This window comes from Geotrypetes seraphini, chromosome 3 (genome assembly GCF_902459505.1).
Source record: "Geotrypetes seraphini chromosome 3, aGeoSer1.1, whole genome shotgun sequence".
In the NCBI taxonomy this organism is placed as follows: Eukaryota; Metazoa; Chordata; class Amphibia; order Gymnophiona; family Dermophiidae; genus Geotrypetes; species Geotrypetes seraphini.
The window spans coordinates 293,387,454-293,497,877 of record NC_047086.1 but is presented as its reverse complement, the minus strand read 5'-3'; the positions used below and the strand labels follow the sequence as shown (position 1 = coordinate 293,497,877).

The 110,424-nt window shown below is 42.5% G+C and overlaps 1 protein-coding gene across 1 annotated transcript; it reads left to right on the top strand.

The window, feature by feature from the left end:
- Positions 1-19,697: 19,697 nt before the first annotated feature.
- On the top strand, positions 19,698-101,479 carry LOC117357416 (sulfotransferase 6B1-like). The gene is made up of 7 exons (XM_033937957.1): positions 19,698-20,868; positions 44,891-45,000; positions 54,579-54,668; positions 58,268-58,394; positions 80,424-80,527; positions 82,328-82,484; positions 101,050-101,479. Exons 1-7 carry the CDS (start codon positions 20,670-20,672, stop codon positions 101,178-101,180), a joined length of 918 nt encoding a protein of 305 aa, XP_033793848.1. The 5' UTR covers positions 19,698-20,669; the 3' UTR covers positions 101,181-101,479.
- Positions 101,480-110,424: the final 8,945 nt, after the last annotated feature.

The window sequence follows — 110,424 nt, the reverse complement described above, 5'->3', positions numbered from 1 at the left end:
GTGGTATGACTTAGGCATCGTTGGACACTGGTAAATTAGACCAGGAAAACCCTAGCTTAATATACCAATGTCTACCACTAGGATGCCAAAAACTGCTTAAGCACCACTAAGTGTAATTCTGTAAACAGCACCTAGTGGTTAATTGACAACTGCGCCAAGGAGTTGGGTGCTGTTTATAGAATCAGGCCCTTCCTGCCTTTTGGTCTGCTATAGAGAGGGTGAGAGAGGAAAGGTATGGAAAGAGTAGACACAGAGCTGGAAGACATGCGTTGTGAGGGGAAGACAGGCTGAGGGAAGAGAGAAGGATTGTGAAAGTGAACACAGAGCTGAAGTGAAAGCAAGCTGGGGGGTGGGCATGGGTTGTGATACAAAGATAAGTGGGTAAGAGATGGGATGAAGAAAGAGAAACGGATGAGGATAGGGAGAGGAACTGTGTGGGATTCAAAGAGCTGGGGGTCGAAAGGGGAGACAGGCTGAGAAAAGGGTTCTGAGAAGAGAGAGGATCAGGTTGGAGGGAAGAAGCACTGAGGAGTGAAGAAAGGAATAGAAGTGACAGGAGGAGTAAGACAAGAAAAAAATAATAAGAAGGGAGACAACTGAGCAAACCCAAGAATCACTAGGTGAGAGATGTAATATTATAAAATTGAGCTGGGTAAGTTAGGGGTAGCTGCCAGTATCTGCTCTGTTCTTCCAACCTTATTGTCACTGGGAATAAATAAGGTATTTCATTAGGATAGGAAAGGGGAAGAGGTTGTGAAAGCATGGAATACCATGAACTGAGAATCTCCCTTTTAAAACTTATTGAATATAAGAACATAAGAAACGCCTTCACCGGAACAGACCGAGGTCCATCTAGTCCGGCGATCCGCACACGCGGAGGCCCATTTAGGTGCTCCTTGTTGGAGACCCGGATTTCCCGTATCCCTCAATATGTTTTGCAAGAAGGTGTGCATCCAACTTGCGTTTGAAACCCAGAACAGTAGCCTCTGCCACCACCTCCACCGGGAGAGCGTTCCTTGCGCCCACCACTCGTTGAAACCTCTTTAATTTAGTAACTTATTGATGTTGATTTTTGCTCTTTGTATTGCTTTAATGATTTGGGGGCCCTTTTAGTAAAGAATGTTAAACATTAACAGCTTAGCACGTGAAAAACAAACAATTTTTTGCAATTAGCACAGCATGTGCAAAAAAAAGAAAAAGGCCTAAATATTGTCACAATTAATCTGAACTTAGCATGTTTCAATATGGGACTTTCCTGAGCACTAAGCCCAGATTCTAATGTCCTTTAGACAAAGGCCCTGTTATTTGCAAAATCATGGGCTTGAGAAATAACATTTTCTAGTTGGTCCCATCTTCTCAGGTATTCCAATCTGTTTTGCAGTTGTAAGTGGTATTAGGTGCCTCTTGAGCAGTTACCAGACATCCAGGAAAACCAAGACATGTCTTCTTTTTAGAGACCCGTTGGGATGCTCGGACTTTTTTTTTTTAAGGGAGGAGTCTACAGGTTTAGACAAATCTCCCGACTCCCCCCACCTACCTCCTTCCCAGCCTCTGCATTGAATCTTCAGGCAACAGCGATGAAAAAAGCCTGCTGCTGCCGCCTGCCCCCTGAACGTGCCTCTCTGCGAGTCCTGACTATGCGGGAACAGGAAGTTGCTGCAGACAGTGGCGTAGTGAGGGAGGTTGGCACCCAGAATCACCACACTATGTTCCCCCCTCTCCCATTGCTTGGGCCCTCCCCCCAAAAACACACACATACACACACACATATACTTCCCTGCTGCTTATGCCAGATCTTTAGAAAGCTTTTGACAGTCTCTCATGAGAGACTCCTGAGAAAATTACAAAGCCATGGAATCTCAAAAGACCTTCTTCCTGTTGTGGTAGAATTATGTCCCATTTTGCTCACTGTAGTACAGAAGTATATTTTCAGTCTAATGAGAGAGAGAGGGGAAGGAATTGGTCAGGTTTAGAGACAGGTGGAAGTTAAGAAATCTCTGATTGGAAGCACAAGAAGAAAAGGCCTTACTAGGGGGGACAGAGGAAGGATGGCTTGTGGGTAAGCAGAGAGATTGTGTGTGTATGTGGGGGAGGTTATAAGAACCCAAATCTCTCAGGTCAAAATGTGAAGAGGGATGTACACATGGGTGGAGTATGGGCGGGACACAAACAGGGCTCCCACTTGCACATGTAATTTATAGAATAGATTAAGGCCCATATTCTGTACATGGTACCATAAGTTAGACACTGGTAGGTGCCTAACTTAATTACTTTAATTGGCTTTAATCAGCACAGTAATTTTGTGTAATTTAAACCCAATTAAAATCTCGTTAAACAAAAGTAGGTGCTGTTATTCAGCCTACAGCATGGCGGCTAGCAGCGCCTAAGGCAGGAGTAGAGTACTCCGGTCCTCGAGAGCTGTATTCCAGTCGGGTTTTCAGGATTTCCCCAATGAATATGCATGAGATCTATTTGCATGCACTGCTTTCAATGCATATTCATTGGGGTAATCCTGAAAACCCGACTGGAATATTGCTCTCGAGGATCGGAGTTCCCTACTCCTGGCCTAAGGCATGGTTAGGGAATAGAAATTACCTTAGGCACCACTAGGCCCAATTGTCAAAAAAATTTAGGCGCTGGTAATGTAGGCCTTTAAAACCCTGTCCTACATTACCAGCGCCTAAGTTTTTTCATAGTTTAGTAGTTTATTAAAATTTGATTGAACGCTAATCATAAAATTCAAAGTGTTGTACATTAAAAAAATATAAATGGGGAATGAACAAGAAATAATGAACAAGACCCGAACAAGACCCAAACAAGCCAGACAAACTTGACTTGGGAAGGGAGGTGGAACATGAGGAAAAGAGGAAGAACTACAATTTGTGGAAAAAAGGAAACATAAAAGGTAAAAATAAATGTGATATGAAAGGTAGGGATCGGGTGCAAGAGTGAAATATTAAAAAATAGAAAGAAAGGATAAATCAGTCGTAGGCATCTTTAAAAAGAAAGCATTTCAAACTACTCTTGAATTTATTAAAAAAATTTTTTGCTCTGATTTATACTAGAAGGGAATTCCAGATTGAAGGAGCAGTTACAGAAAAGATCGTGGCATGGCGGGTTTCAATAATTTTTAGTGAGAGCAGATCTTAGGGTTCTGGGGAGATGATAAGGTATTAGGAGTCTGTCTGTGAATGCAGATTTGTTAGTCTTTTGAATTTTAAAAGTTAGAAAAGCAATTTTATATGTAATCCGATTCGGGATGGGCATGTAGGGGTGTTTCCTTATTCACACCTGAAGGTTAGGCCTCTCTGACGTCATAAAGCCTGAACCATTGTCTGCAAGAAATCATTCCAGCCTGAACCATGCAAGAAGAGAAAGAAGAAAACATCTTTGCTGTTTATGATGCCTGATGCATTCTGGGTATGTACCAGAACTGTATTCTAGTCAAGGACATCCAGCTATGCCTACATGCTCAGCCTGTGTGAATCTTGGGGGAGGCATTGCTCCTGTGCTGTTCTTATCTAACGAAGGCGCCTCTGTTCACAGCCTGTGCGAGACTATACAGAAAGGCTATTCATGTAAGTTATGTATCTGGATTGGTCCGGGGAGGTCATCTGATGAGAACCAAGTAATCATTATTATTCTGTGTAGAGGTGTGAGGGAGCTTGCATCTTAACATTGGATTCTCTGCACCTCTTCTATAATAATTAAGACCTGAAAAGTTACCTCTTGTGACTCTCTGCTTGAGAGAGAGAACCGGACTTTTATACATCTGGATTCCATCACATAAAGGAAACCTTTGCTGCCAACCTAATTTACAGCTGTTCCAGTGACTAGCGGACTCTTGTTCCTGTACCAAGAGAATTCCTATCTTCAGTGCAGAGTAGAAGACGTCTTCCCTTTCACCTGATTCTGTGCTATGGTCTAATCGGATGGTGAGATAAGGAACTTATCTATCTTATCAGCTGGGGTTAGATAAAAGAATCCTATTGTGGTTCGGGATAAGGAGATGTAAAGTTACTCGGGGTGATAAGCTATATTTTTAGTTGCTGCTAATCAGGAATTATTATTATAAGGAATATTTAATGTGTAAGAATTAGTTTTGCTCATTTTCTTAGGGATTATTGTGTAATAATTATGTAATGAGATATATGTATGTACAGAGACATTGTGAACAAATAATTAGTTTATTATTTACTGCTGGCCTATGAACTATATTTTTCTATTTTCATAATAAAGTATTTCACATAGCCTTGGTCTCTATTCTTAGTATAAACTGGCAAAATAACTAACCTTTTCCCTAGCATCTGACTAAAACAGGCACATATTTGTTTATGTAACTGATTAGTCATCCATAAATCTTACTACAGGCAACCAGTGTGCGTTCTTTAGTAAAGAAGTGACATGATCAAATCTTTTTGAGCTTGTGATGATTTTAATAGCCGTATTTTAAATTAGTTGGAGGTGTCTGATATCTTTTTGACATAACCCTTTATATAATGAATTGCAATAATCGATTTATGAAATGATGGAAGAGTGAATTAGAATATTGAAAGAATGTGACTCTAAAAGAAAGACCAAGGATCTTATCATCCTGAGCTTGTAGAAGCAGTTTTTAACAAGAGCACTGATTTGTGGTCCGTATGTTAGTTTGTCAATGATGACACCTAAGATTTTAGTTGTAGAGGTAGATTCAAATGGGGTATTATCAATGGATGCTAGTGAAATCAGCTGTAAACCCTCTTTCCAAGGGAAAAGAACATTGCTTATTTTTGTGATGCTAAGAGAGAGCATATTTGAGTTTAGCCAGTCTCGGATTTTGTCTAATTTGGAGTTAATGGAAACGATATCTTTCTAAGGTGCCACTAGCAACTATTCTTTTAACAGCACCTAAGTGTGATTGACATGCAGCCAGCACCATTTTTCAAGGTGACAGCCAATTTAGGCGCTATTAACAGAATCTGTGCCTATGAATGCCCATGACAAATTAAATATTCGCACTTACATCAGCTGTATGCCTGGCAGAAGCCCTTAAATATTAGGTGCATTAATGCCCAGTTATGCTAGTATTTTATAAAGGAATGTAGGTGCCTAGGTTCTAGAACATAACATAAGAATTGTTGCTGCTGGGTCAGACCAGTGGTCCATCGTGCCCAGCAGTCTGCTCCTGTGACGGCCCTTAGGTCGAAGACCAGTGCCCTATTTGAGTCTTGCCTTACCTGCGTACGTTCTGGTTCAACAGGAACTTGTCTAACTTTGTCTTGAATCCCTGGAGGGTGCTTTCCCCTTTAACAGCCTATGGAAGAGCGTTCCAGATTTCTACCACTCTCTGGGTGAAGAACTTCCTTAGGTTTGTACGGAATCTATCCCCTTTTAGCTTTGGAGAGTGCCCTCTCGTTCTCTCCACCTTGGAGAGGGTGAACAATCTCTCTTTCTCTACTAAATCTTTTCTCTTCATTATCTTGAATGTTTCGATCATGTCCTCTCTGTCTCCTCTTTTCAAGGGAGAAGAGGCCCAGTTTCTATAGCCTCTCACTGTACGGCAACTCCTCCAGTCTCTTAACCATTTTTGTCGCTCTCTAGACCCTTTTGAGCAGTACCATGTCCTTCTTCATGTACAGCAACCAGTGTTGGGCACAGTATTCCAGGTGGGGGTGCACCATGGCCTGGTACAGCGGCATGATAACCTTCTCTGATCTGTTTGTGATCCCCTTCTTAATCATTCCTAGCATTCTGTTCACCCTTTTCGCCACCGCTGTGCATTGCGCGGACAGCTTCATTGACTTGTCTACAAGTACTCCCAAGTCTCTTTCCTGGAGGGTCTCTCCAAGTACTGCACCGGACATCCTGTATTCGTGTATAAGATTTTTGTTACCGACATGCATTACCTGGCACTTATCCATGTTGAACCTCATTTGCCATTTCGCGGCCCATTCCTCGACCATGTTTATGTCTCATTGTAGGTCTTCGCAATCCTTCTGTGTCCTCACTATTCTGAATAACTGTATCATCCGCAAATTTAATCACCTCACTTGTCCGTTATACAGTAACCTCCTACTGTGTGCCTTTCGGAAGCCTAAATAGAGAGGACCAGTTATAGAATTGCCTCCATACTGCTGCTGAAGATTGACAGATAGAATTTCCCCCTAAACATATCAACCCTTATTTATGTCGCTTAAAAAAAATTGGCACTGTAAAAAAATCAACGCTTAGTGCTAATTTATAATCCTCATTATGAGTTAGGGGAAGTTTATAGAATACATGTAGCGTATGTCCACGTGACTAAAATTTAGGCACAGCTATTTACACTAATGAAAAGGTGGCCTAAATGTCTGTGCCTAAATTGTGCTTTGATCAGGCGTATTCTATAACAGTGTAACTAACTTTTAGGAATGCTTTTCTATTAGCCGGGCTGCCCAAAGCCCACAGTGTGCAACCCAAAAGGGATCATGGCCATGGGAAGAGCATATCAGGGGCCCTTTACAGAACGACAATGACTGCTAATTTCCCTCAGTACCTATTTTTCAGCACCATTTATTTATTTAATCAATTTTCTATACCGTTCTCCCAGGGGAGCTCAGAGCAGTTTACATTAATTTATTCAGGTACTCAAGCATTTTTCCCTGCCTGTCCTGGTGGGCTCACAATCTATCCAATGTACCTGGGGCAATGGGGGGATTAAGAGACTTGCTCAGGGTCAGAAGGAGTAGCAGCTGTTTTAACCCACAACCTCAGGCTGCTGAGGCTGTAGCTTTAACCTCTGCAACACACTCAATCCTGCTCATTAAGCTTGATAGGTCGTTTAGGTTGAAAAAGGGATATCTGTCAAGTCATTCATAGCTTACAATATATTATAGAAACTGCTCACATATAGGGCTTTTTGTCAAATACTTGTGGTGATCAATTAATGTGCTCTGACTTGGATATTTATTGCAGGGCCTAAACCAGACACCGCATTGAATAGCTGGGTCATAAATGGCCGCCAGTAGTTATCTGGGTACTAGCCAACATTCAGACTGGTACCTACAAACTTCCGTTTTTGGTGTATTAACACCATTTGGTGTATTAACAGGCATTTATCTGGTTAGTGGCTAACTGGGTAAACTCTGGCACTGCCCAAACTCCTTCCCTATATCATGCTGACACTAACCAGATAGGACTGCATAGTAGGAGCCTTTCTACCCAGTTAAATCCTTTAAAATATCTATCCCTAGGCGTATTTGCTGGCAGGAACAGTCATTTTACAAAATGATATAATAAAAAATTTAAAGTTTAACTCAAGACCTGTTTTTTTTTTTCCTGCAAGCCTCTGGAATACAGCCATCAAATGAAATGTTTGATCAACTGATGTTATTTGACTTTCTGATTGCTCTTCTGTACTTTTTAACTTTTCTACTCTGGCATCCCTTTCTTAAATGCAATTTTTTTAATACGTTACCCCACTTCTATCTTTTCCTCTCCTGCCAACTCCAGGCTCTCTTCAATCTTGTGCCTGGAATAGACTTCCTGAGTCAGTACATCAAGCTCCATCTCTGCCCCTATTGAAATCTAGGCTAAAAGCCCACCTTTTTGAGGCTGCTTTTAATGTCTAACTCCTATTCATCTGTTCAGTCCTTTGTCTGTTTTAATCATTCCCCTCATAAATAATTCCCTCTTCCCTTATTTGTCCTGTTTGTTTTGATTAGGTTGTAAACTGTTGTGCAGGGTCTGTCTCATACATGTTTAGGGAGAAACTCTATTAAAGGCACCTAACTTAATTGGTAAATTGGCTTCAATAATGAGTTTTAACAAGCTCATAATTGGGGGGAAAAAAACTGTAATTGGGAGATAGGTGCCTATCTTCTTAAGTGCAATTCTACAAATGATAACACCAAAGTAAATGTGTTTAGGGGTTGAGAAAGAGAATCAAGCCTAATTGCGCCTAAATCTAATGGACTTGGGCGCCTATAATGTAGGCCTTTAAAACCTTGGCTTACATTAGAGGCGCCTAAGTTTTAAGACAGGCGTCACTCAGTGCGAATTCTGTAATGGCCGCCTAAGTGTGACTGACTTGCAATGGGCTCCCACTTGCACATATAATTTATAGAATACATTAAGGCCCATTTTTATTGTTTATTGTATATCAAATACAATAAAAGAAAGAACTGGAGTTCTTTGTTTTATGCATGTTTTTAGTATAGTGTAAACTGCTTAGACCAGGGGTCTCAAAGTCCCTCCTTGAGGGCTGCAATCCAGTTGGGTTTTCAGGATTTCCCCAATGAATATGCATGAGATCTATGTGCATGCACTGCATTCAATGCATATTCATTAGGGAAATCCTGAAAACCTGATTGGATTGCGGCCCTCAAGGAGGGACTTTGAAATCCCTGGCTTAGACCTACATGCTGGATTTTGTGGTATATCAAGTCATTTTAAACATTAAACTGAGCCATCTCTTTTCCAAGCTGAAGAGTCCCTAGCTGCTTTAGCCTTTCCTCATCGGGAACTCATCTCATTCCCTTTACCATTTTCATTGGCCTTCTAATTCTACTATATCTCTTTTGAGATGCAGTGACCAGAATGGAGCAATAGAAAAGCATTATAACATCCTCATTTTTGTTTTCCATTCCTTTCCTGATAATTCATAACGTTCTATTTGCTGTCTTATTCGCCGCTGCATGTTGAGCAGAGGGTTTCAACATATCAATGATACCTAGATCCTTTTCCTGGGCAGTAACTGCTAATGTGGAACTTGCATCACAGAGCCATAATTCTGGCTCCTCTTTCCAACGCGCACCACTTTCCACTTGCTCACATTAAACGTCATCTGCCATTGTGGTTCCTAGTCTCGCAAGGTCCTTTTTCAATTTTTCGCAATCCTCTTGCAATTTAACAACTTTGGGGAAAATTCTATAAATGGCGCCCAAGTTAATTGAGAAATGCCACTTAAAACAGCAAAAATCATCAAAGTCAAAGCACCTAACAGTGCCTAAATAGCGTCTATTTTTACAGCGCTAAAACCGCTATGGGCATGGCTAACACCAGAAATAGCGTTAGGCACCTTCAAGCACCTATGTAAGCACGATTCTCAACAAAGACAGGTGCCAAAAATGTAGGCCTGGAAAACCCTGGCCTACATTTCCGGCGCCTCTCTTTCCCAGAGACGCAATTCTCTATACAGTGCCTTCACGTGATTTGACACGATTGGCGGCTGCTTTTTAGGCAGCCGATGATATCGGCGCTGCATAGAGAATCCGTGCCTTTGTGTCATCAGCAAATTAATGACTTCACTAGTTATTCCCATCTCTAGATCATTTATAAATATGTTAAAAAGCAGCGATCCCAGTACAGACCCTCGAGGAACCCCACTATCTGACCTTTAAACCCTACTCTTTGTTTTTTATCTTTCAACCGAGTGTCCCGCAAACTTTGCGAGCTGCGGCACACTAAATGTAGTGGCTGCCGCTCGAGGCATCCGGAAGTGCGCGGACATCACCGTGATGACATCACACACATGGATGACATCACATTGAAGTCTGCGCATGCGCGAAGGCCCTCCAGACGGGCCCTGAGCTGCCAGTGGATGGTGCCAGCAGGGAAGAGGGCCGGAGAGGAGAGGTGCTGGCATCTGCTGATTGCCTACAGAATGTGCCTCTCGCCGTGTCAGCCGGCGCAACTCCTCCTCCCCAGTGTGTCACAGCACACCTGAAATCTCAGGAGACACACTAGTGTGCCACGGCACACAGTTTGTGATACACAATTTTAACCAATTCTTAATCTATACTAGGAGATGCTTCGTCGTTCACACTTGCTCCCAAGGCTAACAGGAAGTTGTGGCTGCCTTGAGGCACATACAGGGGCTACCCAATGACTTGAAATCACCAAAGTTTTGCTCCAGCAGCTTTACAAGTACTAGAGAATTTGTGGGGACAGTTGTGAGCCCAGCCAAATGTGATAATGTATACAGTGATGCATGACCAGGGGACATGTCCACATCAGAAAACCCCAAGTAGATGCCAACGGGGTGTTCAGTCTCTTGTGTACACTTCAAGACCTTTTGTTCTCCATGTGAACAACTAAATGCCTCTGAGACGCAACTCCTTTGGATCCACAAAGAACGCTGCAACTGCGCCCGTCCTTCGCTGTGCTGGGACTCGACTACTATAACTGCAAAAGACCAAGTGTGCAGCTTAGGAATACTCCTTGATTGCAACCTGTCACTTTCTGACATATTTCTCAGATGGTCTCTTCCTCATTTTACTACCTACGACAACTCTGAAAAATAAGGAACTACTTGTCAGAATCTGACTTTGCCCAACTACTCTATGCCTTAGTACTCTCCTGCATGAATTACTGCACAACCAGTATATATCACATAAGGATAACTTGTATCATACACTGTAACTTTGTCTGTCAAACTAGGATAAAACTTGTACTGAAAACCTTGCACTATAAGGATAACTATAGCAAATTGTAACTAGTAAACTGTATATTTTTTAAAATTCTTTATTCATTTTTAAAACTACAGTTGTGCACAATAATTAGTACATTTACATAGAATATTAAATTAGAGCACAATAAACTTACAAAAAAACAAATGACAAAAAATTATTTCCCCCTACCCACCCAATTAATAAATACATGTACACAACCTAAACATACCTCTTAATTCCATTCCAAAACGTCCCCCCCCCCGGATGTGTATGTTTAAAAATAAAACCAAAACCATCTAAGAAGGTCAGTCCTTACCGTATTTAGTTAATGGTTCCCAAACATCCATAAATTTTTTTGTAATTTCCTTGCTGAATGGCCATGAACTGTTCCATTTTAAAGACATAACAGAAGGACTTCCACCAGAATGACTAATTTAATCTGTCCCAATTTTTAAAAATAAGCTGCATGGCAACCCCTGTCATTACCAAAAGTAGCTTGTTATTACTCACAGATAACTGACTTTTAGCTCTCATAAGTGTACCAAATAAAATAGTATCATACGATAAAGCCACTGGATTCTCTAATAAATTATTAACGTGATCCCAAATAGACCTCCAAAATTTCAGTATCAAGGGACGATAGTATAATAAATGATCCAATGTTCCAGCTTCGAGATAACAATGCCAGCATCTATTAGACTTGGAACTATCTACTTTGTGTAAACAAACTGGGGTCCCAAAAACTCTATGCAATAAGAAAAACCATGTTTGTCTCATAGACACAGACACCGTACATCTGTATATTAATATTAGATCCTAGTATGTATCAAGTTAGGATAAAAACTTTTATCATAAACTTGTACTGAAATTATATATGTTAAACCTGTAACCCATTATCAGCTCTTTGAGGACATTGTGATAGAAAACTAAATAAATTGAAATCCTTCTAACTGGTCTTTCTATACCTTGATCCAGCCAGGCCCACAAATAGAAAGTCATCTAGATCACTGTTCTTCAACCGCCGGTCTGCAGAAAATTTCTGATGGTCAGCACAAGGCCGGCGAGATCGAGTCGGTAGTTAAATTTCCTCGGGCGATCAAGACAGGCTGCCAATGTCAGGGCCTTCCCTCTCTGAGTCTCGCCTGTTCGGAAACAGGAAGTTGAAACAAAATAGGCGGGACTTGGAGAGTGAAGGTCCCGACGTCGACAGCCTGTCTTGATCGCCGCCCCTGCTAAGTTGCTGAAGAGGGCCACGGGGAAGGTGCAAGTGGAAGGGAGAGAGCTGCAGGTACAAGGGAGATGGTCAGTGTGTGCGAGCAAGATCCTGGGGAGCCTTCGACAGTGGCTGTCTCCCCTCCCAGCAGCTCTCCTACTTGCCAGGGCAGTGATTCACTGGCAACTTCCTCTTTCCTCAGAGGTGGCAATGGACCCAAGGCTGCCTAAGTAAATCACTGCTGCAGGCAAGTACTGAGAACTGTTGGAAGGGGAGGAAGCCACTGTAGGAGGCTGGGAAGCTGCTGGATAAAGGGAGAGCTGCTACTGGACCTGGAGGGAGGTAGGAGAGATGCTGCTGGGATGGGAAGAGAGTTAATGTTGGATAGGGGAGGAGGGAAGGGAGAAGGAAAAAAGGAAGGAAACAGCTGGCGGAGATTACAAGAGGGAAAGGGGGTCAGGGTGGAATGGAGAGATCAGATGAGGGAAAGGGAAGTGACAGAGGAATGAGAAAGTAGACAGAGAGATTGATGCTGGAAAGGGGGTCAGCAGAGAAATGAGAGAGGAATAAAGATGCTAGAGCTGGTGTAGGAGAGATAAAAATGAAAGTAGTGAAGCTGGAATGAATGATGTAAAAAGGAGAGAGGAGGAACAGGCTGGATGGAAAGGGGAGAGGGGCATAGAAAGAAGTCAGATACATATGGAAGGGGGAGAGGGCAGACATTGGATGGAACGGGCAGATGCTGGAAGGAAAAGAGTGAAAAGAAGATGAAAGCAGAAACCAGAGACAACAAAAGGTAAAAAAAATAATTTGATTTCTATTTTGTCATTAGAATATATCAGATTTGAAATATATATCCTGCTAGAGACATAACTGGGGGACTGCAGTATTCTGTTAGCATGATATTTCTGTGTAGCATTCTGTAATAACTTGGCTTGTTCAGTTTTCTTGATAGTAGAGGGGATATATGTGAAGGGGAGGGGAGACAGGGGTTTTGTTGGTCCGTGCTCTGTATATTTGTATTTATAAAATCACAATTGTTCAGAATATTGTTCCTTTTTATACTTTAATAAAATACTTTTAATATAAAATCATAACTGCGGCTTGTGCAGATGGGATCAGATGGTTTGCGGGGACCAAGGTCACATAGACGGGGCGGAAATGTTTTTTAAAAATTTCAGTCTTAATAGTTCGCCGGTCCACAAAATAATTCTTTTATTGCTGCCGGTCCATGGGTGTAAAAAGGTTGAAGAACACTGATCTAGATAATAAACAAAGTTATCATTATTTTTGAGCGTGGTAAGCAAATTTAGCATCACCTTAGCACGGGACAAAAAGGAGGGTCCATGCACAGTACTCATATTCCTTGGCATAGAGCTCAAGTCCATGGAAATGGTCTCATGCTTGCCTGGGCCCAAGCCAGAAGTTCAAGGCCTGGCAGGGATTATACAATGTGCAAAAAAATGATACTGAAGCAGATGTGGTCACTTATAGAACATCTGGGTTTTGAATATAGGGTGATTCCCATGGACAGAGTTTATCTCCGAAGGATGATGGGAAGGTGTCATATCCCATCATCAGGGAGAACCTGCAGGTATGGGAATCCATGGAGCAATATAATGGCATATCCATGAGGCATGATGTCCCTGTTTCCAGCAGGGACCTTGAAATTTATTTTGATGCTTCAGGTGGAAGCAGTTTTGGAGTCTACTGCCAGAGCACGTTGTTGTGGCTAGTGGCCAAATAGCTGGAAGCAGGAAGGAGTGACCAGTAATAGTAGTGGCACTGAAATCTGGGGGCAAGATTGACAAGAAGGAAATCTTGGGGGTAAGATTGACAAATAAGGTAGTTCTTTGGTGTGACAATATGGGGGAGGTGGAAGTGATCAACAGGTGGTTGCTGAATTCCAAGCTTATGTAAATCTTGCTCAGGGAATTTGATTTGTGCTGCTTGTTTATGAACAGGACAATTTGGGAAAGATGTGTCAAGAGTAAATAATGAGATCACTGACTCACTGTTTCCCTTCAAGTGATCTCTTTTCAAGGAACTCACCCCAAAAGTGAAGTATGAAGAGATGCTAGTGCCAGAGGACCTTTGGCAATTTAGAAGAACGCAATGTGGGAGATGCTGAGCAAATCAGTGTTCCAGGAAACGTGGAGAGCCTACAAGTGACACTTCAATGCTATATGTAGTTTTCTAGGAGAAAGGGGATGGGCCTTTCTGTGGTTACAATCCATATGGTTTACATAATAAATACAGGAGGTACTTATTTTGTATGAGGGCAATGAAGGGTTACGCGATTTGCCCAGAGTCACAAGGAGCTGCAGTGTGAATTGAATCCAGTTCCCCAGGCCGCTACACTAACCACTAGCCTAGAGAAATAGTCCTATAGCAGGATTTAATTTTTTTGCAAAGATATTAGGGTGAGGGTGCCTAGGGAGAAGTTTCTCTAAAGCAGCTAAGAGCAGATGAGATGGGAGGCGCCTAAGTGTAACGGGAAGCATCCAGTAACCCATGACATATTAATTAAGTTATGGCACATCGTGAATATGGCACCCTGGCCGGCCTCTTCATTTTTTGTCAATCTTTGGATCAGCAAGTTGACAGAAGGCATAAGTAACAAACCACTGTCAAAGGTACAAGGATAGAAAAGTGGTGTATGTAATATTGAGTTAGCCCCACTGGTCAACTGTCCTGTTGATGATGCATGAGCATACATGGTAGAGGAGGCATAAGTTAGTAACAAGAGGTCCATCCTCGTGTATTAAGTTCCAGTTCACGGCTGTTTTAAAGAGATCAATTAATGCTATTGGACTCAAACCTGGTGTTTTATTTATTTACTAGCTGATGCTCCGGCGTTGCACGGGTATTTAATTATAGCAATAACACTGTAAATGGATTGAAATAAAGATACTTTATAGTGGTGAATGAAATTATTTTTTTACAGCTTGATAAAAAGTACAATATTCAAATTATAATGTGAAATATTTGACAAAATGAATACAATACAACTAACACAAAACTTGATTATAAACAACATTTTTAGTTTCAACTCCAGGAGCAAGAACATATAAATTCTTGGGTGAACCCACCCTTGAGCAAGCAACATAGAGTTGACCATGGGAAAAACAGGGGGATCTTAAATCCACTCCACAGTATGTAATAGTCTGTCCCTGTGATTTGTTGATTGTGATAGATAATGCAAGTCTCACTGGAATTTGCAAGCTCTTAAACTGAAAAGGAAGATGTGTTGTAAGTTTCGTTCAAATCGGGCAAGCCATTTTTGCGTTAGCAGCTTTTTACAATTTTTCCGTTGACATGAATGGGTGAAATCAGATTTTCTGTTTGTAGCTCCGCCCACGTGTGCAGGTGGGCCGCGAGACCCCCAGAACATATCACCCCAGGTAGTGAGGGATCTGCAAACCAAGTTTAGTTCAAATCGGGCAAGCCGTTTTTGCGTTGGCAGATTTTTACATTTTCGCCATTGACATGAATGGGTGAAATCTGATTTTCTGTTTGTAGATCCGCCCACGTGTGCAGGAGGGCCGCGAGACCCCCAGAACATATCACCCCAGGTAGTGAAGGATCTGCATACCAAGTTTCGTTCAAATCGGGCAAGACGTTTTTGCATTGGCAGCTTTTTACATTTTTGCCATTGACATGAATGGGTAAAATCTGATTTTCAGTTTGTAGATCCGCCCACGTGTGCAGGTGGGCCACGAGACCCCCAGAACATATCATCCCAGGTAGTGAGGGATCTGCATACCAAGTTTCGTTCAAATCGGTCAAGCCGTTTTTGCGTGATCGTGGCACATACACACACACATACATACCTCCGATTTTATATATATAGATTCAATTTTCTATACCATTCTCCCAGGGGAGCTCAGAATGGTTTACATGAATTTCTTCAGATACTCAAGCATTTTTCCTGTCTGTCCCAGTGGCCTCACAATCTATCTAGTGTACCTGGGACAATGGGGGGATTAAGCGACTTGCCCAGGGTCAGAAGGAACAACATGGTTTGAACCCACAACCCCAGGGTGCTGAAGCTGTAGCTTTGACCACTGTGCTACACTCTTCTTCACTGATATGCTATCAGAGGCAACTTGCCAGGGATTGCTCAGCGCCACCATTCAGAGGACTGTGAGATGGAAATTCTCAGTCTTTGCATCCAATTGCTGTGATAAGCAGGGGGTGGGGGGGCTCCCTTACTGTTGCTAAAATAACTACACTTCCCCCTCCATATTCGCAAATTCCTTATCTATGGATTCGCTTATTTGTGGTTTTAAACCTAAAAAAGCATTTTAATTTTTCAGGCTATTTTAAGCCCTGTAAGCCCCCCCCCCCTTAAGCCTTACCTGGTGGTCTAGCGGGTTTTCAGGCATGAGCGATCTTCCCACGCTCCTGCTCTGTGCAGATTGCTCACAGGAAATGGCTGCCTTGAGCTCCCATAGTCTCTCGAGCCATTTCCTGTGAGCGATCTGCATGAGGAAGTGACGGCAGAGGTAGAGCTAGTTGGAGATGCTGCTCGTGCTGGGGAAGTTAAAGAGGTATGGGGGAAAAGGAAGGAGCGGGGGTTGAGAAGGTGGGGGAGGGGTGCCACTGCCTGAGCACTCTCCACCCTCTCTATGTCACTGTGCCACTTACTATATCCCTTTCTCTCCTTTAGAGATCCCATGTACAGGTTCCAAGCTTATCTCTGTGTTTACCCTCTTCCAAAGAGCCTAATCCTCAGATTACGGGAGTTAGCTGTACTGACTCCTGCAGTCAGTGCTGAGCCCAGATATTGAATGCCAGACCATTTCCAATGACCAGCATTGAATATCCGGTCTATTTTTGCCACCATAAACTTAGCTGGCTAAATTAAAATGTGGAACTACTGTCACTAGACTGTATTGGATATCTGAGCCTGTAATTTTGACCCCAAGAAAAGGGGTATGGTGAGAGAGGTATTAAAGGAAAAATCAGCAAGTGCTACCTGGTCAGCCAGGTGAAGGCACACTGGGAGGAGTGTGGGGTAGCTCTGCATGGCTGGTTCTGAATGGGAGGCTAATTACTGGTATGAGAATGGCCAATGTGACCTGGGGCTTGGCTTGGGTTACAATGCCACTATACAGATCAATAAAGCTGGAATCTTGTACAACCCAGGATAAGTTTATGAGTATGTTATTGAAGAAGTAAGGAAGAATATGGCTGTATGAGTTAGATCCTATGGAGTTAGGGTTACCAGAAGTCCTGGAAAATCCGGACATGTCCTCTTTTTAGAGAACTATCTGGGTGCTTGGAGGGATTTCCAAAACCTGGCAGTTTGTCCAGGTTTTGGAAGACCTGGGCTCAGGGGCCACATCTGGAAGCTTTTGGCATAGTGATGTCAACATGATGATGTCATATGCGCATGCACAAAGACTTCCAGACACAGTCCCTGAGCTCAGGGAGGCTCATGTGGGGGCAGGGCTGGGGTGGCAGAATAGGCTGGGGGCAGGTGTTCTCTTTTTTTCAAATAGGAAATCTATCAACCCTATATGGAGTCCTTTTACTGAATTACATTAAGCCCTGGCCTAGGGCGTACTTACCACAGCTTAAAAAAGCTTACCACCAGAGGTCGTGTGGTTAAGTCTGAGATTAGTACACACAAATTGCATGCTAAAAATATTTTCATTCTTATGGTAGAACAAACATGTCGGAGAGGCAGAGTGGGCATGTCAGCATGGGTCTGCATGTGTGCTGATTAACACAATTAGCTCATGAACCCTTTCCACCTACATGACAGGAGTGAGAAATCAGCCATTTTACTGCTGCAGTTGTCAGTGGCTTCCGTGTGCAGGATAAGGGCCGCTAAAGCTGCTTTACCAGCACCTTTGCAAAAGAACCCCTATGTAGGTGCTCACTGCAGAAAATCCAAATAGGCCTCTGTAATTACACACTATTTAGGAACTCACTTCTGGTCAGCCTTGAAAGGACAATAACAGCGGGACCTGGAGTGACCCGCTTCTAAGTAACACTTTACCCCTTTCCAAAATACCTTCCACCTATCTCAATGAGACAATACGCCTTGTTGGTAGTACCTGGCCGCAGCCCTGTTTATTGAATATAAAACATATTCATATAACATTTTAACATAAATAATTATATATAAATTAACAGCCATAAACAACACATTAACAATAACCCATAACAATGGTATCACCATTGTGACCTTGATCCCGAGCTACCATTAGATGTAATTGCCAACAGAGGCCCGTACCGCCCCCGCCACCTGAACCTCCGGGCGGACGAAAGGAACGCATCCCCCCTGCCGTCTGCGAGACCGGCTTACCCAAAGGTCCAGTGTTTGAACCTCCCGGCTTCGCCATATGGGTGAGCCAGAGATTGATGTCCTGCGTGCCCCAGGACATGTGCCGATTCTCCTCCATCTTGTCTCGGAACGCCTCGTCATAATTCAGCCACGCCCAACCTCCGAACCGCTGACACGAATCAAGGATAGTATCGGCATATGCCAGCAACAGACCATAATCCTGAGGGCGCTCCTGTCCCCAGACGCTGGCAAGTCGTAGGAACGCACGAGTCCAGTTGAGGACATTACGAGAAATCACGCCTACTTTAGGTTTCCCTCCCTCTTTCTTGCTCTTCTTTTTACGACCCCGCACCCTGCCCTCCAGTAATTTAAAAATGTCCACGCATGCGCGTCTCCGAATCTTACGGCGCAGTGACCGAGGGACTTTCTCCCAAAGCTCTGACAACGCTACGAGCGCCGGGGCGCCCCGATCAGCGCCCACCCGCGCCTGCTCCCCCCCATCTACCCGCCGACGTGACCCTGATGAGGAAGACGAAGAAGAGGAAGAAGAGGTTGAAGAATAGGAAGAGGAGGAGGATGAAGAAGAATCTCTGCCCCCCCGTCTCCTTCTACTCTTGCCCTTCCTCTTCCCCCGTTTTTCCCGAACACCAACCCCAGCCCCTAGGGCCATGTTACCCGTGCTCCGGTCATCTCCAGCTCCGTGTCCGCCTCCAGCCGCTCCCGAAGTGGCGCCATACGTAGCAGCCACCATAGCTGGACGCTGTTGATCTCGAGCATGCTCCCCGCCACCGATCTGTGGAGTTGCAGCCGTTCCTCCGCTAGACTGTCCTGTTGCATAAGTCCCAGCCGTCTGTACAGGTCCTGCAGCGACATCCTGTGGGAAAAAATTCAAACAGGGGCCAGCAACCGGCACAGTAGGCGGGTAAGTTAGTCCTATAGAACTGTCCCCAACATGAGGTCCACCGCTACCCCCCGACCCCCCAAGCACTCCCGGGCCCCAAGGATAAGGGGGAAACGGAGGAGGGACTGACGCCCAGGGATTACCACTCCAGGGAGCGCACCAGGGACCTGTGGACCAAGGCGACCACCAGCCCGCTGGGCCAGCTGGCGTGCTACCACCCATTCCTGATGTCGAGGGGACAACTGAAACAGCGGCAGACTCGGGCGCACTCCCCCCCCTGCACATCATCAGGGGGAACGCGGGCGCCGTATCAGAATCTCCCCCCGGCGCTCCCCCCCCCCTGGGAGTGGGCACCTCCGGATGGGTACGCTCCTGCAGGTCCGAAGCCATAGCACCCGGATCCCCGACTACCGTAACCCTCCCGGCCGGCAAGGAACCTGCATTCTGAGCCCCCACTATGGCCGCGAGACTCTTCCCCCTTCCCGCAGCAGGGTTCCGGCTCCTGCCCCTGCGCGTCGACCCCGTACCGTGACCTATAGCAGGCGCCACCCCCACTACCTCCAGCGCTATAGCCGCCCGTGCCGATGCACGGGAGCGCCTCGGAGGCAACTGCCTGCCCTTCCCAGCCGCCGCACTCACCAAGAGGTGCTCGTCCTCATCGAGGGAGTCGCCCGCCAGGAAGGAGATCTCGGCCGGGTCTGCGGCTGCGGCCCGGGAGTGCGCCATGCTCGATGGCCACGTGGAGAAAAAAAATTTTTTTTTTTTTTTAAATATATATTCCTTGGCCGCGAGCGCGTGCGCGGCCGGCGAGCTGGTTCGGAGGCCCGACACAAGGCGAGCCACGAGGTAGGCCTCTCCCGCGCGCCCGTACCCTGCCGGAAAGCTGCAAAGCTGCTTCGGAGGACCAAGACTGTTCGGGTCCTCCGAGAGCCTTGCCTTTTTCCCTTCCCACCCACAATCCACTTCGGCTGCGACGCCTCAAGCGGACCGCCCCCCTCGGGCACGCTACCCCCGATCCCTCCCCTAGCCTAGCTAGTCCCGTGGGCGACACAGCAGGCCACCCAGTCCCGCGTTAATGCCGCCCATCGAGACTAGCTCTCGGGCTTTTTATTCAGGATTCTATCCCAAAATCCTACTCCTGAACCCCTTCTGCCACTGTGAAAAGTGTTCTACATGTATTAATCAAAACGCAGCTATCTCCCTATTTTCAGAGGAGTATGTGCCAGGAAAAAAAACGAGAACCAAACTTTCCCCCAAAGGCGACTGAATGGGCTCGGCTTACTTTTCCTAGAAAACGAAAGGATGTGTCAGCAGACTGCATCTACAGCTTCATGTTATTTATCACCAAAGTTAAGCTTTTAGTGGATCAGTTGCAGCAAGTTGGGTTCTTTTAAGGTGTGTGAACTGCATTCTAGACCATGCAATCTGCTCACACAACTTGTAGGGGGGGGGGGGAATCATTACACCCTCTACTTTACCGTCTCCCTCTCTACACTTCCCAAAGCAATCATTGGCCAGAGCAAGGTAATTCTGTCTGCATACTCGGGGTTTTTTTTTCCTGCTGGTCTCTGCTTTTCTTTTTTGTGTTCCATTTTATCCAAAGAGGTCGCTCACCCCCTTGGACAGGAAGCAGTTTCAAGCCTTCTCGGAGTTGCGTGCGGAGGGAGAATTCACGTGTGCATTAAAAAAAAAAAAAGTGCGTGATCTTCACAATCCGGAGCCTGATCAGACCCGCCCACTTCTTGGAAAAAAAAAAAAATAGAGTACAGGTCAAGAGGGGCAGGTTATTTAAGTTCAGGACAATGCTAGAGCTCCTGAGTAGCAGGTTGAAGTGTGAAAGCAAAGATGGAGCAGAGCAGGAAATCGATTCGTGCAGAAATAAACAAACTTCTGGATTCTGCAAACGCAGATTTAGGAGATCAACAGTTTATCTATAAAGGAGTGATGTACCCCGCCGTTATGTGCTACCCTGAAACTTTACAAAAACTAGAGGATTTCGAAGCCAGGGAAGACGATGTGGTGATGATGTCGTACCCAAAGTGCGGTAAGTGTGCGGTAATCTGTAGTTTAATTAATTAATAAACTTTGCTTTCATTTGTATTTTAATAATCTATTGTAAACTGCAAGAACTCCGTGGTTATGCAGTGTAGATGCCTGATTTTATGCTATGTAAAGCAGTAGATTTTGCTGACCTAATCATCACTACTGTTTCCCATCCTTTTTTTTGTTTGTTTGTTTATTCAGATGTAAGGGCATAGGTGGCAACCGAAGCCCTAGATTCATAGGGGTCCTTTTATTATGTTGCAGTAATTAATAACGCACGCTTATTGCTGTTTAAAGGCAGCGGTTGCTGCTGTGGCATTCGCTGCAACCACATCTGGAGTATTGTGTTCAATTCTAGTCTCCTTATCTCAAGAAAGATATACAGCCTCTTTTACAAAGCTGCGCTAGCGGCCCGAAGTCCATAGAGATTTAAAGAGCTTCAGGGCCATTGCCACGAGGCAGCCACTAGTGTGGCTTTAAGAGGCCGATAGTGGCACTAGAAAAGGTTCAAAGAAGAGCGACCAAGATGGTAAAGGGGATGGAACGCCTCTCGTATGAGGAAAGACTAAAACGGTTAGGGCTCTTCAGCTTGGAAGAGTCGGCTGGGGGGAGATATGGGCATTGACATGGCAAATGAGGTTCAACGTGGATAAGTGTAAAATGATGCATGTCGGTAACAAAAATCTCATGCACAAATACAGGATGTCCGGGGTGGTACTTGGAGAGCAACCCTTCAGCAATATCATTTATAGAAATGTTAAAAGAACAGGCCCAAGAACAGAACCTTGAGGCACACCACTGGTAACATCCCTTTCCTCAGAGTGATCTCCATTGATCACTACTCTCTGTCCCCTTCCACTCAGCCAGTTCTTGACCCAACCCATCACTTTGGGACCCATCCCAAAGGCACTCAGTTTATTTATTAGACATCTGTGCTAAAATCTAAATACACCACATCTAGCTCACATCCTCTATCCAATTCTCTGGTCACCCAATCAAAGAAATTGATCAGATTTGTCAGACAAGACCTACCTCTAGTGAATCCATGTTGCCTCCAATGAAGTTACAGGGAAATACTTTTAAAACCAATAGCAGGAAATATTTTTTCACTCTGAAAATAGTTAAGCTCTGGAACACATTACCAGAGGATGTGATAAGATTGGATAGTGTAGCTGATTTTAAGAAAGGTTTGGACAAGTTCCTGGAGGAAAAGTCCACAGTCTGTTATTGAGAAAGACATGGGGGAAGCCACTGCTTGCCCTGGATCGGTAGCATGGAATATTACTACTCCTTGGATTTTGGCCAGGTACTAGTAACCTGGATTGGCCACTGTGAGAACGGGCTACTGGGCTTGATGGACCATTGGTCTGACCCAGTAAGGCTATTTGTATGTTCTTATGTCAGAGTCAGCGGCGTAGTAAGGGTGAGCGGCGCCCATGGCGGGGATGCCCCTCCCCGGCCTCCTCCTGCCACGCACAAGCCCCCTCCCCCCTTTCCCTTTCCCCATACTTTTTTAGCTTCTCCGTCGTGAGCAGTATGCTCACGTTGGTGCCAGCTCACCCTCTGACATCACTTCCTAGGTGCGGATCCTGGAAATGACATCGGAGAGAGCTCTGATGCCGATGCGGGCAGCCACCTCACACGGGGGAAGTAAAAAAGGAACAGGGGAAGGAATGGAGCGCGCACAGCAAGGAGAGGAGCAGGGGGCGGAAAGGAGGAGGGGTGCTGCGCCTTTAGGAAGACCGCCCCCCCGCGCAATTTCATTACTACACCACTGGTCAGAGTGTTTGCCGTGTGGCTTTGTAAAAGAGGCCCTTACCCTGGAATGCACTCAGATATCCAGCGAGAAAGAGCCCCTGTTACAAAGCAGTGGTAGGGATTCCCGTATGGCAAATGCGACACAGCACTTTCAGGCCCCCTTTTATCAAGCTACGTAGGGTTTTTTTAAAATTGCAGTCTGCTGGGTAAAATCTCCGAGGTTCATAGAATTCCTATGAATGTCGGAGCTTTTACCCCTAAGCACCTGCATTAGCAGATAGCCCTGAATAAGTGATTTAACTGGCTAGGAGCTTCTTCTGTCTAATTTATTAAGGGGATTGATATTCAAAGAAATTAAACTAAACTGTTTGCGTTTGTCCTAAAAGATATTTCTAATAAAGTTCAAATTTAAACAAAAACTGTATGCGTTTGCTTCCACTTAGGGTAACCTTAATTCATAACGGGTTTTATTCATTCACAGAGGCAGAGTTTGTGTTTACAGACATACTTTATAAATACACACTTACTTTTATAGCTTCTATATAGTACAGTACATATATATACGTGGGTACTTCCTGTGGAATAATTTTCAATGGAAAATTACTCACATATAGGGCTGAACGCTCAACGTGTTAATAATATGATTAATGCATTGATTAATGCGGCCTAGGGGAGCAGGCAGCAAGTAGCCTATTCAGAGCGATACTGCTGCTGACTGTCCACCACTGCCACTTCTTTAGGAGGTCTCGGAGGTATGTCAGATCTCATGGTGGGAGAGTTGGTGAGGTGCTGCTGCACAGGGGGGGGGAGAGGGTAGGAAAGTTGCTGTACTTGGGGGTGGGGGGAGAGAGGAAGAATTGTTGGGTTGGAGGAGAGGAAGGGAGAGAAGATGTAGAAAGGGGTGAAAGGGAGAAATGTTGGACATAGGGTGAAGAGCAGGGAGAGAGAGAAAGAAATGTTGCACATCATAATAGAGGGGAGGAAAGGAAATATACTGCATGGAGGGGCATAGAGAGGTTTAACCCAGGGCACAAGGCAGGGAGAGAGAGATGTACAAACAACATTGCACTTAGTTCCCGAAGAAGAAGGCCTGTCCTTCGAAACGGAGTCCGTTGAACTTCATTGGCATGCGGAGCGTTTTTTGGGGTGATTGATTGTTCTCGCAGCCTGAAGATAAGTTCTGCATTGGTTATTAGCTATTTTTCCCTGCAATGTTATTTGTACACTTCTTTGTCCGTAACTTTAAAATAGACGCTGAATGTGTTTAGCGACAACAGTGACTCATGATACACTATAGCAGTGATGGCTAACCTTTTTGAGCCCGAGTGCCCAAACTGCCGCACAAAACCAAAGAATTTCCTCAAAGTGCCAGCACGTCAATTAAACCTTAATAACAAGATTTTAGTATCTAAAAACTCTTTATAAAGTTGCCTGAACTAGGTAACATCATTTTTAAAGGTTGGAATCTTTGTATTGCCAGAGAATCAATTTGATTCACAATCCTTTGGTTTTCATTTCAATTTATTGGCAATTTATAATGTTTTAATGATTTCATTCAATTTAATGAATTTAGGAAGAATTTGATTCAGTTACACAATATATTTTAAATGTATTATTCACATAACATGTCAAATGTATCCTGAGTAAAAAAAAAGATAAACTTCTTAAAACTGTTAACTGTGTCAAGACTCGGTGTGTATTCCCAAAGAGTCTATACATGTTTTTTTGTAAAATTTACAATCAAATTAGAAAATAGTTAAATCATTACATTTCTAATAATATGATGTAAAGAAAACAAAAGAGCTTTCAATTAAACCAACCGTTTTTATTGGAAATTCCAGATTGGAATACAACAGGGCCATGTAAAGTCTCTTTTTTAAATAACATCTTTAAATAATATTTAAATAACTTAGAAAGTGTCTTAACTGCAAACTGAAAACACTGCTTCATGTAAACATATGCATTGGGCATGCTCTGAAAAAAATTAATGTGATTTTTGTTGTTGCATGCATGCTGATAACTTGTCAATCCTTGGCTCATAGTGCGTTAATTTCAGAGCAACACATGCAGCACTCATGTCATCCGTTAATCTGTTTCTAGCATCAGATTTTATATGATTCAAAGCCGAACTGCTCACAAGCATAGGATGACCCAAACAAAGTAAGAAGAGCAATCCCAAGTGCTTTCATGGACTTAAAATTGTCTGGCAGAGAATTCCACGCTTTTAGGATTTCATTTTCAGAACTGCTAGCAGTGATTTCATTTGTCACCCTTTCACACTCAATACGTTCAAGAGCCGCACGCAGGTCATTGAATTTACTTTTCCAGATAGAGCTTTCTTGAAATTCCAGTAGCTCCATTTCCAAATTTTGAATATCCAACCACTGTAAGCAGGAAAGATCAAGATCTTCAAATGTGGACTTTTCTGGGGAAGTTATAAATGAAAGGGTTGTCTCCATCTTACGGAACTGAGAAAATCTTTTACTAAAATTCTCCTTTGCTTCGGCTACAATGGTGGAATATGCTTTGTGGATTTCCTGGTGTTTTTTATGACTGTCCACAAATGTTGTAGAATTATCCAAATGTATTTTTAGGTTGGGAAAATATTTTAGCTGTCCACTCTCAAGGTCTTTTTCAAAAACATGCAATTTTCTCTCAAAAGCTTTGATGTCACTAAACATGCTTTCTGCTGTTTTTCCCATGCCTTGAAATTTTTTGTTTAGTACATTAAAGTGGTTAGTAAAATCTGTAAAGAACATGATTATTATTATTATTATTCTTTATTCTTATATACCGCCATACCCAGTGAGTTCTAGGCGGTTTACATCAATTAGCAAATGATCTGCATTGACAAGCAGATTTACAACAAAATTTGAAGCAGATTTACAACAAATTACAAGCAGATTTACGATAAATTACAACGATTTACAATAGTCAGCAGTGAAATTACAGCGATTTACAGCTGTCTGCAATGAGGGGAAGATTTACATCAGTATAACAGAAATTGCAGGTTTGGGCGAACTAGATAAGGGAAGTAGAGAGTGTGGAAGGGAGGGTCTGGTGAAGGAGGAAGGGGGCAGGGGTGGGGTAAGTGTTATGTGGGGTTGGCAAGCCAGGCCATGTTGGTGAGTTGAGGATAGTCTTCCCCCTTTTCGTTCATAAATAGCCTAACTTCTTCCAAGCAGGCCACAAATCTCTCTAACACTCGTCCTCTGCTCAGCCACCAGACATTATTGTACATCAGTAAAGTGTTATATTGTGCCTGAACCTCATCAAGAAGGGCTTGAAATTGTCGAAAATTAAGAGCACACGCCATGATGAAGTTCACCATTTTTGTTACATCTTTGAGGACATCGTCAAGTTTTTTGCTGCTTTCTTTGGTGCAGAGAGCCTCTTGATGTATTATGCAGTGAAATTGAATCAGTGGATGTTTTGCTTCCTTAGCAAAGAAATGAATGAATCCTGATGTTGTCCCCACCATGCTAGGTGCTCCATCGCTAGTAACTGAAACCACTTTTTCTGGACTTATGTCTAGTGATGAAAAAGCCTCCATCACAGCATTGTGGATATCTATCCCTTGTGTTCTTCCAGGCAAAGACAGCAGTTTTACCAGCTCTTCTCTCATGATGTCACCAGTAGCATAACGCAAAATGAGTGCTAGTCTTGCATGGTTAGTAATATCTGTACTTTCATCCAAGCACATGGAGTAGAAGGGTGCTTTTTGTAAGTCGCAAGTAAGCTGTTGACTAACATCAGCAGCCATTCGCAGAACCCTATCTTTTGCAGTATTTCTGCTTAGCGGCATCTCAGAGATGCGCTGCACAATTTTATCCTTGTTTTGGAAATCATGGAAGAGTGAATTACTCCCAGCCAAAATTGCCTTTTTGATAAAATCTCCATCAGAGAGGGGCTTACCATGTTTTGCCATGCACAGTGAAATTTGAAAGCTGGCAACTGTAATATGATTAGTTTTTGAAAGATAGCTGCTAAAACTAAGAGACTGGGAGTGATATTTCTTTAATTTTCCTACAAGGAACTCTTTTCTTTGAGCTAAACCAAGTTCAGCAACACTGTTATGGTTGGTCTCAAAGTGACGTTTGACACTTGATGTGCGAGACACAACACTTTCATTACACATAATACACAATGCTTTCCCACTGCGTTCAATCACTCCATATGTCTCTGTCCAGGCCTCTTGGAATGTGACAGACTCAGTGTGAAGCTTCTCTTCCTCCCCCCACACACACTGCCTGGCTCATAGGATACTAAGGGGAAGACAGGCAGGCTAAACATCCACTCACAGGACTGCAGCCAGCACAGGAGGATGGGCCGCGGCCCACCGGGACAATGCCCGGTCCTCCCAATGGCCAGTCCGGCCCTGTTGCCAGGTGAGTTGCAAAGCAGACACCGGCACACTCGCCTCCCGCCGCGCCACATATCTTAATTGCGGACTAGAGAGTTGCACGGGGACAGAAATCCCACCCGTCCCCGCCAAAGTCCCACCCGTCCCCACGAGGAATCCCACCCGTCCCCGTGAGGAATCCCTCCGTCCCCACCCGTCCCCGCGAGGAATGTCCTCCGTTCCCGCCCGTCCCCGTGAGGAATCCCCTCCGTCCCCGCCCGTCCCTATAAACTTCAGAAATAGTTATTTCATTTAATTATGCTACTGAATTAAAGGCTCTGGTAGAAACCCATTTACAAATAAGCAAAAAGACTTTATTAATTGGGAAATATTAATTGGGAAGAATACACACTTTGTAAACGGGTTTCTACCAGAGCCTCTTTTGTTTATAAATTTTTATCAACACAACTAATATACTACTTTATCCTGAAGCAAAAAAAAAGAAAAAAAGAAATATAATTCTTTTCCTACCTTTGTTGCCTGGTTTCTGCTTTCCTCATGTTCTCATTCAGTTCCTTCCATCCCCTGTCTCTCTTCCTTTTGCGTCTTCCATTTGCTCTGTTACTGTGCCTCTCCCTTTCTCCCCCCTTCCAAATTGGTCTGGCACCCATCTTCTTCCCTCTGCTCCCCCCATAGTCTGGCATCTCTGTCTTCTTCACTGCCAGCGTCTTCTCCCCACTCTCTCTTCCCCATTTCCTTTCAGCGTCCTTCTCCCCCCCCAATCTTCCCCATGTCCTGTCAGCGTCCTTCTCCCTCCTATGTCTTCCCCATGGCCTTTCAGCGTCCTTCTCCACCCCCCATCTTCCCCATGGCCTTTCAGCGTCCTTCTCCACCCCTTTGTCTTCCCCATGTGCTTTCAGCGTCCTTCTCCCCCCCGTCTTCCCCATGTCCTGTCAGCGTCCTTCTCCCCCTTTTGTCTTCCACAAATGCTTTCAGTGTCCTTCCCCCCCACCCCGCCTCCCCCAGTGCTTTCAGCGTCCTTCTCCCCCCTCCTTCTCTCCCGCCCCGGGTGCAGCACAGCTGGCCAGGTCCCCTTACTTTTGTGGCGCTTCCCCGACCGACAGACCGACAACAGCCCCGGTCTGACAAACCTCCCTGCCCTTAACCGCGAATCTAAATTTCCTTCTTACAGCTGCTGTAAGAAGGTAATTTAGATTCGCGGTTAAGGGCAGGGAGGTTTATCGAACCAGGGCTGTTGTCGGTCGGTCGGCAGGGCTGCCATCAGAAATTTCTGGGCCCCTTAATGAGCAATCCTATTGGGCCCCCCATGCACCCCTTCCCCCCCCGACCCCCTCTTCTTTCATGGGCCGAATACACACATAGTTTTCTCTGTCACCGCACTCTTTGACCAAAAGATTTGTAAGCCTGCAACCACGTCAATGTAGACTCTTTCAGCAGGGCCCTAACCTAACCTAAACTAATCTATACCTATCTATTCTAAACTAACATATGTCTAGCGCGCACAAACCCCTGCTCTACATGGGAAAAATAACACCAGCTCAATCCTGGCGTTAGCATCTAGCACGTGTGGCGTACGCTAAAGCCACTATCGTAACTTAGTAAAAGGAGCCCTATTTTTTTTAGTTAATTGTTATTATTATTTTCCAATGCTCAATATGACTTCCTTTTTTAAGGTTTGACACTTGTGCCAGAATATTTTTACTAAATTTAATAAGTATTTGCCCTCTTTCAAATGGTATAGAAGTTTAAAAAAGGGACAGGCGTTAATGAAGTAATTAGGTTCAATCTAGCCATTTATTTCTGCATGAATTTAAACAACTAAAAAAAAAGATAAATATAGCTCATCCAGTCATACAAGAAATGGCTCTACAGCAGGGGTGCCCACACTTTTTGGGCTTGCGAGCTACTTTTAAAATGACCAAGTCAAAATGATCTACCAACAATAAAATTTTAAAAAAAAACCCCACAAAGCACACTGTATGCAGAGAAAATGTTAATTATCATTTATATTCCGCGGGTTTTCAAAGAGGTCAAGTCAGACAATTCTATGCAATGTCACTTCAGGAACAACTATACAAAAATAGACAAATATACCCCCTCCCTTTTTACTAAATCGCAATAGCAGTTTTTAGAGCAGGGAGATGCACTGAATGCCCTGTGCTGCTCTCGATGCTCATAGGCTCCCTGCGCTAAAAACCGCTATTGCAGATATAAATTCTCTAAACAGACACATTTTGATCACTAAACTGAAAATAAAATCATTTTTCCTATCTTTTTGTCTGGTGATTTCATGAGTCTCTGTTTGCACTTCCTTCTTCTGACTATAAATCCAATATTTTTTTCTTTCTGCCCCTCCCCTTTTCTTTCTGTCTCTCTTTCTTTCTCTCTCCTCCGCCCCCCAAGCCATCGCGCCAATTTCTCCACTTTCCAGATTCTTTCCCTACCCCCTAAGCCACCATGCCGATTTCTCCCTGCTTCCATGAGCCAGGCCAGGAATGTACAAGCGCCGGACTCACAAGACTTCACCTCTGATGTCAATTCTAACGACGGAGAGGAAGTTCCAAGCCAGCCAGGCAGCGATTGGCTGGCCCAGAACTTCCTCTCTGACATCAGAATTGACATCGGAAGTGAAGTCTTGTGAGTCCGGCGCTTCTACGCGTCTGGCCTGGCTCAGGGAGGCAGGAAGAAAAAGATTGCCAAGGCAACGCAATTGACTCACATTGCCTTTGCGATCTACTGGTCGATCGCACTCGACCATTTGGGCTCCCCTGCTGTTATGGTATCCTGTCCTGACCTGAGGAAAGGGGTTTAGTCCCCAAAAAACTGCCTTATTTCTATTTCCTATTTATAAACTTTAATCAATAGATACAATACTACTTGATTCTACGTAAAGCAACAAAACAATTTTTTCTACCTTTTGTCGTTTTTGCTTTAATCATCTTGTCTTCACTCTTCTTTCTAGCCAGCATCTGTCCGCTCTGTCTTCCATACAGCATCAGCCCCTTCCATCCACTGTCTGCCCTCTCCCCGTTCCATATGGCATCTTCCCTCTTTTTATGCTCCTTCAATAAACTGTCTATCCTGTGCCCCTTCTCTTCTCCTTTGTACATGATTGATTTCAGCTCTGCCACCTCTCCATTTTTCTCTCTCTGTCACCATCCCGTCCCCTATGCTCTGGCATCTCTCTCTTCTCCTTTCTTTCCTTCGCACCCCATAGTCTGGTATCTTCCCTTCCCTGATTCTCTAGCATCTCACTCCTTTCCTTTTCTTCCATCTCTCCCTCCCCCTCCATGCTCTGTCTTCTCCTCCTTCCTTTCCCCTTGGTCTGGCATACTTTCCTCCTTCCCTCCATGCCCTGGCATCTCTTCCTCCCTCCCTTCCCTCCAATCCCTGGCATCTCATTCCATTCCCTCCCTCATCTTCTTTCTCCCTCCAGTTGGGTGCAGCAAGTCTCTCCCCCTCTGCTCCCTTTCCTCCTTCTGTCACCCATGACCTGGCGTCATGAACTTCTTCAGGCAGCAGCATTCACAATTTGCTGCTGTTGCCAGCTTCGGGCCTTCTTCTCTGTCGGGTCCTGCCTTCATGGAAACAGAAGTAGGCAGGACCCGGCGGAGAGGAAAGCCTGAAGCTGGCAACAGCAGTGAATTGTAAATGCTGATGCTAGCCGAAGAAGTTCATGACGCCAGGTTGAACACCCGGGACAAACTGCTACTCTCCCCCCCACGACCCTCCTAACTCTCCCTCCCTCCCATCATGAGACTCTAAACAGCACTGCTCTACTCTAAGCAGGCTGCTTCAGGACTTTCTCATGCCGTGATTCCCTCTGGCACGTCACTGATGAGGGAAGGAGGGAGAGATAGGAGGGTCGGATCGGGTTGGGGTTCACCCGGGATGATGATGAGGCTGCTGCTGCTGCCAGCGAATCCAGCAAGGGTGAGGCCCCAAAGCACATCACTGGCAGGCCCCCCTGACTATTTCGGGCCCTAGGCCTGTGCATACAGGGCCTATCCTTTAATCTGGCCCTGCTTCCCCCCCCCTATGCCCTGACATCTCTCTCTTCCACTCCATGGTATGGTATCTCCTTTCCCTCCGTCCCATGGTCTTTCCATCTCTTTCCTCCTTTTCCTGATCTTCCTTCTCTCTCCCCAATTGGGTACAGCAGTATTTCTCTTCCCCCTCCCCCCACTGAGTACAGCAGTATCATCAGCATTTCTCTTTCCCCCCCTAATTGGGTACAGCAGAAGCAGCATTTCTCTTCCCCCTCCCCCCTAATTGGGTGCAGCAGCATTACTCCTCCCATTCCCCCCCCCCCCCCGTCTCACACACCCGGCAGATTCGCTACAGACAAAGGCAAGTTGCAAGTTTCCCTTGGTCGCTGACCTATCTCCCAAAGGGCAGCGACAGAGGGAAGTTTACAACTTGCTGCTCTTGCTTACTTCGGACCTTTCTCGTTGCCGGGTCCTGCCTTCACGGAAACAGAAAGTAGGCAGGACCCGGCAGCGAGAAAGGCCCGAAGTAAGCAAGAGCAAGTAAGCTTCCCTCCGTGGCTGGCCTATCTCCCGCATGCTCCGGGGCTCTAATGGTCTGTGCCGGCTTCTCTTCTCTACCCCCCCCCCCCCCCGACGTAACTTCCGGTTTCGGAGGGAAGCCGGGTTCGAGTCGCTTGCTGGGGGGTTTTTTTGTTTAAAGTCCGGCGGATTTTTCGGCGGCTCTTCAGGCTGCGCATTAAGCAGTGGCGGCAGCAGAATTCGGCAGATGACAACCGGGCGGGCATCTAAATTTGCTGGGCGTTGCGCTCGGCTGAAAAGCGCTGGGGAGAACACTGGGGAGCCCGGGCCCCTGAATGCAGGACTGGTAGTACTGCCCTGATGGCGGCCCTGTCGGTCGGGTTAGCGCCACAAAAGTAAGGGGACCTGGCCGGCTGTGCTGCACACGGGGCGGGGCGGACCGCCCCCCTCCTCTCCCTTGGTAGCCGCGAGCCTACTCCTCCTTACTTGCCCTGCCTGCAGTACAGAGCCGAACGGAAGTCTTCCCGACGTCAGCGCTGACGTCGGGAAGACTTCCGTTCGGCTCTGTGCTGCAAGCAGAGCAGGTAGTGAGAAAAGCCGCGCGACTTAGTACATCCAGCCCCGTTCCTGTGCAGCTCTCTATTGCGGACCTTCCCGCGTGCCAGCTGCAAGGCCTTCGCATGCCACAGGTTCGCCATCGCTGCACTATAGTATTTCTCTATCATTATTTAGGCACTTTATTATTTAGCATTATTGTGCACCATTACACAAGATGGTTAGGGCCCGGGGAAGTAACACAATTTACCCTTTTGGGTTTTATTGGTGACAACTCTGCGATAGGGGTTCATTGATTATTCCCCAGTTGTGCATTGATTACCCGTCCAACAATACTAATTTAATCAATTTACTTTTTTTACACATTTTACACTCGGGAAGGAAGGGAGCTCGGAGAGAAGGCCATGACTGTAGTAAGCTTGGAAAGTGGATTAACATGGCCACCACACCATTTCACTCAAACTGTATGCAGAAATGGACAGGGAGCCAGTGAAGCAACTTCAGGAGAGGGGTATCGTGAACATAATGACACTGGTGGAATATGAGGAGTGCAGCAGAATTTTCAACAGATTGAAGGGGAAAGAGATGGCTTTGCGGAAGACTTGTGAGAAGCAAATTGCAGTAGTCCAGAGCCCAGCAGAGGAGAGGAAGCGTGGGAGCCCTGCTCCGCCCCTCCCCCCGACCAGCGAGGGACCCGATTTCACCCCCTGCAGCGAGAACTCTCAATTTCAGAGCCCAGCAGAGGAGAGGAAGCGTGGGAGCCCTGCTCCGCCCCCCTCCCCGACCAGAAAAAGACCCGATATCATCCCCTGCAGCAGCGGACTTTCGTTTCTTTCCAGAGCCCAGCAGAGGAGAGGAAGCGTGGGAGCCCTGATCCGCCCCTCCCCCCGACCAGCGAGGGACCCGATTTCACCCCCTGCAGCGAGAACTCTCAATTTCAGAGCCCAGCAGAGGAGAGGAAGCGTGGGAGCCCCGCTCCGCCCCCCTCCCCGACCAGAAAAAGACCCGATATCATCCCCTGCAGCAGCGGACTTTCGTTTCTTTCCAGAGCCCAGCAGAGGAAACCTATTCTGAAAACTTTTCTGAAAACTTTTCATCAGCGTTTGGCGTTCCACAAGGATCTATATTATCTCCTCTTTTATTTAACATCTTTCTATCCCCGCTTATCACGATTTCACAGTCACTAGGTTTTACAACCTTTTCATACGCTGATGACATTCAACTCATGCATCCTCTCAACCCAGAAAATACTGAAGAAATAAAAATAATCAATGATAAATTAGAACTAATAAAAAACTGGCTAAACAATAACAAACTGGTTTTAAACACTCAAAAAACAAAAACAATGCTTTTCACTTGGAAAGGAGACATACTTCAAAAAATACCATTCATACTTGATAATACTCCTATAGAAACGGTCTCTAAGCTGAAAATCCTCGGTGTAACAATTGATGTAGATCTTTCATTTCATAACCATATTAGCGAAATAGTTAAATCATGCTTTTACAGATTACAGCTCCTACGTTCAATTTCTACTTTTTTAGATCCTAAATCACTCAATATCTTAGTTCATTCCCTTATTATCTCTAAATTGGATTACTGTAATTCTCTTCTAATCAACATAACCCAGAAAGAAAATAGACGTCTCCAAATCATCCAAAATACATCAGTTAAATTAATTCATAATGCAAAAAAATTCGACCATGTTACCCCTTTACTTATTAAATCACATTGGCTCCCCATAACTCATCGAATTACTTTCAAAATTTTATTTTTGGTATACAAAACATTGAGCTTCAACGAACCCCAATTTATAGCAAAAATGATTGTCCCATACAGACCTTCTCGTTCTTTAAGATCTTCCTCATCACAACTGCTCTCAATCCCTTCGCTGAGAATCATAGGCACAAGACGTAATGATATGTTCTCCGTGAAAGCCCCTACATTGTGGAACTCCCTTCCAAATTTTATTAAAAACGAAACAGACCTAGTCTCTTTTAAGAAAATTTTATTTTTTTTTTTTTATTTATTTTTTTTTTTTAAAATTTTTATTTATAAATTTTCCATTCTTACAATATTTGATTCATATAGAATATTATTAATTATTACATATCAAAATTTTATCATTAATAATTCATATTATTTAAAATATAATATGATAAAGATTATACAATAACATATAAAATATAAATCCCTTCCCCTTTTTATATAATATGTTTCCATTAATTAATCAATTCCCACCCCATTCATATATAATTTTTATCATTGTGATAAGAAACTAATCATTAGAATAATTTGTCAATGGTTGCCAAATTTTCTTGAAATTAGGAAGATTTCCCTGTTGTAACGCTAATATTTTTTCCATTTTATAAATATGACAGACAGAATTCCACCAGAACGTATAATTTAATTTGGTATAATCTTTCCAATTTTGAGTAATTTGTTGCATGGCGACTCCTGTTAATATTAGTAATAGCTTATTATTATTTACTGAAATCGGACTCTTAGTTCTCATTGCGGTGCCAAATAATATAGTGTCATATGAGAGTCCTACATGATTTTCTAGTAACTTATTAATTTGGGGCCAAATTGAATTCCAAAATGCGTTTACACAGGGACAGAAAAAGATTAAATGATCTAACGTCCCTATTTCCAATTTACAATGCCAGCATCTATTAGATCTAGTACTATCTATTTTTTGCAGGCGCGTTGGGGTCCAGAACACTCTATGTAATAAAAACAACCATGTTTGATTCATAGATGCTGACCTTGTAGATCTTAATCTCCAGGACCAAAATCGTGGCCATTGAGATTCAGAAATTGTCTGACCAATCTCAATACTCCAAATATCCCTAAGACCTGTTTTCTTTTTTTTATTTAAAAATCCGTATATCAATTTGTACCATTTTGCGGCTTGGTGACCCAAAAAATCCGCCTGGAAACATAGAACCTGTAGACTATATTGATTATTTAGATTTTTCCATTCAGGGAACCCTTCCTGAATGGCCTGCTTCAATTGCATCCATTTAAAATATTGTGTTTTATTTAATCCAAATTTATTTTGCAATTGTGAAAAACTAAGCAGTGATCCTTCTGATATAACATCATTCAATGTTCTTATTCCTGCATTTATCCATTGTTTCCAGACGATTTTAAATCCGCCAATTCTGATCCTGGAGTTTATCCATATTGATTGATTTAGAGATTTAGCAATAGGTTCTGGTGATAGATTACTGATATATCTCAATGTTTTCCAAGTGTCAAATAAAATTCTGTGGTCTTTGTATCTTTTAGGCATTGTTATAGTTATTAACTGTTCTGGATATAAAGGGAACAGGAGCCGCCATTCTAAATACAGCCAATCTGGTACATTTTCTAAAAGGTCTGGGAGGATCCAATACATACCCTGTCTTAAAATATAGGCTTGATGATACCTATAAAAATTTGGAAAATTTACCCCCCCTTCCATAATTGGTCTTTGTAATGATACTAAAGCGATTCTTGGTCTTTTCCCACACCAAACAAATTTTGTAAGAACATTGTTAAGTTTTTTATAAAATGACCCCTGAAAAAATATTGGAATCATACTCATTTGGTAACAAACCACAGGCAATATCATCATTTTAACTGTTTGAATTCTTCCCCACCAAGAAAGATGTAGTGGATTCCATTGCTCACACATTTCTGTTATTTTTTTCAATAAAAGTTTTTCATTCTCTTTGACTGTATCTTCAATTGTGTTTTTGATCATAATTCCTAAGTATTTTATTCCATCTTCTTTCCAAATAAATGAATATGGGTCAAATAATCCTTTGGTACAATGAACATTTATTGGGAGAATTTCAGATTTGTTCCAATTAATTTTATATCCAGAAAAAGTACCATATTTTTCTATTAAATTAAGTATACATGGAATAGTAGTTTCCGGTTCTCTTAAATATAATAATATATCATCTGCATATGCAGATAATTTAAATTCAAAACTGGTAAATGATATTCCCTTTATCTCCTTAGTTTTGTTTATTGCAATTAATAAAGGTTCTAGGACAATATCAAAAAGTAAAGGAGACAAAGGGCATCCTTGTCTAACTCCCCTATGCAAGTTAAATCTATTTGATAAATTATTGTTAATATATAATCTTGCTCCAGGAGAGCTATACAATGTCTGAATCATTTTAATAAAACCGGATCCTATACCAAACCATTGTAAAGCTTGGTATATAAAATTCCATTCCACTCTATCAAAGGCTTTTTCTGCATCTAAAGATATTAAAAAAGCTGGATCATTTATATTTTTTGCTAAATTTAATGAGTGGAATGCTAATCTAGTATTATTTGAAGAATGTCTTTTAGTAATAAATCCTGTTTGATGTACATCAATAATGAAAGGAAGGGCTTTTGCCAATCTTAATGCTAATACTTTAGCCATTAATTTGTTATCCACATTCAATAATGAAATAGGCCTGTAATTTGATACAAGAGTATGATCTTTGTTTGGTTTTGGTAAGACTATAATTATCGATTCTGCCATAGTACCAGAAATATTTTCATTCTTTATTTGATATTGATATAAATTTAACAGATGTGGTAATATGATATTTTGGAAAAATTTATAAAATTCAACAGTATACCCATCTCCACCTGGAGCGGATCCAACTCTAAGAGACTTCAATGCTGTTTCTAACTCTTTTAAAGATATAGGTTCTTCTAGACTTCCTTTTATATGATCTGGAATATATGGTCCAATATATGAATTTAAAAAAGTTAATCCATCTTGTTCTTTATTTTTATAAGAATTGGAAGTATATAATTCTTTATAAAAATCAAGAAATTGTGTTATAATATCTTTTGTGTTGGTATGTGTGTTACCTTGTGTATCTTTGATTGCAATAATCTTAGATTTTCTTTTCTTTACTTTAAGAAAATTTGCTAATAATTTCCCCGCTTTATTTGAATTTCCATAATATTGTACTTGTTTATTGAAAATGTCTTTTCTCACCATTTGAGAAGAAATCTCATTATATTTAACTTTTAATTTTAATATTTCTTGTAATGTTTTATTTTCCCATTTCTCAATTAATTTATTTTCTAGTAATTTAATTTGTTTTCCTATTTCAATAAATTGTTTTTTTTTTTTGTTTATTAATAAATGTTGAGTATGAAATAATATTTCCTCTCATAGTTGCTTTAAAAGCATCCCATAAGATCTCAGCATTAATAGTATCTGATTCATTAAATTGAAAGAATTCTTGCATTTTTATTTTAAAATCTTCAAGAAATTTTGAATCCTCTAATAAATCATTATTAAATCTCCATATTGAATCAAAGTTTTCAACATCATAATTTTGAAGGTTAATCCACACACCAGCATGATCTGAAATTATATTGGGATCAATTATTGCTTTTAGTACACGCTGCGCTATATTATTAGAAACAAATATATAATCAATTCGTGAAAAAGATTTATGGACCTGAGAACAAAAAGAAAATTCCTGATCATTAAAATGAAGAATTCGCCATATATCTACTAAATCACAAGATAGAATCAAATTATCTAAACCTAATGATTTTATAACTTTACTTGGTTTTTTATCCAATATCGGATCCATTACAGCATTGAAATCCCCTGCTACTATTAAATTAGATGTAGCCAGTGGTAAAAGTAATTGTTGAATTTGTTTAAAAAACTCCATTTGATTCGTATTAGGAGCATATAAATTGAATAAATTCAGGGTTGTATTTCCCAGAACCATTTCGATATGTACCCATCTTCCTAAGGGATCATAATTAATTAATTTAAAATCTGCATTACATTTTTTGTTTATTAGAACAGCCACTCCAGCTTTTTTTTTTAAAGCCGGTGCAAATAAACATTTAGAAATCCAACCTCCAGATAATTTTTTTGATTCAATTTCTGAAAGATGGGTCTCTTGAATGAAGTAAATGTCCGCATTTTGATTTTTAAGGAACGATAATAATTTCTTCTTAATAGGATGATTTAAACCATTGACATTCAGGGAATACATTTTTATGTCCATCTAATTAATAATTATGTTGTAACCAATATTCTATGATAATTCACAAGATTAGTTCCCAGCACATTCAATAAAAATTTATCTCGTATCCCACCCATTATTTTCCCTCCCTCCCCACCCATTATCATATTCTGATTTGGAACACGCATTGGTCATGCAAAACCTAAATCTCTTTCCCCAGGCAACTAATAATTCATTATAATATTCAAAAACATATTTCTAAATTCAATATATTCTTTATACTTCCACCCTTATATAATTGTAACTTATGTCCATTTAATCTATAAAATTTTATAAATTTATTGAGAATTATATATATATATTTGATTCATAAAATTAAATTCAATATCATGCATACATGTAATATAATACTCTGAATAAATAAATATATTACAACTATAGCTCTTATTCTCTATATATTCTGTTATTCATCATGTAAATAAATATATCCATTTTTATAAAAATATTATTACTAATAATAATGCATTTCAATCATTTCTTAGATCATCTTCATAATAAATTAATTTGAATAAATATTTGAATAAAATATACATTTTATATCAATAAATAAGTTTTATAATAAATTCATATTTTATTAATTATCTACCACTCAATAACTTAATTTCTTATTTTTTATAATAAGTTAATGTGACTGAATAATTGAATTAAATAAAAATCTTATAGTAGACATCTATTTTATTAATTAATCCTGTCAATAATCAAATTATTTTCTTGTATATATTTCATAAAATTATAATTTTCTTACACAGAATTAAAATATTGTTTTTATAATAAATTAATATATTTCATTTTTATATCTTATTCTCAATATAGCAATAATAAAATTTCCTTTCAATATTTTTAATGATATTTTCATTGTAAATCATTTCATTATTCATTAATCATAATAAATTAATATGTTATATAATTGAATAAATTCTCTATTTTGATTAAAATGTGTATTTTATATAAATTTTTAAATAAATAATTCATTTATTTATATTTTAATAATTAAAAAAAAATTTTTTTTTTTTTTATATTTTATTATTTTTTTTTTTATAATATTAATGATTGTGGATGTTAATATTTTATTAATAATTAATTTAATAAAATAATATTATATTATTGCATCCACTATATCAATGAATTATTTTTCCAATTAGTAACATTTCTTATGTCTTAAAATTTTTTTTTTTTTTAATAATCTTCTTTATTTTCCCTTTTTTCCATCTTCTTTCTTCTTTCTTCTTTCTTCTTTCTTCTTTCTTCAGCTAAATTATTCTGTTTTTTATGTAAACATAGGTTCTTTTTGTGTCAAAAATTCTTTCAGTTTTGCAGGGTCTTGAAAATATATGGATTTATTTCCACTGGATACTCTCATAGTGGATGGATAATATAATCCATATATGTATCCTTTTTCTTTCAGCTGCTGTCTGTATGTGAGGAATTGTTTTCTTATGTTTGCTGTATATTTAGCAAAATCCGGAACTAAAATCAGTTTTGATCCTTTATAGTTCAAGTTTTTATTTGCTTTTGCCATTTTTAATATTTCTTGAGCTTGTTGATACCTTAAAACCTTGAATATCAAAGGTCTTGGAGCAGCCTGATTTACTGGCTTTCTTGTGGGGATTCTGTGGGCTCTTTCAATTTCTAACGGCCATTTTGAATTGAGCTGAAGCAGTTTAGGTAAAAGATTTTCCAAGAATTGTACAGGATCTCCCCCTTCAATATTTTCAGCCAGCCCCAAAATTCTGATGTTCTTTCTTTTTCCTCGGTTTTCCATGTCCACCATTTGATTTTTTAAAGCTGCTACTTCTTTTTTATCTTTGTCATATTCTTGTGTGAAGGATTCAAATTTCTCCATTTTTTCTTCCAGCACTGTCATTCTCAGTCTTTCCGTTTGGATCTCTTGTTTCATGTTAAGAAGTTCTTCTTTTACTTCAGATATTTTATTGGCATTTTCAGTCAGCATCAGTTTTATTTTGAACAGTTCAGTCATAATATCAGACTTTTCAGTGAGTTCTTCAGTCTCCATCGGGAACGGCACACTCGATGGTGACAGGGGAGTTACTTTTGTTCTTTTTGCTGATATACCCGATGTTGAAGGTTTTTCAGCTTTCCCCTGCTTCATGCTTGCCATTTCCGACGTTGTTTTATATATTTTTAATAGCGATTTGAGAAAGTAGAAGTTTTATTTTTGTTCCGTTTGTTGCCTGGATACGGGAGCGCTGCGGTTAGGCTGCCATATCGTGCGCGCTCCAAGCCACGCCCCTTTTAAGAAAATTTTAAAAACATACTTATTTCAAGATGCATTTGATGCATGAAAAGTAACATTTCAGGTTTCCGCATGCTTCTTATTTTATCATAACCCATCACTACCCAATGTGCTTTCCTATTGATGTTAAATTCTAATATATAAAAAAATTGTAACTTTCCCCCTCCTCCCCACCCCTTCCTGTTTGTCCAATTTTGTCTGTCTTTTGTTTAAAATTTTGTTAACTAAATGTATTACCACATTCTGATGGTTTTAAATTGTACATCGCTTAGATATTGTTATAAGCGATTCATCAAATGAATATTAAACTTGAAACTTGAAGCGTGGGAGCCCTGCTCCGCCCCTCCCCCCGACCAGCGAGGGACCCGATTTCACCCCCTGCAGCGAGAACTCTCAATTTCAGAGCCCAGCAGAGGAGAGGAAGCGTGGGAGCCCTGCTCCGCCCCTCCCCCCGACCAGCGAGGGACCCGATTTCACCCCCTGCAGCAGCAGACTTTCGTTTTTCAGAGCCCAGCAGAGGAGAGGCAGCGTGGGAGCCCTGCTCCGCACCTCTCCCCGACCAGTGAGGGACCCAATTCCACCCCTGCAGCGCGGTCATTAGTTTTTAGAGCCCAGCCCACGCCGCCCCTCTCCCCAATCTGCGAGGGACCAGACTCATCATACGCCACCACAAGTTAGAGTCTAAACACATAGGCGATTACCTTCACCAGAGAGAAGTGCGATCAGAAACTCTCTCCTTCTTCAAAAATCCCTCTCATAAACTCTAACACCATTGCCTCAACTCTAACCAAAGAGTTACTAGATCCAAAGAATCTTCCACCACACAAACAAAATGGAAAATCACGCATACAAAATCACACTTGCCCTCCTAATACTCTCACTACTCATTTCAAACTGGCAAACCACAGGATATCACCTATCACCCATCCCATTTCTGACATCAACCGTCAGACAATCACATCCACCCAGAAAAATCCACACCACCAGAACCCTAACATCCTGCCCACCGACCAGCCTAGACCACATTCCCACGGTCTGGGGAAAACGACCTCCACCAAAACATAAGACCACCACGCAAAAACAACAAGCACCAGCAAATAACATCTTCTACCTCAATCGCAACCTTAACTCCAACACAAAATACACCTCGCTAACCTGTGCCTACATGAATATAAGATCAATAAACCCAAAAGCAAATCTAATCAAAGACTGGATAATCAAAGAACAACTAAACTGTCTCTTCCTAGCCGAAACCTGGCTAACATCCAACACGGACCCATGCATAACCGAATTCTGCCCCATAGGTTACAAAGTAGAAATGATATGTCGAGAAAACAAACGAGGGGGTGGCCTAGTGATTCTAGTAAAAAACAATCTTAACCTAAAAGTGCTACACAAACAATCAACCCCTCACATAGACCTTCTTGCATGCCAACTATCCGACAACACACTCACAGGCACCTTGAACTGTCTACTATGCTACATCACTCCAGGAAAATGGAACACCTCAAAACATGATCTTGAAGAATTCTTATTCCAGAACTCTCTATCCTCCTCATACAACTTGCTCCTAGGAGACATTAATCTCCACCTCGAAGACCACACATCCAAACAAGCAAACGAAATACTCTCATACCTCGATGCCCTATCCTTCCAGGTCCTCAATCCGGAACCCACGCACAATAAAGGCCACCAACTTGACATAGCAGCATTCACACCTCATAACCTACACTCCCCAAATATTCACATCACTAATGGTACATGGCATCCCTCTCTTTGGTCAGACCACCACAAATACACCTTCACTATCAACTGGCCTCAAAATAACATAAAATCTATGCCCCAAAAAACAACCTTCAAATCTAGACAGAAAATTGAACCAGCCACATTCTGGGACAAAGTGGACCCTGCACTTGACCCCATAGACCCTTCAGACTTCGCAAAACACTGGCGCACCCTAAGTGAAACAACCTTGAACGAGCTAGCCCCAGAAAAAACCAAACACAGAACCTGCAGACCATCAGACAAGTGGTTCGACTCAGAACTCCACCTACTAAAAAGGCATTGCAGACAACTTGAAAGATCTTGGAGAAAAAAGAGAAATGACCAAACCAAATCCGCTTGGAGAACCCAAATCAAACTATATAACAACAAACTCAAGGAAAAACGAAAAACATACTACACTAAACTAATTGGCACAAACAACCCCGACACAAAAACACTCTTCAACTTAGTAAAAAAACTTACAGACACAAACCCATACCTTGCCACCCAAGGCAACAAAACTCCAACAGCTTCCCAACTTGCTGACCATTTCAAACTCAAGATCATCAAAATCAGAACTACCTTCAACAACTCAACTACCATACTCAACGAGTTAACAACTACCCCCACAACAGAAGAAGCCATAACAGCAGACAGAACATGGGCCACCTTCCCAACTCTACAATGGCCTGAACTGAACCGACTATATAAAAAATACAGCCACACCTCATGCGACTTGAACTACTGCCCATCGTATCTACTCACAAATGCCTCCCCTAAATTCAAAACCAGCCTCATACAGTGGATACAAAGCACTCTCATAGAAGGCCAATTCCCACAAGATCTAGGAGAGATCATAATCACACCCATACTGAAAGACCAAAAAGGTCCTGTAGACACACCTACCAACTATAGACCGATCGCTTCGATCCCACTCTATGTCAAGCTGATTGAAGGACTTGTGGCTCAATACCTCTCTAACTACCTAGCTGACCACAACATACTTCACTCATCCCAATCAGGATTTAGATCTTACCACAGCACGGAAACTCTACTAGCAACACTACTGGACATAGCCCGACAACACCTCAGTAAAGGTCACAGGATCCTAATTATCCAACTAGATCTTTCCGCAGCCTTTGATCTAGTTGATCACACCATACTACTCCAGATACTTGAGGCAATAGGGATCTCAGGGGTGGTGTACAACTGGTTCCAAGGATACCTTAAAACAAGAACTTACAGAGTTAAGATAAACGAAACGAAATCCAACACATGGTCTAAGCCATGTGGAGTCCCTCAGGGATCTCCACTTTCACCCATTCTATTCAACCTCTACATCTCTTCCCTTGGTACCACTCTAGACAACCTAAATGTAACATCCTTCAGTTACGCAGACGACATAACTATCCTCCTCCCCTTCATAACCCAAGACAACTCCGCAACTGGACATTTGGAAACAATACTGGACGAAGTAGAAAAATGGATGACAAACCACAAATTAAAACTAAACTCGGACAAAACCAAATTCTTAATGCTCGAAACGGACAAAATCCCATCCATAACAGACCTGGAAATTAAAACTATCAAATACCCAATCCAGACCTCCCTCAAAATCCTGGGAATGCTAATAGATAGATGCTGCACTATGCAGACTCAAATCAACAAAACTACCCAAAAAGCATTCTTCACAATGCGCAACTTAAGAAAAATAAGGAAATTCTTCGACAAAGAACACTACAGGATCATTGTTCAATCCCTGGTACTAGGACTTGTGGACTACTGCAATATCCTATATCTACCATGTCCTACAAAAATGATCAAAAAACTACAGACCATTCAGAACACAGCTCTCAGACTAATCTATTCCCTCGGAAAACATGACCACATAACTAACGCCTACCTAGACTCACATTGGCTACCGATTAGAGCCAGAATCCAATTCAAACTATACTGTCTACTCTTCAAAGTACTCAACAGTACAGCACCTGCCTATCTAATCGATCGCCTAAACCGTAACCTTCCACCCAGAATAAGAAGAACACTGACACCATTCTCATACCCACCACTCAACGGCACTCATCGTAAAAAGCTTTATGATAACCTCATAGCAACACATGCAGCAAAACTCGAACCCTCCATAACCAGATTGTTAACCTCAACATCTGACTTCAAAGCATTCCGTAAAGAAATCAAAACGCTACTTTTCAAAAAGCATATTCAAAACACCTAATCTCCCTCTCCTCTTCCACGTACACCGACCAGGTTTACCCACTCCCTGGCACCATACCCTCAACCGACCAAAAAAAAAAAAAAAATTGAACCTAATTCATCCTTCCGATTCATATTACCTACCAACGCCTGGAAAAAGATTTGATATGTAATGCAATATAACTGCTTTCATCCAATGTTACTAAGTCTATACTCATTCTGTTACTATGTCTTACCCTAATTGTCATGTACCCTCCTGGAAATGTCCAGCTTCATCTTATGTAATCCGCTTTGAACCGCAAGGTACAAGCGGAATAGAAATCACTAATGTAATGTACTTAGCAATAGTTCTCTGCTGCTGTCACTACACACATAGTTAGGAGAGATCTTTTTGCTTCTATGTATATATTGCACTATATGTACAGGAGGGAATGTGAGGGGGCGTTTTATGTGATTAATCGTGCGATTAAACATTTTAATTGATGTACAGCCCTACTTACATACTTTTCCTTTGGAAATTGCTGTAAATAAATACATTGTTATTATCTTTATAGGAATGAACTGGATGATTCACATCTTAAATGAAATAGTATTTATGTCTGCAAATATGCCACCATCACCAGATTTTCCGGTGATCGAATTTGGAAACCTAGAAAAACTTGAGGTTGGTATAGAACACCTAGAAAATCTTGCTAAAGCTTTGATTTGGCAAATTGTATATGAAATTGGTAAAGAAAATTTGAGAAGTTCATATTGAAGGACAGACACTGTAGAAGTATTCTGAATGTTTGAGATGTTACCTGTCATCCAAAGGGGGAGCAGTATTTATTTTAAAAACACATTACTTTCAGGGTACAATAAAACATTCATAAAATCACAAATACTCAAGACAATGAAAAACACATCCACATCAACAAAATAGATGCACAGTGTCTTATTATTCTTGAAATCATGAGCTAAATATAGTGCCAGCCTGAGATCAAAAACAGCACTAGGCCTCAAGATGCCACAAAAATTCCAAATGCCTTAAACAAAAAATTCATCTGTTTCTGAAAATGATAGTAATTGGTTGGATTCCTAATTTCTGCAGGCAAATTATTCCATTTAAAGGGTCCACCAATTATAAAAGAATGATTGTGTCACCATAAAGCTGTAAGAATTAGCAGAAAGCCATGGCTAAAGGTTTGTGACCTCTTAGTCTTTCATTTATATAACATATTCAAAGATAAGTACATTAAGAGATTTTTAGTAGAAAAAACCCAAAAATACATGTTTTCAGTATTGCCAATAGAAAGTTTCTGCTGACTCTCAATATTTCCAAAGGTAGTCTTTGTTCTTGTCGACTGACTTGTATGTATTTGAGCATTGATCTTGCCAGTTTTTCAGAGAATTTTGGTGTTCTCTTCTGCATCCACACAGCGATCCAGTGTGTTAGGTCTGCTTCACATGATCAATTATTTTTTCATTACTGTTTATGCATTTTCAGTGCCCATTGGTAAATTTTGGCCCAAGTTCCCCCCCCCCCCCCCCACCCCCGCCGCCATGAGTCCTGTCTCTCTCTCTCTCTCTCTCTCATATTAAATTGGGAGGGATACTTTACTGACAAGTAATGTCTTTCATGGAGGGTTTTCAGGAGAATGCCTTGTAGGGTAGGGAGAAGATGATGCTCAGAGTCATTGGAGTGGAAGAAAGCTTTATTTTGCCAAGGAATCACTGGCGTTAACCTCATCAATGTGAAAGGGTCACATATTACAGTGGACTTTTTGCTACAGCATGCATAGAAAGCATTTTAAATACCTAGTCCAAGGCAGGTATATTTCTGCTTTTACCAGACCCCTGGCAAATAATGGTTTCATGATTGCATATGCTGTTTTCCAATGCCTGCTAAAGCTTCATTTACATTCAAATAAGCTCTAATTTTGGTGTTTAGACTGTAATGTATAGAGGGGAACTGTCATATGCATGTTAAGATTTTATGTTCAAATCGATCTTTTTTAAAAAAAATAAATCTTTATTCATTTTCAAAATTACAATAAGTGTTATATATGTTAAATCACATTAACAATAAATACATCACTTAAAAACTATCATTGGTATCAAATCGATTTTTATTGATGGTCAAAAACAGATGTAACAAAAGAAATACAGTGCCAAGATACAAACAAAGGATCCAAACACAGAGGGTAGAGTCTTGACTCTTGTGACTCCACTCCCATAGCAGAACAGGTGGCACAGCTGAACATCATCAAACATTAGTGAATGGAAGAACCCACTAACATCCGTTATAAACATACTCCCCCCACTTTTTGTTCCCCCCCTTCCCCAGAACCAAAGCAACCCTCCCAAACTCCCCCCCGGTGGAAGACGAAAGGAGAAAACGGTACCCTAAGACAGATCATTCAGAATCAAACTCCTCACTCTTTGTGGCAAGGAGTTAAGAGAAGGTTCCCAAGTCAGCATAAAAAGTTGTTGGCACTTAGAAGGTTTACGGACGCTCCAAGTCTCAAGCAGCAGGTGGTGGAGTTGATTCCTCCAATGCCAATAATTTAGAGAAGCTTCGTGTACCCAAGACTGCATAATGCATTTATGACCCACCATACATGCCTTCTGAAACAGCAGACGACATCCCTGCCCAAAAATCCCACAGAAGGCCGCTTTACCAAACAAGGCACCCAATACCTGAATGCCCCATAAAGCCCGCAAGTAAGCAAAAATTCCAGTCCAGAAGGATTGAATAGTCGGACAATGCCAAAAGGCATGAGAAAATGTATTGGGAGCCTGATTACATTTGACACACGTAGAGGAGGGAACCAATACAGCATGAAAAGCCTACACCTGGGTAAAATAGGCCCTATGAAGAAATTGGTAAGTGCATTCTCTCCATAAAGAATCAGAGAAAACATAAGGTATCCGATGGATAGCCTGACTAATATCAAGCTCCAGAATCTGCACCCCCCCCAATTCCACACTCCACTTGTGGGCTAAGTCTGATTTGGGAGCTCCTGCCTCCACGCCTCTATGCAATTTATGTAACAAAGAAACGAACATGTCACCCTCAACCCTCTCAAAAAAGTATGCACTCTATCCCTGACTCCCACAGAAAGATCTGACTGTTTCAAAGTGGCTACATAATGAATCAATTGAACATACCCAAAGCAATCTCCAGGCCCCATAGTCAATGGCTTAGAAAAAATTGGGAACAATTGGACAGCACCCCGCGCATCGAACAATTGTGCTATGAAATGAACCCCTTGGGCCCCCCAACTGCAAAAATCCACTGAGGTCATTCCAGGCTCGAAATCACCATTGCCTTGAATAGACAGGAGGTCTGTCACTGCTATATTAAAATGCATAGCCCTCAGCAAACGGTCCCAAGCTTGCCGCATATAACTCAAGATTGAACTCTGACGGATCTGGACCGGTAACGAAGGCGAGGTGTATGGAGGTGATGTGGATGGATTAACGCCTGTTCGTAAATCAGCGGGGTAAAAGTATCACCATCCATAATCCAATCTTGAAGATGTTGAAGGCTACATGCCCAATCTGAGGTCTGGAATCCCCAATCCACCCCTTCTTCCAGGTCCCAATAAACTAGCAAATTTCAATTTCGGCTTTTTCCTTGCCCAGCAAAATTTAACTAATTCCCTCTGTAAAAGACACCAATCTTTATTAGTTAGCCATAGGGGAAGGAGTTGGAAAGTATAGAGCCATTTGGGAAGCACCACCATATTAAATATGGCAACACAACTCCCAAGGATAATTGCAAGAGCTGCCATTTAATCAGTTGTTGTTTGGTATGTTGGAGTAGACTGGATATATTAACTTGATATAAGGAGCTTGGATTTGAGGGCAGGTGAATCCCTAGATATTTAAAGTGACCATCCACCCAATGCAGAGAAAAATCTAAGCCCCATTGACGACACAACTCAACATCCGTAACCAGGGCCTCCGACTTATGTTAAAATTTTATTAAGTCGCACATTGGCCTGCACACTGTTAAACTTAACCTTGGCTTGGATGAGCAACCAGTACATGAAGTGCTAGACTGATATGGTCATGAAGATTAGGGTCTAAGATCTTGTCTTGACTTTTAAGCTTTTTAAAGACAGGGCTACTGGCTTACTTATGTGAGAAGCTTGACTGGTATGTTCCATTAAGGCCCTCATTCTGTTCTTGGGATCCATAAACTATTCAATTTTCATTTAATATCCCTTGAAGTTCAGTGCCGTCGGTAGATAAATTGTTGTTGGATGTACCATTTTAACAGATTAGCTTGGGTCATGCCAAAGCCAGGCTATTTTATGTGGTAGGAGCAAGACTTTGGAATACTCTTCCAGTGAGTGGGCTTATGGAGCATGCAGAATTTGTCTACAATTTCAAAAATCATTAAAAGCATATTTGTTCCAACAGGCTTTTTTAGATTATGCTGCTATGTTTTGAACTGTAGATGGTATTAGATTAGATACAGATAAGATTTCTGTGCTTTTATATGTCTTTATGGTGGTATGGTGAAACTGCAGAAGACAAATACCAATAGGGATAGAGGTAGGTAGGGTGTCAGGTCAAAACCGTGGAAGACAAAGGCTCGCGCGGACAACTGAGCGCAGCGTGGAGGTGCGCGCCGAAGAAAATAACAGTTTTTAGGGGCTCCGACAGGGGTGTGTGGGGGGACCCCCCACTTTACTTTATACAGATCGTGCCGCGTTGTGGGGGGTTTGGGGGTTGTAACCCCCCACATTTTACTGAAAACTTCACTTTTTCCCTAAAAACAGGGAAAAAGTTAAGTTTATAGTATAATGAGGGGGGTTACAACCCCCCAAACCACCCACAACGCCGCCGCGATCTGTATTTAGTAAAGTGGGGGGGCTCCCCAACAAAACCCCCGTCGGAGCCCCTAAAAACTGTCATTTTCTTCGGCGCACGCCTCCATCTTGCGCTCAGTTGTCGGTGCGCGCCTTTGTCTTCCGCGGTTTTCTCTATGAACCGGTAGGTAGACTCTGAATGATTTTCAGAGGATTTTGTTTGTGAGGAGCAAGCTAAACTAAAGGTGGACAAAGCAATGGGGCCAGAAGGTGTACATTAGAGGGTACTGAAGAAACTTAAGGAAGTTCTGGTAGTTCTGCTAGCTGACATTTTTCAATGCTTCTCTAGAGTTGAGAGTGGAACTGGAGTACTAGAGAAGGGCAGATATGGTTCCTCTCCATAAAAGTGGAAGGAAGAAGCAGGGAACTACAGGCTGATAATGCTGATTTCTGTGGTAAGTAAATTAATGGACATGCTTCTAAAATATAGAAGAGTGATATTTCTGGAATCCAGTGGATTACAGGATCTGAGGCAACATGGATTCACTAGAGACAGGTCTTGTGAGACAAATTTGATCAATTTCTTTCACCGGGTGATCAGAGAATCGGATAGAGGGAGTGTGCTAGATGTGGTGTATTTAGCTTTTAAAGCTTTAGCAAAGCCTTTGACAGTGTTCCACACAAGTGTCTAATAAATAAACTGAGTGCCCTCGGTATGGGCCCCAAATTAACTGTCTCCTTCCACTCAACCAGTTCCTGACCCAGTCGGAGGGTAGTGGTCAGTGGAGATCGCTCTGAGGAAAGGGATGTTACCAGTGGTGTGCCTTCAAAAGTTAAGTTCTTGGACCTGTTCTTTTTAACATTTTTGCAAGCGATATTGCTGAAGGGCTGTTGTGCAAGATTTGCCTCTTTGCGGACGATACAAAAATCTGCAATAGAGTAGACACCCTTGTTGGTGTGAATAACATGAAGAAGGATCTAGCAAAACTTGAAGAATGGTCTGAAATTAGGCAACTAAGATTTATTGCTAAGAAATGCAAGGCATGCATTTGGACTGCAAAAACCCAAGGGAACGGTACAGTTTAGGGAGTGAAGAACTTTTATGGACAAAAGAGGAGTGGGACTTGGAAGTGATAGTATGTGATGATCTGAAGGTAAAGTCCCAGCAGAAACTAATCCTCATTCGTCATAGATAAATCTTTCAAAACTTTCATTGAAAAGTTTCTTCTTAATTCAGAAATCCAAACAGACAGCTTAGATAATTCTTAATCTGTATCTTTATTGAATGTTGCTTGCCCCAACATAAAAACCCGACGGGACCCGTTTCGCCTAACAAAAAGCTTTTTCAAGGGTTCCAAGGGGGGGTACTCTTTTTAAGTCCTCTCAATCCCAGGGTAGTTGCTCCTGCCCTGGGATTGAGAGGACTTAAAAAGAGTACCCCCCCTTGGAACCCTTGAAAAAGCCTTTTGTTAGGCGAAACGGGTCCCGTCGGGCTTTTATGTTGGGGCAAGCAACATTCAATAAAGATACAGATTAAGAATTATCTAAGCTGTCTGTCTGGATTTCTGAATAAGAAGAAACTTTTCAATGAAAGTTTTGAAAGATTTATCTATGACGAATGAGGATTAGTTTCTGCTGGGACTTTACCTTTTACCTCTCGTCCCGTCTTCTCCATTTTTGCTGTGTTAATGATCTGAAGGTAGCCAAACAGGTTCAAAAGGCAACGGCGAAAGCTTGAAGGATGCCAGAGTGCATAGGAAGAGGTATGGGTGGTAGGAAAAAGGAGGTATTAATGCCTCTGTATAAGACTGGTGAGACCTCATTTAGAATATTGTGTACAATTCTGGAGGCCGCACCTTCAAAAAGATATGAACATGATGGAGTCAGTCCAGAGAAAGGCTACTAAAATGGTTGGCGGTCTTCATCATAAGGTGTATAGAGTCAGACTTAAGCATCTCAATATGTGTGTGTGTTTATTTTAAAAAATTGTATTCCGCTGCATCCACAGTTCTGCGCAGGTTCCAGGAAAGCATACACAATCAAATTATAACAAATCAAACAAACATACTGTGGAGGAAAGGCAGGAGAGGCAAGATATGAGAGACACTTCAAAGTCCTAGATTTCAAACATATGGACTTTAATGAAATGGGAGAGTACCTGAAGAAAGAGCTGTTAGGATGGAGGACATAAGAGAGGTGGAAAGACAGTGGTCTAAGCTGAAAGGAGCGATAAAATTGGCTACGGACCTTTATGTGAAGAAAATAAATAAAACAAGAGAAAAAGGAAATTGGTTCTCCAAACTAGTGGCGGAGAAAATAAAGGCGAAAGAATTGGCATTCGTGAAATATAAAAAAAGCCAAGAAGAGGAGTGCAGAAAGGACTACAGGGTGAAACTGAAAGAAGCCAAGAGAGAGATACGTCTGATGAAAGCACAGGCGGAAGAACAAATGGCTAAAAATGTAAAAAAGGAGACAAAAATTTTTTCAGATATATTAGTGAAAGGAGGAAGATGAAAAATGGAATTGCTAAACTAAAAGATGCTGGGAACCGATATGTGGAGAGTGATGAGGAAAAGCAAATGTGCTAAACAAATACTTCTGTTTTGTGTTCACAGAAGAAAATCCTGGAGAAGGACCGAGATTGTCTGGCAAAGTTACACAAGAAAATGGAGTAGATTCTGCGCTATTCATGGAGGAGAGTGTTTATGAGCAACTTGAAAAACTGAAGGTGGACAAAGTGATGGGACCAGACGGGATCCATCCCAGGATACTGAGGGAGCTCAGAGAGGTTCTGGCAGGACCTATTAAAGACTTATTCAACAAATCTCTGGAGACGGGAGTGGTTCCCAGGGATTGGAGGAGAGCGGATGTGGTCCCTATTCACAAAAGTGGTCACAGGGATGAAGCGGGAAACTACAGGCTCACTTTAGTTGTTAGAAAAATAATGGAAGTGTTGCTAAAAGAAAGGATAGTGTACTTCCTTGAATCTAATGGGTTACAGGATCCAAGGCAACATAGCTTTACAAAAGGTAAATCGTGCCAAACGAACCTGATTGAATTTTTGGATTGGGTGACCGGAGAGCTGGATCAAAGACATATGCTAGATGTAATTTACTTAGATTTCAGCAAAGCCTTTGATACGGTTCCTCATAGGAGGCTCTTGAACAAACTTGAAGGGCTGAAGTTAGGATCCAAAGTGGTTAGAAACTGGCTGTCGGACAGATGCCAGAGGGTGGTAGCTAATGGAAATCACTCGGAGGAAGGAAAGGTGAGTAGTGGAATTCCTCAGGGTTCGGTGCTGGGGCCGATCCTGTTCAATATGTTTGTGAGTGACATTGCTGAAGTGTGAGGTGTGCCTTTTTTCTGATGATACCAAGATTTGTAACAGAGTAGACACCAAAGAGGGAGTGGAAAATATGAAAAGGATCTGCAAAAGTTAGAGGAATGGTCTAATGCCTGGCAACTAAAATTCAATGCAAAGAAATGCAGAGTAATGCATTTGGGGATTAATAATTGGAAGGAACTGTATATGCTGGGAGGTGAGAAGCTGATATGGGGAGAGGGACCTTGGGGTGATAGTGTCCAAAGATTTAAAGGCGAAAAAAATAGTGTGACAAGGCGGTGGCTGCTGCCAGAAGGATGCTGGGCTGTATAAAGAGGCTTGGCCAGTAGAAGAAAGAAGGTGTTGATGCCCCTGTATAGGTCATTGGTGAGGCCCCATTTGGAGTATTGTGTTCAGTTTTGGAGACTGTATCTGGCGAAGGACGTAAGAAGACTTGAAGCGGTCCAGAGGAGGGCGACGAAAATGATAGGAGGCTTGCGCCAGAAGACGTATGAGGAGAGACTGGAAGCCCTGAATATGTATACCCTAGAGGAAAGGAGGGACAGTGGGGATATGATTCAAACGTTCAAATACTTGAAGGATATTAACGTAGAACAAAATTTTTTCCAGAGAAAGGAAAATGGTAAAACCAGAGGACATAATTTGAGGTTGATGGGTGGTAGATTCATGAGCAATGTTAGGAAATTCTACTTTACGGAGAGGGTAGTGAATGCCTGGAATGCGCTCCCGAGAGAAGTGGTGGAGAGGAAAACAGTGACTGAGTTCAAAGAAGCGTGGGATGAACACAGAGGATCTAGAATCAGAAAATAATATTAAATATTGAACTAAGGCTAGTACTGGGCAGACTTGCACGGTTGTGTCTGTATATGGCCGTTTTGGGGAGGATGGGCTGGAGAGGGATTCAATGGCTGGGAAGGTGTAGATGGACTGGGGTAGGTTTTGACGGAGATTTCGGCAGTTGGAACCCAAGCACAGTACCGGGTAGAGCTTTGGATTCTTGCCCAGAAATAGCTAAGAAGAAAAATTAAAAAAAATTTAAATTAAATCAGGTTGGGCAGACTGGATGGACCATTCAGGTCTTTATCTGCCGTCATCTACTATGTTACCATATGTGGCATAAATATGCATGAAGAGAGCCTCTTCCATTTGAAAGGAAGCTCTGGAATGAGAGGGAATAGGATGAAGTTAAGAGGTGATAGGCTCAGGAGTAAATCTAAGGAATACTTTTTTTTTTTTCCAGAAAGGGTGGTAGATGCATGGAATAGTCTTCTGGTAGAGGTGGTGGAGACAGACTGTGTTTGTTTGAATTCAAGAAAGCATGGGCCAAGCACATGGGATCTCTTAGTGAGAAGGGGAGATAGTGGATGCTGTGGATGGGCAGATTGGATGGGCCATTTGGCCTTTATCTGCCATCATTTTTCTATGTGTATGTTTGATGTGTTTGGTTTTGGTTTATATTTATTATATATTATGAATGGTTGTTTTAAAAAAATATATATTATGAATGTTTTTATGTAAACAGCCCAACACGTTGGGTAGTGTGGTACCCAAACTGCAAAAAATAAATATAATAAGTCGTTCCCCCACTCCCCCCCTGTTTATCAAGCTGCACTGCAAAGCAGCACCAGCTTAATGTCGAGCTGCCCATTCTAATCCTATGGGCGACTCGGCATTTATATCGCACTGCTTGGCAGTGCAGCTTGATAAAATGGGGGGGGGGGGTAGTATTTGTTACTTTTTTTATTTTGTATAACTGCCATGATGGTTCTCAAATGTGTGATATACCAAGTCCTTTAAATAAACTGACATATTATGATTTATGCTGTTCTGGAATTTTTCTTTTTTATGACTGTCTGGTTTCTTTGCATCCAGCTTTCTTTCAGTCTGAGGTATCCCAGGTGAAAATAACCTCTTTATTCTCCACAATTCTCTTAGGGTCATGATCCCATTGGTTTTCTGGTACAGTAATATTGGCAAAGTTTACAGTGGATGTTCCATTTAATTGTGTCTTTGTGTACACTGTCTAAATTTCCTGCCCTCAGAATTTCACAGTGTGATTTGAGCCCTGGATATTTACATTTTTGTTCTGTTTTCCAGAGAATAATTCAGCAGCCTTCACCAAGGGTGTTAACGACTCATCTTCATCACAATAACATCCCCAAGTCATTCTTTAAAAAAAAAGTAAAGGTGAGTGTGCCTTATTCTCAACAAATTTTCCTAGGTAAAAAAATATCTGTTCCTCCACCCGGATGGTCTCGGGACTCAAGGATCTCCCGTACGAGGAACGGCTGGATAAGTTGCAGCTGTACTCACTCGAGGAACGCAGAGAGAGGGGTGACATGATCGAGACATTCAAGTATCTCACGGGCCGCATCGAGGTGGAAGAAGATAATTTTCTATTTCAAGGGTCCCGCGGCAACAAGGGGGCATCCGTGGAAAATCAGGGGCGGGAAACTGCACGGGGACACCAGGAAATTCTTTTTCACTGAAAGGGTGGTTGATCGCTGGAATAGTCTTCCACTTCAGGTGATTGAGGCCAGCAGCGTGCCTGATTTATTTTTTTTTTTTTTTTTTTTTTTTTGAAGTTTAAAATTTTTTATTAAACAAAATGAAAACAGTACACAGGCAGTATGCCAACAGCAAAAGTACATTGCCCATATGAAACAACAGAACCCCCCCCCCCCCCCGCCGAGTGATACAATATAAGCCTAAAACAAAGGAAGATGCAAAAGAAAAATAAGAAGAGTTTCAAAGTAGACCTCGCCAGGAGCTATAACGAGACCACTGTCGATGAAACGTTCCACAGGAATCATTATTTAAAGCAGTCAATTTGGACATCAAATAAATTTGGTCAACCTTATGTAACAGTTCAGTACGAGAAGGCAAAGAGTCCCGCTTCTAGCGTGCCTGATTTTAAGGCCAAATGGGATAGACACGTGGGATCTATTCACAGAGAAAGGTAGGGGAGGGTCATTGGGGTGGGCAGACTAGATGGGCCGTGGCCCTTATCTGCCGTCTATTTCTATGTTTCTATGTTTCTATCATCAGATGGAGACTGATAATTTCTAATTGAGGTACTTAGTTTATTTCACTGTAACATCCAAATCTCTTCCACTCTTGTGATTATTCCCTTAAAAGAGGGAATGCACCTGCCATATATTTTGTAAAATGCGTGCATAACTGCAGTCCCCCCCTCCCCCACCAGAATGCCTCTCACAGGCCAGATTAACTTATACAATAGACCTCCCCAGATTCTATAAATGGCGTGCAAATTTGTGTGAAAAATTGTGTGCTGTCCTGAGATGCATTTGCAACTAAATTGGCTAACCAGCCAATTAGCACCAATAATTGAGTGCTAACAATCTGTGGCAACAATTTGGATTGATCCGCATGAAAATCTTATAACGCGCAACTCAAAAGGGGGCCTGGCAATGAGAGGAGCATGGGTGGATCAGGGGTGTTCATTAAAGATGTGCTAAGTGGATCGGGGCCAGGGGGCATCTGGTAGCAGGAGGGAGTAGGCATCCCTCCTACCAATTTTTATTTATTTAGGAAGGGGAAGTATTGGGGGACTGGCGGGGGGGGGGGGTTCACAGCGGTGGCAGAAGGGTGTGGGCATCACTCCTGCCAATTTCTATTGAACTGTGTGTGAGGGGGTAGTTTGGCTGGCATGGGGGTGGAGTTCATGGCGGCAGGAGGGAGTGAGTATCCCTCCTGCCTCTATTTTGGTTCATTAAAGATGTGCTAAGTGTTCCTGAATATCAGAGATCCGTGCCTAACGTACGCTCCAAGATTTACATCAGGTTTCAGTCGGTGTAACTCTTCGTTCCCAAACTTTGGCACAGAAATAGTCTCTAAGCCCTATTCTAGAAACAGCGTGCAACCTGGAGCACTGTATTCTGTGCTTGGTACAGATTTTTTTGGCACCGTTTTTTTCATTGCTGTTTACAAAATCTAGTCCTATGCAAAAAAAAAAAAAAAAAAGGAGAAAACCCTACAGCAAAAAACTGAGAAAAACAAGTGGAGGTGAAAATGTATATCTGGTAAGAAAAGAAGAAGACCCAGGGTGCTATCAGATCAGGATTATTTCATAAATCTTCAAAACAATAAAAAGTCCAAAGAATTATTCCAAGAAAACTATGTAAAAGACCCAAATATTCCAAACAATAAAATCCAAACCATATTTCAAGAAACAATAGGATAACTCTTTGGACTTTCTATTGTTTTGGAGATTTATGAAATAAACCTCTTCTGGTTACACCCTACGTCTTTTCCTCCTCTTACTGGAAGTCCATTGCTCACCCCCACACCTGTTTTCCTCATAGGTACCTCCTATCTCAGGCAAATTATAATGAAGAACTTTGCACATAAAAGGGGTAATCTTATAACAGGCTGTCTGTGTGAAGGCTGAGTAAGCACCTACTTTGAGATTCTTTAATAGAGACACTCAGATGCCTATGTGTCTTGAAAAAATACTACAGCAAAAGTGGCAGAAATCACATCTAGATTGAAGTAGTGGACATTTATGCCTGCTTATAGGCAGGCATAAATGTTCACTTGTATTTTATAGGTACTGCATATAAATCATAAGAGGTACAGGTAGTTTGCATTGGGTTTTAATATTAAATAGCTAATTTGCATGGCCGGATCAGCAAATGGGCGATCGAGGGGGAAAACACGAGGCGAGTTGTTTTGTGCATCGGGTCGGCAAATGCGATCGTCGCTAAAGCAGTCAAAACTGGTTTGGTGACAATCGCTGACCTTAGTGCATAGCTCTGAGGCAGGGGTTCTTAACCTGGGATCCAAGGACCCCTAGTGGGTCCATGGATGGGTTTCAAGCGGTTCGTGAGAGTCCATTAAGAATTAATATTTATGTTCGCTATACAGCCCAGTACTGTTGATTTTTCTCACAGATAATGAGAGTAGATGTAATAGTAATGGTAGTAGAAAACGTAGTAGTAGATCTGTTTTTATTTGTACAATAGGATTACATTTCATAATTATGAGTGGCTATTATTTTTTGCATAAAAAAGGAGTGGGTTTTTTTGTTTTTTGTTTTTTTTTTAGATTGTTTTACTTTAAAGTTTATTTCTGATGATTTGGGAACCATTGACAAAATTTTCAAAGAGTGATGGTTGATTTTTGCCCTTTGGTCATGCACTTCCAGGGTGGGTGAGTGAGGGGGGGTTAGAAAATATTTTTTAATTTTTTTAATTTGAGTGCAATTTTTGAATATAAGCATGGGGGTGATATATCTATTTGTCAGAGATTACAATTTGGTTGATTTTAAGTGCTTTTATAGTGTAATATGATTGTATAATATGTTGCACTTATGTATGGCTTAAAAATGAATAAAGATATTAAAAAAAAGTTTATTTATCTCATACATATATGACATACACAAAGTATTATTAAAGTAATTTATATTCATTTCCATGCAAAGCTGTGTTTATATGAATATTTCAGAGGAAGGAGGTCCATAGCTTTCATCATATTTTTAAAGGGGTCCATGACTCAAGAAAGGTTAATCCCTGCTCTAAGGGGTTATTTTTTTGCCTCACCCTGTATGTCCACAGAAATACCTTTTGAAAATTGCTCTGTTCCACCAGATTGCAAATTGTATCACTGTCAGGCATAAGTAGAACAGGTTTTCTAAGTGATCGATCCATCTCCAGTTGTGTTTATTTTTATTTCACAACCTGTAATTGCAAGATAGAAAACTGGTATCGCAGAAACATCTGCATAATACTAATCTTGGTTACTTGTGTGGTGTTGCCCATTTACAGAAGATTGTCGTCTTTCGGAATCCAAAAGATACGGCAGTGTCATTTTTCCATTTCCATAATAATAATCCAAGGCTCCCAAGCTTCAAATCATGGGATGAATTCTTCCAGCTCTTCATGATCGGAAAAGGTAAAGCACAGTTACTACTGCTTATAGTATCTGTAGCCACAGATGCTTTAGGGAAAGGGATTGGGATTTATGTAGCGTCTTTTTGTAGTCTTACAACCACATTCAAAGCAGTTTACATGACAGGTACTTCAAAAGTGCTTATATCAGGGGTGCCCATACTTTTTGGGCTTGTGAGCTACTTTTAAAATGACGAAGTCAAAATGATCTACCAACAATAAAATAAAAAAATAAAACACAAAGCACACTGAAAGGCAGAGAAAATGTTCATTATCATTCATATTCCGGGGTTTTTTCAAAGAGGTCAAGGCAGATGACTCTATGCAATGTCACCTCAGTAACAACCATACAAAAATAGACAAATATACCCCCTCCCCTTTTACAAAACCGCGATAGCGTTTTTTTTAGCGCAGGCAGCTGTGCTGAATGCCCTGCACTGCTCCTATGCTCATAGGCTCCCTGCACTAAAATCCACTATTGCAGTTTAGTAAAAGGGGGCCATAGTGCAAAATATAGACAGCAGATATAAATTCTCAAAACAGACACATTTTGATCACTAAATTGAAAAAATCATTTTTCCTACCTTTTTGTCTGGTGATTTCATGAGTCTCTGGTTGCACTTCCTTCTTCTGTAAAGTCAATATTTCTTTCTTTCTGCCTTTCTTTCTCTCTCCCCCTGCCCCCTCTTTCTTTCTGCATTTCTTTCTCTCTCCCCCTGCCCCCCCCAATCCATTGTGCCGATTTCTCCACTTCCACGATTCTTTCCCTACCCCAACCCCCAAGCCACCAACACGATTTCTCCCTGTTTCTTCCCTGAGCCAGGACTGGCACGCACAAGTGCTGGGCCCACAAGACTTCACTTCCAACGTCAATTCTAACGTCAGGGAAGAAGTTCCAGGCCAGCCAGACAGTGATTGGCTGGCCCAGAACTTCCTCTCCGACGTCAGAATTGACGTTGGAGGTGAAGTTTTGTAAGTCCGGCGCTTGTACGCGCCAAGCCTGGCTTAGGGAAGCAGCAGGGATAAAAAGATCGCAAAGGCAAACGCGATCGACTCACGTTGACTTTGCGATCTGGTCGATCGCGACGACCATTTGGGCACCCCTGGCTTATGTAGTGTGCAGAGGGGGAGCTGATCACATTATGGGCCAGATTCCATAAATGGCACTTGAATGGTATTCAGCACCTTTTATAGCAGGGTCTCTCAAACTGTGTGTCATGGCACAGTTGTGTGCCCTGAAGAGGTTCCGGGCGTGCCATAAGAGATTCCAGAATTTTGCTTTATTTTTAAAAAATTCCCTTCATAAGTATGCACTAGAATAGATGGCATGTGAGTGTCTGTGTTCGTAAGGATACAACTGCCCAGACAAACATCATTCTTTGACGTGATTGTTTTTGAAAACTAACCGCAAGTAAATTTTAGTTTTATTTTTTTATGCAGTAGTTATCCTAACTTGAGCAACTAAGCAATCAAGGCTTTGTTACCATTTGAATCTTATCTTGGATTCAAAACTTGGATTTTCAGCTCTGACAAATTAAATTGAAAAAGAGAACGACTTCAGATGGTGGATGATGAAATGCGTGTTTGCTTGTCGACTGTTGAGCCGCTTTTTGAGTTAATTTGAACTCAGAAACAAACATATCCAACACATTGATTAGCAATTCTATCTACTTTAGTTTCACATAGCTTAAAAAACTGTGAAATTATAAAATTTAAAACCACAAAAAATTAAATAGATTTATTTATTTAATTATAATGTGCCGCGAAAACCATTTGTTCCGTTTAATGTGCCAGAGCTAAAAATGTTTGAGACACTGCTTTAGAGAATAGCATGTACAGTAGTACCAGGATCCACACTCAGATTTGGGTGCCAGGAGTTCTGTATCGGGATTTACATCTGATTTCTGCTGGTGTAAGTTGGGTGTTGTAGTAAGATTTATGGATGACTAATCAGTTACATAAACTAATACGTGCCTGTTTTAGTCAGATGCTAGGGAAAACCATAATCTCCTTACCCAAGGTTCGTTATTTTGCCAGTTTATACTAAGAATAGAGACCCAGACTTTATGAAATACTTTAATTATGAAAATAGAAAAATATTATTCATAAGCCAGCAGCAATAACTAATTATTGTTCACAAACTATCCGAATACATATATGAACCTCAGTACATAATTATCACACCACACTTGCTAGATAAATGAGTAAAACTAATTCTTACACTCTAAATAATTCCTTATAATAATAATTCCTGATTAGCAGCAACTAAAAATATAGCTTATCACCACAGTTACTTCACGTCCTTGTCCCAAAGACAATAGAATTCTCTCTCTAACCCAGCTGAAAAGAAAATAGAATTCCTTATTCTCACCACATAGATCAGGCCTCAGCAAAATTGGGGAGAAGGAATCAGTGTCTTTCCTCCGCTTAGCAGATAGGGAAATTCTTCTGATTAGGAACAGTCCGTCAGCCACTGGAAAAGCTGTAAATTGGGTTGGCAGCAAAGGTTTCCTTTATGTGATGGAATCCAGATGTATAAAAGTCCAGTTCTCTCTCTTAGGCAGAGAGTCACAAGAGGTAACTTTTCAGGTCTTGATTATTATAGAAGAGGTGCAGAGAATCCAATGTTAAGATACAAGCTCCCTCACACCTCAACACAGAATAACTAATAATTAGGCACATTCCACTTGGTTCATCAGATGACCTCTCCGGACCAATCCAGAAACATAACTTAGATGAATAGCTTTTCTGTATAGAGTCTCGCCCAGGCTATGAAACGGAGGCGCCTTCGTTAGATAAGAACAGCACAGGAGCAATGCTTCCCCCCCCAAGATTCACACAGGCTGAGCATGAAGGCATAGCGGGATGTCCTTGACTAGAATACAGTTCTGGTACATACCCAGAATGCATCAGGCATCATAAACAGCAAAGATGTTTTCTTCTTTCTCTTCTTGCATGGTTCAGGCTTTATGACGTCAGAGAGGTCACACCTTCAGGTGTGAATAAGGAAACACCCCTACAGTGTGCAGCTGCAATATTCTATAACACTGCACGTATTTTAAGGGAATGCCTTACCCTGCCATAGCCAAACCCCCTTCGCAGATCCTCACGGAAACACACAAATGTGTGTTTTCAGGTGGATCTGCTGTTTCTGCCCCATTTCAACGCTTTGCATCAATTGGAACTTTATGGTGCAGAAATAGCACCTAATGTGTGACACCATATATAGAATTCTCTTGTATGTGTTTTTTCTTTTAAATCTAGCCCCTTAAATGGATTATTTTGTTATAAATTGTCCAAAAGAGGCAGGGTTTAGGAAATTCCACATAGTTCTAACTTAGATATCTAAATGGTGGTATTCATCCGCATGGAAGGTAATTTTGTAAACCAGTTTTTCATGTAAAATGCTGGTTTGATTGTGTAAGTGGGCTCTATTCATTTAAATTTTTATTGATTATATAAAAACAGTTTACAACAAGTGTAACAAAATTAAGCAATAACATTCTTGAACAGCACTTAAATACCTTAAGGATATATCAATGAGATAAAACCCTCCCCCTCCCTCTCCCCTACCTAACTTACTCTCGCTTCTTAACTGTACTTATACATAAGTAAGAAATATGATATCACCTATTTCATAAATATATATTCTACTGAAATTACCCTTTCCTTACCCTCAACCCAATTACCCCCCCCCCTCCGATGTGCATAAAAACAAACATTAGGAATTGATACTTCTTTAACTCAATAATATTTGTAAATTAATTATTTTAATGAACGAATCCATAGGACTCTAAATTCATTTAAATTGCAGGGAATCACCTTTTTGTTTTGCTAATATTCTTTCAAATCTATAATATAGGCAAAGTGTCTCCCACCAAAAAGGGAAATTTAAATGGTCCCAATTCTTCCAATTTCTCATAATTAGTTGCAACCCCACTCCTATCCCTGTATACATCAAGCAGATTTCCAGGCAGGAATGAGATACCAAATAAAACTGTCCCATATGATAAAGGTATATTGATTCCAAGAACTGAAGTCAGTTTACTCGTATAGTTTTCCAAAAAACTTGAATTAACGGGCAATGAAACGGCAATTTTTTATTTTTTTTAGGAAGGAGGAGATGTGTGTTGGGGGGGCTGGCGGGAGCATTCATGGCAGCAGCAGGAGGGTGTAGGCATCCCTCCTGCTGATTTCTATTGAAGTGCGGGGGGGGGGAGGGCATGAGACAGCAAAATTAACGAGCTCTGTGGGTCAGAGGGAAGGGGGGAAAATATGTGCCTGAGAGTGAAGGGTAGGTAGGATGTGTGTGAGAGAGAGGGGCAGATGGGCTGCAGGCAAGTTGGAGAGGTGGCTGACTGGCTGCAGGCAACACTCTATAGAAGCCTAAGCCTCATCCACCAACACTTTATAATCCACTTTAATTCAGTAGCCAAATGCTTCCCTGCCACCTTCCTGGTCTCTTCTCTCTACCACAGTCCTCCTCTGAGGAATCAAGAAGTATGTCAGAGAGGTGGGCTGCGATCTGGTGGCAGGGCAATGTTTGGAAATCGCTGCCAATAATGACTTTTGAACCCCCCAAATGAAGGTTCATTTCCATGGTTAGCAATAAAAATAACCCCAAACTAGAGAGTAAATAATATAATACAATCAACTAACTCTCAAACACTGAAAAGTATATGTGGTTAAATATAATAAGCTCGGTAAATATGTGAAGAGAGTGGATCTCGGAGCTATTAGTGCAGTTCTTGCTGTTTTGATATTCAGATTAATAGTTGCCGAACCTGTGTGGCAGACACTCGTGTGTTTTAGGCAAGTGTTTGTAGCTCCGAGATCCCCTCTTCACATATTTGAGTTTTATATTCAGTCACATATAGTTTTCAGTGTTTGTCAAGAACTAGTTGATTGCATTTCCATGATTAAACAGTTTCAACACTTTGAGGCATGTAATACTTGTACTATCAGTATAACATTTTATGCCCATTTTGTTCTGGTTAAGATTTAGGTGTGGACAGCTATAGATCTGGTATAAATGACTGTGCCACAAATGTAGATGTGTTGTGTGCACTAGTGTGGGAGGAGAGTGTTCTGGAGAACAGGGTTTGATATTTTTCCCCTCCCCCCCCCCCCCCCCCCACAACTGCAACTTCTTGTGACTCTGGGCAAGTCACTTAATCCTCTATTGCTCCAGTACAAAATAAGTACCTATGTGTTTAGGGAACTTTTTATGAATGTCTGATATTGGAAACTGCTTAGATATTGGGCAGTATATATATTTTTATGTTACAACAATTTTTTATTGGTTTTCAAATGAAACTGCAAACAACACTCAGGGCATAACCCCAGAACAAACAAGTCTAACACAAAAATGGCACAACAAGCAAGAGTAAACAGATTATACCCCCCCCAAAAAAAAAAATAAAAAAAAAACAACAACAAACCCCAAGAAAACCCAAAAACAGGGAGCTTCCTCCAGGAGGCAGTACAAAAATATCAAAACAACAGTAAGAAAGGGGATCACATCTCCACGGATAAAACCCCAAATGTCAGACAAACAAGAGATATAATTGTGCATTGCAACAACAACTTCACTATAGTAGGTCTTTGATTATGAGTCAGTTTTTGTTATTTTCGTACATGTCCAGGGAAGGGAGGTGCTATTTCTGTCCTAATTTTGTCCTTTGATGATTTACACTTGGGGTGAGTGGGAGGATGGGAGAATATTAATTTTAATAGGGTAAGGTTATTGGGATAATCTATGTTTCTGTGTTTCATTGATTAATCATTGGGGGGGAGTAAGGGGGGGAGAAGATGGTTGGTTATGTATATTTGTGAGTTGAATGTGCTTTTATTGATTTATTATATGTTTTATATTTGTATATTGCACTATTGAAGTTTTGAAAATCAATAAAAAATTAAACCCCCCCACAAAAAACCAATTCCAACACAAGAAATAAAATGTAAACCGCTTTGATTGAAATACCACCTTTCTGTGGTTCCAATCTCCAGTCCCATTCCCTTTCCCTATTCTATAAAGAAAAGTAGATACCCACTTTCCTTTATGAACGGAACCTACATAGATATGCCGCTGAGAATAGCCATCCCAAGTAGGCTAAAATAACATGTGCTGTATAACCTTGTATACTTTTAGTTGGACTGAGGAAGGGCAATGTTCAATGAGCCCAGTTACCTGGGTAAATCACTGCTGTGGGTGATCATCTAGGTATGATTGAGTATTGGGGCCCAGACAGCAATAATCCTTTCAGAAGTGAAGATCTTAGACTTAAAGAAAACTAGCTTTGTCTAGAGGGGGAATCGTTGTATGGCCACCCTTACTTATTTTGAGGAACTTGAAGAACTGGGATCGGTTAAATTATACGTTTTGGTGGGAATCTCTGTTATACAGTGGTGCCTTGGATTACGAGCATAATCCGTTCCAGGAGCATGCTCATAATCCAAAATGCTCGTTTATCAAAGCGAGTTTCCCCATAGGAAATAATGGAAACTCGCTTTGATACGTTCCCCCCCCCCCCCGAGAACCGGCATTGCTCCCCCCAAAGGCCACCCCTGCGATCCGGCACCCCCCGCCGCGATCGGGCACCCCCCCACCGCCGCTTCTTACCGTTATCTGGGCCTGGGCACTGGCACCGGCATGTCCTGTGCGTTGGTGCCGGTGCCTGAAGATCTGCCTCCTCTTCTTGCTGGGCCTTGAGCATCTGCGCATGCTCAAGGCCTGCGAGTTCACGTTGGAGAGAACGTGAACTCACAGGCCTTGGGCATGCGCAGATGCTCAAGGCCCAGCAAGATGAGGAGGCAGATCTTCAGGCACCGGCACCAACCCACAGGACATGCCGGTGCCGATGCCCAGGCCCAGAAGATGCTAAGAAGCGTCAGGGGGGTGCTGGATCGCGGCAGGGGGGTGCCAGATTGCGGCGGGAGGGTGCCGGATCACCAGGGGGAGGGTGCCGGATCGTGGGGGGGGGGGGGGGGGGGCGCTCGTAAATCGAGCCACGCTCGGTTTCAGAGGCACCGATTTTGTGAATGTTTTGCTCGTAAACCGAGGTACCACTGTACTTTTAAAATGGAACGTATGATGGCCATACAACAGGGACATTGTAGGAAGTTTATGGATATTTGGGAGCCATTGATAAAATTCTGTAAGGAGTGATGATTTTCCCCTTTGATAATGCACGTTCAGGGTGGGTGGGAGGACTTTTTTAAAAAAAATTAGAGTATAATTTTTGGATATGTAGATAGGGGGGTGGGTTATATGAATTGTCATAGAATATTATTTTGACTGACTTTAAGTGCTGTTAAAGTGTAAAATGTCTGTAAAATATGTTGCACTTATTTTTGGCTTTAAAATGAATAAAGATATTTTTTTTAAAAAAGGATGGAAAATCGTTACCTGGATATGAGTATTGGAGAAATAGGGAAAGCAGTGGGAAAAACTTAAAGGAGATATCGTAAGAGCAAGAACCCTACTGGCAAAAATATCAGAATATCTAAAAAAAATGATAAAGCTGGGAGAGTAGAAAAGCAAAGATGCAAACAGAAGAGATAATATCCCCCATTTTACTTTATTAGCTATTTTTTTTTTTTTTTTTAGTGTGGAGAAAGTGAAAAACTTTGACTTTATGCTGCAATTTGCCAGTGTCTGTGAGGTCCTGTAGTCAACCACATTGTGAACTCGAAAGTGAAGTGGAGAAATGTGTAGAGGCTGATGAGGAACACGAAGCAAATTCTAATTTTTCCCTTTGCCTATCAAAGGGACGGGAAATCATAGATAGGACAGAACTCACAGCCGTCACTTAATTCCTGCCTGGCACCATCTTGGCCACTCCAAACAGTTAAGATTTAATGCTAAAAAAATGCCAGGTCATATATTTTGATGCAAAAACAGAATAGTGGTTTAGTACTTTAGTGAAGAGTCTGGATGTAATCATATCTGATGATCTTCAGCTGGATAGGGTGATGGGGAAAACTAGAAAGATGCTTAGGGAGATGCATGAAGAAGATGGATGTGATCATACCTGTGTACTCAAATGGAGTACTGTGCACACTTCTGGAGACTTGCTCTTCAGTGCTCAGATCAATATCGGGTAGAAAGAAAAACACTTAACCCCACCCCCCTTCCCACCTACTCTTTTACAAAACTGCGCAAGAGATTTTTAGCGCCAGCCGGTGCACTGAATGCTCTGTGCTGCTCTGATGCTCATAGGAACTCTATGACCATCTGAGCGCAGCACAGAGCATTCAGCACGTTGGTTGTCGCTAAAAACCGCTTGTAAGATTTTGTAAAAGGGGGAGGGGGTTATTTTGCACTTTTCTTATAAGCTGTCGCCCAAATTTTAACTTAAGAAAAGCTCTGCTGAGTCAGACCAGGGTCGATCGGTCCGTTTCGGTCCAGGTCACAAGTACTTGGCAGATTCCAGAAAGTACATTTAGGGGGTAATTCTATAGGTTGGTGTCTCCTTTTAGGTGCTCCACTGCCATGCAGTGAAAGCTCTTTCTATAATGGAATTGGGCACACAGATTTCATGATAGAATACTTTCAACCCAGTATCGATGAACTTTAGATAAGGTGCTCACAGGTACACCAGGGTACCTGAGGTAATTAATTTACTTAATTAGGATTTATATACTGCTCATTTGAAGAAAAATTGTTGGTACCCAAATTCAGCAAGGATGTGCATAACTTGCTATATTGAGTAAGTTGGGAACATAAGTGGCAGCCCCTCCCTTGCTCTGCCCAAATGAACACCTTCCCCCTATATGTGTTATTTCTCAGTATTTTCTATGCCACCTTTAACCGCCACATTGCAGATCAAAGTAGTTTACAATGTAAAAAAAAAAAAAAAAGAAGAAAGAAAACAAACCCCAAAATCTGTGATAGGAAAGCATGATCCATCATACAGCAACACAGAACAAATGCATAATCAGGTGATGCTATCCAAGATCCAGCCCCAACAGTTCAGTCATATTCATCAAATGCTCTTTGAAAGAACCAGGTTTTCACCTGGAGGTTGTGGGTTCAATTCCTGCACTACTCCTTGCGACCCTTCACAAGTCACTTAATCCTCCGTTGCCCCAGGTACCTTAGTTAGATTGTGAGCCCACCAAGACAGAGAGGGAATCTAATTGGAGTACCTGCTTCCTATTCAATGCAACATAGAAACATGACGGCAGATAAAGGCCAAATGGCCCATCTAGTCTGCCCATCCGCAGTAACCATTATCTCTTTCTCTCCCTCAGAGATCCCACGTGACTATCCCAGGCCCTCTTGAATTCAGACACAGTCTCTGTCTCCACCACTTCTTCCGGGAGACTATTCCACGCATCTACCACCCTTTCCGTAAAAAAGTATTTCCTCAGATTATTCCGAAGCCTATCGCCTCTTAACTTCATCCTATGCCCTCTCATTGCAGAGTTTCCTTTCAAATGCAAGAGACTCGACTCATGCACATTTATTTTACGTAGGTATTTAAACATCTGTATCATATCTCGCCTCTCCTGCCTTTCCTCCAAAGTATACAGATTGAGATCTTTAAGTCTGTCCCCATACGCCTTGTCACAAAGATCACACCTTCCTCTGGACCGACTCCATCCTTTTTATATCTTTTTGAAGGTGCGGCCTCCAGAATTGTAGAGGAAAGGTACTATATCAAATAAAGATAACCATAACATTTATCTCAAACAGTTTTAAAGAAAGTTCTTCCATAATGCCTCTTGTGTGCCACAATAGCACTTAGGTGTTTCAGTACTACTTGAATATGCCTAGTACCTATTTGTCCACAAAAGCCACTGTATTCTCTATGGCAGGTAAATATCCAGGAATGAATAATGGCTCTGCCAAGCATATCGGGCTAATAATTCTTTTGTGAATGTTTAGTTCAAAAACATGTCCAATCCTCTTTTGAATCCTGCTGTGTTGGTCACCTGGACAACATCCTCTGACAAATTTTCAGCACCCCCTCATAAGCAGTAAAATCTGTTTTCAGCCCAACCAAGAAGGGAATGACATGGAGCTATGAAACTTAAAAGCTATTCCACATATTCATCCCCAAGTTCAACACACTTGGCACATCACGTCTGAAGTGTCTGTAATCCTTCCTAAAAATACTCTGATGTTTGAAAGAGCAACAATTTTTCAGTGATTCGGAAGTGATTGCAGCAGCAGAGCAGTATTTCAGTGACCAAACTCCTTTTTTTTTTTAAAGACTTAGAAGCAGAAAATAGTCAGATGGAACAAGATCTGGTGAGTAGGGTTGATGGTCTATGCACTGAAACCCCAAGTGCATTAAAACATCATTCGTCTTGCCAACCTTGTGAGCAGGTACATTGTCTTGCAAAAAAAGAGAATTCCTTTTCGCAGCTTCCCTCTCCTTTTCTTTCAATGCCTCCTTTAATCAACGCAGTAAGTTACAGTAGTATTCTACATTAACTGTTTGGCCCCTTGGAAGAGAGTCATTACAACACTTTCCTGATCCCAAAACACTGTGGCCATGACCTTTCCTGCTGACTTTTGGGTCTTAAATTTCCTTGGCCTTGGAGAACCTGAGTGCTGCCATTGCGTGGACTGTTGTTTTGTCTCAGGATCCTAGTGGTGTAACTATATTTCATCAACAGTAACTAGTTGTTCCAAAGAGTTGGTATCAGCTCGCTGAAAATGCTGCAAAATCAACTTGGAAGTGTCCACTCAATGTCATTTCTCATCAGCATTCAAACATTTGGGCACTCACTTGGTTGACAGCTTCAGCATACACAGTTGCACGTGGATTATACACCAACATGTTCCCTGGATATCTGTAGTATCTCAGCAATTTTTTTAGCCGATAGTGTCTGAGCAATTGTTTTAGCTGATATTTACCAATTTTGCCCAAATCAGGTCATGGACATGGTCAGCAATTTCAGGAGTTGACACCGTTTGAGGCCTCCCAGATCTCGTTACATCTTCAGTCTCAATCTCTATGCTGTGTTTGCACACCACTTCTTTACTGTGGAGTAAGGTAGACATTTTCACTCAATGTTTGCATCTTACAGTACGTTAATGGATTTCCTTTGGAGTTTTCTGCTGCAGGAATAGGAACTTCATGATGGCTTGGAGTTCCATACTTTTCTTTGACATGGTTCAATCAATGATCTGAAACAATATCAAAACATAGCATTACGATTCAGCAAATTAGCACTTTGCAAAATGAAATAACTCTCTTTTCAGCTACAGTGGCAAAATAACGCTCAGAATTTTAGGAAGTTGGTTGGCCTGAGAAGTTTTCAGCACCTCCTCATAGTTATGCACTGACTTGGGGTGATGGTGGGGGAACCTTTCTGCAGTTTCAGTTCTCCTTGTTTTGGGGTGGTTTGACAGCTTAAACAATCATTCTATATTTAACCGTTCCACCCCATGCGTAATCTTACTCATCCCAATTCTCTGGAGCAAATCACTCTACTATTCAATTCCTCTGGAAATGGCCAGATAACTTCTTTTGTAATCCGTCTTGAATTGCAAGGTATTGGCGGAATAGAAATCACGTAATGTAATGTAATGTAATTCTATCATAGTCCCTCTGTCATCTTCTCTCCAAACTAAAAAGCCCCAGCCGCTTTAGCCTCTCTTTACGTATGGTGTTCTATCCGCTTTATCATTTTCTAACCCTTCTCTGAACCTTTTGTAGTTGCACAACATCCTTTTTGAGGTGAGGTGATTAGAAATGAACACAAAACTCTGCTCAAGGGTAGGACACACTAGGGACCCGTGTACAGGCATAATGATATTCTTAGCTTGTTCTCCATTCCTTTTTGGATAATCCTTAATTCTATTTGCTTTCTTTGCAGCTGCAGTACACTGGACTGCAAATTTTAATGTGTTGTTACTCAAGAAATATACCTTGAAGTCACTGTGCATGATTCCTAACTCAGAATCCAATCATTTGTACTTGTAGTTGGGCTTATTTTTCCTATGTGTATCATAATATAACACTCCGTTTGTATACTGCAGTAACCTCACAGTTCTGTGCGATTAACATAATGAGAACTGTGCATTCACAGAGAATGACAAAATAACACTGGAAACATACATTACATCAACGTTCCCCCCCCCCCCAAAATTGCTTAAATAAGTAAGCTTTTAACATTTTCCTATAATGATCATAAGATACAGATGCTCGTATTATAGGGCCTAGTTTTCTTTCTCAACTAGCAGCCTGAAAATCCCGCATACTTCAATTTAGAACAGCCCCTTCCAGTAGAAAAACATGTAGTGCACCTCGATTTATTAAAAGCAAATTGGCTGTTTTTATTATAAGGCATTTTATGGTCTATTGCCATGTTATCTGATTGATTAGATTTGAAAACTACCCTGGCCTCTATCGGATGCCAGCGTAGTTTACAAAAATGAGTAATGTGATCCATTTTTTTTTTTTTCAAATTAAATATCTATCGTACTGCAATTGTCCACATTAAATGTAATCTGCCATTTAGATGCAGTCTGCTAGTCTCGAGATTCTTCTGCAAATCCTTGCAATCTTCAGCCATTTTAACAACTTTTAATAAATTTGTGTGATCCACAAATTTGATTGTTACTCATCTCTCCGATCTCCAGATCAGTTTGTGTTTTTCTTGGGTTTACTATCCCTGATATCTATAAAACTAACTAAGGGCCCTCAGAGTTAGAGGCAGTCAAAGAAGTTTATTGATGGAACCCAACACGGGTCATATTTTGGCGAGATACACCTGCACATCTTGCAAAAACACAGCTCATGGCAGGTCCTGTGAATAAACTCCTTTGATTGTTCCTAACTTTAAAGGCCTTTGTGTTTTTCTTGTGCTTGGTGCACATGGACCCTCTTTTTTTATATTTTCAGTAGTTTAGGAATAGGCAATTCCCATCTTCAGGTGATCCAGTTAGGTTAGATTTTCAGGATATCCACAATGAATATGCATGAGAGAGATGTGCAAGCAAATTTTATCTCGTATATACTTCCTGGATATCTTGAAATCTTGACCCCCACTCCCCTGGCACTCAAGTGCCGGAGACTGTCTCTGCTGCAGTTTATAGGGAAAGAAAAGAACAGGAATAAAAAGATTCTTGTTCCATCCTGTTCTCTCTGTACAAGCTCTTATCTTTACAACATGAAGGCTGTCACACCCTATTTAGTGCAATATCGCACAGTTTCTGGCATATTTATCCTATAAAGGGCCAAATGCTACCATATCTCAGATTCTCAATATAATTCCAGAGCTGCCAAGTTACCTAGTTTTAAGAGGAAGATTTTTTTGCCATTTCTGGTTTTAAAACTTATGACTCAAAAGCAGTCTTTGGTTCTACTTATTGAAATCAGTTCTGCAGATGCCATAATGCTTCAGGTGAGCTGTTGTGCAACCCTGGGTTGGGTGTGAGAATCAGGTGAGCTATTGTGTAACCCTGGGTTGGGTGTGAGCATCGGGTGAGCTGTTGTGTAACCCTGGGTTGGGTGTGAGCATCGGGTGAGCTGTTGTGTAACCCTGGGTCGGATGCGAGCATCGGGTGAGCTGTTGTGTAACCCTGGGTTGGGTGTGAGCATCGGGTGAGCTGTTGTGTAACCCTGGGTCGGATGCGAGCATCGGGTGAGCTGTTGTGTAACCCTGGGTTGGGTGTGAGCATCGGGTGAGCTGTTGTGTAACCCTGGGTTGGGTGTGAGCATCGGGTGAGCTGTTGTGTAACCCTAGGTTGGGTGTGAGCATCGGGTGAGATGTTGTGTAACCCTGGGTTGGATGTGAGCATCGAGTGAGATGTTGTGTAACCCTGGGTTGGATGTGAGCATCGAGTGAGATGTTGTGTAACCCTGGGTTGGATGCGAGCATCGGGTGAGATGTTGTGTAACCCTGGGTTGGGTGCGAGCATCGGGTGAGATGTTGTGTAACCCTGGGTTGGGTGCGAGCATCGGGTGAGATGTTGTGTAACCCTGGGTTGGGTGCGAGCATCGGGTGAGATGTTGTGTAACCCTGGGTTGGGTGCGAGCATCGGGTGAGATGTTGTGTAACCCTGGGTTGGGTGCGAGCATCGGGTGAGATGTTGTGTAACCCTGGGTTGGGTGCGAGCATCGGATGAGCTGTTGTGTAACCCTGGGTTGGATGTGAGCATCGGGTGAGCTGTTGTGTAACCCTGGGTTGGATGCGAGCATCGGGTGAGCTGTTGTGTAACCCTGGGTTGGATGCGAGCATCGGGTGAGCTGTTGTGTAACCCTGGGTTGTGTGTGAGCATCGGGTAAGCTGTTGTGTAACCCTGGGTTGGGTGTGAGCATCGGGTGAGCTGTTGTGTAACCCTGGGTTGGGTGTGAGCATCGGGTGAGCTGTTGTGTAACCCTTGGTTGGATGTGAGCATCGGGTGAGCTGTTGTGTAACCATGGGCTGGGTGTGAGCATCGGGTGAGCTGTTGTGTAACCCTGGGTTGGGTGTGAGCATCGGGTGAGCTGTTGTGTAACCCTGGGCTGGGTGTGAGCATCGGGTGAGCTGTTGTGTAACCCTGGGTTGGGTGTGAGCATCGGGTGAGCTGTTGTGTAACCCTGGGCTGGGTGCGAGCATCGGGTGAGCTATAAAAATATATTTTTCTTGGGCTGTTTTTGCTGGGATGAACAATGCTAGGAAGCCAGCTGGCACAGAATCCACACACTCATCAAGACTGTATCAAGTAAGGTATGCTCCAAACTGCTGAAGGGTTTACACTAAATTTGAATAGTTCAATACGTGGTCACTTCTGGCAGAATAATAGAAAAATAGAAACATAGAAACATAGAAACATAGAAACATAGAAAAAAGCGGCAGAAAAGGGCTATAGCCCACCAAGTCTGCCCATTCCAAGTATCCTCCCCCCCTGAGTTTACTCCCTTAAAGATCCCACGTGAGTATCCCATTTTCTCTTAAAATCCGTCACGCTGCTGGCTTTTATCACCTGGAGTGGGAGTCTGTTCCAATGATCCACAACTCTCTCGGTGAAGAAATACTTCCTGAAGTCGCCATGAAACTTCCCTCCCTTGATTTTTAGCGGATGCCCTCTGGTGGTCGAGGGTCCCATGAGCCGGAAGATATCATCTTCTGACTCGATGTGCCCCGTGATATATTTATACGTTTCAATCATATCTCCCCGTTCCCTTCTTTCCTCAAGTGAGTACATCCGCAATTTCTCTAGTCTTTCTTCATACGTGAGATCCTTGAGCCCCAAGACCATCCTGGTGGCTGTTCGCTGCACCGACTCGACTCTCAGCACGTCCTTTCGGTAGTGAGGTCTCCAAAACTGAACGCAGTACTCTAAGTGAGGCCTCACCATGGCTCTGTACAACGGCATCATAACTTCAGGTCTCCTGCTGACGAAACCTCTGCGGATACACCCCATCATTTGTCTTGCTCTGGAGGAAGCCTTCTCCACTTGATTGGCAACCTTCATGTCCTCGCTAATGATCACTCCTAGATCGCGTTCCGCTGTGGTCCTAACCAAGGTTTCACCATTTAGTACATAAGTTCTACGCGGGTTTCTCTTTCCCAGGTGCATTACCTTGCATTTTTTAGCATTGAAGCCAAGCTGCCAAGTAGTTGACCATTGTTCCAGCAGCAGTAGATCGTGTGTCATATTATCAGGTAATAAGCTTTTGCCTACTATGTTGCAAAGTTTGGCGTCGTCTGCGAACAGCGATACCTTTCCCCTAAGTCCTTGCGTCATATCTCTTATGAATAAGTTGAATAGAATCGGACCCAGGACCGAGCCCTGCGGCACTCCACTTATCACGTCCGATGCTTCAGATGGGGTACCGTTCACCACTACCCTTTGATGTCTGCCGCTCAGCCAATCCCCAACCCATGTAGTTAGAGTGTCTCCTAATCCTATCGATTTTAGCTTGTTCAGTAATCTTCGATGAGGGACGCTATCAAATGCTTTACTGAAGTCCAAATACACTACGTCCAGTGACTCTCCAGCATCCAGTTGTCTAGTAACCCAGTCAAAAAAGCTAATCAGATTAGATTGGCAGGATCTACCCCGGGTGAACCCGTGTTGGTGTGGATCACGTAGTTTTTCTTCGTCTAGGATTGTGTCAATTTTCTGCTTGATCAGTGTTTCCATGAGTTTACACACTATAGACGTGAGACTCACTGGTCTGTAGTTTGCTGTCTCTGTCCTGCAGCCCTTTTTGTGGAGTGGGATTACGTTGGCGGTTTTCCAGTCCAAGGGGACCCTTCCTGTGCTTAGGGAAAGATTGAAAAGAACAGATAATGGTTCTGCCAGGACTTCCCTTAACTCCCTTAGCATTCTGGGATGTAGGTTATCTGGTCCCATGGCTTTTTTTACTTTGAGTCTTGATAGTTCGTCGTAGACGCTACTGGGCGTAAATTCAAAATCTTGAAACGGGTCTTTCTGGTTATCTCCCGTCTGCAGCTGTGGACCAACTCCCGGCGCTTCTCGGGTGAATACTGAACAGAAGTATTGGTTTAGTAGTTCTGCCTTCTCAGAATCTGATTCCGCAAAGTTACCGTCCGATTGCTTCAGGCGTACTATCCCATCTTTGTTTCTTTTCCTGTCACTAATATAGCTGAAGAAAGATTTATCCCCTTTCTTAATTTTCCGTGCTAACTCTTCCTCCATTTGGAGTTTGGACTCTCTGACTGCCGTTTTGACAGCTTTAGATCTGTCTAGATAGTACTCTTTTGCCCCCTCTCTGCCTAGATGTTTGTAGGTGATAAATGCGTCTTTTTTCTGTTTAACTAGGTCTGAAATTTCTTTACTGAACCATTGGGGTTTTTTGTTTCTCCTGCGTTTACTTACTGTCTTTATGTATCGGTCTGTTGCTTCGTGTAGTATGGATTTCAGAGACGACCACATACCCTCCACATTGTCAGATTTTGCTTGTTTATATAGCTCCCGATGGACAAAATCTCCCATGCTGCTGAAGTCTGTACCTCTAAAGTTGAGAACCCTTGTTGCTGTGTTTGTCTTAGGGAAACCTTTCTTAAGGTTGAGCCATACCATATTATGGTCGCTGGAGGCCAGTGTGTCTCCTACTGAGACTTCCGTGACGCTATCTCCGTTGGTGAGGACCAGGTCTAGTATTGCCTGATCCCTGGTGGGCTCCAACACCATTTGCTTGAGACGTGCCCCCTTTATGGAGTTTAATATTCTTTTGCTGCTACCCGTAGTCGCGGAGAGTGTGTTCCAATCTGCATCTGGCATGTTGAAGTCTCCTAGCATTACTAAGTCCCCGCGCAGCGTGATGTTCTCTATGTCCTCAATTAATTCCATGTCTTTGTCCTCCTGTTGCCTGGGAGGTCTATATATCACACCAAGGTATAGGCATTTTTCTTTCCCTCTGGCCAGGTTCACCCAGAGGGATTCCCCGGTGTATCTAATATCTGTGATTCTGGTGGTTTTGATGCTTTCCTTAGTGTATAGCGCTACTCCTCCTCCCAATTTACCCACTCGGTCGCAACGAAGTAGGTTGTACCCTGGTATAACCATATCCCACCCATGCGATTCCGTGAACCAGGTTTCGGATATTGCTATCACGTCAAGATCGGCATTTGTTATCTCAGTCTCTAATTCTAGAATTTTATTTCCCAAGCTGTGTGCATTAACATACATAGCCCTCCATATCTGTGAAGAGATTCCCTTGTGAGTTAGTGTGGCTCCTAAATTATCAGTTATCTTTCTCCCTGAAATGTTGTGGGTATCCTTGGTACTTACCTTAGACTTTGTAGTGTGATTGCCACTTGCCTCCTCAGGGTGGTTCCTTACTGCTCTGGGATATAAGTATGTACCCTCCCCCAACTTACCTAGTTTAAAGCCCTATGGAGTTTATGTTACTTCTATATACCGGTAAGGTAAGCCACTTGTATATCCCAGTAAGTACAAATAATCCAAGCTGTAACACTTACAATCCTTTGAGATTTTTCTTTCTAATTTTCCTTATGGGTGATCCTTAAAGTAATGTTCCACAAAAAGGATGTCTGGAGTGTGGCTGGACATTACCTTGATTGTTCTTTTATGTGAGTTTGGCAAATCCTGCTACGATTCTATTGACTTTCAACACTTCTGGTGTTTCAGTTACTTTAATAAGACTGATCTCAATTTGGACCCCCAAAGAAGGATTTTTAGCCAAAACACGGACCGTGTTGAGTCCACACCTTTTATGGGTCTACATCTTACTTTTACTGTGGCTTTTGTCTTTTCATTAATTGCATCTCTTGCACATGTATTGGATTTTTAGTGCCTTCGATGGGATTTTATAAAAAGTATCAATAAATTTTTATACCTTTTATCAAGAACATAGACTTCACAGTGCTTGGATTTTACTTTTCTCCTGTGGAACTGCTGAGTGCTCCTTTGTTGTTGACTAATGGACTTTCCCGCCACAATTCAAATTTGTGTGCCAACGAACTTTCATGTCAAAATTAAAATTCATGACCAATGGACTTTCCTGTGTCAATCACCTCAAACCCCAACCAATCAGGTTAGAGGAATCACTATATATATAATGACAAACTGCAAACCTCGCAGCATATCTTGAAGAAAGCCACAGCATGATGGCTGAAACATCGGTTCAACCTACCCAGACGTGGCGAGCCCCAGACAAATTCAACAATTCCCTAAGATTGTTCAGTACCATGGGCATATGTCATCTGGCCCCGTTGCTTTGTCTTAGTTTAGCTAGCTCCACATATGGAGGTTTGAGCCTTTCTTATCTTCCTGGACTGCATAGTCATTCTTGCTTGGGGATTGGAAAGAAGTTTTCTGTTCTATAAAAATTAGGCTCCTAGATCTTTTGAATATTGACCTCTTAGAAGTTACTGAAATGGGAGCAAGAGTAACCTGAGCAAAGTATTTGAACACAAAATATATTAAGGTCATCTTTGAATACTTGGATGAAATTGTTTAAAAAGCAAAGCTGTCTAAAGTCTCAAAACAGGAGCTACAAGCTCAGTTCTGAGCTCCTGAACAAAATGAAGTTTTTTTTTATATTTCAGTTATTAAAAGCAAATTGATCATTGGAAAAGACATGCAAGGCAAAAATTCTATGCTGAATTAAGGCATGAAAATAAAGGAGGCTAGATTTATAAAAGTGTACTGCCTTCTTAGGGCCTGATTCTGTAAACGGTGCATAATTAGCAGGCACCTAGCAAAATAGCATCTGCCACGTATCGGTCAAATATAGGCGCTGTTGGTACAGAATTGTGCCTAAATCGAGTTAGGCGTTGGTATGTTAGGCCAGGAAAAACCTGGCTTAATATACCAGCACCTATCTCAGATGCCTACCTCGTATCATACCAACATGCTGCCCTAACCATGCCACTAGGTGCCTTGGTATAGGCATCACCAGGCACTGTGTGGATATCAGTGTGCAACTTATTGTTTAAAAAAAAAAAGTTTAAATTAGCATTTTAATTGAAAACACCATTAAAACCTAATTAACCTAATTAAAAAAAAAATCAAGTTGCATGTGAAAATCGACTAGGCGCCGTTTATAGAATTCCCCTCTTAGTGCCATCATTAATGTATATTATTTTACTACAAGTCTCATTTTATGCAGTGGGACATATTGAATAACAGAATTTGCTAACACAGTATTGCACTTTTAATAAATCTAGTTAGGAGAGTCTCCTCTAAAGCAAAGCTTTCTGTCCATAAGAATGAACTGTATCAGGGCAAAGGTTACAATTCTGTTGGAAACTATGCAAATTAATCTCTACAACCACAAGATGGCAGTATAACGATAAAACAAGATCCGTGTGACAGAGAAGGCAATTCAGATGCATCTGGCCACAGCCTAGTAATGAAAAGTTTAGATCGGTGAATGAGGAAGTGTAAGTGAGCGCCATCCGATTTTCATTTTTGACAAAATGACAGAAAAAGTTGAACAACGCTACTACATTAAATTTTGTGTAAAGCTTGGCGATTCCCAAGTGGAAACGATCCGCAAGATTCAGCAGGCCTTTGGGGATGAAGCAATAGGTACCACACAGATAAAGGAATGGTACAACCAGAGATGGGCACACATCAGTGGAGAGTGAAGCACGTTCTGGTAGGCCCTCACCATCCAGAAATGAGATCGTCATTGCCCAAGTGAGGACCCTGGTGATGCAGGATCGTTGAATTGCAATTGGAGAACTTGCAGACGAGGCGAGCATCAGCGTTGGATCTGTTCATTTCATTTTGACTGAGGATTTGGACTTCAGGAGAATTTCAGCGAAGTTCGTGCCAAAGCTGCTAACGATCGAGCAGAAGCAACTCCGTTTGGAGATCGCACAAGACATGCTGAAGACTGTGAACATTGATCCCAACTTCCTCAGCACAGTGATCACTGGTGATGAATCCTGTATTTATTAGTAAGACCCTGAAAGGGACCAGATTTCAGTCAAGAGAAGACATCATGCAGAATGCGACGGACCAGTTGCGAGCAATCTCAAAAGAGGCGTTCTAGTGCTGCTTCCGACAGTCCCCTTGGGCTGCCACATACTTCTTCCAACAGTTCTGCCACTATTATGAAGGAGATTAGTATAAGATTGTATCTGAATACGAGTATTTTTATGAATAAAGGTCTGATACTTTTTGAATAGCCCTTGTATTCAGTTTTTTTAGCCTTTATCAGTGCTTTGCACCTAACTTGCCAGCATCCCTGTTACTTCTATTTTTTTTCTTCATTTGGATCCTTTTTCCATTCTTTGAAGGATGTTCTTTTGGCTCTAATAGCCTCTTTCACTTCACCTTTTAACCAGGCTGGCTCTCATTTGCACTTCTTTCCACCTTTGTGGGCATATCTCCCATTGCCCAAGAAGTGTCTTGGGTGTGTGCCTTGGTGGTGGGAGGGAGGGAATGGGCATCTCTCCCGCTGCCCAGGGGGTGTTGGGTGGGGTGTTGGGAGAGGAGATGCCACAAACAAAAGAGAAATCCAACAGAAACTGCAGCAAATCCAAGTGAAAAGCAAAAACCAAAAACAACTGCAGACTATGTACAAGATGCAGGCATTGTTTATTTCAAACTCTAATGGTATATACAACCTTATTACCAACCGAGGGACCCGACACGGTCCGTGTTTCGGACAACACACCTTCCTCAGGGGTCCGTGGTAGATAAGGTTTTGCAACAAACAGCATTAAAGGGAAAAAACAAGTGCCCGAATGAGTGTAGTGCTGGATTGTAAGAAGCATGCAACATCGGCTTTTAATAAGCCTTTTCTCCCACAAAACTACTATAATTCATAAGATGTGGCTATAATACGTACATGCACTCAAGAAGTGTGCTTTTACCACACCCCCTAAAATAAAAGAGTAATTTTATGTATCATGTAATTTTTTTTTAAATTTTGTTTCATTAGCCACAGTCAAAACACATGCCATGAAATGCACTTTTCACAGTGCTGGACTGGCACCCCCGGACCAGTTGCTGATTTTTTTGTTACCACACTTGGAGAATGATGTGGCAATGTTTAAGAATCCACTGGAGTGCTTGTTTCAATATTTAAGAGCTCATTTGCATGGCAGTGTTGGAGACTGATGGAAAGCGCGCTAAAGACCACAGTAAGCCGTTTTAATAATCCACCACTAAAATGCATTCAGGCTAAACCGGCTGGAACCAGTTTAGTGACCACGTTAAAGGCAACCTTAAGTTTTGAGAATCTGGCCCTTAGACTTGGACTTTGGGAGGCTGGTAGGGGTTGTTAGCTCTATACGAATTAGATGTAGGGGTTTGAGGGGGACAGGATGGTGGAGTATATTCAATGTATACTGTGTGTGATGGGGTATGGCGGCTAACAAATGTGCCTTTTATTTATGTGACTGTTGGCTGGTTTACAGACTTTTTTTTTTCTTGTACTGATGTTGCAGTGCTTACCTCCTAAAATTTCATCTTGTACTGGTTGTGCAATTATAAATAAAAAGCTTTTCAATAAAAAAAAACAAAAAAAACCCCCAAACAATGATGAAAACCAAACATAACTTATTGGTGGTAAGGTCCCTATTTCATTAAAACTACTTACACATATATTTTTTTATTAATTGTCTTGTTGATTTGCAGTGCACTACGGCTCTTATTTTGACTATATGCTTGCTTGGAATAACCATGTGACTGACCATATGGATGAGGATATTCTGATCCTTACTTATGAAGACTTGAAAAAGGTGGGGTATAAGAATGTCATTTTGCCATTGATTTTATTTACCTGACTTCTTTTCTGATGAGCATCAAGTCGAAAAGAATTAATATTACTAAGCAAGAAGCATTTTGGTAGTCAAAAAAAAAAAAAAAAAAGCAAATAGAATGCTAGGAATTATTCAGTAAGAGATGGGGAATGCAACAAAGAAAATTTTAATACCTTTGTATAGATCCATGGCACAATTTAACTTGAGTATTCTGTGCAGTTATGGTCATCCCATCTCACAAAAGATATAGGAGAACTAGAAGAAGTACAGAGAAGGGCATTAAAAGTGATAAATTGCATGAAATGGCTCCTGTATAAAGAGGCTAATAGATCAGGGCTGTGTGACCAGCACGGAGTGATCAGCTGTTTGAATTGTTAGAAAAGTTGACAATAAGATATGGAAAGGAACCTGAATTTAGTGTTGGTCTTGTAAAATCATAGAGGAGACTTGTCCAATACAGGGCTTGAGATTCTGCTGGCTACAAACAGCATTTTGCTGACCGCCACTGGCGTTTAACCCAGAAATTCAATGCCAGGCCATGTCCAGGCACCGGCATTGAATTTCCAGAGCAGGCTAACACACAGCCACTTAAGTACAATATTCATTATTTAACTATCTATAGGTACCGCATAAAGGCCTGCTTTTACTAAGCTTGCCCGGGGCACTAAATGCTCCAACGCTGCTTCTACTATTGTAGGAATTCTATAAGTGTCGGAGGATTTAGTGCTCCGGGCTGTAGAAGAAACCTTTACCGAGGCTTAGTAAAAGATGAGAGATAGGATTGACTTTTATGCAGTCTTATTTATACGGTTAACCTGACGGGTTAAGTGTTGAATATCAACACTGTGCCAGCTGTGCCCCGCAATACCCCTCAAAATAGCCAGTTTTCAGTTTGGTGCTAATCTAGTACTTTCAGCAGTAATTAACCAGTTAAGTGCTGCTGAAAGTTAGTGGTTAACCTCGAACAAGCCATTTAACTGACCAGAAACTAGTTTCAGTTAGGGCGCTGGTCTTTGATCATAGGGCCGCCACGTGAGCGGACTGCTGGGCACAATGGACCACTGGTCTGACCCAGCAGCGGCAGTTCTTATGTTCTTATGTGAACATGTTACAGTAAAAGTTCTAGAAGCCATCATGTTAAAAATACAGTCTTAGAAATAATTATGGCACTCATTTTCAAAAGAGAAAAAAGGGCCCTCCATTTCACAATGGTTCTTCCTCGGAAACAGCCACTCAAAAAAATGCTGTAAAGCTTTCAACATTGCCATCTGCAAAACAAAAGTTACAGATTGAAATTTTTCTGATGATGGTGTTGTAAAATTCGAGAGTTTGTTAGGCAGCTCAAGGTACCAGCTCTCAATGACCTTATCTTACTGCCAAAGTTTTTCAAAGATGCACCTTGTATTTAAATAAAACACTGCTGGCAAATAACCCAATAGAGCAGGAGCCCTGTTGATAGACATATCAGATGACCAGCCTGGACACAGGAAAATGTGGCCAAAACCCCGCAGAACTCATAAAAACACATAATACATTGAAACAAAAAGAAAAATATTTATTTTGAAGGCTGTTATTTTTCTTGATAACCAATCCAAATTGTTTGTATGCGTGTGTTTTCTGGGTCACTTTAAAAATGGAAGTGTAAGTACATTCAGATGATGATTTAATGCCAGAATGGCCTGGATTCCAATCACACCAAGAAAGAAAAGAGCGATATTGTATCTCATAAAGGCAAATATCCTTTGCAAGCAATTTGAACTACGGCCTTTGTCTTTCCAGAACCTGGCGGCAGGAGTGAAACAGATAGCTGAGTTCTTTGGGTTCTCTCTGACTCGGGAGCAGATCCAGGAGATTGCAGACAAGAGCACTTTTCAAAATATGAAAGCAAATTCTCAGGAGACTCATGGCAGGTTTGGTCAGATCCTCTTCCGAAAAGGTAAAATGTCAACATTCTGTTTTTGATACCTACATACTCTCTCTGTAATGAGATATTAAGATTATTCCTTTATTCCCTAAATTGGTTCTTTACAAACATCTTTTCTGGTAACAGAGTAAGTGACTGCTAGTTTAGAACTGAAGATTCAGAGGTAAATTTTCTTAACTGAAAACATGAGTACATACTTTTAAGGTTGCACGAGATCGACCAATATTTAAACAAAAGCCAGCCAATATTCAACCGGTAGTGGGTCAGGTTTTTTGGGGGGAGGTTTGTGGGGTTTTTGTTTTTTTTTAAGTATTCACCATCAGCTAAATTAGACCTGGATATTCAATCCTGGGCCGTGTCTGGCCACCAGCATTAAATATCCCTGTATGCCTAGATATGTGCTGGCTGGCAGCACTTATGCAGGTCCCAGCCTATATTCAGCCAAGATTTATGCAGGTCCTGTTGAATGTTCAACAGGGCCCAGATAAGAGGATCTGTCCGTTCTTCTTCAATTTCTTCTCGCGAACCTCCTCTAATGAGAGAAGGTTGGGATGGGTCCAACATGCTTCAACCAGATTGTACCCCCTCCCCAGTAGAAGTACCCCTTTCAGACCCTCCAAAGAGACGCCTCTCTTCCAGACTACCACATGCTTGTCCCCACCATGTGCCTTCCTTCTAGTGAAGCTCCCCTCTGATTTCCCTTTAGGAATTTTCTAACTGCTCTGTTTCACAGTATGTAGGCTTCTGTGTTACAGGAACTGGAACTTTTGCATTTGGTGGTTATTTTTTGATAGGTGGGGGTAGTACAGTTTCTTTCTACTAGTTTTTCCCACATGCCAAGTTTCATCCGATTCCATTAAACTTTAGAGAGTTTCTATGCTCCCAGACAAAGAAATGGACAGATCGGTATTTTCGATCCCTTTTTTTATGGTTCTTTCTAACACTCACTTGTACTATACTGCCTTTTTGCTAACACAATGTGGGTCAAAGAGGTTACAATCTAAGCACATAACATAGAAGGAAGGAAAAAGAATTCCAATAAAATTGATAGGAAAGCAGTATCCAGACTAGAGAGTTGCGCGGGGACAGAAATCCCACCTGTCCCCGTGAGGAATCCCACCCGTCCCCGTGAGGAATCCCACCCGTCCCCGTGAGGAATCCCACCCGTCTCCGTGAGGAATCCCACCCGTCCCCGTGAGGAATCCCACCCGTCCCCGTCCGTCCCCGTGAGGAATCCCCTCTGTCCCCACCAGTCCCCGTGAGGAATCCCCTCTGTCCCCACCAGTCCCCGTGAGGAATCCCCTCTGTCCCCACCAGTCCCCGTGAGGAATCCCCTCTGTCCCCACCAGTCCCCGTGAGGAATCCCCTCCATTCCCGCCCGTCCCTATAAACTTCAGAAATAGTTATTTCATTTAATTATGCTACTGAATTAAAGGCTCTGGTAGAAACCCATTTACAAATAAGTAAAAAGACTTTATTAATTTGGAAATATTAATTGGGAAGAATACATACTTTGTAAACGGGTTTCTACCAGAGCCTCTAATGTTTATAAATTTTTATCAACACAACTAATATACTACTTTATCCTGAAGCAAAAAAAAGAAATAGAATTCTTTTCCTACCTTTGTTTCTTGGTTTCTGCTTTCCTCATGTTCTCATTCAATTCCTTCCATCCACTGTCTCTCTTCCTTCTGCATCTTCCATTTGCTCTGTTACTGTGCCTCTCCCTTTCTTCCCCCTTCCAAATTGGTCTGGCACCCATCTTCTTCCCTCCGCTCCCCCCATAGTCTGGCATCTGTCTTCTTCCCTGCCAGCGTCTTCTCCCTACTCTCTCTTCCCCATTTCCTTTCAGCGTCCTTCTCCCCCCCATCTTCCCCATGTCCTGTCAGCATTCTTCTCCCCCCTCTGTCTTCCCCATGTGCTTTCAGTGTCCTTCTCCCCCCTCTGCTTCCCCATGTCCTTTCAGCATCCTTCTCCCTCTCTGTCTTCCCCATGGCCTTTCAGCGTCCTTCTCCCCCCCCCCCCCCGCCCTTCCCATGGCCTTTCAGCGTCCTTCTCCACCCCTTTGTCTTCCCCATGTGCTTTCAGTGTCCTTCTCCCTCCTCTGTCTTCCACAAGTGCTTTCAGAGTCCTTCACCCCCACTCCGGCCCGTCTTCCCCATGGCCTTTCAGCGTCCTTCTCCACCCCTTTGTCTTCTCCAGTGCTTTCAGCGTCCTTCTCCCCCTCCTTCTCTCCCGCCCCGGGTGCAGCACAGCCGACCAGGTCCCCTTACTTTTGTGGCGCTTCCCCGACCGACCGACCGACAACAGCCCCGGTCCAACAAACCTCCCTGCCCTTAATCGCGAATCTAAATTACCTTCTTACAGCTGCTGTAAGAAGGTAATTTAGATTCGCGGCTACAGGGCAGGGAGGATTGTCAGACCGGGGCTGTTGTCAGTCGGTCGGTCGATCGGGGAAGCGCTACAAAAGTAAGGGGACCTGGCCGGCTGTGCTGCATTCGGGGCGGACCTCCCCCTCCCTTGGTAGCCACTCGAACCGCGAGGCTACTCTCCGTCTCCTTACCTGCCCTGCCTGCAGTACAGAGCCGAATGGAAGTCTTCCCGACGTCAGCGCTGACGTCGGAGGGAGGAAGGGCTTTGTTTAAGCCCTCCCCTCCGACGTCAGCGCTGACGTCGGGAAGACTTCCGTTCGGCTCTGTGCTGCAAGCAGAGCAGGTAGAGAGAAGAAGAGCCGCGACTGAGTACATCCAGCCCCGCAGGAACCCCGCGACCTTAGGGGGCGTCCCCACGGGATCCCCGCGACTCTAGGGGGCGTCCCCACGGGATTCCCGCGACCCTCAGGGGCGTCCCCACGGGATCCCCGTGACCCGAAGGGGGAACCCACGGGATGCCCGCGGGTCCCGTGGGATTCCCGTCGTCCCCGTTCCCGTGCAGCTGTCTAATCCAGACATTCCAGACCAAAGCAATACAAATGTATTGCAGAGAACACCTTCCATCCCTATCTACTTCAGCCATTGTCAATTTCCATAAGCCTGTTGGAAAAGCTAGCTCTTTACGGCCTTCTTAAATTGTTTCAGAGAGAGTGGAAACATTTACTAATGGGCAAATCAAATAAGTGTAAAATATTTATCAAGAAACCATGGAAAGAAACTCCAAACTGATAGGGCAATAAAGACAAGCAGCGACACCTCAGACACACAAGCAGTAATATTAAGAACATATAAACAGGCAAACAATCACAAGGCCCTGCCTGTCCTATTCTAACAGGGAGTTATCAAATAGCTTGCTATGTTATGTTATTGCATGCTTATATTCCGCATCTACCTTAAAGGATCTGATTGGAATATAAAGGAAATTTTGACTGGTTAAAACAATACCATTAGGAGCTAAGAAAGTAAATATGTTGTAATACAACAAATTACATCAGTCCTTCTGAAATACATATTTTTTGAGAAAGAAAAGTTTTTAAGTGATCTACGAAACAGTTGGTAGTTATTAATCAATACATTAGGTAAAGAATTCCAAGATAAAACAACTTGATATAATAAGGATGTTTTCCTTTTAATAGCCGGAAAGCATAACAACTGGTTTCATGTGTTATAACGATCACCTTGATGAAGGGATATCAAATTAATTAAAATTCTATATGGTACTGCTCCTCTGTATTTAAGTGGTGCACAACTTAAATTGCTCTCTGGCTTCTACCGGAAGCCAGTGCAATTGCATATAGAAAGGGGTTACTGCATCTTATGAAGGGCCGCTGAAAAGTTCTCAGCTCAACCAACAAAGTTGGGGCAGTCTCCCCTGAAGATTATACACTTAGTCCAGTGATTTCCCACTTTTTTTTTTGTTCCATCGGAAATATACGGAACAAAAAAGTGGAACTTTGCTGGACTAAGTGTATAGTCTTCTTTCCTCCGATCTTCATCTAACCCTTTCCCTGGAGTTCCTTTCTCATTACAATCCCTTTAAACCGTGCCGAGCTCTATGACCATGGAGATGGCGCGGTATACAAACCTAAGGTTTAGTTTAGTTTAGTTTAGACCTTGATAGAGACTTCCCCAACTTGTTGGTTGGGCTGAGAACTTGTCAGCAGCTGCTTCTATCTACCGTGTTTCCCCCATTATAGGACCTCCTCCTTTAGTAAGACACCCCCCTTTTTTTCCCCCACCTGGGAAATATAAGGCCCCCCCCCCCGAAAATAAGGCACTATTTGGCAAGCATGTCTTGGCGATCCAGAGTACTGGTACAGTACCATATGCGTGGTCACACAACTTCCTGCTTCCGCTGTCCAGGAAAACAAGCCCAGGAACAGCCTCTGTACACCGAGGCCCTGATTCTCCAAAAGTGCGTCCCGATTTTAGGCGGCTGTAGACGTCCTACAGCTGTCTAATCAGCCAATCGGGATGCACGTTTTTAAAAAAAAAATGCTCCCCAGGCAGGCCGCCCGGGAGAGGCGTCCTATACTAAACGCCGATTCTGTAACCGGCGTCTTTAGAGAATCGGGTTAAATTAGACGCGGCCGCTATACTTATGGCAGCAAGGGATCTCCCTGCTGCAATATGTATAGCGGCCGCGGTTGTTGCGGCCGCCTGTCCCATCACCGACAGGAGAATGCCTAACTCCTCCTGTCGGAACCGTGAGCCCCCTCCCCCCCCAAACTCGTAATCGCCGACAGGAGGATGCCCAACTCCTCCTGTCGGAACCCCGGAACCCCCTCCCCCCCAAACTCGTAATCGCCGACAGGAGGATGCCCAACTCCTCCTGTCGGAACCCCGGAACCCCCTCCCCCCCAAACTCGTAATCGCCAACAGGAGGATGCCCAACTCCTCCTGTCAGAACCCCCTCCCCCCCAAACTCGTAATCGCCGACAGGAGGATGCCCAACTCCTCCTGCCGGAAAGCCCAACGACCCCCCGCCCCAACTAATCTCCCTCCCCCAACTAACCTTTCAATGTTGGTCAGCTGGACGGGTCTTGCTGCCGTCCAGCCGACGGGTCTGCCTCGTGGAAATGAGACGGCACGCCCCTTCCCGGCCCATCCCCGCTAAATCTAAGGCCTGATTGGCCCAGGCTGTAGAAGCCTGGACCAATCAGGCCTTAGGCATAGCGGGTCCGCCCATCCCCACTAATCCTAAGGCCTGATTGGCCAAGGTGCCTAGCCTGGGCCAATCAGGCCTTAGATTTAGCGGGGTTGGGCCGGGAAGGGGCGTGCCGTCTCATTTCCACGAGGCAGACCCGTCGGCTGGACGGCAGCAAGACCCGTCCAGCTGACCAACATTGAAAGGTTAGTTGGGGGAGGGAGATTAGTTGGGGCGGGGGGTCGTTGGGCTTTCCGGCAGGAGGAGTTGGGCATCCTCCTGTTGGCGATTACGAGTTTGGGGGGGAGGGGGTTCCGGGGTTCCGACAGGAGGAGTTGGGCATCCTCCTGTCGGCGATTACGAGTTTGGGGGGGAGGGGGTTCCGGGGTTCCGACAGGAGGAGTTAGGCATTCTCCTGTCGGTGATGGGACAGGCGGCCGCAACAACCGCGGCCGCTATACATATTGCAGCAGGGAGATCCCTTGCTGCCATAAGTATAGCGGCCGCGTCTAATTTAACCCGATTCTCTAAAGACGCCGGTTACAGAATCGGTGTTTAGTATAGGACGCCTCTCCCGGGCAGCCTGCCTGGGGAGCATTTTTTTTAAAAAAACGTGCATCCCGATTGGCTGATTAGACAGCTGTAGGACATCTACAGCTGCCTAAAATCGGGACGCACTTTTGGAGAATCAGGGCCTTAAATGTTTTTCTGGTTTGTGATACAGCTTTTCTGGTTTGTGATGACCTGTACCATATACAGGTAATAAATGTCTTTTTTTCAGCAATAAATGTGTACTGTATTCTTCTTCATGGAAAAATAAGACATCCCCCTGAAAATAAGACCTTGTGCATATTTTGGAGTTTTTAAAAATATAAGACAGTGTCATATATTCGGGGAAACAGGGTATGAGCTGAGATCATTTAGGTGGGTTATTTTTTAAAAATCTGATTAAACAATTACAAACGGTGCAAAATACTGCAGGCTGTCTAATTTAGTTACAATAATCTAGCTCGACCAACAATCTGAAAGTACTCAGCTAAAATACTTGTGGATAGCTATGAGTATTTTTAAGGTATAAAAATAACTTTTCACTATAGATTTCACTGGGCTTTTAGAAACAATAAATTATCTACCTCCACCCCAGAATCTTTGATAAGCATTTGAATGCAAATTTATCCGATCCTACATAAGTTTTATGGATGGGCCCAATTGAACACCCTTGGTTGTCTTACAGCTTTAGTCTTCTCACAATTCAATTTGGATGAAAAGATGGTTAAATCTATCAGTTTTCAGCCAGTGGTGGTTAGGGTTCTTTTAAATGCTGACCACTTCAGGTAGGATTAGGCTGAATATACAGTTCCAGGCCATGTTCGGGCATCGGCATTGAAAATCTGTGTCTGATCAGCGAAGAGTTATGTGGGAAACTTCTGGGATTTATGTGAATCCCAGCTACTATTCCCTCAGGACCTGCTTAAGGCACTTATGCACCTACAGTAGAACTCTTCCCCTGCTCATTACAGAAAGAACCTCCAGACCTACCTTCACTTCAGTGGTGCTTCAGTGGGTAAATGGGGCAGGAGCGAAGCTCACTTGCTCTTGCTCCTGGTAGCTGCCATTTACAAATAACAGTTGCAACCAGTGGAAGTCTCATGTATTGTTGGGGAGGTGGGGGTGTGTGTGGAGACGGGAGAACTTACATTGCTACAGACTAGTACCCAAAAGTTTTGCAGGTACTAGTGGCTGTTATTCAGTAACAGCACTCACAAAGCTAAGTGGGAATAGTGACTTAGTCCTGTATGCCCGCTTAGCTCTGTGTGTACTGGCAGTGTATATTGGCTTATCCACAAAACCGCTGGATCCTTCCGAACTTGCTCCTGTAACACCCTTATCCTCTCTGGTTTCTCGATGGCTGATTAGTGCTTAAATTCAGCAGCAATACCCAATTAAGTACTGTTGAATATTGGCAGTTGGCTACTTGAGCTTGACTAATGCAGGCAGTGGCGTAGCAAGGGTGACCGGTGCCTGGGGTGGTGATGTCCTTCCCTGTAACTTTTTAACTTTGGCACGAGCAGTGAATGAAGTTGCTGCCCGCGTCAGCTTTGGAGCTCTGTCTGATGTCACTTCCTCCTGGAAGTGATGCCGGAGAAAGCGCTGAAGCCGACATGAGCAGCAACTTCGCGGGGTACAGGAAAGGGGCATTCGCACAGTTGGGAAAGGAGTGGGATGGGGGCAGAGAGGAAGAGGTTGCTGGTGCCTCCAGGAAGACCGTACCTGGGGTGGACCCTGTCCCCCCCACCCACTTACTGTGCCACTGAATGCAGGCTAAATGCTAAGAACCCCTTAGGTATATGAGTAAAATGGGCTTCTTAACATTCATTGAATTCTCCCCTAAATATTAAACTTAAGTCTTTCCAAATCATTAAAGAATAAGAAAAGTGGGAAAAAGTCACACAGTTAAAGGAAGTTTGAAATTACCTTTTAAATATGTACAAAAGCAGCTCATGAAGAGAAGGTTTCAGTTATTTTGGGTCAGTACTATAACTTCCTTGTCATCAACAGCAGATGAATCCAGAGATTAGTGGGATTACGTCCATCAACCAACAGGTGGAAATAGAGAGAACTGAGTTGTCCTCAGCCTTATTGGATGCACAGCCTCCTGGTCACTCAGTATACGCTGTCTCTAGCAAGCTGATGGATGTGTTCATCACAGCTCCTGGCTTCTGCTTCTGGATGTCAGTCCAGGCTTGGATATTTGCAGGGGAGAGGTGTCTGGCAGAATACTGCCAGCTTTGGAGGTTATACCTGCCCCCTCCCCCCCCCCCCGGCTCCCTACCTCACCCTCCTGGGGGTACACCTGCTCAACGCAGGTCCCTACCCAAAGCTACCAGTTTGCCTGATGTTTGCTCTCCTTTCCAGAAAAAAAAGAGGCACACTTGAAGAGAGTGCTGACTTTCTACAGCGGTTTACTCTTTTAGGAGCTTTGGCTCTCTTGGTCCCGGAGACAAGTTTTGGGCTCCTTCAGTTGGCCATCCTGTCTGAGCTGGTGGGTGAGTATTGATTTCCTGCACTTTCTTTTTATTGGGGATCTGCGTAGGAGTTGTTGTTCCCCACCGCTGAAGCTGACATAGGCTTGGTGGAGCATTTGGCCTAAGGAGATTTGTCACTCTCCCGGGTAGGGGGAGAAGGCCGATTTCGCCTCAGTCAATTGCGGCGATTTTGAATGGGCAACGGCTGTGGAGCGCACATTTGATTGGTGGTTGGCTCCAGTAGACAAGCATATTTCCGGCCTAGGCTAAACGGGCACAGGTTAGTTTGGGGGTGTGATTGGTTAACCCCAGCTGTGCCTCCCGTTAAACAGTAGTGTCGGGGGGGGGGGTGAGTGTCCTAGGGAGCCAACAGTCAGCAGGATGTGTTTGGTGCCGGTTATCTTTGAGTGTGTTTCGTGGGCAGGGTGCATTGGTTCCTGGCCCTGACGTTTCTCTTGGCAGCTAGGCAAGGGGAGGATTTCCTTTGCAGGACAGTTCAAGGAGCTGGTAAATGGAACACGCTTACTTTCTAGCAATGTCTGCAGTGCCGCAGATTGCAGTGCCGCTCCTCCCCAAGGCTGACTTTTAGGCAGCGTTTACCGCAGTCTCCGTGTTGATGGGAAACAGAGGTGTCTGCGATTTTGGAGCAGGCTGCACTAATGTCAAGGGTTTGCTTGTGGTCTCCACACTCCCCCCTTTCTTTCGTTAATGGGGAGGAGGTTCTCTTAGTATTCCTTTAGGTATATCACCTTCGGTGGTGTAGTAGTTATAGCCTCAGTGCCCTGAGGTGGGAGTTCGGGTCCCGCACTGCCCCTTGTGACCCTGGGCAAATTTTAGAGGATAGGCCTTGGCGTCAGGTTTGGTATGATTGTGCAGAGGCTACTGCTACTTCTACTATCAAGTATATCTATAGTGATATCGGTCACATCAGACACAGCCTTTTCTTTAGCGGCCTAGTCTGGTGCACATACTACCCTTCTAAGGCTATTTTCTTTACAGTTTGGGGTTGGGTGCGTTCTAGACTGGCAGGGCTCACCTGTAGCCTGTTGAAGAATTAGTGTTAGGTGGGGCATCTGACATGCTAGGCCACTGTTCTTTAAGAAGAGCAATTCACAGGAGAGGAGGACATAGAAACATAGAAAGATGACGGCAGATAAGGGCCATAGCCCATCAAGTCTGCCCACACTATTTACCCACCCTCTTAAATCTACTGACCCCCTAAAGAATAATTGTAATTATACTGTCACTCTACTGACCCGCTCATTCAGTCCTAGTGACCCTATCCCTTGGCATGACCTCGTAGGGATCCCACATAGGTATCCCATTTGTTCTTGAAGTCTGAGATGCTGCGTGCCTTGACCACCTGCACTGGAAGCTCGTTCCAATGCTCAATCACTCTCTCCGTGAAGAAGTATTTTCTGGTGTCTCCACGGAACTTCTCTCCCCTGAGCTTGAGCGGATGTCCTCTTGTGGTCGAGGGTCCCCTGAGAAGAAAGATATCATCTTCCACCTCTACCCGTCCCGTGATGTACTTAAATGACTCAGTCATGTCTCCCCTCTCCCTACGCTCCTCGAGAGTGTAGAGCTGCAATTTGCTCAGTCTTTCTTCGTACGGGAGACCCTTTAGCCCCGAGACCATCCTGGTGGCCATCCGCTGAACCGATTCAACTCTGAGCACATCCTTACGGTAATGTGGCCTCCAGAATTGAACACAGTATTCCAGATGCGGTCTCACCATGGCTCTGTACAGTGGCATCATGACTTCAGGTTTCCTGTTGACGAAGCTTCTCTTGATACAGCCTATCATTTGCCGTGCTTTAGATGAAGCCTTCTCCACTTGAGTGGATGCTTTCATGTCAGCACTGATGATTACTCCTAAGTCTCGTTCTGCCGTAGTCCTGGCTAAAGTTTCTCCATTCAGGGTGTAAGTTCTGCAAGGATTTCCGTTGCCGAGATGCATGACCTTACATTTCTTGGCATTGAAGCCCAGCTGCCAGATCAAGGACCAACTTTCTAAAGTACGCAGGTCTTGCTCCATAGCATCCTGAAGATTATAGCCGTTTACTACATTGCATAGTTTGGCGTCATCAGCGAATAAGGTTACCTTGCCTTGGAGCCCTTGAGTCAGATCCCTAATGAATATGTTGAAGAGGAGTGGGCCCAGGACCGAGCCCTGTGGCACTCCGCTGGTCACCTCTGACATTTTAGAAAGGGTACCGTTGACCACCACCCTCTGAAGTCTGCCACTAAGCCAATCTTTAACCCATGCAGTTAGAGTCTCTCCTAATCCCATAGATTTCATCTTGTTCAGCAGCCTGCGGTGTGGGACGCTGTCAAACGCTTTGCTGAAGTCCAGGTACACGACGTCCAAGGACTCTCCTGAGTCTAGTCTTCTTGTTACCCAGTCAAAGAAGCTTATTAGATTGGACTGGCATGACCTACCCTTGGTGAATCCATGTTGGCTGGGATCCCGGAGATTTCCCTCGTTCAGGATCGTATCTAATTTATACTTAATTAGTGTTTCCATGAGTTTGCACACTATTGAGGTGAGGCTTACCGGTCTATAGTTCGCAGCCTCAGCCTTGCAACCCTTTTTATGTAGAGGAACGACGTTGGCTGTTTTCCAGTCCAACGGAACTTTCCCCATACTTAGTGAGAGATTGAAGAGCACCGCCAACGGTTCTGCCAGGACATCTCTCAATTCTCTGAGCACTCTTGGGTGTAAATTGTCCGGTCCCATGGCCTTGTTTACCTTTAGCCTTGCCAGTTCGTTGTAGACGTCCCCAGGAGTGAACTCAAAGTTCTGAAACGGGTCATCCACGTCTTGTATTATCATCAACTGTGGTCCGTGTCCCGGTGCTTCGCAGGTGAAGACTGAGCAGAAATATTCATTTAGTAGTTCTGCTTTTTCTGAATCCGCCACCGCGTAGTTTCCGTCCGGTTGTCTAAGGCGTACTATACCGTCTGTGTTCCTTTTCCTATCGCTGATATACCTAAAGAAGGATTTGTCCCCTTTTTTAATGTTTTTTGCCAGAGTTTCTTCCACTCGACGTTTGGCCTCCCTAACTGCTGTTTTGACCGCTGCCGATCTGGTCTTATATTCTACTTTAGTTTCTCTTCTCTGGGTGCGTTTGTAGGAAAGAAATGCTTTTTTCTTCTCCTTAATGAGGAGTGAGATCTCTTCAGTGAACCATTGGGGTTTGTTGTTTCTTTGCCGTTTATCTACTGATTTTATGTAGCGATTAGTTGCTTCGTGTATGGATGATTTCAGGTACGACCACATAGTTTCCACATTGCCGGTCTCTGCTTGGTCCTGTAGCGTCTGATGAACGTGATCTCCCATACGTGCGAAGTCGACGCCCCGAAAGTTGAGCACCTTTGTTTTTGTAATTGATTTAGGGGATCCTTTCCCAATGTTGAACCATACCATGTTATGGTCGCTGGAGGCTAGCGTATCTCCTACCGAGACCTCTGAGATGCTTTCCCCGTTTGTGAGTACCAGGTCTAGGATCGTCTGGGCCCTAGTGGGCTCCGTTACCATCTGTCTGAGATGTACTCCTTTTACGGAGTTCAGAAGCCTCCTGCTGCTGCTGGTTGCTGCTGAAAATGTGTTCCAGTCTGCGTCAGGCATGTTGAAGTCCCCTAGCAGCACAGTGTCACCCCGTAGAGTTATATTCTCTATGTCTTCAATTAATTCTGCGTCCATGTTTTCCGGACGGCACCAGGCTGTAGGCTTCCTGGCTTTGAGAGTCATTGACCAAGTCGCAGGCTTGGGGTTTGCTTGCAGCATGATGTTGTTGCCCCGAGCACGCATGGTACCAGGCTTCTGCAGCTGCACACACTTAGATTGGATGTTAAGCTAGGCACGTTAGCATTTAACGTCGCTAGCCATAATCGCCTGGGTGGCTACTCTCACCTTTCTTCTCTTACACTCTGTTGAGGGGGTGCGGGTCATTTGCAGGTAGCTGTCTTCTTCTTCAGGATTCCAGGACTACATGATATATTTTAGGCCGTCCTTAGGAGGTAACAAAGTCTGTAATGAACAACTACTTCGGAAAATTGTGAGCCATGGAATTGAGGGTGAAATACTCGTATGGATTAAAAACTGGCTGGAGCATAGGAAACAGAGAGTGGGGGTAAATGGACAATACTCGGACTGGAAGAGTGTCACCAGTGGGGTGCCGCAGGGCTCAGTGCTTGGACCAGTGCTCTTCAACATCTTTATAAATGATCTGGACATAGGTACGACAAGTGAGGTGATTAAATTTGCCAACGATATAAAGTTATTCAGAGTAGTGAAGACACAGGGGGATTGTGAAGATCTGCAATGTGACATAATCAGGTTCGAGGAATGGGCATCGACATGGCAGATGAGGTTCAACATGGATAAGTGTAAAGTGATGCATATCTGTAACAAAAATCTCATGCATGAATATAGGATATCCAAGGCGGTACTTGGAAACACCTCCCAGGGAGTTCTGATTAACAAGTTAATGAAGCTGTCCACTCAATGTGCAGCGGCAGCGAAAAGAACGAACAGAATGCTAGGAATGATAGAGAAGGGGATCACGAACAGATCAGAGAAGGTTATCATTCTTCTGTACCGGGCCATGGTTTGCCCTCACCTGGAATATTGCATCCAGCACTGGTCACCATACATGAAGAAGGACACGATACTACTCGAAAGGGTCCAGAGAAGAGCGACTAAGATGGTTAAGGGGCTGGAGCAATTGCCATACAGCGAAAGATTAGAGAAACTGGGCTTCTTCTCCCTCGAACAGAGGAGATTGAGAGGGGACATGATCGAAACATTCAAGGTTGTTCACCCTCTCCAAGGTAGGGAGAACAAGAGGGCACTCTCTAAAATTGAAAGGGGATAGATTCTGTACGAACATAAGGAAGTTCTTCTTCACCCAGAGAGTGGTAGAAAACTGGAGTGCTTTTCCGGAGTCTGTCATAGGGGAAAACACCCTCCAGGGATTCAAGACAAAGTTAGACAAGTTCCTGCTGGTAGGGCTAGTCTTAGTTAAGGTTCTGGTCTTTGACCTGAGGGCCGCCACATGAGCAGACTGCTGGGCACGATGGACCACTGGTCTGACCCAGCAGCGGCAATTCTTATGTAATGAAAGGGTAGGGTGAAAGAACACCCAGAAGCCCACTGTTGCAGATGAAAAGAAGCTGAAAGAGTTGGTGCAACATCACATCAAGGCATCAAAAGCCCCTAATTAGACATATAGGCCCCAGAGTCTACCTCTGTCTTTGGACAATTCTCTGTGAGTCCTGAGAACCAAGTGGGAAGGCTCTGAGTTTTCTTCACTTCTCTCTTTGACAGGTCAGTGTTTTGGTTTGGTTCTGGTTAGCGCCAGGTTCTTTCAGCAGCTTTCATGTTAGTCATGCAGGTTTCCCCTCTTGGGGGGGGGTTGTCTTCGGTTAGGTCTTGGTTTTAGGTGACAGCTTCCCTTCTTCCCTTCATTTGGGCTATGGTGGTTTGGGTTTTTCTATGAAAAAGAAAGTGCAGGCCTGTGAGCTGCAGACATTCCATCAGAGAAACAGTTATTCAGCAGTCGCAGATAGACTAGGTATTTTGGATTTCTTGTTCTTGCCATGCTAGTCTTCTCCAGGTCGTTGCCTGGCTTTCCCAGGTTCTCTAGTGGCCATTCCCTGGTTTAATGTTCCTACATTGCATTGGATATTATTGACCCAACCTAGGGTGGCCAGGGGAGTTACCTGATGTCTCATTTGGTGTGTGGACGCTCGGGTGGCCTAGCGTCGGGGTTGGGATACAGCTGAATTCTCTTTATTATCCAGAAGAAGCCACCAAAGTTGCTGTCACATGGGCTATCATCAGTGGAGCTATTGTAAGAAGAATGAGCCTGGCCTGAATTGGTTCTTCCAGCCACAGATAGGAATTCGGATGAGTTTTTTTGTGCTTTCTATTTCTTTCTATAGCAGTTGGCCTGCGTTTATTCTATCCAGATCTCACTGGTGAACTCATCTTTATCTCTTCCTTTTCTGTATCGCTGGGCTGTTCTTTGGGGGCACAGTCTCCTTACCGCCTTCTCTCCTCATTTCCTTTAGAGCTTAGGTCTGTTCCCTTTGGTACCAGCATGCCAGTTGCTATTTGCCTGTTTTATATAGCCCGTACTTTGGTGATGGCGATCATTACAGTTCCTCTTGGTAAGTCTAGTTAGTTTCACATGCTGGACTCCCCTGTTTGGCGGGGTTACTTGGTTGTTGTATTTTATGCTGTGAACACTGCAAAGAGAAGCAATATATAAGGATATAGGTGGGCTACATTCTACCCTCTCTTATTGGATAGGTCTAGCTCAGTGGTCTCAAACTCAAACCCTTTGCAGGGCCACATTTTGGATTTTTAGGTACTTGAAGGTCCTCAGAAAAAATAGCTAATGTCTTATTAAAGAAATGACAATTTTGCATAAGGTAAAACTCTTTATAGTTTATAAATCTTTCCTTTTGGCTAAGTCTTAATAATAATATTGTCATTTATATTAAAGAGACATATGATTAAGAATCTGTTTTATTTTACATTTGTGATTATGATAAACATACCGAGGGCCTCAAAATAGTACCTGGCGGCTGCGAGTTTGAGACCACGGGACTATCTGGTCCATACATCTCTACCTGGAGCTGACTTTGTTTCTATTCAGTAGTTTCAGGTATTCATATTTCAGTTGATGAGGTTCTGGATCTAGCTCATCAACCTTCGGGAGGACTTAGCTGGTACAGAATGGAAGCTGGATTTGACCTTGCCTCTCTTGTAGCACTCTGTGTGTAGGTGTTTGAGTAATTTCCTCTCTTTGGGGAGGATTTCTTCTCTAAGTAAGTCAACGGTTTGCCTCTTTTGAGGGTTTGGTTGTCTTTGAAAGGGCTCTTCTTTAGGTGGTGAGCCATCGCTTTGTGTTTACAGGCTCAAGGCCCTGCAATCTTGCATAGGGGAGGGGGTCTGTGATACTGTGGTGCTTTTTCTTGAAATGTCTGGGCTTTGCCATGGGCTAGGAGCATTGCATGATATAGCAGATTCATTCAGCAGGAGCTTTTTCTTTGCAACATTGGAGTCATAATGGTCTGAGGCTCTAAAGTCATTCTGTTCGTGAGGGGCCACTGCAGCTGTGGTTTTTGCAGCATATTGCTCTCAGGCACTGATTGCTCCTGCTCACAGGTGTTCTGAGGGTAAGCCTCTGTCTAATTGTGGAATACATACACTTGGTGAGTTCATATCTCCTTGGATGTATGCTGTAGAGCATGAATTGGAAGTGGAGGATTTCACAATAGGAACATAAGAATAGTCTTACTGAGTCTGATCAATGGTCCATCAAGCCCAGGAGCCCATTCTCATGATGGACAATCCAGGTCACTAGAACCTGGCCAAAACCCAAGGTGTAGCAATATTCCATGCTACCAATACAGGGCAAGCAGTGGCTTCCCCCATGTCTTTTCTCAATAATAGACTATGGACTTTTTCCTCCAGGAACTTATCCAAACCTTTCTTAAAACCAGCTACGCTATCCGCTCTTACCACATCCTCTGGCAACGCGTTCCAGAGCTTAAGTATTCTCTGAGTGAAAAAAATTTCCTCCTATTGGTTAATTTGGTAACTTCATCGTGTGTCCCCTAGTCTTGTACCCGTTCTTTTCCACTCATGACTGAAGCCTACAAAATCCTATCTCCCCTCAGCCATCTCTTTTCCAAGCTGAAGAGCCCTAACCGTTATAGTGGCACTAGAAAAAGTTCAAAGAAGAGTGACCAAGATGGTAAAGGGGATGGAACTCATCTGGAGTATTGCATTCAATTCTGGTCTCCTTCTCTTTTATGAAGAAAGACAATCTTTCTTGAGATGAGGTTGCACCATGGAGCGATACAGGGGCATTATGGCATTCTTAGTCTTGTTAACCATCCCTTTTTAATAATTCCCAGCATCCTGTTTGCTTTTTTGGCCACCGCCACACATTGGGTGGAAGGTTTCATTGTATTGTCTACAATGATACCCAGATCCTTTTCTTGGGCGCTAACCCCCAAGGTGGACCCTAGCATCCAGTAACTATGATTCAGGTTATTCTTCCCAATGTGCATCACTTTGCATTTGTCCACATTAAAATGTCATCTGCCATTTGGACGCCCAGTCTTCCAGTTTCCTAAGGTCCACCTGCAATTTTTCACAATCCAAATGTGGTTGTTCTCTAGGTATCCACAGTGGTAGTCTGGGTGTGGGGCTACTTATAATGTGTCCGTCAAAACATTGGGACTGGTAGAGAGGTATATAGTGGAATGTAACAAACTAGTGGGATGTAGCAAAGCAGTCCTAACGTAGAGAGGGAAATAGTCTCTGGATTCGTCTGCTGTTGATGTCAAGGAAGGAATTCTCTGTTAATTTTCTTTCCTTTAGTCACAGCAGATGAATCCAGAGCCCCACCCTGTTCAGTGGTTGTCGCTCTTGACCGTGGTTTGGGTGTGTTTTTTTATGCTAGAGGAGCATTCTCGGGTTTGGTTAACTATCAGTCATTCATATAGCACATGTGGGGGAAAGGAATTTTCATATGTGTCATGTGCTTTATTTCGGCTGCTCTGAGAAGACCTATACTGAGAGCCTAGGAAGTTGTGCATCCAATAAGGCTGAGGACAACTTGGTTCTCTCTGTCGCCACCTGCTGGTTGATGGGCATAATCCCACTAGTCTCTGGATTCATCTGCTGTGACTAAAGGAAAGAAAATTAATAGGTAATAACATAATTTTTCCTTAGAGCAGGGGTACCCACACTTTTTTGGCTTGCGAGCTACTTTTAAAATTACCAAGTCAAAATGATCTACCAACAATAAAATAAAAAAAAAAAACACAAAGCACTCTGTACACAGAGAAAATGTTAATTATAATTTATATTCGGGGTTTTTTTTTCAAAGTGGTCAAGGCAGATGACTTTAAAATATTCAATGTCACCTCAGTAACAACTATACAAAAATAGACAAATATACCCCCTCCCCTTTTACTAAACCGTGATAGTGGTTTTTAGTGCAGGGAACTGTGCTGAATGCCCCGCGCTGCTCCTGACGCTCATAGGCGCCCTGCGCTAAAATCCGCTATTGCTGTTTAGTAAAAGGGGGCCATGGTGCATAATATAGACAGCAGATATAAATTCTCAAAATGGACACATTTTTTTCACTAAATTGAACATAAACTCATTTTTCCTACCTTTGTTATCTGCTGATTTCATGAGTCTTTGGTTGCACTTCCTTCTGACTGTGCATCTAATATTTCTTCCTTTCTTTCTGCTTCCTGCATGCTTCTTCTCCTCTAGACCTCATTATATTCCCCAAACAACATTTCTTTTCTTCTTTCTGCCTCTTGCATGCTTCCTCTCCTCTAGACCTCATTCCATTCCCTAACCAACATTTCTCTTTTTCCCTCCATGAGTCCAACTTTTTCTTCTTCTCTCCCTGCCCCCTCCCCTCCCCTCTCTTTCTTTTTTTCTTTCTCTCCCCTGCCCCCCTTCTTTATTTCTGTCTGTGCTTCTTTCTCTCCCTGCCCCCCCCAAGCCACCACCGTCGATTTCTCCCTGCTTCCCCGATGCCGCAAAAGCCAGGCCCATGCAGCCACTATACAAGGGCAGGGTCCACAAACCTTCTCTCCTGACGTTCCCACCCCCTAAGCCCATTTCTCCCTGCTTCCCCAACATCGCAAAAGCCAGGCGCATGCAGCCACTGCACAAGTGCCGGGCCCACAAGCCTTCCCCCCCCTCTCCCCCCCCCCGATTTCAATTCTAACGTCTGAGAGGAAGTTCCGGGCCAGCCAGGCAGCGATTGGCTGGCCCGGAACTTCCTTTCTGATGTCAGAATTGACGTTGGGGGGAAGGCTTGTGGGCCTGGCGTTTGTGCAGTAGCTGCATGCGCCTGGCTTTTGCGGTGTTGGGGAAGCAGGGAGAAATGGCTTGGGGGGTGGGAACGTCAGGAGAGAAGGCTTGTGGACCCTGCCCTTGTATAGTGGCTGCACGCACCTGGCTTTTGTGGCATTGGGAAAGCAGGGATAACGCAAAGGCAACGCGAGTCTTATTGCGGAGCCCGGGATGGCTCCGCAATCAACTTGCGTTGCCCATGCGATCAACTCGTCGATCTTGATCGACCTTTTGGGCACCCTAACTTAGAGGGTTTGGGGTTATAAGAGTACAGACCCTAGATTCAGGTAGGATATTTATGGTAACTTTAAATTTTGATATGTAAAACCAATAATAACTGTTGTGAACAATATATCCGATACAGAGAATGAACAAAGATTTGTAAAGCCAATAAAAAATTTTTCCATAGCTCTGTGAGGGAGTGTTACAAAAGGAACCAGTAACCTCATATATACTTCCTCACAAACACACAACAGAATAAACTAATGAACATGGAATTAACAAATGGTTTACTGTAAACATGTTTACTGTCTTGCTTTTCTTACACTTTTTTACTTTCTCCTCGAAGGTGATGTTGGAGACTGGAAAAACTATTTCTCTCCAGCTCAGAGTCAGGAAATTGAGGCAAAATATGAAGCATACTTAGGAGAATCCAAACTGGAAGCAAAGTTGAAATACAATGTTCACTGTGAGGCGTAAATGTGCCAATGTTCTCTCCAAAGCTACTTCCACATGACACATTCTCTGTAGCATGACTTATATAAGGAAAATGAAATGAAATAACATGTCCTAAATTCAATCGGTAACACATTTACACAGACAAGTCTGGTTAAACTGGAAGATTGTCTGTAACATGGCATGACTTAAGTTGTGTTAAACAAAGAATAAAACAGAGAGCTACAACCAATGAACAACGGGATTCAAAAGTAAATCTCAAAGATAAGAAAAAAAAAATCCCTAAAGGGTATATACCACAGAAAAATATTATAATATCAGAGCAATGTACTCAAATTACAAAGTTAGAAATATTATACATATTTATTAATTTAAAATTTGCAAAAGTATCACAAAATTTTTCATGGAATAACATACATAAAACACCATACAAACACTGCAAACAAACCAAGCAACCAGACAAAATATAACAACATATAACAGGCACTATCAAACCAAGCTGGAAAAAGCCACACAAAAGATCATACAATGATATATAAATGTAGCTGTGTTCAAAAGTTCATAAATCACTTAGCTTGAGAGTCCAAAGTCTTCCTGGAACAATGTCCACGAGGAATAAAGCAAGCAAGCTGATTGTGGGCCATCCAGAAAGGAAAAAGTCAAAAGACCAACATCCCAAACAGATTAGAGTTCAAATCCAACTTCATACCACAAAGTGCAGGTGCAAGTGCAAACGTGCTGTCAGTAAACAGTATGATAAGTTGAATAATCTAAAGTCTCAAACCAAGAGGACAGAGAGCATTTTCAAAATCTTCACAAGCAGAGGTGAAATGCCATATGATGACTATCCATAAAAGAGGAATTAATACGGGGGGGTTAAATCCCATCCAAAGAATAATTTCAGTTTGAGAGATCTAAAAAAACGATGAAGATGAGCATAAGTGTCACTTTTGAACACAGCTACATTTATATATCATTGTATGATCTTTTGTGTGGCTTTTTCCAGCTTGGTTTGATAGTGCCTGTTATATGTTATATTTTGTCTGGTTGCTTGGTTTGTTTGCAGTGTTTATATGGTGTTTTATGTATGTTATTCCATGAAAAATTTTGTGATACTTTTGCAAATTTTAAATTAATAAATATGTATAATATTTCTAACTTTGTAATTTGAGTACATTGCTCTGATATTATACGGTAGTATTTTTCTGTGGTATATACTCTTTAGGGATTTTTTTTTCTTATCTTTGAGATGACTTAAGTTGTGGACATATCATTTTTATCTATGATTATATTGATCTCATGCTTATGAATCCTTTGAATCTGCTTTATATTGTTAAGCATATAGGACTTGATTTAGTAAATGGCGGCCAAAGTTAGACTAATTTTCTAAAGGTCATTTAGCACAGCGCTTAGGATGGGTTCTTGTGCCCAGCTTTGTAAATGTAAATTCTCGCACCCAACTAATAGCAGTTGTGTGTGCAAATCCAGATATTTTATAATTAGGGGAAAGCCCCTGACCCACCTTGCCATTTTTTAAATTGAGCACTAGAAAATTAAGATGTTATAGAATGACTAGGGCCGATGCATGTGCATATCCAAATTGATGCCAATTAACCCCATAATTACATAGAAACATAGAAATAGACTGCAGATAAGGCCCATCCAGTCTGCCCACCCTAATGTCCATCCCCTACCTTTGCCCTGTGAATAGATCCCATGTGCCGATCCCATTTGGCCTTAAAATCAGGCACGCTGCTGGCCTCAATCACCTGCAGTGGAAGACTATTCCAGCGATCAACCACCCTTTCAGTGAAAAAGAATTTCCTGGTGTCACCTCGTAGTTTCCCGCCCCTGATTTTCCACGGATGCCCTCTTGTTGTCGTGGGGCCCTTGAAAAAGAAGATATCTTCCTCCGCCTCAATGCGGCCCGTAAGATACTTGAACGTCTCGATCATGTCCCCCCTCTCTCTGCGCTCCTCGAGCGAGTAAAGCTGCAATTTGTCAAGCCGTTCTTCGTATGGGAGAACCTTGAGTCCCGAGACCATCTGGGTGGCCATCCTCTGCACTGACTCCAGTCTCCACATCCTTTTGATAATGCGGCCTCCAGAATTGCACACAGTATTCCAGGTGGGGCCTCACCATGGATCTATACAATGGCATAATGACTTCCGCCTTACGGCTGACGAAACCCCTTCGTATGCAACCCATGATTTGTCTTGCCTTGGATGAAGCTTGCTCCACTTGATTGGCAGACTTCATGTCCCCACTGACGATTACCCCAAGTCTCGTTCTGCTACCGTTTTTGCTAGGATCTCGCCATTAAGGGTATAGGACTTGGATGGATTTTAGCTGCCCAGGTGCATAACTTTGCATTTTATGGCATTGAAGTTGAGTTGCCAGGTCCTAGACCAGCGCTCCCAATAGGAGTAGGTCGTGCATCATGTTGTCGGGCATTGAATCTTCGTCCGTTGTGCATTTGCCCACTACATTACTTAGTTTGGCGTCATCGGCGAATAATGTTATCTTACCTTGAAGCCCTTCTGCCAGGTCCCTTATAAAGATGTTGAATAGGATCGGGCCCAAGACTGAGCCCTGTGGCACTCCACTGATCACCTCCGTCATTTCGGAGGGGGTGCCGTTTACCACTACCCTTTGAAGCCTATCTCCAAGCCAGTTCCCAACCCATTTCGTCAATGTGTCACTTAATCCTATAGAACTCATCTTGCTCAGCAACCTGCGGTGTGGTACACTATCGAATGCTTTGCTAAAGTCCAGATTGCACTAATTAATTTGTGTGCTTAACTTTTGCTGACCTTTATAGAATCTTGTGGCTAGGGGTCAGTTCTGTACATTGGTACCAAGTAATACAAGTATAAAACTGCTTTGGCCTGCCAGAATGTAAGCACGCTATTTCAAGGCCCTGTAATTGGAATGAGTACACTTTAAATCCTTTAATGAGAATCCATTGGAGGGCAAGTCTGGCAGCCGTGGTAATTCCAGCTTCAGCAGTGTATATTAAAGTTGGTTCTTGGGATCAAGCTGTTGGTCTACCGCTAGTTGAGCTACTGCTTGTCCCAGCCCCTGCCTCTTCGCACCTCTTTGAGCTAGGATTGGCTACTGCATCAGTCAAGAACAAGTTGGTTTACATTGCTTTATGACATGCCCTTGGCCCACCCATGCTACCGCCATATGTAGCAGTTATGCCCAGCTGCTGTTAGGCACCAATAATTTGTTATTTTATCAGGGCAATTCTGTAAATTGGCGCCTAGACTTAAAGTGAATCACAATCATTGCATTTATACACATGTGCACTAGGCACTAAGTCTAGGCGCCAACTTATAGAATTGCCCTGATAGTTATTTTTACAAGCATTATATGGCTCTTGTAAAATTGAACAGTGCTATCCTTTCAAATGTTTAAACATTTGAAAGGATTTTACAAGAATGTCTAGACATTCTTGTGAAATAAGATTACTTGCTTCCTGAACATAGGGCTGGCTGTCTACCAGAGACTAGCATTGGTAGGATGAGATAGGCCTTGGAGGGAAAGTTTATTGCTATAAACACCCAGCACACTTGCAAATCTCTTGTTAGTACAATAGCTGGAGTCAGACGGGCATCCCTGCCCTTCGCACTAATTAAGAGAAAATAGGGTTGCTGGATCTTCCGGGGCATATGGGGGTATGGTGGTGGAGGCAATTATGTCAGAAGTTAAGTTTGTTGGTCCAAAAATGTATCTTGAAAAGTTGGACCTCCCAGGAACCCCCCCCCCCCCATTTTGCTGTTGGCGAGCAGATGGACACTAGTAAGTAAGGATCCCATACTTTCCTAAAATGTAATATTCATTTACGAGAGCCTTTAACTTCTCTCATACACTGTTGGGAGGTAAGGATGGGATCCTTACCTTACTAGTGTCCATCAGCGGGGGCATGGATCTATCTTGAATGCTCTTTATGTATAGGACCTGTTAAATGATTAATGGTTCTAGAACCTTATGATGGGATCGGGGAGGGCATTGCGGGACCCAATAGGTAACTGCTCTCTTGACCTCCCTAATTACATGAGGTCTAGTACTTCGTGCCAGTTACTGGTAGTTTAATTTGGGAAGGTTGGATTGAGAGCTGTATGTGTAAATAGATCTGGTGGGCAGTCATTGCATTTGTACCGTGATTTTTGTGGGCATCTTCATGTTTGCAATAGCTTTCGGGGCTCATAAGAATCCAGCTCCCTGAAATTGGAGTGAATATGTTGTAATTAATACTTGTTTTGTATTTGTCCTGACCAGCACTGAGGAGGTATTGGGAGGGGGAGGAGGGTAGATTGATGTTGTCATAACATAGTCATCAAGATTTGTTGTGTTATCTGTTAAAAATATTGTTTTTCTATACTTCTGTACCACGACTGTTTGCTTTAAAATAAATTTGGTGTATTTGCTGGTTTGTTTGTTTTTTATTGCTGACAAAGGAAATAGGGTCTCTGGCTAACACAGCTACTGTATATGGCATGATAAGGAGTGGAAAGCACTGAACAGAGATTGTAAAGCTGTGTGCTGGGCCTGTTCTTTCTACTCTACAATCTACCACACTTTATCCTTGTAGATCTTCTGGGACTCTTTTCTCTCTCTCCTTGAAAAAGAAGCCAAACAGTAACTCTGTTCGGTGCTTTCCACTCCTTCTGGGACTCTCTTCTTGTCCCGTACTGGTCCACTGTTTCTTTAAATTACGTATCATCCGATCTTTAACTTCTGTCCTAGAGATCAGCTCAATCACTATCCTGATTCATTCTTTAGTAATCTCCCATTTAGATTACTGCAATTCACTCCTCAACGGTCTACCCCAAAAAGAAATTCGACGCCTACAACTAATACAAAACACGGCAATAAAACTTATTTATAAACTAGGCAAATATGATCATGTAACTCCCCTTTTCAAAAATGAACATTGGCTTCCTATCACTCACCGCATCACTTATAAAATCATCATCCTAACCTTTAAAATTAAACTCTCTCATCTTCCCTTATTTCTAGATAAACTCCTCATTCCTCATAGTTCCCCACATACATTAAGATCAACTGATCAAAACCTTTTTTTCATCCCATCCATAAAAGAATTTTACAATACACGAAAAGTAAATTTTGCAGTAACTGCCCCAACCCTCTGGAACTCCATACCACTATATCTCCGCAACGAGCCACGAATAGACAAATTTAAGACAGGACTTAAAACCTTCCTCTTCCGCGATGCATTTGATATCATTTAGAGTCTCACTTATCCCCTCTTTTGTAAACAATAAATAGCTCTGATATTATGACTCCCCCTCTATGTTTTATCCAAACCCCACTGTCACCCTTTTCTATCTCCAATATGTAACTTTTAACCTTCCCTCCCTAGCACCCTCACTTTCCAGTTTGTCTTGTAATGTTATTTATGTTCACACAATACTGCTAAATTGATTATATATATACTTTTTTTTTTTTTAATAATTTTTCTATCCTGTAATCTTATTGTAAACCAGCTAGATATTAATTTGATAGTTGGTATATCAAAATCAATAAAACTTGATTACTACTAATCATTTCTATAAAGCTGCTAGAAAGAAACAATCCCTGATCAGTAGCACTTACAATCTAGTCAAACAAACAGGACAAGTAGGGGGTTAGGGACTTTCTCAGGCATGGGTAATATACAAGTGAAATGAGGGTTTGGAGTTAAAACAACCTTGAAATGGTGGGCTTTTAGTCTGCATTTGCAAACTGCCAGAGTTGGAGCTTGATGTATTGACTTATCATTCCATCACCAACAGGCATTTCTGGTCATCTTTCTCACTCACACACTTCTAAAATCCGACCAGGCTCCTCTAGCTCTTCCCTGGTCACTGGACTCGCTCCAAACCCTCCATGTACTTCTGGATTTTTAGTCATTGCACACTGTTGTTGTCTAATTGTGCTATTCTTTCCTGTTGTCTACACTTATATCAGCTACAAAGTGGTGCTATTATTACACTAGGTCCAAGCGGTTAGGGGTGTCTGTCTTTGAGGGCTGCAATCCAGCTGGGTTTTCAGGATTTCCCCAATGAATATGCATGAGATCTTCTTTCCTGTTGTCTACAATCAGGAGTATCGGTCCTTGAGGGCCGCAATCCAGTCGGTTTTTCAAGACTTCCTCAATAATTATGCCTGAGATTTATTGGTCATATAATGAAAGCAGTGCATGCAAATAGATTTCATGCATATTCATTGGGGAAATCCTGAAAACCTGGTTGGATTGCGGCCCTCGAGAACTGACTTTATCTGGCATGGAGTTTACAACAAACAATCTTCTGAAAGGTTTTATTTGATTTTATCTACCTCTCAATAACCTAGGGTAATAATATTATGCTAGATTATTGAGTGGTGCTAATATCACCACTACCTCTGACACCTGTGTGCTAGGTTATTGTCTGCTAGGTTATTGCTGAATGCTCTGCGCTGCTCTGACGGTCAAAGAGTCCCTATGAGCGCCGGAGCAGCGTTGAGAATTCAGTTCGCTGGCTGGCACAAAAACCTCTTGTGCAGTTTAGTAAAATGGGGGTAAAATTGGTTACCTTACGAAAACAGAGATCCCAAATCAGCCAGTATGCTCATATACTGCAATACACCACATATTTCGATGCAGTTAACAATTAAATGACACGCAGGGCTATTTATTAGCAGTGTTTGCATGCGATGGGCCTAGTAGCACATTGTGGCTGTTAGAACTGACACCCTTTGTAGGGTGTCAGTACATGCTTGGTTCTAACAGACAGGAAACAAAACAAAAAAGAACCATGCAGTAAAATACCACAAAACCAAACAAAAACAATACTGCAAGAAAATGTACAGGGTACCGGAATTTATTAAAATGACAAAAATAAAAATCTAAAAACAAAGTATCTAAACTTTGACTCACAGAGTGCAGCGATTATACAGGAGAGCTCTTTGCCTGTTTATTGTTGATTCTGTTTACCCTATCCATTCTGGGTTTCTGATACCAGAACTAGGGACCCCTGAGGAACGAGTGTTTCTTCGAAACATGGATTGTGTCGGGTCCAGTCCACAGGAATATTGGGACCATTTGTTTTGGATATACACTTTTTATGCAGTGTACTTTGTTTTTAGATTTTTATTTTTGTCATTTTAATAAATTCCGGTACCCTGTACATTTTCTTGCAGTATCATTTTTGTTTGGTTCAAACAGACAGACAGCCAAAATAATATTCAGCATACTCCCCAAAGATGCTGAGAATGAGGTATTCTGGATTTCTCTCATTATCTTACAAGTACGGTACATCTTTTTTTTGTTGTTGGAGAGAGACTACATTTGTGACTTTGGGGCTTGCCTGAAACGAAACAGCAACAACAGCTAAGGCTCTGTAAAGCTCTTCCCATGGATTGACTACACTCTAAGCTGGGGTGGGCAACTCCGGTCCTTGAGGGCCAGAATCCAGTCGGGTTTTCAGGATTTCCCTAATGAATATGTATTGAAAGCAGTGCATGCAAATAGATCTCATGCATATTCATTGGGGAATCCTGAAAACCCAATTGGATTCTGGCCTTCGAGGACCGGAGTTGCCCCCCCTGCTCTAAGCTATAACATGGATTCTTGTTTCATGCAAAGAACAAGGTGTCTACTGCAATAATAGGTGCAGTGTTTTATGACTTGATCAAGCCTATGTTTAATACTTTATGTTGGAGTCAAAAGTCTTTGTATGGCTAAGATTAAATGATCTGTTATTTGTATAACTGTTTCACCATTCTTCAATGCAGGTGCTACGGTAATATGTTTTAAGGTTTCCAAACAGAAAACAGCCACATAATGTGCTTTTGGTCAGCACTAAATTCTTTCCTTGAGAGAATGGAAGTAGAGCGGACACTATGGGGGCAATTTTATTAAAAAGGTAGAACAATTATTAAAAATGTTTAAAATTATTAAACATTTATTAAAAATGTATAACAATTTTTATTGAAAGAATCAAATAATCAGTACAATAGGCTAATACAAAAATACATTCAATACAATAAGAATTACAATAATATTTCATACAAATTTAAATCATTTTTTCAAATTTAATTTCCATATGAATTAATTCAATCTTATCTACACCCCCCTTAATTCCATCCCCTAACTGAAATCCCTCACCCTGGATGCAAGTTGACAAAAATAAAGAATTAAAATAAATAACTGGAATGTAATTAGTAAACCTAATTTTCATAATAAATCATTGATAACCAAACTTTGTATTTTTGGTGAAAGATTCTGAATATAAGGATCCCAAACCGCCATAAAAAGACGAGTTTTTTTTAGGCAAACCTCGAACCTCCCAACTCTCAAATAAAAATAAGCGATGTAATTGATTCCTCCAATGCCAAAAACTTGGAGATTCTTTTTGCAACCAAAATTGCATAATACATTTATGCCCAATCATACAGGCTTTCTGAAATAAAAGACATTTTAGTTGGCTAAAAACCCCACAAGCTGATGCTTTACCAAAAATTATTCCCCTAGGACAACCCAGTATCGAATTACCCCATAAAGAACCCAAAATAGGATGGCAGACCAAAATGAGTTGATCAAAGGACACAACCAAAAAGTATGAGATAATGTGCCAGGATCTTTATTACATTTAATACAAATTGGGGTATCTATTAAATTCGCATGAAAAGCTTGAATTTGGGAAAAATAAGCCTTATTCAAAATTCTACAAGTACGTTCTCTCCAAACATACCCTTTTATAATCTTTGATAGTCTATTAATAGATTGAGTAAAATCAAGAAGAGAAATCTGAATTCCCAACTCCTCATTCCAATTTTGTAGAATTTTATCATATGTACGGGTAGGTAATATATTCCACCACCACTTGTGTAATAAAGAAACTGAAATAGGCACATCATCACATTGAATTAAAAAAGAAATAATTCTGTCATGAACTCCACAAGTAAAATTCAATCTCTTCAATTTATTAATATAATTTACCAATTGCATATACACATATAATGATCCAGGACTCCCTCCCACTACAATAGAAAGGTCAGGAAAACTCTTAATCTTCCCATTTTCATCCAATACTTGTGATAAATAATAAATACCTTTAAACCCCCAAATTCTAAAAATCCTAGATGTCATACCAGGTTGAAAATCTCCATTACCCTGAATAGGTAGCAAATCTGATACTTGGGTTATATCTTGTCACAAACCCGAGCCCAATGCCGGCCTTGTGCCAGTTAAACCCCGGAGAAAACATCCCCTGAAACT

Bases quoted from the DNA above. Each gene is read 5' to 3' on its own strand.
- LOC117357416 (XM_033937957.1), top strand. From the start codon at position 20,670: ATGGAGCAGAGCAGGAAATCGATTCGTGCAGAAATAAACAAACTTCTG. The intron at 54,669-58,267 runs GTGAGTGTGCCT...GCCCATTTACAG, and splicing joins TCTTTAAAAAAAAAGTAAAG to AAGATTGTCGTCTTTCGGAA. The intron at 82,485-101,049 runs GTAAAATGTCAA...TTCTCCTCGAAG, and splicing joins TCAGATCCTCTTCCGAAAAG to GTGATGTTGGAGACTGGAAA.